The 144,179-nt window shown below is 48.8% G+C and overlaps 1 protein-coding gene across 1 annotated transcript; it reads left to right on the forward strand.

The window, feature by feature from the left end:
- The first annotated feature begins 39,058 nt into the window (after positions 1-39,058).
- Positions 39,059-103,691, forward strand: COL6A1 (collagen type VI alpha 1 chain). The gene is made up of 35 exons (XM_030580726.1): positions 39,059-39,349; positions 40,367-40,496; positions 46,497-46,697; positions 51,814-51,973; positions 52,973-53,092; positions 53,233-53,253; positions 54,121-54,141; positions 54,243-54,287; positions 55,612-55,665; positions 57,878-57,922; positions 58,062-58,088; positions 59,040-59,066; positions 59,157-59,201; positions 60,156-60,209; positions 61,215-61,277; positions 63,408-63,470; positions 64,188-64,241; positions 64,326-64,361; positions 65,424-65,486; positions 72,615-72,677; positions 81,759-81,821; positions 82,573-82,635; positions 85,129-85,179; positions 85,274-85,309; positions 86,194-86,256; positions 88,856-88,921; positions 91,269-91,304; positions 91,780-91,816; positions 93,966-93,974; positions 94,900-95,033; positions 97,283-97,392; positions 98,345-98,531; positions 98,974-99,148; positions 100,787-100,816; positions 101,764-103,691. The coding sequence occupies exons 1-35, from the start codon at positions 39,241-39,243 to the stop codon at positions 102,375-102,377; spliced, it is 3,075 nt and encodes a 1,024-aa protein (XP_030436586.1). The 5' UTR covers positions 39,059-39,240; the 3' UTR covers positions 102,378-103,691.
- Positions 103,692-144,179: the final 40,488 nt, after the last annotated feature.

The following is a 144,179-nucleotide window of genomic DNA, read 5'->3' on the forward strand; positions in this document are numbered from 1 at the left end:
CTGGCTTTACAGGCCATGTCTTATCCCTATGCAGAGGTAGAGATCTGAAATACAGAAAGAGTGACTTACTCAGCATCACATATGGACTTGGGCTAATCAAAGCCTTGAACCCACATCTTAGGAAACCAAGGCTAATGTTTGACCCACCAACCCATCCTCCCTTCCTGCTAAATGGTACCCTGAGATATGGCTCATGCCTTTTTCTCAGATACTGCTCTGTCTCAGAAGAGAGGCAATCCACATGGAGATTATCACTTTAAGGCATAGGAAATTACTAACGTAAACTGTGCTTAAAGAAACCTGTCACCACCCATTTTGCATCTAGTCCTACGGTTTAGTTTGTATTGCACAGCCACGTGGATACCCATTATAGTATGCCTAGGATTTGCTTCTTTGCCGATATCACTTGCTATTATTTTGGCCGGCTTTGAGAAACGTGTGTGTCTTTGTGCCAAGGAGACGCTCATTTGGGGCACTGGGTGAAGGGTCTTATTGAACAGCAAAAGCTCACACTCCCGCATTGATCCAAAGCACACCCAGGGGGCTTCCCCGTGTTTAATTTGACATTAAGACATTACTGGCCATATAACCCTCTCCATTGTTTGCTTCTTTACTAGATGGATTAATTTCTCTATCACAGCTTCCTGTGGAGAGAACCATTGCTGAGATAATGCCATGGGAAATTTAATTGTTATCTTCATAGAGACCACAAAACCACACTATTTTCGATGGGGCTTTTTGTTGGCATAGCTGAAACCATAAAGAAATGTTTGGGCAAAATCCACAGCTGTTCCCGCTCTGCAGATTATAGGTGTTGGCATGTAACTGTAGCACCCTCAGCTAGAGTCAGCCAGCTACACAAACAAGATCGTACAGTTACAGGAAAATCTGGAAAGAGGAGGAATTCTACCAACTGGTGGAGATGACGACGGTTTGGGTCATTCTGCGACTCCAGGGGTAATGTGTGTTCCCAGCCCTGCATTGAGCAAGTGGAAGCCAGGAAATATCACTGCTTCTTCCACCTACAAGTTAGTCACTCTGAACGCTTCGTGAGCCTTGGCTGTTTCTTTCACCAGGAAAAGAAGTGTGATTCAGACGGGTTAGGGTGACAGACACAGATTTCTGTTTTGTATGGTGGTGACCAGGGAAATTCAGGTACCTGAGAAATTCTGGTGTCTCCAAGAAAAGTAAACACACAGCGGCCAGCACTGGCTTCAGCAATGCAGCAGGGGAAATCTGTGCAGCTCCAGTGATAGGAACAGGCCAGACTGAGTCACTCGGACTCACTCTTGCTTTCACTGCGGCGCATCAAGAGTAAGATGGCCTTTTATGGGCAGTGAGGAAGTGACCCTTTTGGGAACATAAATCTAGAGCTAGCTTGTGGCTTGGGCACAGCACCGAACAAAGGGTGGTGCATTCACAGCACTGGCCCAGAAGCAGCCCCAGGGGGTGCTTTCACTCAGACACCCTGTCACAGGATACACTCACAGCTGGGGCACCTCCTTGTGGTGTGTCTGGGGATTAGCTGCACTTAGGTCCGAAGCCCCTTTCCTCACTCCCTTGTCTCTCTCTCTGGGACTCAGCCCTCCAGCCAGGTCACTATGGTCATGCCCTTCTGGGGTAGCAAAGTCCCTCTGGGTGACTGTCCTAGGCAGTCTTCTGCCCCACTAACCAGACTGTGCCACATCTCTCAGTGGCTGGTAGGGGAACCCAGGCCTTCCCCTCCACCCTGGGACCCTACAACTAGCAGCTGAGGTCTGCACAATCCCAAACCTTGCTACTGTTTCCCTGGGCTGCTCCTACTTCACTTCTATCAGGCTCTTTCTCCACTCTCATCTGGATACGCCCTTCCCTCCAGGCTGGGTCTCCAGAGCGTCTGGTCTTCCCGCGGTTTCCTCCTTTCCCTCGTCAAGTTAATTGCTCCCCTTTTCAGCCTCATTAACCCTTTCAAGGCTGGTCAGGGTTGAACACCCCATCACACACCCCTCTGAGTCACTATCCCTCCCTGCTTCCTCCTTTGATGGGCTGTATCCTGACCCCAAGGCCTGGCTATTCTACGCAGGGGTGGGGTGTTCTTGTTCTCCTGCACCAGTGGAAGAGCTCATGAGCACCTCCCTGGGGATGGTCAGTGGCCCTCAGCCTGTCTAAAATATCAATGTTTGCTAAGCAGAAAAGGACAAAATGGGGGGAAAGGCAATGTGTGGGACTGGGGGTGTGTGAAAAGTGCCTGCCCAATAGCCAGTGTGTGCGGTGCTGTACGCAGGGGCCGGCAACCTTTCAGAAGTGGTGTGCCAAGTCTTCATTTATTCACTCTCATTTAAGGTTTCACGTGCCAGTGATACATTTTAACATTTTAGAAGGTCTCTTTCAATAAGTCTATAATAGATTACATACAACAATAATTTAGTTAAGTAAATAAGGTTTTTAAAATGTTTAAGAAGCTTCATTTAAAATTAAATTAAAATGCAGAGCCCCCCCAGACCAGTGGCCAGGACCCAGGCAGTGTGAGTGCCACTGAAAATCAGCTCCCATGCTGTCTTTGGCACCCGTACTATAGGTTGCCTACCCCCGCTGTACAGCAAGGAGTAGTATGTGTGTGTCAACCAGATATGAAGTGGGAGACAATTCCAGTGGGAAGCTATAGGCGCTAGGTCTCCATCCCATACTAAAAGGGCTTGGAACAACATAACAATTCAGGGCTCAATCATAAGCCACACTGTGCTCCGCACAAGGGATAAACGGGCATTATCGTTACTCCCACACCTGGGCAGGGAGCAGGCAGGCAGGGGCAGGCTCCCTGCAGTGCCTTGACACCCCCCAACCCCAGTGTGCTGCTGGACATGGCAGCAGAATTGGCACAGTGAGGGAAGTGACCTCTGCTAGGCAGAGGGCTGGCACTGCTCAGTGCCAAGGAGCCAGGAACCAGGCTGCCCCACTGAAAGTCAAGATCTGGTTCCAGTCTGCTCCTGGGGCAGCACTGAGACATGCTGACCCTCACAACATGCTTGTGCCAAATCCATCAGTTAGCCGCGAAGCAGCAGGTCACAGGGTGATATTGTGCCCACCCTTCCTTAGCACTGGGCACAAGTGCTGGTAGTTGTCCTAAGGTCGCAAGCCTGCACCTCCTCCTCTCTGTGTCAGGCATTAGATTCCCCTTTGCTTATGTGGATCCGGCAGCACCTGAGCCAAAGACCCAAGTGCATACAGAGGAGTTCTGAGAGCATCTATATGAAAGGATATTAGGCCGGGGAACGGACCAACAGCCTGATGGGATGGGAACTGAAAGGAATTCAACAGCAATGGTGAAAAACCAATTACACAATCCCTTCCCCCACCTCCAGCAGTGCCGAAAACCCTCCGCTCCCCAACTCCTGGCCTTGAGGCCTCTAACCCATCCAGTGGTACGTGCAGAGCTGGGTGAGATGGCTGCTCGGTTTGGACCTCCAGCCTGGTAGTGCTGCTCCTCGTCCTCCACCTTCCCTTGGCCCTCGCCTCCAGCCCCAGCCTAGCCATGCCAACCGCAGCCCATCCCCCAGGCTAGCACAGTCCTTCTCCCCTCCACCAAGCCCCCACATACACACACTGCTGCCAAGATGGCACCCCATCCCAGCTCCTCCCTGCTGTCTTGGAATCCTCTGGCTTCTTGCCCCTCTCGGCCGTTGGCACCTGGGTGCCGTCTGCTGGCTTGTTACACTGTCACTGCTCCTGGCCTCAATTAATACGACTGAACTGAGGCCACGATCCCATCCTCACCAGCTTTGCTTTATTGGCAGGTTGAGGTGAGCCTGCCATGGCACTGGGAAGGCATCTCCAGGAGCGGCTCCCAGGCACTTGGGCAAGCCACGTGCACACCCCATGCCTCAGCTCCCCCCAAGTACTCTGTGATGGCAGCTTCCATGGCACAGGGCCGGGTGGGGGCAGCAGGAGCGGGTCTGAGCTGCAATATGCCATGCTGTGCTCTAGGGCAGAGCAAGATCCCAGCCCCGGGCCCTGGTGTTTGCTCTAAGGGGCAGTTCTGGTCTCCCTAGTCTTACATTGCTGGCTGGGGCTACAGAGAGGAGTCTGAAATGCTGAAACAAAGAGGGCAAAGTGGAGTCTATTAATGCCCAGAGTCCATCTACAGCTTTCCAGGGAACCATCTGTCCATTAACATCTGCCTGATACGCCCTGGGACCCTCCACATCACCCTCAAATAAGCCTCTCTGCTGCTCCTCCCTCCCTACTGTGCTGGGGACCTGAGTCACAGTTCCAGCAAGGAATCAGAACAGTCGGGGAAGGGCAAGTGGGGATCCCACACAACAGAGCTGGAAATGTAAGGGCCGTTTATTATCACTTTTCAGTCAGGAGCAAGGGCAGAGCCTGGCCCAGCTGGGATCCCCAAGGGTTCACTGCCTCCGCACTCCAGCTGGGAAGGTAGAACCTTGATGGACCATTTGGTACTGCCAGGTTCTGTCTTCCTTTTGTGCAGGCACAGCCTCAGTGTGTCCTACAGCCCAGCCCTGGGCTCTAGCCCCCTCTCCCTGCTGAAAGGTGGTCCCTGGGCTCTCCTTCTCCCAGGAGCAGCACCAGGGATCCTGGAATGGGGAGCATTATGCTGCGTGTTTGGGAGGAGAGCCGCTGTTGATAAGGACTGGTAGTGGCTAGCAGGCTGCTCACTGGGCAGGAGAGTGCCCATTGGCCAGGGAGAATGATTTCTTTGACAGTCCTCCCCCTCCCCACATTATCAATGGCATGGTAGAAGGAAGCCAGGCCCTACAGTAGGGGAATTTGAACTGATGCAATTGTTGTGTGAGGTCTGGGCCAGGATCGGTGAAGGGTATGCCAGGGGCACGTTGTGTCTGACCCCCAGTGCGTTCCATCCACTGCACAAAGTGCATGTTAGAAAGGGAAGGAAGTAGCTGGCCTTGCTTTTTCCCATGCCAGTCACAGTTACAGGTGAGCATGGCACTCTCTAAGACTTTTGTGCAGCCTCCACCCCAGCAGCCATCCAGGAGAGCCGTGGAAATGGGGAGATTAACTTGTGTAACTATTTTTCTCAATGAATCATCCTCTAAGTCAGGGAAGTTCTCTGGACAGTTTATTTGTTTAAGGGGATTTATTAATATTTGTATTTCACTGACTGTAGCTGGATGACTCACCAGTGTGGCGCCTCCTGCTGGTCATCCAGGGAATTAATTCTTCTAGCATGAATCATCCTCTACAGGCTAGTGTCGCGCCTGCTGCTGGCCCCTTGTCCTTCCTGGACCACAATGCCCCTTCTCCTCAGGGTTCTTCCCCCAGCACTGCCCCCACAGTCTGGGTCTCCCCTCCCAGGGGAACCCCCAGCTCTCTATCCCCACCTTGCCTCAGTGCCTACTGCCAGTCATCAGCTAGCCTCTGCTCACTGGGGCAGATAGCAGTCTGTAATGGCCACTCATCATTGGCAAGGGGTTAGGACCAGCTGTCTCTGCAGCCCCAGTACCTTTTGTAGGCCTTTAGCAAGGCCTGCAGCCTGGGGGTTTACCAGGCCAGAGCTCCCCAGGACTGCTCCACCTCAGGTACCTCACTCCCAAGCAGCCAGCCCTTCCCACTCCAAGGCTAGAGTGGGACTCCTCCAGTTTCTGGCCCACAGCCATCTTATAAGAGCCAGCGGGGCCTTGATTGAGCTGGCCACAGCTGTGGCTGCTTCCCCAATCAGCCTAGCATTTCTCCACCACAGCCCTCTCCAGGGCTGTTTTAACCCCTTCCAGGCTAGAGCAGGATGACCACCCTGCTACAGTGACCGTACCACAAATCCCCCATCTTTGGTAACTTAGGGTATGACTCAGTATTGCTACAGTCCGTGGAAGTCCCTGAGTTCATTGTATGAATGGAAGATTAGCTATGGCATTGAATACACAATGGTTTAGTGACTGTAACATCGCCTTGCTTGGGGTTCTTTGGATCTCAGTTCCTTAGCTAAAGAACAGACTTCAGAATCCTTAGAAATCTATCAGATTTATTACTAAAATGGTTATTTAGTTTTTAAATTCGAATTACAGAACCTAAAAATGCTGGCTACTGGATGGTATTTACCAAGTTTAAGAGAATGGATGCAGCATAGAATATTAGAACTTAACAAGCAACAAGAAATCAAATCACAATACATCAAAGAGTCTGATTTTAGTCCTGTACTCTTCTGGGCAGGTGTTTTGGTACAGTAATTCCCCACTTAACATCCTCTCGCTTAATGTTGTTTCGATCTTATGTCCCTGCTCAATTACAGAACATGCTATAATGCCATTTGGCTGGCTGCTTTGTCCACAGCTGGCAGCCCCCCATCAGCTCTCCTACACCCCCCTCACAGCGCCTCCTGCCTGCTAGCAGACTCTGTGGATCAGCGCCTTCCCCCTCCCCTCCCCACCTCCTGCCCATGCCAATCAGCTGGCTTGCAGCATTCAGGAGGAAGGGGGAAGTGAGGACTCAGCGCACAGGCTCCCCCTCCCTCCCCTCTTCCCGAACGCCGCAAACAAGCTGATTGCCGTGGGCAGAAGGAAGGGGAGGGAGGGGGGAGCCTGCATGCTGAGTCCTCACTCCTCCCCCCTCCCTCCTGCCTCCTGAACGCTGCAAACCAGCTGATTGCCGCAGGCAGAAGGCAGGGGAGGGAGGGGGGAGGAGCAAGGATGTGGTGTGTGGAGTAAAGGGTGAGGAGCAGGGGGGAAGAAGAGACAGGTCAAGGGTGGGGGCTTGGGGAAGGGGTGCAGTGTGCAGGCTGAGGGTTGAGCCCCCTGCCTCTCGTGCTTGCAGAGTAGGAGAAACTGCCACTGCTGCTGCATGACATGCTTCTCCTAGTCTACAGCACCTTCACCCTCCTTGCCTGCCTCATTGTCTCCAGTGCCAGTGGGCTGTGCCTGTGTGGGGTAAGGCGGGGGCACCTCCCAACTATAGTACTGTACTGAGTGGCAAAAAAATATTTCTTTGGAACCTAACACCCCCCCCATTTACATTAATTCTTATAGGGAAATTGGATTCGCTTAACATCCTTTCACTTGAAGATCCATTTTTCAAGAACTGAACTACACCGTTAAGTGAGCAGTTACTGTATACTTTTACACTTGAATTGCCGAAGTGTATGCTCCTTTCTATTTCCTCAGTAGGGTATGTCTTTCAATCTTTAAAGGATGCCTTTCCGCCTCTAACTGCAATTTTACTCTGTTGTTTAGCCACGGTGGCATTTTTTTTGTTGTTGATCCTCTGACTCTTTTTTTATTGGGAGTACACATTTAGTCTGAGCCTCTGTTATGGTGTTTTTAAATAGTTTCCATGTAGCTTACAGGCATTTTACTCTTGGGACTGTTCCTCTGAATTTCCGTTTAACTAGCTTCCTCACTTTTGGGTAGTTCCCCTTTTTGAAGCTGAACGCTAATGTAGTGGCTTTCTTTGGTATTTTGCCTCCTATTAGGAATTCATTACATCACGGTCGCTATTATTGAATGGTCCAGCTATATGCACCTCTTGAACCAGACCCTGTGCTCCACTTAGGACTAGAGCAAGAATTGCCTCTCCCCTCGTGAGTTCCAGGACTAGCTGTTCCAAGCAGCTGTCATTGATGGTGTATAGAAGTTTTACCTCTGCATCCCATCCTGAGGTGACCTGTTCCCGGTCAATATGGGGATAGTTTAAATGCCCCATTATTACTGGTTTTTCTGGTTTTTTTTATAGCCTCTAATCTCCATGAGCATTTCACAGTCACCTGCACCATCCTGGTCAGGTGTTGGTAGTATATTACTACTGCTATTTTCTTCTTATTCAAGCATGGAATTTCTAGCTATAGAGATTCTGTGTACAGACTGATTCATTGAAGATTTTTAGTATATTTGACTCTGCTTTCTTCTGACATAGTGCCACCCCTCTCCCCCTCAGTGTGATCTACTCTGTCACTTCTATGTATTTTGTACCAGGGTATTAACTATGTCCCACTGATGATCATTGTTCAACCAAGTATCTGTGGTATCTGTTATATCAATATCCCCAGGCACTCAACTTCACCCATCTTAGCCTTTATACTTCTAGCACTTGTATACAAGCACTTCTAAAATCTGTCAATATTTTGTTGTCTGCCTTCATGTGGTGTAATTGAATGGGACTCTTTTCTGTCTGAGTTTTTCTCTTCTGCTCCTACTTGTACTTTATCAATCTCTATCCTCTCCTCTTTACTAGAATATAGAGGCTCTCCATTTATAGATACACCCCTTAGTATGGGTCTGTCTGACCCATGTGCTCCTCCGCACCTGTTGGCTTTCCCCCAGCCCTTAGTTTGCAAACTCCTCTATGACCTTTTTAATATTACATGCCAGCAAACTGGCTCCAGTTTGGTTTAGGTGGAACCCATCCTTCCTGTATAGGCTCCTCCTTCCCAAAAGGTTCCCCAGTTCCTAATAAATCTAAACCCCTCCTCCCTACACCATCTTCTCATCCATGCATTGAGACCCTGCATTTCTGCCTGTCTAACTGGTCTTGTGCATGGAACTGAAAGTGTTTCAGAGAATGCACCTATGAAGATCCTGGACTTTAATCTCTTCTTAGCAGCCTAAATTTGGCCTCCAGGACCTCTTTCTTACCTTTCCCTATGTCCCTATGTATACCACAATCCCCATCTCCTCCCTAGAATTGCACATTAGTCTATCTAGATGACTCAAGAGGTCTGCAACCTTTGCATCCAGCTGGCAATTCACCATGCAATTCTTCCAGTCATTACAAACCCAGCTATCTATATTTCCAACAATCAAACCCCCCATTACTACTACCTGTCTCTTCCTATTAACTGGACTTTCCTCCCCTGGAGAGGTATCCTCCATGCAAGAGGACACCATGACATCATCTGGAAGGAGCATCCCAATTATGGGATCATTTCCCTCTGCTCTAGTTAGATGTTCTCCTTCCCCAAGACCTTCGTCCTCCTCAACAGCACAAAGGCTGTCAGGCTGTCGGTGGGACTGGTCTACTGGGTCCCTGAGAGTCTCATCTATGTACCTCTCTGTCTCCCTTAGCTCCTTCAGTTCAGCCATTTCTGGCTCAAGAGCCCATACTGTGTCTCTGAGGGCCATGGGTTGCTTGCACTGAATGCCATCTGCCCACAAGGTAGGTAATTGTACATGCTGCATTCAGTGCAATACACTGACTAGCTCCCGCCCTGCCGCTCGACTGCTCCCTGCAGTCTTTTTACTCTTGCAGGGGGGGTTGGGTGGGGTGTCATTGACCTAAGTTTAAAATATGTATGTTTGGGTATCTGGCTCTCATGTTCCCTTTCTAAACTCCCTCACATCTCCCGTTTGCTGCTTCTGTTCATTAGCTCCTCTGGTTGTTTAGCCAATATTTAGTAATGGCCTCCTCAGTTTAGCAGAGAAAGGTCTAAGAGGATCCAACGGCTGGAAGCTGAAGCCAGACTAATTCCGATTGGAAAGGAGGGGTCAATTTTTAACAGTGAGAGTATGTAAGCACTGGAACAACTTACCAAGACTGGCTGTTTATCTAACAGCTCTGCTGTAGGAGTTACTTGGGGGAAGTTCTCTGGCCTACGCTATGCAGGAAGTCAGCAGAGATGATCATAGTGGTCCCTTCTGGCCTTGAGATCTATGAATCTATGGGTAAATCACTGGGTTAACCTCCATGAGCAAACCTGGCCATCACACTGGGTCTGTGTCCCTGGGGATAGCACGGCAGTTCTCTGCCACGCTGACATCAGCCAAGTGATGCTCCTTCTCCAAATAACAGCCTGCTTTCCCTCATCTCCATGGTCACAGGACCGCTCGTTCCCAACACAGACTCAGTAAAAGGTCACCTCTTGGAACTCCAGGACAGACAGTTCATTAACACCTACTCCTGATTCATAGCATGAACGGTCACAGCTTTGGTGAACTCCCATGGCTCCTGTGAGCCTGGGTTTGGATTCAGTGACTCTTGTGTAGAATGTGATTGTGTTTGGCTGTACTTTTCAGTGGCTCCTCTGGAGCATTTTTGTGGTGCCACTTCTGCCTTTTCCAGCTAAAACAGGCAATAAAGCAGTGTCCCTGGTTTGATTATGAATCTCGTAATAACCGGTGTCTTTCTCAGAGCTCCTGGGATGGCAGGAGAAGCTCAGCTGTCGTTACAAAAAAAAAAAAAGGAAGTTTCTAACCCACATGGTTGGGAGAAGCTGGGAAATGTCATTCAGGGGCACTCTAAAAGGGTCAAAACCAAGAGGCGAATAGAGAACCCCTCATTTATTAGCCTAAAAATCAAGAGCTTTTTAAAAGCCAAGCTCATGATTTAGGGGCTGACTTGTGACTTGAACGCTGTGGGTTGTGAGGAAGTCACTTCCTGTGCTTGGTGAAGAGGGAGATTTGCCGTGCAAGGCAGTGGAGCTGACAGCACACCCCAAGCCCCCGATGCCTGGGTCTCACGAGGACAGTGGGCAGGATGCTGATACATGGCACTGCCATTTCTTAGTGCCTTGCATGGACACTGGTTGTGATGGGTACCCTGGGAGCCCTACCTGTCGCCTACCCACCCCCCACGGGGCTCTGGCACATCTAGGGGGTGGGGGCTGCAGCTGGCTCACAGGGGCTGGTGCGCTGCTGGCCAGTCTGACCTGCCTGTTGTGTGCCAGGCAGCTTGGAACCCGAGGGCAGTGGCTGGCAGGGTGGGAAGGGGAGGGGAGTGAAGCAAGACGACCAGCTAGGCAGCCTCAGCTTTAACAGCCCTGCCAATGAGTCACAGTGCAGGGGGTGGGGCTGGTTTTGGGGGTCCCTGAACTCATTGGGGATCTGCCCAAACCACCTGCAGTTCCCCCGTCAGCTGCTAGAGCTGGCTGTCATGCCAGTGCTGCAGGGAGCCATGGGCACTGGCAGCCTCCTGCCCCCCACCCACCCCCAACCGAGGAGACTTCTGTTCATGGTGCCAGGCAGGGGACACAGCTCTGGGCAGACCTCTTCCCTGCTGGCTAGACAAAGGGTGGCTGCAGGAGCTGCCGGGGGTGGGAAGTGGGAGGCTGGAGGAGCCAGCACTGGCAGGGCTGTCTGCCCTTGTGGCTTCATTACCAGGCCTGTGATATTTCCTTTGGACTCCCAGCCCAGCCATGGAGGCGATTCATTTCATGGGAACCTCAGCTTCCCTATCAATGCACAGGGAAGTTTCTAGCCTTCGTGGCTGTGCAGAAAAGCCAGGAAACGTGAGCCTAGTGCATCTGCATGGCTCACACCCAGAGGATGGACTCACCATGGCTTGGAGTTTCTGAGACTAGATTAACATTTTCCTGATCCAATTAATCCACTTTCTGGCCCCATTGCTGTGGTGTGTTGATAAGAGGATGGGGTGGGGGGGTGAGTTTGGGTAGCTGTGGTGGTCTCGTCTGGCTATGAGGTGAGAGAAGCTTCCTTCATGAGCCATGGGGAGAACAGGCTTATCTGCATTGCCCCGAACATGCTCATACCACTTGCAGCTCTCCATTATGACACTGACTCTAATAAAATCTCATGCTTCAGGGCTTCACCCGGTGACCTGCAAGGGTCAGGAAGCTATTTACTTCCCCATGCACAATTGTCATTTGGATTTTTTCTTTCTGAAGCATCACGGATTGGCCAGAGCTGGAGACAGGACACTGGATGTGGTGGACCAGTGTTCTGAGAATCCTCTTTCTAGATGTTGGCTGGTGTACCTCGCTCACATTCTTGGGGTCAGACTGATCACCACATTCGGGGTTAAGGAGGAATTTTCCCCAGGTCAGACTGGCAGGGAGCTTGGGGGCAGAGGAGTGTCCCCTTCCTTGGAAGTGTGAAGCCGGGGTCGCCTGCTGGGATCATCTGGGCATGTCCATCTGATCAATCCCCTGCCATTGCAGAGGCCTCGCCCCCTCCAGGTCTCTGCTTGTGGCTCACAACAGTTTAGTCTCCTGAGGACAGAAATGCTTTAGTCTAATTAAAGTCACTGGGCTCAAAGCAGGGATAACTGGATAAAATGTATTAGCTTGACTTATACAGGAGCTCAGAGTGCTGGCCCCCCCTGTCCGGGGTCTTGTCTCCAGCTGTGGCTAATCGCTGGTGTTTAAGAGGAAGGCCCAATCTGGACCTAAATTCTATAAGCTATAAATGGGAAATATGAAAACCCTGAACCATTTTTATTTTGTAAATTGCTCCTGGTTTTTAAGCTTCACAGTGCTGCGCTGGGGAGCTGGAGAGGGCGGCAGGCTGGAGGAGAAAGTGGAGGCTGTGTAGGGGGCTGTGGCCTGCATTTGTGCAGCTGCACCTTTTGTAGGTGTTCTCCAACTGAATCTCCCACCTGTGATTGTCTCTGTGTGGCATGTGTGGCCAGGGAGTTCAACAACAAGCAGCCAGACTGGGTAACATCTTTTCCAAAGCCCCTCTTCTTTTGGGGCCAGTCATGGGGTTTATTAATGCTTGGGGTTGGCAGTAGTAGTTCCCTCACCCCCTACCCCCTACAACTCCCACAGCCAGCTCCCAAGGCCTCCCCACAGCAACTCCCTTCTCAGGCTTAGATGGGAAGAAGTAGCAGTGGGAAATATCTTTGGCTATTGAAACTCATTCACAGCTGCATACTTATTTTTCATAAGATTCTGACCCTTGGAGGAAGAATATGAAAATCAGGGGACTCTTTTTAGACCTTTGGGAAGCTTAATTTGATTTCAAGACAGCCCCTTGCAGCACACTGGTATGCAGTGGGATTGCAACATCATAGTCAGCCAGCCAGCCATCAGCTGGATGACATTATTCGCTGGCCAGCTGTGCTGCAGAGCAGTCAGCTGAAATTCTGTAAAACTCTCTTGGCGTTTTCTGACACTTTCATCTGTGTTCCCGGGGGGGTGATTATTTAATGCTGCTGGGATTTTGTGTAATTAAAGATGTTCAGAAACTTGGTTAGGTAACTTATTGTTTTAAAATAAACAAATCACATGGCCAGATGAGACAACACTGCCCTGAATTTTTAACAAAGGCCATTGGACCTCCTAGGTTAACATCTACACTCGTTTAATATTTGACAGATGCTACATTAGGGCTCTCTGCTATACCACATATATGCCCAGGATTGCAAGATCCACTAGGCAGGGACTCTGCTTTTCCGGGTTCTCTGTGCTATGTAAATAGTCATTAATGCTCTGGATTAACGGCAGATAGGAACAGACACAGTGATTAGAGTGCTTTGATCATACCTGATTTCTCCTTCCTAATGTACAGGCTGCACCATCCACAGGGCTGCTGTCCCTGGGGCACATCCTCCCCTCAGCACAGGAACTGCCATTCCCCTTGATTCAGAAGGGAGCATGCCCCCCAGGACACTCCCTAGGGAGAGCAAACTGCCCCCTGTCCCCCACTTTTCCCGCCGTCTAGAGGGCTTGTGCCTCCGGTGTTAGCAGGCAGCAGTCTCTGTCTCTAGGACAACACTAGGCCTGCAAGTGCAGATGGCTCCTGTGACACGGCTCTGGCGAGTCAGCTCTTTGGATCACACACCTGCAGGCCAGGGCACTCGTTGCCCCATTTCTACCCACACGTGGCTCAGCACTGCTGTGCGATGCGGTGAGGAGGAAATGGCGTGGACTCAATAGCAAAACCCAGGAGGGGAGAGATTCAAAGACACACAGCTCCAGTTTTACAGAGAGAGCAGCATTTCCAAACGGAGAGGGGACCCAGTGAGCTTGGGAGCTGAGTGAGCTGGCTGCAGCTCTCTGCTCCGCAGCCATGATGGCGCTGTGACCCTTTGCCTGGTTTTCAGAGCCCAGCAGGGCTCCGTGTGCTCCTGTCTGTGATCAGTAACAGATGTGCGGCAATGGCCATATATGGGCAGAGATGGACTGCACAAGCCATACCATTACCGTTATGCACTGCCTCCCCTCCCAGCAGTACGTCACAAAGCAGCTAAGAGCCAACTGAAGACGGATACGGTTTCCCTCAGGCAGCTTTTACTGTAAATAAATAAAATACCTGTGGGTTGGCTCTCCTCTGTTCCCTTGCTATAAGCCAATAGCGTATCAAGGAAAGGAAAGGAAGAGAAACTAATTCTCCTTCTCTAACTGGCTCTGCAAAGAGCATAAATCCCACGTGCTCGTCAGGAAAGCTCCCCTCCCTTGAGTCGTTATGGTTTCCCCTTTTGCCTGCTACCCTGAGCCTCCAGCCTTAGGGAAAATCCTCTGCCCCATGCCCAGCCTGAGCAGCTGTGCTGGACTCTGGGCAGAAGGCTCAAGGAGCAAAGACAGGAATCCTCTGTCTCAGACTACGATGCCCTTACATGACTCACTCCTTCCCGGCACTCCCATGCCTTGACTCCACCCAGCCCCTGTCTGCTGCCACTCACAGCCCCCTTGCAGCTAAGCTCTATGATGCCTATAGGGTGTGCACCTTCCTCCACGGCTCCACACCAGGTTTTCCCCCCTTATCCTGTGGAATGACCCCAGTCTGGCTGCCAAGGAAGCCTTTCCAGCCATGGAGGCTGGGGCAGGGCTGCATCACCGATTGCTGGTAGCCACATCCTCAGCAGGGTGAAGCTAGCTTCCCAGTACAAGCCCCACTGTCAATCTTCTCCCCAGAGCAAAGGATCTTTCCGAAAGCCATGTGCAGCATCTCATCCCAAAAGGGGGGTGGTTTTCGGGGAAGCTGGTGCCACTCAAAGTGGGGGTGAAGTGATAATGCTTTGAACCTTTAGGATTTTTTCCCCATTAATCTTTGCTTTTTGACTCTTAATGTCTTCAGCGTAGCTTGACCTAGAACCCCCAGTCTGCCCTGGTTAATTGGCCTTACTGAGCAGCATCTTGTGTTAGTTCTGGTAGACATGTCCTAGCCCACTCTGAGAGAGGTGTGGAAAGGGTTAGCTAGCGGCTTTATTAAGAACCTGAGTCAGCAAGGTATTTATGCACATGTGCTAGCTGAAGGCCCATCGTGAAGCTTTCCCCATTTCTTTGTGCTTCCCACATCAAACCTAATTAGTTCACTCTGCTCTTTTCAAATGGCGGAGCCCTGAGCACTCGCAATCACCTTCTTAGTCTCTCTAGGTGACTGTGGAAGCCTGACACATTCTTGGGATGCTGAATGAGAATGTTTTTGTTTTGCAGAATTAAATATTTGTCCTGTGAAGGGAGCTGTCAATAATATTAATGTCTCTGGGTCCATCACACTTTCTCCTTTTTTTTAACTGGCCCACTCTTTCAAACTCACTTTTCCCTGTGATTTGAAAATGGGATCTGTGTCTCCTCGAGGTAAGTTAGTATTAATAGAATTATAGAAGAGCAGGGTTGGAAGAGACCTCAGGAAGTCATCTAGTCCAATCCCCTGCTCAAAGCAGGACCAACATCAACTAAATCACCCAGCCAGGGCTTTGTGGAGCTGGGCCTTAAAAACCTCTAAGGATGGAGATTCCGCCACTTCCCTAGGTAACCCATTTCAGTGCTTCACCACCCTCCTAGTGAAATAGTGTTTCCTAATATCCAACCTAGACCTCCCCCACTGCAACTTGAGACCATTGCTCCTTGTTCTGTCATCTGCCACCACTGAGAACAGTCAAGCTCCATCCTCTTTGGAACCCCCTTTCAGGTAGTTGAAAGCAGCTATCAAATCCCCCCTTACTCTTCCCTTCTGCATACCAAATAACCCCAGTTCCCTCAGCCTCTCCTCATAAGTCATGTGGCCCTTCCCCCTAATAATTTTTGTTGCCCTCCACTGGACTCTCTCCAATTTGTCCACATCCTTTCTGTAGTGGGGGACCAAAACTGGACACAATATTCCAGGTGTGGCCTCACCAGTGCCGAGCAGAGGGGAATAATCACTTCCCTTGATCTCCTGGCAATGCTCCTACTAATACAGCCCACTATGCCGTTGGCCTTCTTGGCAACGAGAGCACACTGCTGACTCATATCCAGCTTCTCGTCCACTGTAATCCCCAGGTCCTTTTACATTTTTTAAAATTAGACCCAGCAATAATATTGCTCTAAATCAAATGTCGGACGGAGGATTGTAACTGTTCTAATACAATGGCTGCACTTCTAAAGTTTCTTCCATGTTGAGCAAGATAACTGGTTGTAGTGGGATCCCCCATTTTAGACATGGAGAATTCAAGCCAATACAGTCTTTTGAAATGGCAAACACTCTCTGCACAAGACCACTTCTCCTTAGTTGGGATTTCTACTGGAAGTGTGTGACCTAACTGCTATCAGGTGACATTCCCTCACCTGTAATATGAGAACGTCTCTTCTGACCTTACACTCTAACTGTGAGGAATGTAAGCCCAGGGAAAAGGGTCATTTCTACAGTTAAGAATCCTGTGGCACCTTATAGACTAACAGATGTTTTGGAGCATGAGCTTTCGTGGGTGAATACCCACTTCCTCAGATGCATGTAGTGGAAATTTCTAGGGGCAGGTATATATATGCTAGCAAGCAAGCTAGAGATAATGAGGTAGTTCAATCAGGGAGGATGAGGCCCTGTTCTAGCAGTTGAGGTGTGAAAGCCAAGGGAGGAGAAACTGGTTTTGTCGTTGGCAAGCCATTCACAGTCTTTGTTTAATCCTGAGCTGATGGTGTCAAATTTGCAGATGAACTGAAGCTCAGCAGTTTCTCTTTGAAGTCTGGTCCTGAAGTTTTTTTGCTGCAGGATGGCCACCTTAAGGTCTGCTATAGTGTGGCCAGGGAGGTTGAAGTGTTCTCCTACAGGTTTTTGTATATTGCCATTCCTAATATCTGATTTGTGTCCATTTATCCTTTTCCGTAGTGACTGTCCAGTTTGGCCGATGTACATAGCAGAGGGGCATTGCTGGCATATGATAGCGTATATTACATTGGTGAAGGTGCAGGTGAATGAACCAGTGATGGTGTGGCTGATCTGGTTAGGTCCTGTGATGGTGTCACTGATGTAGATATGTGGACATTGTTCCAGGTCAGCCATAAAAATATTGTAGCAATCCTACACCATCCTAGCTACCATGGATGTAGAGGCTCTCTACACGAACATCTCACACACAGATGGAATACAAGCTGTCAGGAACAGTATCCCTGATGATGCCACAGCACAACTGGCTGCTGAGATCTGTGCCTTTATCCTCACACACAACTATTTCAAATTTGATGACAATATATATCTCCAGATTAGTGGCACCGCTATGGGCACCTGTATGGCCCCACAATATGCCAATATTTTTATGGCCGACCTGGAACAACGCCTCCTCAGCTCTCGTCCACTCACGCCCCTTCTCTACCTACGCTACATTGATGACATCTTCATCATCTGGACCCATGGGAAAGAGTCTCTGGAAAAATTCCACCACGATTTCAACAGCTTCCACCCCACCATCAACCTCAGTCTGGACCAATCTACACAGGAGGTCCACTTCCTAGACACCACGGTGCAAATAAGTGATGGTCTCATTACCACCACCCTATACCAAAAACCTATCAACCGCTATGCCTACCTTCATGCCTCCAGCTTCCATCCCGGGGACATCACACGATCCATTGTCTACAGCCAAGCACTGAGATACAACCGCATCTGCTCTAACTCCTCAGACAGAGACCAACACCTACAAAATCTCCACCAAGCATTCTCAAAACTACAATACCCGCATGAGGAAATAAGGAAACAGATCAACAGAACCAGACGTGTACCCAGAAGCCTTCTACTGCAAGACAAACCCAAGAAAGAAACCAACAGGACTCCACTGGCCATCACATACAGTCCCCAGCTAAAACCTCTCCAACGCATCATCAGGGATCTACAACCCATCCTGGACAAAGATCCCACACTTTCACAGGCCTTGGGTGGCAGGCCAGTCCTTGCCCACAGGCAACCTGCCAACCTGAAACATATTCTCACCAGCAACTGCACACTGCACCATAATAACTCTAGCTCAGGAACCAATCCATGCAACAAACCTCAGTGCCAACTCTGCCCACATATCTACACCAGCAACACCATCACAGGATCTAACCAGATCAGCCACACCATCACCGGTTCATTCACCTGCACCTCCACCAATGTAATATACGCTATCATATGCCAGCAATGCCCCTCTGCTATGTACATCGGCCAAACTGGACAGTCGCTACGGAAAAGGATAAATGGACACAAATCAGATATTAGGAATGGCAATATACAAAAACCTGTAGGAGAACACTTCAACCTCCCTGGCCATGCTATAGCAGACCTTAAGGTGGCCATCCTGCAGCAAAAAAACTTCAGGACCAGACTTCAAAGAGAAACTGCTGAGCTTCAGTTCATCTGCAAATTTGACACCATCAGCTCAGGATTAAACAAAGACTGTGAATGGCTTGCCAATTACAAAACCAGTTTCTCCTCCCTTGGCTTTCACACCTCAACTGCTAGAACAGGGCCTCATCCTCCCTGATTGAACTACCTCATTATCTCTAGCTCGCCTGCATATATATATACCTGCCCCTGAAAATTTCCACTACATGCATCTGACGAAGTGGGTATTCACCCAAGAAAGCTCATGCTCCAAAATATCTGTTAGTCTATAAGGTGCCACAGAATTCTTTGCTGCTTTTAGAGATCCAGACTAAGACGGCTACCCCTCTGATACATTTCTGCAGTTAAGATTCTACCACTCCATGGTATTAGAGAGGCCAGGGACAGGTATTTGTACCTGATGGCATGGACCCCTTTTGAGGGCCTGAAATACCAATTGCACCTTCTCCTTTCTCTACTGTGGAATATCAGTGCTAATTTTAATTCCATTAGGAGTCTAGTTACAGGCTGCTGAGCTGAATTCACTTTGGGCCAATGGTGCACTAGCACTGAGGCTACCCTACTGCAAGCTGAAATCACTAAAGAGCTAAAATTGCTGAGAGCTGAAATCACTGAGTGCTGTGAGGGGCCCTGAAGATATGTTGCTGAGCAGCTACTTTTTTGTGGGGAAGGATAGCTCAGTGGTTTCAGCATTGGCCTGCTAAACCCAGGGTTGAGAATTCAATCCAATCCAATCATTTAGGGATTGGGGGCAAAAATCTGTCTGGGGATTGGTCCTGCTTTGAGTAGGGGATTGGACTAGATGACGTCCTGAGGTCCCTTCCAACCCTGATATTCTATGATTATCGAATTGGTCCATTTTATTAAATTTTATCAAGGTGTTTCAACAGAGACACAATCTGCATCATGTGATTTTTCTAGACGGTAGTTAGCCAAGAACTTGGGGTACCTGAGTGTTTTATCCAGTGAAATCTATAGTTTTCATCTAATGATTCTGGAATATCTTCATGTATTCCGGATGCTGTTGGTTTGAGATTTGGTATAACTAACTCTAATGCCTGAGCAGATCCTCTGCTGGTATAAACTCTTATAGTGGTAATGAAGTCTATCTTCATCGTGATGGAATATCCTAAAAGGCCATAGCCTTCTTGTGAATTCAATGTCATCCAGATCAGGGTTGGAAAGATGTTTAATATGGGTTGAACGTATGCCAGTGATAGACATAAACTGAATAATCTGGTAATGCCACCAAAGGTTTTGGCACCTATGTGAGTGCTGGCCATATAGCAGCATTCCTTGATACATGTCCTTTGGAAATACTTGGTCTTCCATTATAATAAATGGGGACATACCTATCTCAAGAACTGGAAGGGCCCTGAAAGGTCATTGAGTCCAGCCCCCTGCCTTCACTAGCAGGACTGAATGCTGATTTTTGCCCAGATCCCTAAGTGGTCCCCTCAAGGATTGAACTCACAATCCTGGGTTTAGCAGGCCAATGCTCAAACCAGTAAGCTATATCTCTCCCCCAATTTCTCACTCCCAAGAAAGCTACCAAAACTGAACCAGTGCTTATAGAGGTGTTTGCTGGGATCACCTTCAAATATCCTTGTTTCTGATCTTTTCCTGCCACTTGTTATCTAAAACATCAGCCTTCCTCTGTGCCAGTGTTTCACTTCCATACAACAGCATTTATATAACTGGGGTTCTATAGAACTGCAGCTCTGTAGCAAGCTTGATCTCATGATGTCCCCACAGAGGCTGCTATAGGGTCCAAAATGCAGTGCCAGCTGCTGCTATATGCACATCCACATCTTTTGAGCATTCTCCAGAGCAGCCTATGATGCTGCCTAACTATTTGACACCCACTTGATGTCCTCCCCAGACAGGTTAATACTGAGCTGATTGTGATCTAGAGCAGGAGGCTGTTTGATGGTAATGGCTGGGGGCTTTGGTTTATCTGAATTAACAACCAGACCAATGTGCACTGCTTCTTTTCCACCCAGATTGGCCATCAGCTGCAGTGAGTTACCAAAGTGAGCCAACAAGACAACATCATCAGCATAGTCAAGATCTCAGAGCAGCATGGTGTTCAGCTTAATGCCACCAAGAGCTGCCTCCGCAAGCTTCTCCATCAGTGCCAGTACTGAACAAGGATGGTGACAGGACATGGCCTTGCCAAACTGCTGTAGAACTAGGAAGCCAAGCCGTGTATCTGCCATTGGCTCAAATCCAGCTTTCCATCCCATTACAGAGCTCTATCAATGACACTATAGATCTTCCCAGGCATGCCAAGATGCCTCATCCGATCCTAGAAACTTGCCCGACGCATTGAATCAAGGGCCTGGCAGAAGTCTACAAAAAGTTCTCTGCACAGGTCATTAAATTCACCCATCTTCACAAAAAGCTGTCGCAAGGTGAAGATCTGGTCAACAGAGAAACGTAGAGCTGTACCGAGTATCCCGGCCTTTGCCACAAAGTGCATCGATTATTTGAGACATGAACATGGAAGTGAAGACTTCTCCTGGGAGCAGCAATAGTTTGATACCTCTGGAGTCGCTATATTCAGCCTTATCACCCTTTTCAAACAGAGGCAGAACAACTCCCTTTCCCAGTCATTGGAGATGGTATTAGTGTGCCTGGTGGTCTGGAGGAGCCTATGCAGCCACAGTACAATACTCTGACAAACCCCTGGTTCCTTCCCAGACTTGTGGGCTGTGATATGGATCTCTTCTTGGCTGAAGGAAGGTGCCTCTGCTGGAATTTCCTGCCCCTCTTCACATGGGAGAGAGACTGCAGGCGACAGACAATTCAGAAGTGTCTTGAAATGATCTTCTCTTTGGTGCAACTGATCCTGCAAGCTCTGGCGGATGCTGCCATCCCAAGCCTTTATGGGATGCTGCAAACACTGCAAAGTGGAATAGAGGGTGTGGAGACCATGCCGGGTGGCAGGCTCTTCTAGACTTGAGTTAACCACCAGAATGCCTCAGCATTTTTACAAAATGACTTGACGACGTTTGGAAGTCAAATGCATTCAGCTTTTGATTTTGCTCTCAACAAGTGTATTTTTGAAGATTCATATTGTAGACTTGGTTTTTCCTTAGCTCCGTCTGCTGTGAGTGACTTCCCACTAATCTGTGGATACCGCTGAAGGGCCAAGGCCCCAGCACTGAGCTGGCAGAGGTCAGCGATGACGACTTGGAACAAGGTCATTCCTCATCAGAGGACAGAAGGAGTGAGACTTCAGTCTCTGATGCTTCAATGACCCTAAGCCATTCAGAACGGGAAGCTGCCTGGCGGCTTGGCTGTAAAACAAGCTTTTGGTTGAACTGGATGAATGTTGGGCAAATAAAAGGCTGCTTTTGAAGTCAGAGGTGCACTTTTGTCCACAGAAGCTGATGCTCAATGTCAAGTTCAGCACCTCTGCAAACTCGTACATCTGTGGCCATTGACTGCCAATGACTGTTAAGGAGGACATGGACAATAACTGTCCTAGCACAACCATTTGGGTTGTACCAGCTCTGCTTGTGAATCCTTGCATGACGGAAGAGCAAGTCAGTGAACACCAGGTCATTGGCAGCCATAAATGCCTGTAGTCACTGTCAATTCCTGTTCTGCCCGATACCACACTTCTTAAGTACACTTGCCGAAGTGTCATTATCCTTTGCTCCCTCGGCATTACACTCGCTCAGTTAAGATTGCCTGCGGTTGCTGGTAAAAATGATTTGCAGTCCCATGAGTGGTGTCGATGTTGGTGGGCCCATACACTGCAAGGATGGTAAGATGACCACAGATGGTGCAGAACTGGACACCGAGAAGTCGCTCAATAATCACCTTCCAACCCTGCAATGCCTGTTGGGCACTGGATGGAATTACAGTGGCCAACCCTTGCTGAAGCCACTGGCCAGAGCAGCCTGAGAATCAACATGTGAATTATACAATGCTCCTTCCACCGCTGCTGGCCAGTGGCCTTCTAGGAAAGCACAGATGTCAATGTTCAGGCTTTACAACTGCTTGGCTAGGAGGATGGCCCTATCTATTTCGGCTAATGTCTGAAAGTTCCATGCATGGATTTTACATTTGCTACCAACACACTGCTGACCAGAATGTCCCTTTTGCAAACTTTCATTGGTCATTTTTGCCTCGGTGGCAGAGAAACTCTTGGCCATTTCAGCTACTGGGACAATTGATCAGCTTGTCACTAGTGGTATAAACTTAAACACCCTCAAACATGAACATGCAAACCCTGGATGTCTATCTAAGTCAGTGGAGGTAGGGTAACACACAATTAGCTGAAAATGTGGACTTCAGACTTCTCTGAGACCTCTAGATATCCCCATCAGTTACATCTTTAAGTAATGCTTGTAGAACTTATAGATAAAGTTGTTTGATGTTCATTTCTTCAGTTGATCAGTTTGCCTTTCATACATTTAAGAAGGGATTTATTAATCAATTACGGTGGTTCTACAGTGAATAGCAGGGTTTGCATTGTTTTGAAAAGCACTGGAGGCATCTGGGACAGTTCCTAGAACTATTTGTTGGTACTAGACAAAGATGGCACAATTTGGGAATCAAGGATCTGTGGATTAAGAGCTTGGTGGCTGCATTTTGCATGGATGATAAAGCCTTTCCTGCCCTGCAAAGGAGCAATGGACCCTTTCTGGGGGGTTTGGCAGTGAGTGTGTGGGGTTAAATGGAGTAGCTGTAACAGAAGAAGCAATGATGATAGCTTTAAGTTTGACACGTAGGGGTTCTGGCAACTAAACAGAAGATGATGGGGATTAGTAAAGAATCCGACATTTCAGTGACTTCCCTTAAGTGTCAGAGGCTTAAATCATCCAAATAAGAAAAGAGAAACTAGGCTGGAATTTAAGAAAATTAAGAACTCACTTTTTACGAGAACTTCATTTAAATGTGATGGAAAGAAATATGCCAGCATATGGCTAGTTCTAACAGGAATCATGTGCCACCAGAAGCATCGCAAAACAGGAAAAGGCTAAACTGCTGGTCAACACCCACTCCTGCAAATGCTTGCACACATGAGTAGTGCCAGAAGGTAGCTGGGGTGGCTGGGACTCCCATGCTGTCCATCTTGTCATAGGGACATGAGGGACCCCATTTCCTGTCTCCTCCCACTCTACAGCAAGGTAGGGAAGAGTGGTGGGAGAGTCAACAGGGTCTCCTGGTACCCTGGTCTGTTCTGAGGTCCTTGGGAGTGGGGTAGATGATGAGAGTGATTGTGCTGGGGCCAGAGTGAAACGAGCAGCAAAGACAGAGGTGAGAGAGTCAGGTGCTTCCATAGCCACAAAGCATGGGGCCTCCCCTAGGAGAGGCAGACAGTAAGGCTGGCTGTGGCACCCCAAAGCCCAGCTCTCCTGCTGAAGGGAGGGAAGAGGGAAAGCAGCAGGAGGAGCTTGCTTCTCTGCGGGCTCTGAATGGGATCTGGTTTCTCTTTGCGATAGTTTGTATAGTATCTTTTAGGAGCATAAGGGTATCGATTTTAAAAGGGCCCCAGTGCCACTGACTTTCAACGGACTGTGGCTCTCCAGTGCCTAAGTCAGGCTGCTCAATCTTTAGAAAATCTCACCAAGGGCTAATGAAACCCTGGCCCGGTCCAGGCCCTCTGCTTCTTGCTGCCTTCCCTCCCCAGAGCGAAAGCGTGCAGAGCTGCAGGGAGGGGAGCAGAGAAGGTAGTGAGGCTAAAGTGCCACGGATGGGGGGTGAACCCAGAGCTGGGAACCAGTCCGAGAGAGATGGAGGAGCAGGGAGATTCCTTCCGAAGGCGGAGATTCTTCTCCCTCTCCTGGGTCTGCATCTGCCACCCGGACAGGGCCAGTGTTGTTTTCTCCCAGCGCAGACAGTGGGAGTCAACCAGCTAATCATGGACCAGCCCATTCCTCTGCAAGCTTGGGTTTTGGTCCTCTGGTTTTATTGCAAAGCGGGTGCTAAAGGAAGGGTTTTAGGAGTGTGCCAGCTTCCTCCACTTCCTGGAGTGCAGCCAAGAGCAGGAGATCTCAGCAGGGATGAGGAGATCCAGGCCACTGTTTCCTGACAATGGGAACAAGTCACCCTGGCAGCCTGTTTATTTGTCTATCTGGCTGTTGCTCTTCTTAATTCCCCCCCACACCCTCGCACACACCTCTGAGTATCCCTTTATTTTTCCTGGACCCAAGACAGGGTCTCTGAGGAGGCTGATCAGCTAGAGCCCTCCTGTCTCCTCTCCTTTCGTCTCTGCACTGATCACAGTGTGTTAGGGGAGGAGGATGAGGGACGGATGTGGTAGGGGCTGCAGGGGGTTGCTAGTGGTGTATGTGCCTGGACACAGTTTGTGTGTCAATTGGGAATCAACTCTGTGGATAGGAGGCCTTCTTGGCTGGTTTTGTTCTCTGTTTCTCTTACAGGAGGGTTTAGAGTCCTTTTAAACACAATTTGCCACGCCTACCATAACTGCTGAAAATTTTAGCTTTCCATAGAAATGTCTAATCCCTGTTTAAATCCTCATCAGCTCTTGGTTTCTGTGATATCTTGTGGCAGTGAGTTTCACAGGGTACAATACACTGTGTGTAAAAGAATATCCTTGTTTCACAATCAAATTTTCTACCTTTCCGTTTCACTGAATGTCTTGCTCTCGTGTTATGACTCAGGATAAGCAGGAGTTTGCGTTCTCTAGATCTTCCACACATATATCCTTTAGCATGTCCCCTCTTCATCTTCTCCCTCAATGAAACAGTCTCTATCTCTCCTCATACGAGAGGCTTTGTTTCTAATCAGTTGTGCTCTCTGGCAATGTTTACAGGACAAGATCGGGGGGCAATTCCCAGTTCACTTACACATCCTCAGACTGGTAGTGATGACATGCGCTAACCGTGCCAAGCAAGTACCCAAGGGATTCAGCAGGTTTATACTTGATGTGGCTAAGCTGCGATGTTTCTGCCCATGCTATTGCAGCTACACTGGTATTTATACCCACATTAGTGCTCTGCAGAGACCCCATCTCTTCCTGAGGGATTGCAGGTCATTTACATCCCAGAAAGGATGTGGGTAAGAACATAAGAACGGCCATACTGGGTCAGATCAATGGTCCATCTAGCCCAGTATCCTGTCTTCTGACAGTGGCCAATGCCAGGTGCCCCAGAGGGAATGAACAGAACAGGAAACCATTGTGATTCATCCCCCGTCACCCACTCGTAACTTATGGCAGACAGAGGCTAGAGACACCATGCCTTGCCCTTGATGGACCTATCCTCCATGAACTTATCTAGTTATTTTTTGAACCACGTTATAGTCTTGGCCTTCACAATATCCTCCGGCAAAGAGTTCCACAGGTTGACAGTGAGTTGTGTGAAGAAATATTTCCTTTTGTTTGTTTAAACAGGCTGCCTATTAATTTCACTTGGTGATCCCTAGTTCTTGTGTTATCTGAAGGAATAAATAACAACTTCCTTATTTACTTTCTCCACACCAGTCATGATTTTATAGACTTCTATCATATTCCCCTTTAGTCGTCTGTTTTCCAAGCTGCTTGGACGGTGTTCATTTTTAATGCAGATCTTGAAAATTGTCACCACTTTAGGAAGAACATAATTAAAAAATGGCTGGGAAGCAAACATAATTGAGTTTAAACAATATGAATTTAAAATATGAATAATCATCTTGATGGATTAATCAATTCAATTTTTTCCTGTACAGCTGCATTTTGCTATGTGACACATTCTATTTCAAGGCTGTTAATGCGGGAGCAGCTGCAACACACTCGGGATTTTTTAAAATCTCTATTAAATTAAAGGCAGAGATACAGAAACAAATTCTTCACAGCTACCCTGGCTGATGCCATTATTACACTAACAGTATTTTCAAGTACATCATATACTCAGATAGTGCTACTAGTATAGGTCATAACAGAACAAGGAATAATGGTCTGAAGTTGCAGTGGGGGAGGTTTAGGTTGGATATTAGGAAAAACTTTTTCACTATGAGGGTGTTGAAGCACTGGAATGGGTTACCTCGGGAGGTGGTGGAATCTCCTTCCTTAGAGGTGTTTTTAAGATCAGGCTTGACAAAGCCCTGGCTGGGATGATTTAGTTGGGAATTGGTCCTGCTTTGGGCAGAGGGATGGACTAGATATCTCCTGAGGTCCCTTCCAACCCTGATATTCTATGATTCTATAACAACACAGTATGTGTTGATAGCACTCTCCCTCCAGCAAGCTAAAGGTAATTTACAAATATTAAGGAATTAAGCTTCATGGCTCCCCTGTGAAACTGGGGAATATTATCTCTATTTTACACATGAAGAAATTGAGTCAAAGCTTTTTTCCCAAGTGCCTGGGTTCCAAAACTGGGCACACATTATCTATCACTTTCTTAATGATTCCCAACATTCTGTTCACTTTTGTGACTGCCGCTGCCCATTGAGAGGATGTTTTCAGAGAATTATCCACAATGACTCCAAGATCTCTCTCTTGAATGGTAACAGCTAATTTAGATCCCATCATTTTATAGTTGGGATTACGTTTCCAATGTGCATGACTTTGCATATATTAATGTTGAATTTAATCTGCTAGTTTGTTGGCCAGTCTCCCAGTTTTGTGAGATCCCTTTGTAGCTCTTTGCAGTCTGCTCTGGACTTAACTATCTTGAGTAGTTGTGTAAAATCTGCAAATTTTGCCACCTCACTGTTTACCCCTTTTTTCCAGAGCATTTGTGAATATGTTGAATAGTGCTGGTCCCAGTACAGACTCCTGGGGGACACAACTATTTACCTCTCTCCATTCTGAAAACTGATCATTTATTGTTACTCTTTGTTTCCTATCTTTTTAACCAATTATTGATCCATGAGAGGATCTTCCCTCTTATCCCATGACTGATGACTTTGCTTAAGAGCCTTTGGTCAGGGACCTTGTCAAAGGCTTTCTGAAAATCTAAGTACACTATATCCACTGGATTCCCCTTGTCCACATGCTTACTGACCCCCTCAAAGAATTCTAGTAGATTAGCGAGGCATAGTTTCATCTCTGGAGCCCTTTTTAAAAATTGGCATCACAGTAGCTATTCTCCAGTCATTTGGTACAGAAGCTGATTTAAATTATAGGTTACAGGCTGCAGTTATTATTTCTGCAATTTCACATTTGAGTGCCTCCAGAACTCTTGGGTGAATACCTTCTGGTCCTGGTGACTTATTACTGTTCAATTTTTCAATTTGTTCCAAAACCTCCTTTAATGACTCCTCAATCTGGGACAATTTCTCAGATTTGTCATCTAAAAAGAATGGCTCAGGTTTGGGAATCTCCCTCACATCTTAAGCTGTGAAGATCAGTGCAACGGTAGTTCCATTTATCCTCTTCAATGTAGATTATCTTCCATTTAGCATCAAAGAATTGCATCTGTGCTGCCCATCTCCCTCACTTAATTACCTCTCTGAATAACCTCTCTGGTCTTGAATAACCTAAACAATTTTGAGTCATCTGCACATTTTGCCCCTTACATCTCCCTCTTCTAGGTCATCAATAAACATATACGCCAGGCTCTGAGAGAGCTCTGCCTTGCCGTCTAGTGATGAACTGGGGGAAAAAGACCTTGGGAGAAGACTATTTTTGCATAGACACACCTACTTGGCCTAGCACATGTGCTCAGCAGATAAGTGATCAGTTTTGGCTGTTTTGGATGAACACACTTTAGTCTTGGGCATGGAGTGATGAAATGTTATCCTTACTGTACAACCAAAGGGCACCTGAGCTGTATTGAGCATGCCCTGTTTAAAGGAAGTCAGACTTCTCCCTTGTAATAAAAGCTTTGTTTTGTTGTACACAGACCCAGGGCTTGTGAGTGGGGAAATATTGCCTCTTAGTGATGCCCGAGGGTGGTGCTTAGTTTTCCCAGTTTTCCAGATGGGGCCTGGAGCCAGTTCTGTTTTGTAATATTAAGAACTCCCCCAAGACATTCAACCCAGCTCTTGTTGCTGCCGGCACTACCTGGAATAAAAGTTACAAATATATTAAGATACACGTGTCCTGTCATGGAACCTTGTGGCACCTTTGTCATGATGAAACCTGACCTTTTATTCCTGTTTTTTGTTTCTTAGCCAGTTTGTGAGCCATGACCCTGACACTACAAATACTTTCTTAATAATCTCATGTGAGATTGTGAAGCTCTCCTCTGGGCATCCAGAACTATAAGCCACTATTACCTCTCTGCCTCAGCAAGCAAGCTTTGCTGGAGATTAGCCTGTGACACAGGTCCCTGCCACACCCGTCCTTGGGCCTCACCAGAAAACTCCATGAGACTCTGCCAGTCTGAACCTTGCCTTGCAGGGAACATTCAGTGAACCTCAGTTCTCGAGTTCCTCCGAGAAGTCTCCCTGCAGTGTCCAGTCTCTCTCCCTGGACATTCACAGAAGTTATTAAGTTCACTGTCTCCAGAGAGACTGAGCACATGGCAGCCTGTTCAGCTGGCTGAGGACTCACCCTCCCCTGCTAATACACAGCACTGAGATGGGTTTGTAACAAAACAAGAATAAGGTTGTTTTTTTAAATAAAGAACAGAGATTTAAGTGATACCAAGAAGAATAAAAGAGATTGAAAAGGGTTACAAACAAAACAAAACTAACATAATTTTGGTGCCCAAAGCTTAATTTTAGCAAGCTATGTCTCTGCCTAATACAGTTTCCCATCAAGCTACCAGGATCTCCAGCATTCACAGAATCAGAGGATGCTATCCCCTTTGCCTCCTAAGTGATGGCTATCTAGGTCTTTTTGCTCTCCTTATATTTACCAAAGTCTCTATTTTTGCCCCAAGAGACAGGAAGACCTCCCAGGGGTTCAGAACCGATTGTTACCTTGGTGGCTGGTTTACCTTATATATAAATGTACTTTCATTGCTTATGGTTTACAAAGCTTGACCTAGACAGGTAAATCCACATTCGTTTGTGTAAGGCAGGCTTCACTCCAAAACATATTTTAAGAACATATTTCCAGCACACACACACACCTCTTTACATACAACTCCTACATACGTAACTCAATCATATTCATGGTGAGCATGTCACTAGTTTTTATATGATACCTTACAGGAGGACACTGTCTGGCTAAATATTCTGTCAACAGCATAGAATACAATCATAGAATATTACGGTTGAAGAAACCTCAGGAGGTCATCTAGTCTAATCCACTGCTGAAAGCAGAACCAACACCAACTAAATCATTCCACCACCTCCGTAGGTAACCCATTCCACTGCTTCACCACCCTCCTAGTGAAATAGTGTTTCCTAATAACCAACCTAGACCTCCCCCACTGCAACTTGAGACCATTGCTCCTTGTTCTGTCATCTGCCACCACTGAGAACAGTCTAGATCCATCCTCTTTGGAACCCCCCACTTCAGGTAGTTGAAGGCTGATATCAAATTCCACCTCACTCTTCTCTTCTGTGGACTAAATAATCCCAATTCACTCAGCCTCCCCTCGTAAGTCATGTGCCCCAGCCCCCTAATCATTTTTGTTGCCCTTCCTGGACTCTCTCCAATTTGTACACATCCCTTCTTTAGTGGGGGGACCAAAACTGGATGCAATACTCCAGGTGTGGCCTCACCAGTGCCGAATAGAGGGGAATCATCACTTTCCTCAATCTGCTCACAATGCTCCTACTAATACAGCCCAATATACAGTTGGCCTTCTTGGCAACAAGGGCACGCTGCTGACTCATATCCAGCTTCACATCCACTCTGTTCCCCAGGTCCCTTTCTGTAGAACTGCTGCTTAGCCAGTCGGTCTCCAATCTGTAGCAGTGCGTGGGATTCTGCCTTCCTAAATTCAGGACTCTGCACTTGTCTTTGTTGAACCTCATCAGATTTCTTTTGGCCCAATCCTCCAATTTGTCTAGGTCACTCTGGACCCTATCCCTACCCTCCAGCATCTCTACCTCTCCCCCCAGCTTAGTGTCATCTGCAAACTTGCTGAGGATGCAATTAATCCCATCATTAAGATCATTAATAAAGATGTTGAACAAAACCAGCCCCAGGACCGACCCCTGGAGTACTCCTCTTGATATCGGCTGCCAACTAGACATTGAGCCATTGATCACTACCCATTGAGCCCAACAATCTAGCCAGCTTTCTATCCACCTTATACTTTGAGCTGCGTATCCAATCCATACTTCTTTAATTGCATGTTGTTTGCCAGTTGGCATACAAGCTCCTAGGGTCACAGCAGTACTTTGTCAAAGGCTTTTTGAAAATCCACATAAATTATATTTATGGATTTTCCCTTAGCTACTTAGACCGTGAGCAATTTGAGGCACAGACTGTCTTTTTGTTCAGTGTTTGTACAGCACCTGGCACAATGGAATCCTAGTCCATGCCTGTGGCTTCTAGGTGCTTCTGCAGACAAATAATAATAGTATTTTGCTAATGTGCTCCAATAATCCTTGTTGATGGGAGAAGCACAATTTTCCTTGCAAGAACTATGCTGTTGTACATTTATCATCTTATTTTCTGCTAGTTGTTTTATAATTCTGTATTGTTCTGATCCGTTTATGATGTACTGATGAAATGCTGACTGGTCTGAATGCCTAAGGACAGCATGTGATACAAACCAAACCTCTGGTTGATTTGAATGAGAGTGCATATATTTACTACCAGCACAGACACTGCATTCTTCAGTGCCTTCTGGAGTGTGTATCAGATAATTCATGTGAGTTGCTGCCACTTAATTTCTCATTTGATCTCTTTTTTAGCTGAAGACCATTGTTCTGGGGTGGGCATCTATACAATATTCTCTATGGTGAACACTAATGCAAAAAATTAGAATCATAGCAACGTAGGTCTGGAAGGGACCTTACGTGGTCCTCAGGTCCAGCCCCCTGCACTGAAGCAGGGCCAAATAAACCTAGACCGTCCCTGACAGGTGTCTTTTCAACCTGTTATTAAACCTCCAGTGATCAGGATTCCACAATCTCCTTTGGAAGCCTGTTCCAGAGCTTAGCAATCCTTACAGTTAAAAAGTTTTTCTTAATATCTATTTAAATCTCCCTTGTTGCAGATTAAGCCCATTATGTTTTGTCTTGCCCTCACTGGGCATGGAATAATTCAGTTCTTCTGCACTGTTCATAGAATCATAGAATATTGGGGTTGGAAGGAACCTCAGGAGGTATCTAGTCCAACCCCCTGCTCAAAGCAGGACCAATTCCCAACTAAATCATCCCAGCCAGGGCTTTGTCAAGCCTGACCTTAAATACCTCTAAGGAAGGAGATTCTACCACCTCCCTAGGTAACCCATTCCAGGGCTTCACCACCCTCCTAGTGATTTTTTTCCTTAATATCCAACCTAAACCGCCTCCACTGCAACTTGAGACCATTACTCCTTGTTCTGTCATCAGGTACCACTGAGAAGAGCCGAGCTCCATCCTCTTTGGAACCCCCTTTCAGGTAGGTGAAAGCAGCTATCAAATCCCCCCTCATTCTTCTCTTCTGCAGATTGAATAATCCCAGTTCCCTCAGCCTCTCCTCATAAGTTATGTGCTCCAGACCGTAGTGTAGCTATGGGGGAAAGTGGCTGCTCCCTCACTGAGCACAAGGTGCCTTGTCAATGTCTTGGTACCTCTATACTCACCCGCGGGAGCGATATTAAAAAAAAAAGGGCACCACCTGCTGTGGTGCTTTTATTTTACTCACCAGCCACCTCAGATCTTCTGCAGCACTTCGGCAGCGGGACCTTCACTCGCTCCGTGGGTCTTCGATGGCATTTCGGTGATGGGTCCCTCGGTGCTTCTGGAGACACCCGGAGTGAGTGAAGGGCCTGCCGCCAAAGACTCGGAGTGCAACTGGGTGAGTAAAAGCACCACAGTGGGTGGCGTCCTTTTTTTTTAATTGGTCCCCCTGTTCCCTCCACCTGGCAACGCCACTGGCTCCAAACTCCTAAGCATTTTTGTTGCCCTCCCTGGACAATTTCCAATTTTTCCACATCCTTCTTGTAGTGTGGGGCACAAAACTGGACACAGTACTCCAGATGAGGCCTCATCAATGCTGAAGAGAGAAGAATGATCACGTCCCTCGACCTGCTCGCAATGCCCCTACTTATACAGCCCTAAATGCCCTTAGCCTTCTTGGCAACAAGGGCACGCTGCTGACTCATATCCAGCTTCTAGTCCACTGTAACCCTTAAGTCCTTTTCTGCAGAACTGCTGCCTAACCACTCGGGTCCCTAGTCTGTAGTGGTGAATGGGATTCTTCCATCCTAAGGGCAGAACTCTGCACTTGTCCTTGTTGAACCTCATCAGGTTTCTTTTGGCCCAATCCTCTAATTTGTCTAGGTCCCTCTGTATCCAATCCCGACCCTCGAGTTATCTACCACTCCTCCCAGTTTAGTGTCATCTGCAAACTTGCTGAGAGTGCAGTCCATGCCATCCCCCAGATCATTAATGAAGATATTGAACAAAACCTGCCCCAGGACTGACCCTTGGGGCACTCCGCTTGAAACCGGCTGCCAACTAGACATGGAGCTGTTGATCACTACCCACTGAGCCCCACGATTTAGCCAGCTTTCTATCCACTTTACAGTCCATTCATCCAGCCCATACTTCTTTAACTTGCTGACAAGAATACTGTGGGAGACCATATCAAAAGCTTTGCTAAAGTCAAGGAATAACACATCCACTGCTTTCCCCTCATCCACAGAGCCAGTTATCTCCTCATAGAAGGCAATCAGGTTAGTCAGGCATGACTTGCTCTTGGTGAATCCATGCTGACTGTTCCTGATCACTTTCCTCTCCTCTAAGTGTGTCAGAATTGATTCCTTGAGGACCTGCTCCATGATTTTTCCAGGGACTGAGGTGAGACTGACTGGCCTGTAGTTCCCCGGATCCTCCTTCTTCCCTGTTTTAAAGATGGGCACTACCTTAGCCTTCTTCCAGTCATCCAGGACCTCCCCCGTTCGCCATGAGTTTTCAAAGATAATGGCCAATGGCTCTGCAGTCACATCCGCCAACTCCTTTAGCACCTTCAGATGCAGCACATCCGGCCCCATGGATTTGTGCTCATCCAGCTTTTCTAAATAGCCCTGAACCACTTCTTTCTCCACAGAGGGCTGGTCACCTCCTCCCCATACTGTGCTGCCCAGTGCAGCAGTCTGGGAGCTGACCTTGTTTGTGAAGACAGAGGCAAGAAAAGCACTGAGTACATTAGCTTTTTCCACATGCACAAGCTGCAGTCACTAATTATTACTGTTACCTGCCTCTTTTGTCTCCCTTAGCATTGCACACTCAAGATCGTTTTCCACAAGTGGAAACCAGTAATGTAGCCAGGATAGTTATATTCTTATGAGTAAGATTTGGACTCACCTGTGTGGTCCACTCCACTCAGAAATCATGTCCATTAGATGCTCTGGAATCTTTTAGGTTTAGGTGTCCAGCCTCTGAGACTTAATCTGCTCCTTCTGCATAGTTCAAGGCAGGTACTGCATTATCGCCTTGATTGTGGTCATTTCACCATGTTTCAGAGATCCTGGTTATTCAAATGGTTTCTTCCACTGACAGATATTCAGGTCACCTCTTTTTGGTTTTAAGCTTCTCATGCTAACACACAGACATTTGTATTTTGTGGCCAAAATCATCAAACTTAGATGTCTGCCATTGAGCTCCTAACTCCTTTTGTGACCACTTGTATTAAACATGGCCTGAGACTGCAAAGAACTGAGAACTCCAAATGCCACTGAAGGTGAGGTGCAGTGCTAAGCACCTTGAGAAATCAGGACATTTTGGCCATCAGGTGTCTACATATGGATTTAGGCCTATCTTCAGGCTCCCAAGTTTGAAAGCTCCAGAATATATTTTAGCCATGTGACTATTACCATTAAACTCTTTTGCTGACTCCTCAGTGATCCCAACTTGTCCCGCCTCTATTCCAGCAGCAATTTCTGTCCCATCTCCTTCCCGCCACAAAGGAAGTGGCTTACTGACCATGTGAGGAATCTCCCTCCTCTCCTCTGATAGGAAGGGGCAGAGGGTTGTCTGGACTGGGGAGGCGCTTGTGCCTCCGTTTTATGGGTGCACTTCTCTCGCCTGGTTCACATACCTCTGCCTTGTTGTGTTTATGGCTGTCAGCCCTGGCTTGGAGGGACTGCCTTTGGAAGCGAGTATCAGAGGGGTAGCCGTGTTAGTCTGGATCTGTAAAAGCAGCAAAGAGTCCTGTGGCACCTTATAGACTAACAGACGTTTTGGAGCATGAGCTTTCGTGGGTGAATACCCACTTCGTCAGATGCATGTAGTGGAAATTTCCAGGGGCAGGTATATATATGCTAGCAAGCTAGAGATAACGAGGTCAGTTCAATCAGGGAGGATGAGGCCCTGTTCTAGCAGTTGAGGTGTGAAAACCAAGAGAAGAGAAACTGGTTTTGTCGTTGGCAAGCCATTCACAGTCTTTGTTCAATCCTGAGCTGATGGTGTCAAATTTGCAGATGAACTGAAGCTCAGCAGTTTCTCTTTGAAGTCTGGTCCTGAAGTTTTTTTGCTGCAGGATGGCCACCTTAAGGTCTGCTATAGTGTGGCCAGGGAGGTTGAAGTGTTCTCCTACAGGTTTTTGCATATTGCCATTCCTAATGTCTGATTTGTGTCCGTTTATCCTTTTCCGTAGCGACTGTCCAGTTTGGCCGATGTACATAGCAGAGGGGCATTGCTGGCATATGATGGCGTATACTACATTGGTGGACGTGCAGGTGAATGAACCGGTGATGGTGTGGCTGATCTGGTTAGGTCCTGTGATGGTGTTGCTGGTGTAGATATGTGGGCAGAGTTGGCATTGAGGTTTGTTGCATGGATTGGTTCCTGAGCTAGAGTTATTATGGTGCGGTGTGCAGTTACTGGTGAGAATATGTTTCAGGTTGGCAGGTTGTCTGTGGGCAAGGACTGGCCTGCCACCCAAGGCCTGTGAAAGTGTGGGATCATTGTCCAGGATGGGTTGTAGATCCTTGATGATGCGTTGGAGGGGTTTTAGCTGGGGACTGTATGTGATGGCCAGTGGAGTCCTGTTGGTTTCTTTCTTGGGTTTGTCTTGCAGTAGGAGGCTTCTGGGTACACGTCTGGCTCTGTTGATCTGTTTCCTTATTTCCTCGTGCGGGTATTGTAGTTTTGAGAATGCTTGGAAGCGAGAAGCTAGAGGCCCCAGTTTTTCACTGCTCTACATTTGGCAGTCGTTCACATCTCTGCAAGCCAGAATGGCAATGTTCGCTCAGCTCCTGCTGGGCCCAGGTATGTGACTCCCCAAAGCGCAGGCCAGGGCAGAATGAGGCCCCATGTCTCCAGTCTGGAAGGACACAAAGGCCCTGATCCTGTGAGAGTTCTCATCACAGGGAGTGGGAATGCTGAGCACTGGATGCTCACCATGGGTGGAAGTGCCGGGAGCAGGGTGCTTGCAGGATTCAGTCCGTACTTTGATAAACTCCCGAAGATACATTTACAAAACAACCAGACAGTTGGGACGACCATTTATTGGCCTGTGAGGCCAAAGAAAATCCCTTAATAAAACATGCTGAAGACCAGTGGCGTAGCCAGGTTTTAACATTAAGGGAAGCGAACGCATAAAAAAAGGTGTCACCCGACATATCAAATTACACCTCTACCTCGCGATAACACAAATTCGGATATAATGGGGCAAAGCAGTGCCCCGGGGGGCTGCCCACATACCTGGTGGGACAGTCCCTCTCATCTCTCCTGAGGGCGCTGCTCTGCAATCTGTGGCCCCTGGAAGCAGGCAGCACACAGGAGCAGGGGGAGGGAGGGGGAACAGTCCCCCGCATAAGAGAGACAATCGGACAGAGGTGGGTAGGGTCTGTTGGGGGTTCGCATGGGGGTGAGGGGGTGGGGGGCTGCACTGGGAGACTCTCCAGTGCAGCACCTAGCCATGCTGGCTCTGTGCATCATGAGGCCTTTCACGAAATGGAGGCAGCAAGAGAGAGAGGCCAAGGAGGGGGGTGCCCTTCCCCTCCCAGCTGGGTCTGAGTGTCCCTGATCTCAGAGTCTCAGCGCTGCAGGCCCCCAGCCCCCAGGTACTGGGCTGCAGTACAAGCTAGAGGGGCTGATACAGAGAAGTCAGGACCAGTCAGAGCACTTCCCATGTCATCATGAAAACTCACTCCTGGAAAGCTGGGTGAGGTAATACGGGGGGCGGGGGGTAATATATATCAAGGTGGGTGAGATAATATCTTTTATTAGACCAGCTTCTGTTGGTGAGAGACAAGCTTTTGAGCTTTCACAGAACTCTTCTTCAGGAAGAAGAAAGAACTCCATGAAAGCTCCAAAGGGTCTCTCTCTCTCTCACGAACAAAAAGTTGCTCCAATAAAAGCTATTACCTCACCCACCTTGTGGCTCTAATTTCCTGGGAACAACAGCGCTACACCAACACGGTGTTCAAAAATGCAAGATTCACATGAACAGCACAGAATGACCATCACACCAGGACATTATTTTCACGATTCATCTTAGCATAATGTCATCATCACACCAAGGAAGTAGCAATATCAGCACAAAGAGATAAATACAGCCACACGTGCATGCCAAAAATTCACAGTCCCAGCGCACTGAGATCCACACAGCAGGATAGTAGTGCCAGTTTAGCTCTCAGTCTCTGAGCCCATCCCCACTAAACTAAGTCCAAAGTTTCAGCTAAACACAAGGGCACATGCAAATAGCTATACTAACAGCCGGATCTACACTGGCACAATAGGAGAAGTTGCATGTCAGGACACTAATTCCCAGTCCCAGTGCCAGGCAATATGGGACCCAGGCACCAGGTCCTTAGAACCAGAATTTGTACTCACAGGAGAGTGGGATGAAATTAGCGAAGTTACAGAAGGCATCTCCCAAGAAACAAGGCACTGACCAAATGGCTGGTGGATGTTAAACAATCATCACCAGCCATTGTGTGCAGCAAGTGAATGACAATTAGTAACTTAATGACCACCATCAGCAGAGAACTACTCAACCCTGGTACTCAGCAATGCCTCTCCCTCCTCCCAACATGAGCACAAACCCTTCCCTTAGGAGACAATTCAGGTTTCCCCTGATAGGAGAGGGAAAATTAGGCTAGCTCTCCCTGCCCCCCAACATGGTGCCTGGATTTGTGGTTGCCAGAGCACATGGACTAAACTAAACATACTACAACAGCAGATAGTTCGTTCCAGCCTTCCCTTGGGAGACAATTCCATCCACACTCCCAAGGCAGAGATTGTACTGCTATGAAGATTTCCCCTGATAGTCTCAGTTTTCCTCTCCTACCCTACCCCCCACCGTCTCTTCCCTTCCACCTCCCACCCTCTAAGAGGCAGTCACCCAGATGCCAGGGATGGGGAACCAAGCACTCCACATGGCCACTGCCTTTGACAGGCAGGCGTCTCTGCATAAGTAGGGACACCACACCCCACAGGAGACCAGGAGATGCACCTCCCCCCACCACCAATGCCTCTCATGGTCCAGGTGCAGGGTATATTTTTGGAGATGCCTCTGGCTGAGCCCCCTACCCCCCACCATGCAGAGGGCCATCCCACCACCAGCCAGATGCTGGCTCTCACAGCCACCTGGGGGGGTTCCCCCAAGCCACCCTCACCACAAGAAAGACCCCCTTTGAAATACACGTACCAGCTGCTGCTACTGGCTGCCTTTAGCTGGGTGAGGGGTTAGGAGCTGCTGCTGGAGAGCCAGAGAAAGCACACCTGCCACAGTGCCATGAGAAGCAGGTAGGAGAAGGAGGTGGGGTCTCTCAGCCGCTCAGCCCTTGCTCCAGGAGCAGTTCCCCTCACTGATTGGCTGGTGGCCAAAAACCAGCTAAACGGCGAGCACTCGCACTCCCCTAGCTAGCTACCCTACTGCCCCCGCCCCCACTGAACAGCTGATGGCTCATGGGCCCTCACGTGCCCCATGAACAGTTGACTCGTGGGTGGGTGCCCCTGCCCCCTATAGGGGCATGCCCCAACCAACCCCCTTCTTCCCCAAGGCCCCAACCTCTCCTCCTCCCCAGGAGTCCAGCTTGCTGGAGCTCAGTTCTCCCCCCTCCCCTTACTGATTAGCTGTCTGTCTCCTGCTGGGAGACAGCTAATTGGCGGGGCAGGGAGGGGGCAGGGTTTATGCAGCACACTAGGGGAAGCCGGCAAAGCCTGCCTGCAGGAGCCCAGCTTGCCGGAGCTCAATTCTTCCCCTCCCCTCCCTGCCGCAGGATCAGCTGTCTCCCTCCTGCTGGGAAACACAGCTGATCAGTGGGGACAGGGTATGCAGCACGCTGGGGGAAGCCGGGCAGACCAAGCTTCAGAGCAGAGCATGGGCCTTGCCCCTGGCGCCATGGTAACCCTGCCTAAGGTGCAGCTTTTTTGAAAATGTGCTGAGAAGAAGCAGCTGCTTCCCCTGCACCCCACTAGCTACGTTACTGCTGAAGACCCAGACATACAGTCCTTACACTGACAAAACTCCCCCAGACTTCAGCGGGGCTTTGAGTAATGATGTTAGGACTGGCCCAAAAGGGGTTATAGATTTAGCACAAGAATGATACCAAGAGTTTTTTAATGGTATGGATTATATCCTTAGGTCTGCAACATTTCCGTTCTTCCTTTTAGAATGGCAGCAATGTGGCTATGCCATAAACCATTAGCCAACATAAATACAAGCTATATTGGGGGAGGGAAGGGGGTGGCAAAATATTTTGAAATAGAACTACATTATGTTTTGAGGCAGATCAGGATTTTTCTGCAGGCACAACAATAGTTGAAAAGAAGACATGACCCCAAGGCAATGTGTTTCAGCAACTCACTGGTCATGCTAAGGATCAACCGAAATTGACACTCTGAGATCCCTCCCCCTCTGGAGTTGGGCAGCTCCTTCTACTGACACTTCCTCCTCAACTTAACTCCCTCTCCCGTGCCTCCTTCCACAGAAACTCAGGGACAGAGTAGAAAATTAGAAAAAATTCCCAACTAAGACAAAAATTCCTTGCTGCCGTTCCTGGCCTCTGTCTCCTTCAGTTTCTCCCTCCTGTCCTTTCCATAAGTAATAAATGGTAAACCTGAAACTAGCGAAATGAAGTTAGCAAACTTTTTGTTCACTTTCTTGCTTCAAGTCTGTTTCCTATGGAGCGGGGCACTGGCTCAACAGACAGAAATAGTCAACAGAATTGAAACCTTTCAAGGTAAGAATGTCACTTCGTGGTGTATTTTCTTTTCCTTTCCTGTGTGGATAGTTTCCTAGAATGTTAAAGGCGAGGTCTGCCTTCAGATCTGTATGCCTTGTACTGCTGAACAGATGTCTCGAGTTGTTTATACTGTTGTAACTTGAGGTTTACCTGAACATTTTGAAAAAGATATATTTCAAATGTCTCTTGATTCCTTACATGTGTATTCAGTATTTACCTGCTCCCTTTACCCACCTACACAGTTTATCCTGAAGCAATTTTTTTCCCAGTTATCTTCAGCTCTGTCCCATCTCATATGCTATCATTTTTGGTTGGTATTTAGCAAAGAAGGAGACTAAAAACAACTTACATAGAGGATAATATTCTGGAATACTTCACAAATATTTGACGAGATTTTTATCAAAATTGGTAAAAAATATTTTCTAGTTTTTTTCCTTTATTTGCAATATCTCATGTTCCTGTTGCAAAGAAAATTCCTTTGTCATAGGGAATTTTTAAAAATACTAGTCTTTAAATGGAAAATGTATACAAGATAAAAGGTACCACTACCTCTGGACATTATTTTAAATAGTATCTGTCTGATATTTCATTGTAATGAATTAATTCATCTCTAAATAGATATAGAGCTTAAAAGCCTGGGAAAACAATCTCTCACTTTTAAAATCACAATAAATGTAAAGATAAATACCAAGTTTTTTTTATTGAATATATGTATATTTTCAATTCAACCTAGCACAAATTCCATGCAAGTGTGAGTGTGTGTACATGTTTATAATTCTGACACACTGAATTATTATTTGCAAGGTGTAAACTTTAACTTAGTGTAAAAAATTAACAGTGTAATAGAGATATAGACTGCACATGTACTGTAAAAAATGCATTGGCTGTATCACTTGAATACACATGCTTCACCATGATGCATGGAAGACCCAATCCACCATGAAATATCTTGTAGCATAACTGGAAGATGCAGTAACACAGTGTTTAAAACCTGCTGTCTCTGTTTTTGAACAGATTGCCCCGTTGATCTGTTTTTCGTTCTGGATACATCAGAAAGTGTTGCTTTAAGGGTAAAGCCATTTGGAGACTTAGTTGCACAGGTGAAAACATTTACCAACCAGTTCATTGACAAGCTAACAGACAGGTAAATGTATTGGGAGCTTTTCATTTTTTCTGCGCTGCTTATTTTATTTTACTTTTCCATGGGTGTTCACCAGAATAGAAAAAGTGACACCAGTAAGATTGGGACGCTGTTTGGGAATTTGTATTTGTTTTGCATTCAGGCTGTCAGCTGGTGATCACTGTGTGCGTAAGAGAAATGTTATGTGTATGGCTACATAACAAATGAAAAGAAAATGTCTGCAGCAACCAAGAGTTTAATGATTTCATTTTGGGACCATAGGCTGGAGTTGCTAAATTGAGTGTTCTCCTGTCTGTAATGGGAGTTTTCTACATTTCTCCATCTCCATCTGCAGGTGGCAGTACTCCTTCACCAATGCTTAGCCTAGCCCAGGTTTGCTGCCTGTGTGATTTGCTTTAGGTTTTCCCGGGGTGGAGGCCCTTGGTGGGGACGGTAATGTGGCTCTGCTGTCGTGTTTCACGGGCAGAATGATCATCTAGGATCATTTAAAAAAACCAACAGGGCTTAATCTGAGTGGTTGAAGTAATTGAGGCCTGTTCTTCAAATCAAAGCAGGGCCCTGGCCTGTTCTCCGCCTTTGATTTCACGTGCAGCTGCATCCACCCTGCAGCCCTTCTGCTGAGTATGTGCAGCGCCCTGTGATCGCACACCCTCCGAGGGGAGCGTGTGTGCGTGCTGGGCCCTCTCCGCAGGACGGGGGCAGCGCTGCCTCCCCAGGAGGTGCAGGGCTTCGGCACAGCACCGTGCACACGTCCAGCAAGGTGTGCAGCCCAGCTCCGCTGCAGGGAACGCTGGAGTGGGCTGGGGGTGAGCCTGGGCTGGGCAGGCGTGGTCCCCCTCCCCCGACAGCATGTTGCTGGATGGGGCTGGCAGGAGCATCTTGGTAACAGAGTCGCCTGTGGGGCCAATGAAGGAGAATCTTTATTAAACAGAGGCTTTTTCTAACACGTTTCCTTGCAAAGCTTTTCCTCGTGTCCCACAAACCAGCACAGCCCCTCGCTCTCATAGTGAGGGACACTGCAGCAAGGGAGCTCCCAGGCTGCAGATCTGCTTGCCTCAGCCATGGCCGCTGCTGCAAGCATAACTCCCATCCACCACCCGTGGGTGGAGGGCATGGCACAGCGGCCCTGCCCTGCCGCACCCTGGCAGCCTCTCCAGCACTTCTCAAGGGGGAGGAGCACAGGACGGAGGGCCCAGATGCTGCAAGCCATGTCTCTTCCCACTGGGGCGTGTCTGCCAAGCCGAAGCCTAAAGTTTGAGGTGCTGGAACTGGGTGGGGGCCTGGTCTCCCACTTGGCCTCTTACTCCTGCCAGCGAGGACCTTCCTTCCTCACCCAACCCACTATGCCAACTCGAGGAGACCTGCTGCAGTCAGGGGAAACCCTGTCACCCCAGAACCAAAGGGGATCCACTCCCCCCATTCAAATAGCCTTACCTGGGAAAGGACCTGCTGCCCCCTTGCTCAGAAGCCCACAAGCCCAGGCTGCGCTGCTGAGGACAGGTCTGTGCCGGGAATTGTTAGAAATGTGTTAGCTCCCATCCTGTTAAACACACGTGGTACCTGGTGTGGGCGGACAGTGCTCACGAATAACACAGGCACTCCCGGGGGAGAACGGGACCAGCATGTCCTGACACAGCACTTAGAAGTGGCTCCAGGAGGGGTCAACTGGGACCTAGGACTAGCGAGCCTCAATGAAGTGCTGGGGGTGAGGAATCTGGGTGGGGCACAGTGGAGGGACTGACGGACTGGAGCAGGGAAGAATATGGACTGGATGGATTGTGGGGGCAGGGAGGAGGTTTTGGGGACAGGGAATGTTACATATGTTAGTGACTGCTGGAAAATATTCAAGGGAGCCCTTGTCTCAAAACTGGCTCCCCAAAAGGGGGCCTGAGGGCTGCCACATTGTTCACTCCTTCCCACCTCATCCGCAGAGGTCCCCAGCACTGGGGAGAGCAGTTTCCCCTGTATTTTCCCAGTCATCGTCCTCTGAAGGTCTGAGAGCCCCAGTTTCCATCCCCATCTCCATGGCAATCTCCGTACCTAAAGCCATGAGCAGGCTGGTGTCTGTAGCTGTGCTCCCACACCAGCCCACGTGCTCAGCGTTCCTCGCATTCCCCTGGGTGGCAGGAGGCTGGTGCAGCATGGAGGGAAGAGGGGCAGGAGAGGCAGTTTGGTTACAGGCTTTGCAAATGGCTTGGATTGGATACAGGGCTGTCCCTGCAGCCTCCTTGTCCAGCTCATTCTGGTGTAATGACTCTGCCTGATCAAAAGTTTCTCCTGTTCTTGTGATGGGAGATCTCTCCTCTAGGTCCTGGAAAGGAAGCCCCCAAGCTAAGGGTCCCCACTAAAACATAGGGCTGAAGGTCCCCACTAAGATTAACCCTTGAGGCTCTGGTCCTGGATGTATGGCAGTCTGATTTCCTCTCCTGCATTCCATTCCCAGGGAGCATGAAGATGTTCAGCCAGTGCTGTGCATGACAATGCCCTGGCTGGAGAGAGTCCAGTGGAGGGCAACAAAAATGATTAGGGGGCTGGGGCACAGGACTTACAAGAAGACGCTGAGGGAACTGGGATTATTTAGTCTGCAGAAGAGAAGAATGAGGGGAGATTTGATAGCAGCCTTCAACTACCTGAAAGGGGGTTCCAGGGAGGATGAATCTAGACTGTTCTCAGTGGTGGCAGATGACAGAAAAAGGAGCAACGGTCTCAAGTTGCAGTGAGGGAGGTCTAGGTTGGATATTAGGAAACATTATTTCACCAGGAGGGTGGTGAAGCACTGGAATGGGTTACCTAGGGAGGTGGTGGAATCTCCTTCCTTAGAGGTTTCTAAGTTCTGGCTTGATAAAGCCCTGGCTGGGATGATTTAGTTGGGTTTGGTCCTGCTTTGAGCATGGGGCTGGACTAGATGACCTCCTGAGGTCTCTTCCAACCCTGATATTCTATGATTCTGTGGTAGCTATTTGGACTCATTTCTCCCCATACCTGATTGCTCACTGCGCCTCTACTGATCGTACACTGCATGGGAATGAGGTATTGTCTCTTTGCTAACCACTTCACCTCCTTTCTTATCTGCTTCCTTCACTGATTCCTTGCAACCCCTGTAACCGCTTGGCTCCACTTACTGCTTGCTGAGTCACCTGATTCGCTGCACATCTGTTCAAAAATGACGACCAGCTACCCAGAGCTCTGGCCACACCCCTCTGCCATATCCTAGTGTCTGCTCCTCCCCCTAACCCCCTCTCCTTTATCTCTCCATGACCTCCCTCTCCTGAGCCACCACATCTGCCCCCCCACCCTTGTCCCTCCCTCTCAAACCTCACAGCAATCGCCTCCCGCCGCCCTCCACTCCAACTGGAATGCCCACTCTGGCTCCAACAGACCACTGCTGTCCACAGCTCCTTCGTCTCCTGTCTCTGCCCTGGGCCTGGACTGCCCGATGCTGCCTGTGCTGCTGCTCGTCTCCTTCCACGCACCCCTCCTCCCACTTCCAATCTCTCTTCTGCTGCTCCTCCCCACTTCTCCTCACCCTCTAGACTGCACTCTCCAGCTCTTCTCTCCTTTCACCCACCCAGCTCCCCGGCCTGTAGGGGAGGATGTCTGCCTGGCTGAGAGACTGGGCAGAGGTGCTCAGAGACAGAAGCAGGGCAGCGCATGTAGGTGCTGTGGGTGCACCATTCATGGAGGACTAGGGTGGGCTTTCTGGTGGAGCAGAGGGGGAGAGGAAGGGTCCAGGAGCAGGTGGGAAGCTGGCTGGCTGATGCATGAGGACAGGGGGGACAATCCAGAAGATAATGGAGCTTGTCTTAGGATTAGGAGGATCTGGCATTTAGAAGTAGCAGGGGAGGTGGTTGAGAAGTTTGTCCCTGTGGTGATGGGGGGTGATGTTCCTCTGTCTTCTCCTCCTACACTCCCTTCTCCAGCCTTTCACCAGTGTACTGTTTTTGCCATGGCAGCTGGCCCAATGCAGCACACACTGGCAGCAGAACTGCATGGCGAGACCCTGGCCCTTTCTGCATATGAACAACGACACTCTGATTTCCAGTGACCTGGCCTTTTGCTAGTTCCTCAACCGATCTCAGTAACAATGGCATCTGTGTCAATGGGCCAGAACCCCCATCCCTTGTGCTCTGACATAGACTCTCCCTGGCCACTCCATGTCAGGAGAGCTCTCACTGCATATGGAAAACCACCTAGCCCCGCCTTCACTGCTTGACAGGACAATTGTGTTGGGACTCTGCTAGGAACTGCTGCCAGGATGCTGGAGAACTGGGGGTTACTTCAGGAGCCAACTTGGCTTCCAGGGTGCCGGAGGATGAGGACTCCTGCATCCTGCCATGCATACAGCTAGCCAGTGGCGTGCACTGCCAGCCAATGCACCAAATGGCATGGTGGGCCAGACACTGACACTCCCTGGAAGAGGGGGGGATTGGTCTCATGGGGGGCAAGGAAAGATGGCCCCTGAAAGAGGGGTTAGCAATAATCAATGCCCAGATAGGTTTTTTTGGGGGAGCGGGTGGAGAGAGGGTGCTAGAGTTACAAAGAGGAAAAATGGAACAGGATGGGCAAACGGGAGAGCGTTCAAACGTGACAGGCCTTGTCAGCTTCCCGTCTGTGCAACCCCTTCTACTGAGACACACTCCTTGTCAGGAGCAACTGCACCTGTTGCCATAACAAGGGCCAGATGCTTTACGATCGCAGCATTCCCCCCTCCCCATATAGTCACACACAACTCCCTATCTTCATATCCTTGCATCTACTCTACCCTCTATTCATACACATTTACATGCACCCTCTCTTCACACCCCTCTATCCACATACCTATGTATATTCGCAGCCATACATCTACACCCCTCTATGCACACACAGTTACATGCACTCGTAACGTCATAACCATGCATTTACACCCATTTGCACAGAGAATTTTCTTTTCATTTAGAGGTGATACATGAGACACATTCAGCCTTAAAAATGTGCATAAGGAACTGATTCTATGCACGGGTTTATTCACAGATTATGAAGTCAAACGGTACCATTGTGACCATCTAGACACAGGACTTCCCTGAATTAGTTCCTGTTTGAACAACAGCAAATCTCAGAAAAATCTCCAACCCCGATTTTAAAATCTCCAGTGATGGAGAATGCAGCACATCTGTGGGAAAATTGCTGCAATGGTTAATTATCCTCACTGTTAAAAATTTACACCATGAAAGCCTCCACCTTCAACTTCTAGCCATTGGACCTTGTTGTACCTTTGGCTATATCTACACTACCCACCAGATTGGTGGGTAGCGATCGATCCAGTGGGTATGATTTATCATGTCTAGTCTAGATGAAATAAATCGGCCCCCAAGCGCTCTCCCATTGACTCCTGTACTCCAGCACCGCGAGAGTCGATGGGGGAGTGGCAGCAGTTGTCTCATCGTAGTGAAGACACCGCGGAGAGTAGGTCTAAGTACGTCGACTTCAGCTACATTATTCTTGTAGCTGAAGTTGTGTAACTTAGATCGATCCCCTCCACCCTGCCAGTGTAGACCAAGCCTTAGTCTGCTAGATTGAAGAGACTTCTCTTTTCAAACTTCTGTTCACCATGTTGATACTTATGGACTGTGATAAAGTCACCCTTAGTCTTCTCTTTAGGCTAAACAGGTGAGCTCCTTGCGTGTCACCATAAAGCATGTTTTCCAGTCTTTTAATCTTTCATCTTCCCACATTGCACAAGAGACAGACCTGAAAGAAAGACCTAGAGAGGCAGGGATCTGACTGAGGCAGAGGCTGCACTGTTACCAAGATTGTTGTTTGTAAGTCAGTAGGATGCTGAAGTCAGGGCAATATTTAGGTAGAGCTGAGAGAGCAGAAGGTCTGTACAGGGCCACTTCGCTGCAACAGAGACAAAGCCAGAGATGTGTGGGGACTGGGAGGGGGCCATGGTGGCAGTGAGGGGAGGGTACTGCAGGGGTGGAGGAAGCAGATACTGAAGGTGAGTGTCCCTGTTTGTCTCTCCAGGTATTACCGGTGTGACCGGAACTTGGTGTGGAACGCCGGAGCTCTGCATTACAGCGATGAGGTCGTGCTGATTAAAGGGCTCGACCGAATGCCCGCTGGACGAGATGACTTAAAGAGAAGAGTGTCTGCTGTGGACTACATCGGGAAAGGCACCTATACAGACTGTGCCATCAAGAGAGGGATTGAGGAGCTGCTCATCCGGTGAGTGAGAACAATGCCTCCCACACAGGGTCCAAGGAGCACAGAGGAGAGGGAAGGAGGTGGGCTGGGAGAAACCTTCTCCTCATTCTGGGACAGTCATTTTCTGCTGCCGGTTGGCACAGCAGAGATTGGCAGCTCTGTGCCATGCTGGCACTTTGAAATGTTCTGGAGTGGCACTATGGTCTGACTTCACCATCTCCACCAGGGCGCTTCCCCCTTCGCTTCCCTGGGCTCTTTATTTGTGTTTATCCCCAAAACATTCTGTGAGACCACTGGTGATCCTCAGCCAGTAGAAATCTCATCAGCAGTCTGACAATGGACACCCACTAAGGATCTGCCCCCATTACATTTAGCTGCACCTCAGCCTGGCTCCACTGCTTTGAGCATAATTTAGTAACTGCATCCACAGTGGACACAATCAGGTGGCTGTAGTTCTAAATGGGTGTAATTACAGGTGCAATTAATTGTGCCTGCAGTTAATTATGTGGAAAAATTGTACCTCTAATATTGACTAGAACCTCTTTTTGCAAATGTTCATAAGAACGGCCACGCTGGGTCAGACCAATGGTCCATCTAGCCCAGTATCCTGTCTTCTGACAGTGGCCAATGCCAGGTGCTGCAGAGGGAGTGAACAGGACAGGTAATCGTCAAGTGATCCATCCCCTGTCGCCCATTTCTAGCTTCTGGCAATTAGAGCTTTAGGGACACCCTGAACATGCATTTGTGTCCCTAACCGTCTTGGCTAATCCTCCATCAACTTTTCTAATTCTTTTTTTTGGACCCAATAGTATGGCTACCCAAATGTAGCCATAAAGTGTGGCAAAGCTTGTCACATAAGGCTCACCTCTCTGAATACTGACTAGAGAGCGAATGGACTACTTCACCCTGAATGGAGCCAGAAATATGTCTTCACTACTTATGTTCCACTTTGCATGTAGCTGTGACACTCTGAGTACCTCTCCCAGACCCTCAGGAGAACTCTGTGCCAGCTTGAAAGCTTGTCTCTCTCACAGACAGGAGGTGGTCCAGTAACAGGTATTGCCTCTCCCACCTTGTCTCTCTAGGGAGCTCACAGCTTTTCACACAGAGGATTCCATCTCTGTATGGGACATGCCTCCTCTTGTTATATTATAGTAGCTCCCAGGGCCTCAGTTGGGATCCATTGCACTAGGTACCCTACAGAAAGACACAGGGTCTTCCCTAGACAGCTTGCAATTCAAGGCTCTGGGCATAGAAAGGGATCTGCAGAAGGTGCAAAGTTCGATTTGTACAGACTCACTTGTAAGTTTGGGGCCTAGATCAAGAAAAGACCCAAGAGAGGTTAAGAAGCAGTAGGAGGGGAGGGAGGTCTGTTCTGATAAGAATATGCGGTTCTATAGTCCAATAGAGTGCACAGCCTGAGTCTACAAAATTAATCTAAACCAACTGAATTTACATTTACCTTACAAATGTCTCTTTTCAGATGTTTTAAAAGTTCTCCATTTCTCTATTTAATTATTTTTATTGAAAAAAACCCTAAATTTGAAGTGAATTGAAAAGTTGAACTAAATTTCCCCAGTTCCTTTCTCCCACTTTTTGAGCTTTTTTGTAGTCCCAGGAGACACTGGTGGGACAGAGAAGGGCAGGGTCAGGGGACATAGAACAATTACAGAGCAAGTCAGTGATTAAAAAATCCAGATTTCAGTAGGTACCACAAGGAGAGCTGGGCAAATAACGGATTTTCCAGTTTGTGAGCAATCCCCCCCAAAAAATGTGCTTCAAGCTGAACCTAAAATGAAATTTTTAAAAAATGTGAAGTGAATTGAAAAGTTGAAAAATGTTGGGGTCAAACAAAATGTGTCATTTCTACATAAACCATAAACTACATAAACATCAAACATTTTTGATTGTTTTTAATAAAACTAAAGGTAATTTGGAAAAGAAAAGTTATTTTAAACTGAAAAATCAAAATGTTTTGGGGGGTTTTTTTAATTAATTTTTGGGGGGGAGAGGGAGTTCAACCAAAATAATTAGGTGAAATCTACACGAATTCGCTCAACCTTTTAATGTCACTGAATCTGCATTTTGGGCCAAAAAGATTTCTCCCAGCACGAGTCCCAGGTCTGTGCTGATGAGTTTCTTGTTGCTGGGAAAGCAGCACAGCTCAGTGCTAAACTTTGCAGCATAGTTGCTCTATTGTGGAAGTAAACTGAGATGAATATCTGCTAGTTTTCTCTATTCACATACTGGATTCTTGAGCTAATTGGAAAGGATCCTTCCCTCATGTGGCTCAGGGGAGGCACCAATCCCTTTAACCAGCTCACATGGGTCATGATCAAAATTGTGACACTTGGGTCTCATTCTCTAAGGAGACTGAATCTGCACCAGTCTTAAGAGTACCTCTTAGTGACATGGTCTTCAATTGTACGTAGCTTTATATAATGGGAGCAGGCCAGCAGTTCAGAAAACTGCATCTCAGAATGAGAGTGTCAGAATTGCTCCAGCTACCCAGACCAGCTGTCCCACTTTGCCCAGGGCACAATCAGGACGAACAAAAGTCAGTTTTTGAGACCTGGAGCTTCCTCACTCTCAGAAGAGAATTAGAAATGGGACCTTCCCATAGTAACAGCAGGTGGGCTGAGTCTGAATGGGGGAAGATATCACTGATTGCCCTGGTAAAGACCTAGGACACTGCAAGTCTGGCAGTGTAAACCCAGAGATGACAAAAGTATATTTTGTAGCAACACTGATGTTAAAGAAGCCATCTCTCTGAACCGAACCAAAGAGAGAGACGGCAGAGAGAATGTTGTCCTTGGCTCTCAGATGGAGCGATTCTCCACCACCCACTTTCCTGTAATTGGCAGCCTTTCCACAGAGGACTTGACTTGAATCTGAATGGAGAGCAACTCAAAAGTGGCCCTCACATGGGATTGTTAACAATCCTGGCAGAGCTAATTGTGAGAAGTAGCATTGTGCAGAACCCAGGCATAATACAGGCATCTCCCTGCTGATCCTTTATGGATAGCCCAGGCAATGCTCTGTCACAAACAGAAAGTTGAGGAGGTGTTTGGGGAGGCTCTGGCAACTGACAAAAGCAATGTGCTGTGCAGAAGTGAAGTCTGCAGTGTTCTTCTTGGAAAAAAAAAAGTATATATGGAGATGTACCTATCTCCTAGAACTGGAAGGGATCCTCATTGAGTCCAGCCCCCTGCCTTCACTAACAAGACCACATGCTGATTTTTGCCCCAGGTCCCTAAGTGGCCACCTCAGGGATTGAACTCACAACCCTGGGTTTAGCAGGCCAATGCTCAAACCACTGAGCTATCCCTTCACCTGTCTATTGGACATAGTGACTGGATAAAACTGTTGTGTCTAGAGATCCCCTCCAAGCCTCATCCCACTGAAGCACTGGGGGACACTGCACATCAGTTTGATGTTCAGAAACAGTCAAATAAAATGTGGGGTCATTAGATAGCAGGGGAAGGTACTATGCTGGAGCTGGCTGTGGGTAGAACAGCTCTACCAACAGTGAAGACATGGGGAGGGAAAAGCTGAGTCAGATATCTGGGCTGGGGCACCCCAGCAAAAGCACAGTTTCTTAAGAGCTAGGTGGGAAGCAGAGGAGCCATTTTCCAGCAACACCCACCAACCAGGTCTCAGGCTTCCAGTAACAGAGTCGGTGCGTCTCATGGGAATTGTCTAAGGGAAAGCCAAAGTGGAACAGGAAGCTAGTGAATCCCCCCGGTTACCAGTGAATCAGGTTTAGATTAGGGATGTGCTGTTTGTAATAGGTGAAGTCAGAGCTTCCTAGTTCTGTATGCTTCTTAGCATGCCGTTTAACCTGTCTTGTCACTCAGGCCTGAGATCTTCATTCCCATAGACCATAACCAGAAGCAACACCGCATGTATTGTGATGAGGAAAGCTCAGCATTATGTCACAGATCCTAACGGACGCCCTTACTCCATGTGTGAGTGCACACGACTTAATGCCCAGGTGCTTAGCTTCAGCTGGGTCATTGCCTTTCTCCACCAGGCTTACAAAAGCCATCCTGGTACTTTTGACACTTGACTTGAAACTGCAAATGTGGGTTACTGCACTCCCCTTTGTGTTCTCTGCAATAATGTGGAATTGCCATGCGCTCTTTCCAATCCACCCTCCCTTCCACCTTGCTTCAAAAGTTAGCTGATCAACTTGGCCTGGGATTACAAGTACTCCACTCACCTTTCTCCTCTGTGTCCATTCACTGGAAGTGTTTCCTTTTGGAAGTCAAGCTCCTGTCTACACATATGTTACCTGTGGATCTGAGTTTAGCGATACCGTACTGTGTAGTTAGATAGTCTGGGGTTTAAATTATGAGCATTGTGTTTCTTTTTGAAATGCAGCGTATATACACTCTTTGTAAATAACCATTAATAATGTTTATCTTGCTGCTTCTGCTTCCTGCTGCCGAGTGACACGAAAAGGGAAAGATCTGGCTCAGTGTGTTTTTGGTTTAATAAGTCGAGTTCTCTGTATAGAAATATCCTTACATGTAGTATTAAACCATCGCCCAAGGAAACCTAATTTCATTCCAAATATCCTTTTATTACAATCATGTCGCAGGATAAGTAAGGTTCAGGTTAAAGCCATAAAACAACCCTACAAATTGCGACAAACTCCTAGCCCAACTCCCACCTCACACTTACTATTAATACAGTACTGGAGGTTGTTGGGGAGGGGCGGGGGGTGATCCCTGTGTTATGGGAACTTCATCACTTGGCATTCAAGACTTCACAGGAGTCCAATCTATGTTCTAATTTAAAGACATCCATGTTAAATGCTGATAAATTATTATTGTCCTAAAAATGAGGCAAAAAATTTCTCAAGAAAAGAGAACTGCAGAAAAACCCTGAACTGCTCCCCCTGAGTGTCACCATCAGTGTAATCAGGCTGAGATGCCAAGTGTTTGAACTCTGCTCTCTTCCAGTGCTGTATACCTGCAGACCGTTAATCCTTCCGTCGCGAGTGCAGCAACGTCCCCCAAACAGACATTGCCGTAATGCTGTGAAACACGGCGAGCGTAGGTAGTGTCAGCATAGATGCGGGGGTACCCAGCAAAGCTACCCATTTCCAGCTAACCATTTTGAATTGTTACAGCGGCTCCCATCAGAAGGAGAACAAATACCTGATTGTGGTGACAGACGGACACCCCTTGGAAGGGTACAAAGAGCCATGTGGAGGACTGGAAGATGCTGCCAACGAAGCAAAGCATCTGGGGATCAAAGTGTTCTCCATTGCCATTTCTCCTGACCATCTGGTATGAATTGCTCAAATGTGGCCCTTGTTATAGCCTGGGTATTTCATAATTGGAGTGGAAAGGAATGAAACTAGAAACAGGATATTACTGAGTGGATTCCATTAATCCTCTCTTTGATGCAGAGGGTCCCATGACCTACAGTAATTCCAGGATGGGCAGCCAGTGAGTATGAAGTTTGAAGCTTGGGGGAAAAAAATGACAATTAGAAATAAAGTACCAGCGGAGCTATGCCAGTTGATACCAGATGAGAATCTGGTCCAATGCCTGTAATTAACACAGTTGGTCCCCAAATAAATTCCTGGATCTGACACCCACATCCTAACTCTGGGGAAACTTGGATTCAACTCCACAGTTGAATATTATGATTGATCCTATCTCTACATTCAGCTGAGCAAAAGCATCAGATCCCAGCAGACCCAGACACGGAGATGAAATTGAGGTATGACACTTTCTGAAACCATGCTATGCAAGATGGCAGTGTATGCCAGCTGGGCAAGAGAGATGCAGACACAATGCCCAACCCCAGTGACTTTTAGCATGCTATGCTTGAGCCAAGCTTGTGCGAGTCTATCTCCCCGCGCTGGGAGGCTCATTCCTGGCTGCAGTGTAGATATATACCCAAAGAGATTTAAAGCATGTTTGTCTGATGGGTCCTCATAAAAATAGGAGGAGGTTCATGGCCCAGGGAAAAGTTCAGCTGGCTTCCTGAATGCCAAGAACATGGCACCGCCTCTAATTTCTCAACCACTTCCCCAAGTACTATCTCAAGACTGGATAATACTGTCCTATTCCCAGGACAGATGATGCCGTTCCTGAGACACTGATTTCTTTGCATGGGCAGGCCACTTCTAGAATGTAGCTTACAAGGCTAGCACATGCAGGGATGCTATCAAGTCATGTTAGTTGAGTTAATCATGGATGGAAGGGTACTTAGGAGGTATCAGAGCTCCTCATCTCTTTTGAGTCCAACCTTGCTGCTTTGTTGTTGTTTTACCCCAGGAACCAAGACTGAGTGTTATTGCCACAGACAACAATTATCGTCGCAACTTCACAGCAACCAGCCTTGTACAGTCTCCAGTAGATACTGAGAGTACAATAGAAACCATCATAGATATGATTGTGAGTATTCCCTTGCTCTTCCCCGCCATTGCTCGTGGCCCCACGTCTCTCCTGTCTATCCCAGCCCACTGCCGCGGGGTATTTGGCCTCGCTGGTCTAAAGGAGCTCCTTAAATGTTTGTATTGTGTTTGCTATTTCAGAAAAACAATGTGGAACAAGTGGTGAGTCTTGCGTTCTCCGGGCTTTTCACTTGTACAGCAGGGGCCCACTGTCCTCTCCATCTGAATGTGTTCCCTTCCTAGCCCCCTCTCCCTCACTATCTGAGCCAAGCTGGCCCTCCTGTGAGCCACGCCGAAAGGCAGCACTTGTTCTTGCTTCGTCCTACACAGCAGTGAGCTCACAGCCAGAGCCATTGGGCTTCCTCCGTCTATAGCCCAGAGGCAGTAAAGGGATGCAGTGTGACTCTTCCCTTCCAAGCAGTAGGGAACAAACTATACCAGGCCTGGAGAGCCATCCCTGAGCCTTTTCTGCTCTCCAGGCCCCCCGAGGGCATGCAGAGCTTTTGCGGCTGAGTGGACGTGCCTTGAAATCTCCTGCCTATGCACAGTTCAGCTCTAGGGGAGAGGGTGCATATGTAGCTCCTCTTATTCCTGCTTGCCAAAAGCACAGGATGCCCTCTTTTAGCATTTGTTGCTAGCTGCTAGCAAGTACCCAGTGGGGTGAAGCCTGGTCACGCACCCAGATGTACGTTGCTGTGCCCCGTAGGGTCCGGTGAGTGCAGCTGAGCATAGTGGGGGGAGAGACTTTCGGGTTTCTTATTATCACATCAGAATAACCCGGCCTCCCTGTACAGGGAGAGTGGTTCGCCTGCAGACTGTGACACGCCAGGTCTCCTCTTGACCTCATAACAGCATCGGGTGCCGCCTGTCTGGACACCTACAATCTGATCCAGCTCGCCCCTTCCTGGGTTTATGGCAGTTTGTGGTGGGACGGTGATAATTTAGTGTTTCAATTTCTGCCCAGGTTAACTGTGGTAGCCCAGCCACTCCATGTCTCTAACATTGTGCTTTCTTCTTCTCTCTGGACAGTGCTGCTCCTTTGAGTGCCAGGTGAGTGGGGCGCTACCAGCCCTCTGTTAGCTCACATTGAGTACATCTTTCGGCATGTCTGTGCACGTGTCCCTGCTCTAATCATTACACGTTTTTTGCAGCCTTCTAGAGGGCCTCTGGGACCACCTGGGGATCCAGGATATGAGGTTAGTTAATAAATGCACCCAGCAACTGCCCTGCCAGGGGAGTGAGGCTGAGATGGGGTACACTGGAGCAGAGATCCCACTGGAGGGACTTGGGGATGCCACTGGACAGGAATACTCGTGGCATAATCACCATCTGTCTCCATGTGGTTTGTGCTCTAGCCTGCGGCCTTCCAGAGCAAGGCTGCCTGAGTCAAGAAAATATAGATTAAGGCTCTAAGCAGAGAACAGTAACTGTGGCTTTAACTCCATGCCCCTTTGTTAGACCACCCTCCCCCTAGAATCACTGCTGTCTGAGAGCTCACAAGCCAGCCCTCCTTCAGCCCTGCAACACAACTGCATCCTCCAGACAAGAAGAGCTGGGATCCTACCCAGATGCTGTTCGTGCTCCCAAATGCCAGCGGTGGGCCATGCCAGGCCACTCCTCTCCTTGGAGCTGGCACAGGAGTCCTGTGACATCCCTGTCACTACCCAGGGTCAGCAGGCAGCACTGCTCCTGGGACACCACCCCAGCAAGGCTCCCAGCAGTAGGAAGTAGAAGAGGGAGACAGTTTGAACTTAACCAAGGAGGACATGTGTTGGGATCGCAGCTGTGCTTTCCTGAGCTTTAGGAGAGCCAGGGTGGGGGTGACCTTCAAGTGAACACCAGTCAGTCCATTGTGGCAAGCCCTGTGTTCCCTGGGCTTCCTGGAGCCGCAGAGGCACTGTGACTCCTGCAGCCACGCCATCTCACAAGGTGTTCCCCTTCCACACGATCACTTAGCTGACATTACTGGTTTCTACTTCAAAGAAGCAGGTGTTAGACTTACCGACCAGTCATTGCCAGGATCCCGTTCCATTGCCTGCGGGAAAGTCAGCACCATGTTTGCTTTTCTCCAATCTCCCTCTAGGCTGGGGTGGGAGATGACATATGAGATTGGGAAATAAGGAACCAGTCATGGGAAGAACAGAAGCAAAATCCTTTGAGGCCATTGGCTACAGTTTCCTATTTGCTCAGTGGACCACATTTCTCTCTCTCATTAGCTCTAGAGATGTAGCGAGCTGGCCTGCCAGAGGTGTTGTTGTTTATGAATCAGGAAGCTCCTTGTTGGTGAGCACCTTGTCACAGACCCAAAGCAAATGAAGTCATTTGGTCCTAGACAATCAGGTGGACACACATCCAGCTGATCAGAAACATTAAGCTAATGACAATGAGCATGGCTGGGGCCATTTGTTCTTGGGGGAAAGTCACTCCAGGGAGTTATGCTGGGGATGAAATTGTATCATTTGATAAAGCTACATATAAATAGAGATTGTGTCCTACACTGTTAAATATTTTGTGTTTCAGGGTGAAAGAGGAAAGCCAGGTCTTCCCGGTGAGAAAGGAGTTGCTGGAGAGCCAGTAAGTAGGGAAAGACACATGGGGCTTTGATGGGGGAGATTGCACCAGATGCTATGCTTTGACTCTTAATGGCTCGTGTGAAACACTCTAGAGCCCCTTTGCGGGGTGGGTCTGTATGCTCACCTCCTTCTGGGCTAACTCCATTGTAGGATGGTACTGCATGCTCACCTTGTTCTGGGCTAACTACATCGTGGGATGGTGCTAAGCAGTCACCTTGTTCTGGGCTAGCTTGTTGCATTCCAAGAAGACGTTTGAAGGTGTAATGTTCTGTTTCAGTGTGTCAGGTACAGTGATGTTCACACCGGCATGCTGTGGCACAGGCCTTGTTCGCATGGGTCATGGGGCAATACGTTGCTGGGCTTCCAGTCAACTGTAGTTCTGACCAATAAGTTTGTCAGATTATCACATAGCTCTGCCCAACAGTGGATGAGCTAACATGTTTACAGTGCTAGCTGTCGATGGTCCAACACTGCAGGAAATACGGTGCTCTGGGCTCCAGGTAATAAACAGGATGTACCCTATTACATGAGAATGTCCAGTCTGCTAGATCAGTCTTTCCCTTATTGTGACCCATCCGGAATTTTTCTCCTCCTTCCCCCGCCTCCTACTTCTCTTGGGGACCAAGACTAAGGGGTCTTCGGAGATAAAACCTCTGCAGCAGCTGTCCAATAGGCCACGCATAGCTGTGACTCTCTGCACAGACCCAGGCTGCTGGAACGTCCTGGCCACAGTCTCCAGCATTGTTAGGGAGTAAGGACAGCCCTGTGCTCGGCCAACCAGGAAGCAAACCAAAGTAGCCAAATAAATAGAACAGATAGATTGGTAATGACAGGCCTTCCCACGGCCAGGGGGTCAATCAAGAAAGCCCAAGGTGGTGAGGAGTCTGAATCCCTGACAGGACCGAGTCTGAGGAGAGATGAGCTCCAAAGATGATGCAGCGTTTTAGTAGTAGCTGGCCTGGAGATTGCCTTCACTTCAGCTTCTCTTAAGAGTCGGAGGGGTTCTATAGGCAGGTCTAAGTTTGGTTCCCATGCTAGGCACACAGGAACAGTTCAGTGCAGAGGGAAAGGGTATCTGGTAGTGACATTTGATTAGTTACAACAGAATAGTAGACCAGCCAATGAGAGCTCCCTCCCTGTCCCCACTCCCAGTCAGGGCCGCAGTGTTTCTGTGGGACACCATGGCAATGGTGCTGAGAGTGATGACAATGGTCTGAGGATGACTCAGATGAGGAGCCCTTCATCTCCTCACTGCAAACCTGTAGCCACCAGGCCTCTGAGTGCCAAACCCAAAATAACCATTTTTCCTACAGGGCATTTCTCTGACTCACCCATCCCATGGATGCCCGCCTCACTTTGGCTCTGGTGGGCCTTTCCCACTGTAGACAGGGTAGTGTTACAGGGAGGTGTTTAACACTGCTAACAGGAGGAGGAAAACATCATTTTTCCTCCTCCCCAATTTATTAGGTACATTTATTTTTGTAGGTGCATTTCTCCCACACGCATCAGTGTACAGTCAGCTTGTGTGTTTTCAGCTTGGAAAACATGTGATATATATTTTCTTTTTTGTAGTTTTTTTCCTAGACTTAACTTTCATCCCAAGTGACACCTCTTGCAGCTCTCAGTTTCCTCAGCCCTGGAAAGGACCAGATTTTCAGATATTCATCTCGAGAGCTTTAAGGGGATGAGTGCTTCCTTACCTTCCCAAGGAAGCAATTAAGTTTCCTTTAACTTCCTGAGATGGTTAGATTCTTGCAACATAAATGTTACTGAGTAATCTCTGTGTATTGGTATGTGAAGAGGAATCACTTTGTATGACTCACTGGCAAAGTTTGGATTTGAAACCCAGCAGCAAAATTTGCACTGAAATACCCAGCGTAGATTTGTCAGAAATAAATCATTTTGTCTTCACTTTCCTTTGTATTTGTTGATAAGATTGGAGCCCAGGTGTGGGGAAGTGGGTGTTATGCAGATGATGAAAAGTGCAGCTCAGTTGAATGATGTTCTGAAGTGGACAGAGATATTTCAGGAACATGATTTTTGGCTTGTGGATTTTTGTTGAATTTGTGTTAAAATCTAGAAATCCATCATAAATGGAGAGCGTTTGAATACCATCTTCCCCTTATATATACATAGTATGCTGCTCAACAAGAGGGGTTGTGGTTAGTGATTTCCTGCTATAAAGATTCTAATGTGTTGTGTTTGTACTCTAGGGCAAGCAAGGTGACCTGGGACCCATTGGCTACCAGGGGATGAAGGTATGTATAATTTCCTTTGCAGTTTACTGGAGGGTGATTAGTGCTAGTAGTCTCGTCATGGCATCTTAGAGCGGTGTTATGTGTTATGATGCACACTTCATTGTCTCAGTTTAATTGTTGTCTGTCATTTGTTGTTTAGGGAGAAAAAGGCACTCGAGGAGAAAAGGTGAGTGTGACATGCAGTGTGTAGTCAGTGGCCTCCAACAACCCTGCAGGTTTTGCTAACTTCCCCACACAGTCTCCTGTGACAACCTCCCCCTTTGGCAGCATGACTAGGCTTTCTCCTGGAGACTGTAACGTGACCTCCTCCACTGCCACTGCTAACACTGTGTCCCCGGGGGATCCATCAACTACGTTTATCTACTTATGTGCTCCTTTGTCAGCTCAGTGACTCTATGGTTGCTTCTCCCTCACACACAAACACACACTGCTATGGGTTTTTGGTTTCCCCTCATGACACTCACGCCAGAAGAGCTTACCTCAGGGGAGTAAAGAGAAGCAGGTTTTTCCTAGGCTCATCAGGACTCTGACCCTGGCTGATTCAGCCCCAGTGGGGTCTGCATCTCCAAACATTGGCAAATTGAATGTGGGAGGTCCACTACGACAACACAGCTTTGCATGTTGTCCTCACATTTCCGCACGGCAAGGCCGGAGGGACAGGCCCTTTAGGACCCCCCACTGTGGAGTCAGGAGGGACTGGTGCTCAGAGAAATGTAGTCCAGACTGATGATCCTTTCCATGAACTTTCAAGCCCAGCATGCTGCCGTTTGCCCACCTGCCAGGTCTGCCCTCTTCTCCAGTGCCCTGCTAGGAGCAGCATGTTATCCAAGCGGTTGAGACAGAGACAAAGTGCTATGGATGGTCATTGGAATATGCACCAGAGTGAAGTGTTATCTCGAAACACTGGTTACCCGCTGGTGTGAATTTGTCTGGGGGAGGGGGGAAAGCCCTGCCTCCTTTACTAGAGAAGAGGCAGGCCACTTCGAAGGGGAGCTTGCATCCTGTGTCTCCCATCCTTCCTGGTCATCTGGGCCAAGCCAATGCACAGCTCACACACGGCCAGGAGGTGAATGTGACCTGTCTGCTGTCACTAACCTCTCCTCTCCTTTCTGGACAGGGCTCGCGAGGATCCAAAGGAGCTAAGGTGAGCTGCTGGGATTTTCCTATGACTTGGTGGGGTGTGGAGCGTGCCAGAATTGGTTTCTACACTGTTCTCTTGTTTCTCTCCTCCCAGGGGGAGAAGGGCAGGCGTGGCATTGACGGCATAGATGGCATGAAGGTGAGTCTCGTGCTTAGGGGCACAGTATGCTGGGAGTGCTGTCTCTGTACGCTGGTTACCATAGAGACACCTGTGGGCCAGGAGCCTGATTCTGGAAGGCCAGGAGGCTCTGTTTGACTCCAGGGCGTTTTGGGCTCCCCCGGCCCTCAGGGGTGGGGGTGGGGTCCTGGCACAGAGTGATTGGGGGCTGGGTGCAGGAACAGACACTGATCTTGGGACCTGCAGTAAAGCCATACAGCTACTGGGATGGGAGCAGCCAAGGAAGGGAGAAAGGTGAGGCAACTGCCCAGGCCCCTGGCAGCACAGGTCCCAAAGGAAGAAATCTGGCCTGAATCCAGCTGGGGATCCAATGGACAGTTAATGCTCTGTGTGCTGAGGGCTCCTTTCTGGATTCCCACTGAGAGGTCTGTCACTAGGACAGGGCATGGGCTGGGTGTCTCAGCTGTTCCCTGCCCCTTCACCCCTCTTAGGGGCAGAGTGCTTCCGGCTGTAGTCACTCACTGTGCAGCCCATCACAGCTGTGTCTGGGCGCACTGCATGATGTAAAGCAATTCATCAGCTCGGTGGCCTGCACCCCCTGGCTGGCCCTCAGTCCCAATCTCCCACCCCTGGCCTGGGGACGGAGCCCCTCCTGCTGCCTTCGGGGGGGCAGGAGTTCCCCCAGGGGACTCCCTCCAGCACTGCTACCAGTAACACCCAGCTTTATCAGCAGCCATTGCTTCCTCCTCTCCAGTGGGCAGAGGGGTTGGCTCTTGGGACTCGGGCATGGGACTCCCGTCCAGTCCTCAAGCCAGCCAGCAACTCTCTGTGCAGCCACTAATCTGTCAGGGCTCATCAAAGGGGGCTGCTGAACTGTGGAAGGGGGGTCCGCAGCTACTACTGCCTTCACATCCAATGCGCGCTGCCTGCTCACACTGAATGACACTCATTGCCAGCCTTTTCCTTTCCTTCCAGGGGGAGAGTGGATTTTCTGGATTGCCAGGTTGCAAGGGATCGCCAGGATTTGATGTACGTACTTGGCTGGTTTGCTTTTCATTACAATAACGAATGCAGCTTGATGTGGAGAGTGGTAGAGCATAGGGCTGGAAGTCAGGCAAACTAGCAACCAGTCAAAGAGAATCTCAAAGTGGGGGACTGCTGGGAGCAGGACGCTATCCCGGGGCGGTGGGCTGGGCATGATGGCATTTGCTATACCTTAAATGTGAGTATTCATCCAGGAGATGTAGTCCAAAATTGAATCAAAACAGTTATTTTTATACATACCCAACTTGGTTGCAATTTATACAAACTGTGGATTGTGCAGTTTCATTGGTGTACAGGCAGATTAAGTAGTTAAAAGAAATGGTAAAATCAGAGTGAATTGTTCCACTGACAAATGCTTGGGAAATGTTCAAGCCAGAAACGGTGTAACTAGGGCAGATCTTGATTCCCTCTTGTGTTTTGATTATGGGTCACCTAAAGATAATTGATCACAAAGAAGTGGGGAGCGTATCATTTCCATTTGATGGATTTAAGGGGGTCAGGACCCCATTTTTTCTAAAAATCATAAAATAACCACATTAGTGTAGCCTTTGCCCGTTCATTTCTGTGTGCCAAGTTATGTCAGTCTCTTAATTGTTCCATTTGCCAGAGGTTAGATGACCAGTTATTTCCCATCTGTTGATGGCACAGCACATTTTGCTTTATTGGCTTTAATACAACTTTCAAATTTAAACATTATCACTAGAATCCACCAATGAGACTTAAAAGCGGCTTTGTTTTAATTTATTTTTAATTTCAAAAGCAAGTCAAGGTTTACAGCATTTTATAAGAAGACACAGTGTCGGAATGTGCCTCTCACAGCCCCAGAGATATCTAGCTCAAGAATACTTTAAACTTCCCCAATCCCTGTGTTTCTGACTAGCTTACTTATTCACCTCTTCATTCCGAGTCCCCAGAATGTGATAGGCTATTTAGTAGCGCTTGAGATGTTTGATTTTCTGCATATGTTGACAATAGCCTGGTTTTTAATAGGGATTCCAAGGCCCTCCTGGACCTAATGGAGATCCTGGTCAGTACGGACCCAAAGGACTGAAGGTGAGTCATGAGTCACACCCGGTGTTAAATCAGCCATGATACATCTCCAGCTTCCCTCTGTCAATGCTGTGGGGGTTGCAGGGCACTCTGAGCTCTGCCCCTGCTAAATGTTAATGCCAGGAGGATGAAGTGAGAAGCCAGGAAGATACACGCCCAATCCAGCATGAGAGAGTTGGAAATCATGCTCCTATTAACAGTAGATGGACGGTACTGGCCCTGTTCTCTGCCTGCCGTGTGGAAAGGGGATTTAATTGTTTAACAGTGTGAGGTGTCTCTAATTGTTGTTAAAGTTTCCTTGGCAAATCCACGTACCAAAATAAATAACGATATTGCAGCTTCTACTTCATTACATTGAACTTGCAGGGCTAACTTGGGGCAAAACTCTGGTTAACTCCAGTGGAACTGCAGGTGCCCAATGCCTCTGAGAAGCAGACTTGCGATACCCAGCGCTTTTCTCTTTTTGGGGCTAGCAAAGTGAAATTGCCCTTTTTTGTTCCATCGATCCCTAAAGTTCATTAGCATTAATGGATAAACAGAAACACCCTGCCACAGCCCATTTGTATGTCTACTCAGTGGGATTGCCTTTGTGGAGTTCTGGAGACCAGTGAATCCAGCAGCCGAATGTTACGCCACCTGGTACTACAATGAGCCATACCATAAGAGGCTAAATAGTGTTAAAAAGCACACTGGTCCTGGCAGTGCTAGGACAGCTAGCAAACAAGGCATTCCTTGGTCGAGCAGCCTTGGAAATGAGGTGTAGGAGCTGCTCAGTCATTCATCCATCACCATGCTGAAGTGCACAGGTCACTGGCCAATGATAATAGACTTCTATCTAGATCAGTCGTTCAGACTGGTGATGAACACAGTAAAACAGGTGTCTGGAGAGCTGCAAAATGGAAAATGTTATCATGGCATTAGGTCTTGTAAGTCTAGGTAACAGAAAAGAATGCTATTGGCTGACACCGGGTGAGTTCTGAAAGGGCTTAAAATGTCAGCAGTTAAACGTAGACTCCGTGGTTCAGACTGTACTGTTTGTAACTCACTTCGGAAAGGCCCAGACTGACACAGACTACTGGGGCCACCAAAAGGTTCTTAGAAGTTTATGGGGCATCATGTTTCCTGTCAGAGGCTTAACTGGGCCACTTTCAGCTCTGTGGCACATAGCCCTGTGATTTTAAGAACAGAAATGTTTCCCAGCAGATGAATGTGCAGCTGCAAATGTAAGGGGGATGTAATTTTGAAGCCTTGATATCATACTTGTCCCAAGGCTTTCCGTGTTCCTAGAACATTTTCACCAGCTGAGCTGTTTGCTGTGCAGCTCTGAGGGTAGTCTCAGAGGTTCCTTTAATGGAATGTCTGCAGGGAGCATTACACTGCTCATCTGGTGTGCAGCAGTGTAATGCTGCTGTGCTTTTCATGAAGGTTAATCTCCAGACCTTTGTTTCTGGAAGGTTCACACCATGGGGGCCAAGCCAGAAGAGAGGCTGAATAGTTGTGTGAATGTGGAGTCAACTCCCAACAAGAGACAAGGCATTTTCAGAAGACTGAGATTGATAATTTGGGGCACAGTAGTCAGAATACATAGGCCACTGTGATTCATCACTTCCTCTGTTAGTGTTATCAGTTCCTTCACAGCTTTCCAAGCAACCTGAGATAGTAGCAGAGTGCACAGAACAGTTCAGAATATACACAAGCAATCCTTAGGGGCAGAGCAAAATGGATGCAGGGATGCAGAAGCCTCGTGGTTAAATAAAACCATCTCCTCATCTCTAAAACGCCTTCCTCCTCTGAGATGTATAAACCCAGCCACTTCACAGCTTTGACTGCAGATGGCTCAAAGTGGCGAATTCCCTTCGAGGTCAGCGAAGTCCCTTTGGGTAAATCTGCCAGGCTTAAATCCCTGTCATTGGTGCGGAGAGTATCCTAATGCTCTGTTACCCAGGGCTGAGCTCTCTGTGGCCAATGACAAAAATTGGTCTGACATTTGAAGGAAAAATGGCTTTTGGTCAGAGCTGGGAGCTGGGTCTGGTTGCTTAAAGTTTGATACAACTAAACTCCAGGGTTCAAGATGGACCAGTGTGAGCTGGGTGTGGTGCTTCGTATTTATAACACCCTTTATCTTTTGTCAAGGGAGAACCTGGGGAGTCTGGGAACTCTGGCAGACCTGGGTATACTGGAAACTATGGAGACAAGGTAAACCACCTTAGCAACCAGACTGTCCTCAGTCCCTGTGCTCTATCATCTCTGCCCCTGTTACTGCTGGCTAGAGCTGCCATGTAACTTCCAAGTATCTATGCACGGCAAGAGCACTTCTCGGCCTTTGCTTTCTGGTTTCTTCTAAAAATTCAAACTGAAAGGAAAAATTAATTTTTTTTTCACAACCCCGGGGGGTGTGGGGAGGGAATGTAACAGGACGTGCTGGCAGTGCGACCAGTGGGGAAATGTTTGGTTATTTACACAGCTCCTCTTTGGGTCCAGTGGTTAGCTGGGTGGAGGGTGGGGGGTCTTCTCAGTGGGGCTATATGGCCTGGCCTTCATCCCCAGAATGCTTATGCTAGTGTGTCACTGTCCTCACCCGAGGAGCCCCATTACACGTGAGTGAGGTTAAGTCCATGCATAAGTATTTACAACAGCAGGACCGTAACCAGGGGCGCTGGAACAATTTGTATAGTGGGAGTGCTGAGAGCCATTGGACCAAACTGTAAACCCAGGATATGGTGGAAAGCACTTCAAGCCGGGGGGTACGACAGCACTCCTAGTTCCAGCACTTATGGCCTTAACCCTTTCAGTCTGAAAGCTGTATTGCTTTCTCTGAAGACTAGATCGACTGTGTTTCTAGTGCACAGCTAGTTTGTTACTCCAAATCCCTGTGGTTGATCTTGTTTGCTTGTGTCTGATTTGCCTCTTTAGGGACAAGCTGGCAGTCCTGGTGCCCCTGGAGAGAAAGGGGAGTTGGGGGATGAGGTGAGTCATGTGTGCGCCTGCATTTGGCTGATTCGATATGCTGGCACTTTCGACTGTATTAACACTGTTTTTATGTCTGCTTAGGGAGCTCCAGGCCAAGTTGGCCCACCTGGAGAAAGGGTAAGAGCGCCCTGCTATACTGTTCTTGCGGGTCACAAGCCATGGCGGGATGGGGGCCTGGGCATGTCTGGGATTGGCTACCCTTCAGACGGGCTGAGGTGACTGAGACGTAAGCAGAGACAGGCTGGGACTGGCTGAGAATGATTGGGGAGCCCTCCGAGCGCATCCTTTCCAGCAGCTCCCTGCACTTAGCCTGCTCTGAGCCCTGGGAGTTCTGCGGCTAAGTCAGGCCATTCTTTGGGGGGCTCACCTGGGAGTGTTGTTTAAAACCCTGCAGTCGAATCTGTCCCCAGGTAACACTGATGGAACAGGCTGGAATCTGGCCACACATTCCTCCATTGCCTCATTTAGAAACTTATTCAAACAGAGGTTAACTCTCCCCCTCTCCCTACTGGGACAGCTGAGCAAAGGGCTGTTTCTAGTTTGTGTATTGCTGTGTTCGTGTGTTGTAATGGTACACATGTGAGTGCATTAATGCAGTTATAACCCTGTGACCCATGATCCTCAAAGCTGAGGGAGCCATTGCTACTGCTATCGTACCAGCGCTGGACAGGCCGCTGTGCAAACAGCCAGGTGTTGCCCTGAGGAATTCGCAGTCTGAAGTGGGGGGTCCGGTAGTCGCTCAGAGATGATAGACTAGGAACCAGGGATATATCTGCATAATGAGATGGATTATTTCTCCTGAGGGAGGAGGCTCTGGGGGAGGAAATCTGTGGAGACCCCTCCCCCCTTTGTTGTTCCATCAGAGGATGGTGATTTGGATCCATCTCCAAACCTGGTAGATATCCAGGTATGGGGGACCTTGCCATCCTCACTGGGGCCCTGTGCTCTGCCCCAGCTGTGGCCCCCCCTTGGCAGTCCCTCCAGCTCCTGCTGGCTGCGGTGGCCTCTGTGAGGTGAAGAGAGGGGGGTGTGGTGTTATTCACATGTGGTCGAGGGGCGATCTGCCCCGGGGCTGGGTGACCATGGGCCCCTGTGATCACACTGAATGATGCAGCGTGTCCAGCGCTGACTCTTGTGCGGAGCAGATTCTGAACCGGCACTCTGTTTCTTTCTAAACAGGGAGGCAACGGAGAACGAGGGCCACTGGGCACCCCCGGTATTCGTGGACCTAGAGGAGACAGGGTAACTATTCGCATGCACACAGCTGTGCCTCGCTCCTGGCTGGCTGGGCTCGCCACACCTGCTTCGGCACAAAGGCACTAAGCTGGACAGGAAGGGAGCTGAAATGTGCTCCCAGTTCCAATCCCCACCAGACGGCTGGCCAGTCCTGCAGTCCTGTCACATGCCAAGCTCCCGCTGACTCCACTGGGTGTTACGAGAGCCACAAGGCTGCATGCCTGGGGCCCTGCTGCCTGTCACCTACCCAGCTATTCCTGCTGTGACTCTGTCAGTGCCAGCATGCACTGCCATGGCCATCGCTTCAGTGGGCTGCAGCATGAGACTCCGAGGGACAGACCAGGGTGGGGGGAAGGGGCTGTGCAAAGCTGGCTTCATATCCCTTCATTGCTCCGGCATTCTAGGCTCCCAGCCCTGCCCAGCACAGAGGAGCACAGCTTGGCAGTTCCCAGGGGGATGGGGCTGGGGCAGGCAGAAGAGGAAGGTATTGACGTGGTAAAATCCTTCTAGCTGCAGAATTGCCTCTGGCTCCTCCGTGGCTACTTATGTGAAGTGAGCTACCTGTGAGCAGCTGGGGCATGTAGCTGGGAGGGAAGGAGGCGTCACATTCCCCTTCCAAGGGGACAGGCCTTACTTGCTAAAAGCCAGGGCTAGTGACGGCTGCTCAGAGGTACAGGTACCCCCATGGCCTGTGGGGCACTGCTGAGGTGTCTGGGTATGTCATGGGTGGGAGGGTGGGACCCTCCCCCCAGCAGCCCCGCAGAGCACAGAGCCATGCTGGCCACTCCAGGAGGCAGGATCCATGGCGCGGGTGACAGGAAACGCTGGCCATGCTCTCTGCTCCTGCCCGCCCTGTCTCCAGGAGAAGTGAGCACTGTGGGAAGCTACTGTCGCAAAGGCCCCAGCCACACACAGAGCAGCCTTCCCTTTCCCACACTGGGATGGCTCATCTTTGTCATGGTTTGGGGTAAGTAACGCCTGAACCTGTCTCAGGCCCAGCCAACCTGAACCTGACCTGGGAGTGTTGAGTCCTTTTCAGACCTGACCCAACCCTTCCCCCCAGAATCTGTATCGGCGCTGTGCCTCATCCTCGGGGCTTGGCCTGGAGCTGGCTCCCCACTCCCCAAGCCCAATGCCCATGACCTGTCTCCTGCCCTGGTGGCAGCTGTGTGCCCCATTCCTGCCAGCCACCGCCCCCTGCTGTGCTGTGTGTGCTGCGCAGCAACTCATCAGCACACTCGCCCTACTGCACCCAGCCGCTCCCACGCCGACCTCTGAGGGGATCAGAGACGACCTGGGTTGTTTCCCAACATGAGCAGGGCCCGACAGGTGTAGTTGGGCCCAGCTGGGTTTCAAGGCTCTGAATTGAAATCCCTCCCAGCTTGGTAATGGTAGCCTGGGAGGAGGCCGCCGAGAAGCTGCTCTGGTGGGAGGAGCTTGTGGCTAAGTGTAGAAAAGTCTCCATTGCAGAGAGGGGCCAGCCTGGGGCAGGAATGTTACTGCAACCCAATAAGTAAACAATGACCGTGTGGGAAAGAGCTTCCCGAAAGCAAGGGAAAGTGTGAGAGAGACGAGCCCCAGCCTTGGTCGGACTCTCCATGCCCTTCCCAGGGGGCTGCGGAGCCAGTTCACCGGCTGCACTCATGGCAGAATAAATGGCTCAATGTTTTCTCGCTGTATTAGCAACAATCCGGCACTCTGGCTTCATGAGTTTGCTGCTTCAGAGCTATTTTGAGGGCGAGTCTCTCCTAGCTGTGCCGGTGTGCAGGGCCGCTGCTGTCTCCGGGTACGTGTGACTCAGGAGGGAGTGGGTGGATGGTGCTGACCTGGGGGTGGGGAGCAGGAAAAAGTGTGTGTGGAGGAGAGGGGGATATGTCACTCGGCTCCCCTTTAATGAGGGCTTGAGCTCCTTGCGTGGGAGCCAGTAGGAAAATATCCGTGTGTCTGCCACAAGGTGACTCATCCAGCGGGCTCCGTTGTCCAAAACCAACATGCTGCAGACCTGGGTGCTGGCAGGTCATGCCAGGCCGGGGGGAAATGTACAGTTGCTTTGAGAGGTGTGGGTGATGAGGAATAGGAACAGCACCAGCAGGATGTACTGCACTAGCTTACCGCTGGTGGATTCCCATCTGTCCAGTCACTCCCTGTTGCCCACAAGACGGCTATGTTACGGGGCAGCCAGAGCACTAGCTGGGCTGTGCTCCCCATACATGCTGAAGGAAGGCCCCATGAAACCCTCCGCGAAGCGCTGACCCACACGGTGCGCAGAGTCAGACCTGCCTTCGGTGGAACCCGCTCACTTTGCCCACGTGGCTGAGCCCGTTTAAAACGCAGTGCAAAGTAACCTGCTAAAGCTTCCCAGCTCCACGTGCACACAGGGGAGCAGTATTTGCACCAGCAAACTAGCTGCCTGTTTTGCACAGTGGATTGCTAGTGTGGTGTTAGACAGGGGAGGAGGAGGGGTCTTTCAATCAATCTCCTTTGTTTTGCCCTTATTCCCGATACCCCAGCTCCTTCTGCTGCCCCAAACCAGGCTCTCAACACCAATCCACTTTCAACAGCTGAAGTCACCAAGTGAGTCACTTCCCAAAGGTCCCATCCATCACCCATAGCTCCCTGTGCTTCTCCTGCTCTGGGTCTCCTGTCGACCCCTTGCTCTCCCATGTCATCTGCCAGCACTGCTTCGCACGCCTTGGCCCTCTGCTTTGCAGCAGTAGGAAGTACTCAGCAAGTGTAGGAACAGCCCCACAAAGCCACAGGGAGAGCCAAGAATTCCAATGTTAAGTGCTGCACCTGGTCAATATGGTTTGCTATACTGGACATGGGGATCATCCATCCACGCAGCAAAGAGCTGAGCAACTCCCTATGGACTGGGCAAGCCATTGCCCATGGTTCTGACTGGCAGAGCATCCCAGCCAGGAGGATCTCCCAGAGCCTGAGCAGATGTGCCAGCATGTTAGGGCCATCTCTTTGCCTCTGCCATAAGGCAGGGAGGACAGCACGTGTGTCCTGAGACTGTGACACTGGGGCTGGATGGAGGAGGGAGGCAAAGGCTGCTAAAGGCTATGCATGCCCCAACATGGAGCCACTCACAGCCCCTCTGGGAGACTCCAGGTGATTCTGAATGTGCCCCATTGGGAAGGTAACCCAGCTAGAGGATGGATAGAGGAGTTATGGGGTTGCTGCCATAAGCAGCAGGCTCCTTAGGCCACTGTCACTCATTTCTGCATCAACTCTGCACTCAGAGGTGGAAGCCACCTGATGAGAGAGCCAAAGGCATCACAACAAGCCAGTCTTGCTACCAGACGGAGAGGGGGCCTTACCTGTGGGGTGCTACTGCTGGTGCATGAGTGGTCAGTGTCCATGGGGTCAGGGCTGGGATCTCCTGCCTATCCTAAAGCCCTGGGCATTTGCCATAGAATCGTACAAGGCCGGGCTGGAAGAAACCTTAAGATGCAGGACCAAGGAAACCTGGACCATCCCTGAGAGGTGGTTGTGCAGCCTGTTCTTCAAACCTCCAGTGATGGGCATTCCACAGCCTCCCTAGGAAGCCTGGCCCAGAGCTTAAGCTACCTGGAGAGTTAGAAAGAATCTCTTAATGTCTAACCTAAACCTCCCTTGCTGCTGAACAAGCCCATTACTTCTTGTCCTGCCTTAAATGGACATTGAGAACCATTGATCACCATCCTCTTTATAACAGACCTTAACACACTGGAACATTAAAAACTTTCCTAAAGCCTGGCCCACAGAACTGGACACACTACTCCAGCTGAGGCCACACCAACACAGAGAGTGGGACAGTCACCTCTCATGTCCTCCATTCGACTCTCCTGTTAATATACCCCTGAATGATATTAGCCGTTTTCACAACTGCATGACATTGTTAACCCATGTTCCATGGTGATCCACTATATCCCCTAGATCCTGTTCAGCAGTATAAACACCTAGTCAGTCATTCCCCATTCTGTAGTTGTGCATTTGGTTTTTCCTTACTAAGTAAAGTGCTTTGCACTTGTCTTTATTGAATTTCATCTTGTTGATTTCAGACCAATTCTCCAATTCCTCAGGGTCATGTTGAATTCTGCTCCTGTCCTCCAAAGTGGTTGCAACCTCCTCCCCTCCCTGTCTGGTATCATCCGCACATTTGATAAGCATACTCTAACCTCCACTATCAAAATACTAACAAATAATGAACAGTACCGGACCCAGGACTGACCCCGTGGGATCCTACTAGAAACAATCTCCCAGTTTGACAGCAAACCATAGATAACTGCTCTCAACCAGTTATGCACCCACCATACAGTAAATTCCTCTGACGACATTTCCCTAGTTTGCTGGTGAGAATGTCACATGGGACTGTGCCAGACTGCTGTGCCTTGCCAGCTGCCATGATGCCTTCCATGAATAGGTCCAATGCTGGGCTTTCCCAAGAGACTTAAAGATCCATTTCTTCCTGCCCTCTGGGGTGAGCTAGGAAAGCTTTATGCAGCTCTTATCATCTCCACCAGCTAGACATGGCAACTTATTTCTCATATCGCACCTCTGGTCCTATGTTATCTAGTTACATAGGCTGACTGACAGCAGACTGGTATGCACCCTGCTGCAATGAGTATTGGCACTAGAAACCATTAGCATGGTAGAGATCGACCTGATGTTATAGACATGCAGGGTGAGGCGTGTACAGAACAGCACAAAGGAAACTTTGTGGGGTTCTCTAGTCCTGCTTGTTGTTGGAAAATGCCCAAATTGTAATTTCCTGTTTACATATTGTGTCCCGGGAATAGCAGGCCCACTGTCTGTTCTTTGCAAGGCAGATGTGCATTAGAACGAAGCCACAATAGTGCTTTGGAATGAAACTGTTAAGAAAGATGCGGAGGCGAATTTCCAAGGCTCTGTTCTGGCTTGAGGGATGAGCACATTGCCAGAAACGTCTCCATCAGTGTTCAGGACCTTCATATTATGGTTTATATTTACTGCTTTGCATGGCCCTATGGAAGCATCTAGCTAGCAAACAATGGCTTTATTGCTCCTCACTTCATAGTCCCCCGACCTCTAGCCATCAGGCAAGGTTGTGAGTAAGGTATAAAGTGATGGAAGATTTATCTGCTAGTTTTACGGTGTGCCAATGCTGAGTGTGGCACAGCCAGGCTGAGGGACTGCATGGCTCAAAGAAGGCTAAAAACGCAAGGAGGGAGAAGTGAAAGAGTCTAGATTCTCATCAAGTGGGCCTGATGGTGGGGCTGGCAGATCTCCGGGCGGAGGCGAGCATGCCCAGTGGCTGTTGCTGCTGAGCTCACGAAGCACACCGCCGATGTGCTGTGCGTGGGAGTGGAGCTAGCTTAGCATTGCAGAGAACTGGCTATTTGCCTACATGGCTCTGAATTCACAGTGAGACTTAGGGGATGAGGCATTTCCTGACTGTTCAGAGCTGCACATTGCAACCTAACCCTTGCTAAGCTCCTTTCTTGGTGTGGCACATTCAGGCACACCCAGTGAGTGCCCAGGGATGGCACAGTTTCTGGGCTTTCTCTATAGTGTTCTCCCTTATGCAAAGCCCTGCACTGTGGTTAGTCATGGGGGGTCTGACTTGCAGAGCCGCGGTGCGAGGTTTCCTCACTAACTGGGCAGTCGGGGACTCCCTGCCGCTGGCCCCTAGCACAGAGAGCTCTGCTAGGCTCAAGGGTTCAATGCTAAACGCACATCTGTCCATGGGTTTCACAGCTGTGCTGAGCGGGGCTCTCCAAAGCAGGACAGAGAGACGTCCAGCTCCAGCACATCATCCATTTCAGCTGTAGGAAAAGCTTTGGATGTTTAACAGTACCAAGTTCCCAGGAGAATCCCTGCTTCCTGTGTCCAGTCACCGCCTCTCGGCCTCATCTCTCTCCCCCGCTCCCAGCGAGCCTGGCAGGCTGTACAACCAATAGGTGTGAGGAAGAGGATGTTAAGGGAGAAAGGTGGAGATCCTGGCCCTTTAAAAGCAGGAGGCAATGAGCCATTTCATGGCAATCCCCTTGGCACTGCAAGCACCCCCCATCCCAATATCCTCCACAGGGATTGTTCCTGGCCTTTGTTCCCTGGAATTCCTTGTCAGTTAGCAGATACATTTCCAACCTCTCTGCTCCTGCTCCCTGCTCAACATTGCAACAGGGCCAATTCCTGCCCCTTTCCCCCACACCACACTTTTCAGAGCACAAAGTCCCTAAGCACCTGGCAATAGCCCAGAATGGGTGGAGTTGGGAAGCCCTGTGCACTGTGGGAGATACACAACTCCACAGCATCAGAGGGGTAGCCATGTTAGTCTGGAGCTGTAAAAAGCAACAAAGAGTCCTGTGGCACCTTATAGACTAACAGATGTATTGGAGCATATCTGACGAAGTGGGTATTCACCCATGAAAGCTCATGCTCCAATGCATCTGTTAGTCTATAAGGTGCCACAGGACTCTTTGTTGCTTTTTATAGCTCCACAGCACACATCTTTCCAAAGCAGAGCTGAGGTTAGGACCCAGTTTGGAAAGAGGGACCCCAGCTCCGCTCTCTGTGTGCATGCAGTGCTAAAAGTATCGTCAGTGTGCAATGGAGGGCACCCAGCGAACCGGGGGTGAGAAAGGTTGGGCAGATACCTTGGCTTGACTATAAGATCATCGAGGAAGGAACCACATCTTCATAGGTGTTTATACAGCCCCTAGCACAGAGGGGCCTGATCCTCACTGCGGACAAGGGCTGTCATTGCCATACTCATTGACAGTGATAAATGAAACTTCATGTGAGTCATTGAGGCAGAGATGGGCCCAAACCAAAACCCTACATACAAATATCCCTGTACTTGGGAGAGCCTGGCTCTCAATCCATTCTGGTCTTCCCAGATGAACCCCATCTGCTGATGCTCAACCCTGCATGCAAACTCCCTGGGGCACTAGCTAATTTCCCACCTGATCTTTGTGACTTGGACCTATCTGGCTAGATGGCTAAGGATCCAAGGTGCTTTGTGTGTGGCTAAAGGTCTGCTTTCTGAAATGCTCCCTTTTCTGCCCACCTGTTCCTCTTTGCTCTCTCTGGCTCTCTGCTGCCCAGCACTGCAGGACTCTCAGCTTCCAAAGTGTCTCCTTGAGTTATATATTTTTTCTGCCTTTTCAGGGTGAGCCTGGCCCGCAAGGTGACCAAGGACGGGAAGGACCACTCGGAGTGCCTGGAGACCCGGTAAGAACATGGCTGATCCTTCCCCCCTGGGGAAGTGTGTTCAGATCAGACAGGGATGTGGCTAGAGATGGTGTGCATCCAGCCTTTCCTTCCCAGCCTGGACACATGCCCCCAGAAAGAGAAGCAGTGGGAGGGGTGCATGCTGGAGTCCAGGACCCCAGCAAGCCTAGAAAAATGGAGACTTGGCTGGCTGAGACTGAGAAAATTCCACATTGTTTCCTCCTCCCAGTGGAAAAAGGTGCCAGCAAGTCAGTCCAACATACTTGGAAACCTACGGATCTGAACAGCAGCTAAGCCTAAGGGTGAGACCTAGGTCCTCTTAGTCACCTGAGTCAGTGGGCTACTGGGGGGAGCATGATTTGGCCCCTGCATTGTGGTCTAGAGCCCTGTGTCTTTACATGGTCTGTTGTAAAGCATGCACAGATTGAGGGCTCCATTTCGGGGCAGCCCTGGCTTTCCAGAGTGCCTTTCCAGTAATTCTGCTCCTCCCATCACCAAAGCTGTGTGGCCATGGTCATGGGAGGAGGGGAAGCTGCAGGGCCCAGAGCAGTTTGCTGTGGGAACAGGGACATTTCCACGGAGACTCCCCCTCCCCCAGCAGGAAGCAGCTCTGGCAGGAGCAGCCCTGGCTGTCTCCATGAAGGGTGGGTGGGCGTTGAAGACGAGTGTGGGTTCTGTGCTGCTAGCTGAGTTTTGCCGAATGCTGCTTTCCGTCCCCTTCGGAGCTCTTACCGCTCTGTGCTAGCTGGCTCCTAGGGGCCCAAACATCCCCCAAATCACTGTCAAGGAGAGCAACCCTTGGCTGATCTCCCCACCGTGCATTTCATGCTCCCCCAGGGCATCAGCCTCCATCCTGCACTTGCTGCCCCATAGCTGGGAGGGGTAGGGCAGGTGAGGAGGAGGCCCCAGGGCAGGGCTTGTGGAAACTCACCTAGGCTCCACTGCACTCACCCTGCCATGTTCAGCCCAAGTGTGGCAAACTCCAATGGGAGGATTAAGGCGGGTGTTTATTTTTGTCACCATGCACAGTGATCCCTGCGCCTTGTGAGTACAGCCCACCCTAGTCCTGGGCCTGCCTGCTTCAATCCACTGAACACTGAATATCAGGGTTGGAAGGAACCTCAGGAGGTCATCTAGTCCAACCCCGTGCTCAAAGCAGGACCAATCCCCAGACACATTTTTACCCCAGTTATCTAAGTGGCCTCCTCAAGGATTGGGCTCACAACCCTGGGTTTAATAGGCCAAAGCTCAAACCACTGAGCTATCCCTCCTCACCACCTGTTGCTGTGTGCCACCCCAGCCATGTCCCGGGAGCCCGGTCGCAGCAGAGTGCCCCAAGCCTGGCGGGAAAAGCCGCTCCTCTGCTTTGCTGTACCAGAGTAGGGAGTGCTCAGCAGGGACCCACCTCCAGCTCCTTGTCCAAGCCCTTCAGCCCCAGCAGGCTGCCAAGCTTTAATCCTCCCTAGCTCGTAACACCGAGCTGAGCTGCCATGAGCTGCAGATACACCCGAGCCCCAGATACACTCCAGCCCCCTGGCCAAATGGAAAACAGCCACTAGAACACTAGCTCACCAGGGCTTCAGCTCTGAGCATCGGGGCCAGAGGACACACTGTCCTCTGCCCAAGTTAGGGGCGAGGGTAACTCTTGGCTGGACCCAAGATACAGCTAGGTGATGTTACAGAAATTCCCAGGTGACTGGAATACGACTCCTACATATAATTGATTCACCCCCATGGCAGGGCAGAGATAAGGCAGCACCGAATCCAGGGCTGCCAGGAGCCAGGTCTGCACTAAACCGTGCCCTGGTTGCCATGGCCCCAGTGGCCTATTACATCAACCCAGTCCCCGGTGGGTAGGAACGTCTGGGGCATGCCCCAGGGTGCTTGGTGGATCTATTGTGCTGGTATCATTCAGGCAAAGGGGCCCCGGGGAATCCGGCTTTGTGGGGCCAACCCTGCCCCTTCTCTCTGGTGTGGGGCGTGTCTTCAGGAGTTAGGTCTGTGTGGACAGGGAGCACAGCTACTTCCACACCAGCCTCCTCGCCTCCCCAAGAGCAACGAGATCACCCCAGAGGCACTGCAGAGCACACCCGTCCTCTCAGCACAGAGTTTAATTGAAGGCAGCCACATGGAAAGACGAATTGCGGTTGCTGGCATCGGAGCTCATCTGTAACTTGGTGCCAGCCACAGTTTGAGTCCTGGGAGCAGGACATTTTGTGCTGATGCTGGGCACTGAATCCAGTTAGCAGTGGGATGCCACTGAGCCAGATCCTAACATCCTTAACTGAGCCAAGGCATTTAACTCTCCGAGGGCAGCAGGATCTGGCCCGCTGACTGCTCTACATTATGGAGCTCTGCGCTGTCACTCGTCTGGAAAGGGTTTGGGTACAGGAGAGACTTTGGTTGTAGAAAAGCAATTTGTTTTTATGAGCATTTATGGTATTTCCCCTGTGCTGGCTAAGACTCTTTGCAAAGGCTTTTGCCAAGAGCAGTCATTTCAAAGGGCTCTGAAGTGCTTGCCTGTAACCTCCCTTCCCTATCTCCAGCCACTGCAGCAAGAGACCTGGCCCAGCTGGGCTTTGCCCCTGCCCTCATTTTATTTTTTTGAAATAAAGCAAGAACAGTTGGCCGGTTTCCCCAAATCTGCAACATGAGCCTGCCCTCGCTCAGCCATTGCAAAATGTGTCCTGGGACCACAGATATGGGCAGGGGAAGCCAGCAGCCTGCAGTGGCTGTTCTTTAGGATCTGGGGGAAGGAGGGAAGCAGCAGAGGGAACCGAGCCAGTGCGCCACAAGGGCCTGTTCTCCCGGTCAGAAGGGGAGGGACGGATCTCCGCTGGATGTGAGAAGGATGGTAACTGGTGGGAAGGAGAGAGATACATTTTAGGTTTTGACTCATGACTTAGAAGCACTTCAGGCCCTCGTACCATTTTGTTCTTTTAAAATATATATTCAGACTGGGGGGAAGGGCACAGACTGCATCTGTGATGGATCCTTTCCAAGAAAGGGACAAAGATGGCAGACACATGCTTATTCCAGACAAGTGACTGTTTTGGAATGTGGACAAGCTATATTCATTGGCCGCTAAGATGCTTCATTTGTGGCTGAGGCCTGTTCCAGATTTGAACTATGAATACAGACATTGCCCGAGCCTCAATGCAAACCTTGAGACCATGCTTTTAGAGTAGGTTTATAACTGGGGAACTGTTCAGGACAAGTATATTCTGCCCCCAGAAAATCCATCTGCAGTTGTTTAGTAAGAATCCCAGGCAGTGGGCCTGTCTCTGTGCTGCAACATGCAGAAGACGCAGTCTGCCTCCTTCCATGGAAGATATGATGGGCCAATCAATCACCTGTCAGAAGAGCAGGATATGTTCTAACCTCAGATCTGAGTTCTTCCCAGACAGGAGACTTGCTGAGTATCTTGGTCAGGTCTAGCTAAAATAGGTACAGGGTTCCAGTAAGATTTCAAAAGCAGTTGCGCTCTAAGATGTTTTTTCCATAAGCTAGGGGAAAATGCTTTTGCTCAGCCAAATAGAAAATAAATGTATAATTGGTATTGGGAAGGGAAGGAGCTTGGCAAACAGTATTTTTCAGGCTTGTTATCTGCGAGTTCTGGCTCTTGGAACGTATTTATCTTGGCTGAATGTAGGGGTCCTGCTAACCCTTGAGTCTCCTTCACTTTCTTTATGTCTGCGAGAGAATCTAGAGGTCAGTGTATTCTTGCTTTGATCTCTTTGTCTCTTTGTCAAAAGAAAGGCTATCAAACATCAGTTGTGTTCCATCCTTCCACAAGTGAACTAGCAGAAAGATTTATTCAGACATATCAGATGTGTCACAAGCTGATTTTATAGGCAAAGCTGCATTATAGTGGGCAAGGGCCATTTCAAGGGATATGAACTTCTTGGCCTTATTCAAAGAGCTGGCGCCCTGTATGGACCAACACTATTCCTATCCATTGTGTGACAGTTTGTTTAGAGGATGTAACTTTGCTGCTATGTTAGGAATGCAGCCCACACACAACAAATCAGACACCAGCCATGTTGCTCAAGAGACATTCTTTAAGGTCTCACCAGGACGTGCTAAAGCCTGATATCAGTCGGGACATTTGTAAGGAACAGTGTGATCGAGTGGCCACAAATAGTCATATGCACTGCATAATTTTCATGTGGGAGAGAAAGTCTTAGTAAGACATGCCTCAGATTGGTGGGATCCGGGAGTGATTGCATCATAGACTGGTCCCTCTGGGGGTTTTCAACTAACCCCATGTAAACTCAGGATGAGATGCAGAGATACAATTTCTATACACCATCAATGACAGCTTCTTGGAGCAGCACGTCCTAGAACTCACGAGGGGAGAGGCAATTCTTGATCTAGTCCTAAGTGGAGCACAGGGTCTGGTCCAAGAGGTGAATATAGCTGAACTACTTGGCAATAGCACCCATAATATAATTAAATATAACATCCTTCAGCAGAGGAGGGCTACCAAAAGAGCCCACCACAGCGGCATTTAACTTCAAAAAGGGGAACTACACACAAATGAGGAAGCTGTTTAAATGGAAATGAAAAGGAACAGTCACAAGAGTGAAATGCCTGCAAGTTGCATGGACACTTGTTAAAAACACCATAATAAAAGCTCAAATTAAATGTGCACCCCAAATTTTTAAAAAAAAAGAGTAAGAGGACCAAAAAAATGCCACCATGACTAAACAACAGAGTAAAGGAGGTGGTAAGGGGCAAAAAGACATCCTTTAAAAATTGGAATTCAAATCATTCTGAGGAAAATAGAAAGGAGGATAAATTCTGGCAAGTCAACTATAAAAGTACAATTAAGCAGGCCAAAAAAGAAGTTGAAAAGCAACTAGCAAAAGACTCAAAAACCCCAAAACAAAAACAAATTAAGTCCTTGAGAATCGGGAAGCCGGCCAAACAATCAGTAGGGCCGCTGGACGATAGAGTTGCTCAAGGAGCACTCCGGGAAGATAAGTCTGTTGCGAAGAAACAAAATGAATTCTTGGTGTATCCCAAGTGCAGCGTGCTTCAGCAGCAGCCGTGGGAGTGACAAACTGCAGATTACAAACTGCAGCATGTTGGAAGAACGTCCTGGTTCTGCCAGGATGTACCCTCTGCCCTCCCAGCAGGACGTCTCAGCCCTGACTGAGCTGGGAGCCTGAGTTTGGCAAGCTGGCAGGAGGCTGCTGGGCTGGAATCCTGGTTGGTTTCCTTACAAAATAAAGCCTTGTTGCTGATGGTTTGTCTGAGTGGGTCTGGCCTGAGGTGACACACTGACACACAACACAGAGCACACAGAGGAGCCTCAGGCCCAGTGTCCCAGTATTGTGTAAAAATCCCCAAGGCCAACTTGCCCTGGTTTGAACAACCTCAGAGTGGGCCAGTGAACAGGATGGGGGGTGGGTTACATTTGCATTGGTCTTCACTGCAGGGGATATGAGGGAGTTTCCCATGCCTGAGCCATTCTCTTTAGGTGACAAATCTGAGGAATTGTCCCAGATTGAGGTGTCATGAGATGAGGTTTTGGAACAAACTGATAAACTAAACAGTAACAAGTCATTAGGGCCAGATGGTATCTAGAGCCTGGGCTGCTGACGAGCCACAAACCAATGGCCCCAGGACTTCCAGGTTCCTGTCACCTAACCTGACAGGCTGGAGGGGTTCTGGGTGCGCTGGAAGCCCTGAACCATGGAACCCCCAGGCTCCGCATCAGGCCACCTGGCGATGGGGAGTATAAAGTGGAACAGTTCCAACAGAGAGACTGGCAAGCCCATTTCATAGAATAGCTTATGGCTTGATGGTTAAAACACTCACGTGAAGACCCAGGCTCCTGCTTAGAACCAGCCGGAACCAGTCTTCTGCAGTTGAGCGGCATACCCTAACTACGTGGCTATTCCAGGGGGACAGGCACCTCTGACCAGAACATCCATCCTGCCTTTCACCAATTCTACCTACTTCCCACTGCGCACCTGTGAGCAGGTGTAATGTGGCCTTAGAGAGGTCTTAGCAGAGCAATTTTCAGAGTAGCAGCCGTGTTAGTCTGTATCTGTAAAAAGAACAGGAGTACTTGTGGCACCTTAGAGACTAACAAATTTATCTGAGCATAAGCTTTCGTGGGCTACAGCCCACTTAATTGGATGCATAGACTGGAACATCTAAGAAGAGTATATATATACATACAGAGAAAATGCCACGCCAGCTCTAAGAGGCTAATTAATTAAGATGACCTATTATCAGCAGGAAAAAACTTTTGTAGTGGTAATCAAGAATTCACCTGCATTCACCTGCACATCCACCAATGTAATATACGCCATCATATGCCAGCAATGCCCCTCTGCTATGTACGTCGGCCAAACTGGACAGTCACTACGGAAAAGGATAAACGGACACAAATCAGATATTAGGAATGGCAATATACAAAAACCTGTAGGAGAACACTTCAACCTCCCTGGCCACACTATAGCAGACCTTAAGGTGGCCATCCTGCAGCAAAAAAACTTCAGGACCGGACTTCAAAGAGAAACTGCTGAGCTTCAGTTCATCTGCAAATTTGACACCATCAGCTCAGGATTAAATGAAGACTGTGAATGGCTTGCCAACTACAAAACCAGTTTCTCCTCCCTTGGTTTTCACACCTCAACTGCTAGAATAGGGCCTCATCCTCCCTGATTGAACTACCTCATTATCTCTAGCTTGCCTGCATATATATACCTGCCCCTGGAAATTTCCACTACATGCATCTGATGAAGTGGGTATTCACCCACGAAAGCTCATGCTCCAAAACGTCTGTTAGTCTATAAGGTGTCACAGGATTCTTTGCTGCTTTTACAGATCCAGACTAACACGGCTACCCCTCTGATACTTTGTGCAGTGTGTTTTGGCGACGTGGTGATTTGAGCTTGGTTGTGAACAATGGAAGGGTCTTTCCACAGAAAGCAGTGACCAACCTGCACATGAAGTAGCAGAGGAGTCTAGCATGCAGTTAGCCTCTTTCACTGCATTCATCTGAGTGACAGGGGAGAGGGAGCACGTTTGGGAAAGGCTTGCTTGCTTACTAGCTGAGCAAGGTACTTTTGGGGCCCAGAGGAAGAGAGCTAGGTGCAGTTGCTCGAGGATTTACCATAGGACTGTGAGAGATGCCAGGCTGATACCTCTAGAGACTGGACGTCTCAGACAGAGCAGTGAGGATCCTGTTAAGGTCCTTCAAGAGTCTTACTGAGTTGGACGCTGGTTCATCCTCTCTGCTCTATGAAGTGCTTGGCCTCTCTCTGCCAGCCACAGTGCTCATTGCATTGAACCGGACTGAGACCAATGGCTCAGTCCAGACTCAGTGGTCACCATCGCTTCGGCAGCATTGTCTGACAATGACAGTATAGGGGTCGCAGAGTCACCGCATTCATCACGCTCCCTAGAACAGGACATAACGGTGAGATCAGTCGGCAATGTCGGCCTTTGAAAGACGACTCTCCTAGGGCACTATACAGCTGTGAGATGGGAACAAAGCTGTCATCACTACATATTATCTACAGACCTAAGGGCGAAAGACTCAATTCCTTATCCTAGCTTTTACCTTACTGCGTCATTGGGGCAGCACTGATCTGCTACAACGAGGCACTTGGCTGCTGCAGTGCCAGGCGATGGAATCTGCAGCAGGTTGCTGGGCAAGGATGTGGCAGCCCAGCTGCAGAGAGGAAAGGACAGTGCTTGTGCAGTAGTGCAAGAACAAACAGCCATAAACTGGCCATCAACAATTTAGGCTTGAAATTAGGTGAAGGTTTCTAACCATCAGAGGAGTGAAGTTCTGGAACAGCCTCCCAAGGGGAGCAGGGGGGGCAAAAAACCTAACTGGTTTCAAGACTGGGCTTTATACATTGATGGAGTAGATTGTGTGATGAGACTGCCTACAATGGCATGTAGCTGATCTGTGACTGCTAGTAGCAAATATCCCCAATGGCTGGTGGTGGGACACTAGATGGGGAGGGCTGAGTTACTACAGAGAATTCTTTCCCAGATTTTGGCTGGCGGGTGTTGCCCACATGCTCAGGGTCTAACTGATGGCCATATTTGAGATCGGAAGGAATTTTACCCCGGGTCAGATTGGCAGAGACCCTGGGTCGGGGGTGGGGTGGGGAGATTTCACCTTCCTCTGCAGCATGTGGCATGGGATCACTTGTAGTTTTAAACAAGTATAAATGGTGAATTCTCTGTAACTTAAAATCTTTAAATCGTGATTTGAGGACTTCTGTAACTCAGCCAGAGGTTTGGGGTCTGTTACATGAGTGGCGGGGTGAGGCTCTGTCGCCTGCGATGTGCCGGAGGTCAAACGAGATGATGACAATGGTCCCTTCTGGCCTTAAGATCTATGAGTCTAAGAGACACAACACGTGATATTGTGTATTATGTATGTTATCAAAGCCTGCATGGAAGAATGGTTTTGCTGCCAGCAGAAAGGAATTAGAGGCCACACTTAATATTAAGGTTCCATATATAATGGGGGTATAAGCTTGTTAATGACGGGAGTAGTATGTGTTATAGATAGCTAGATTCAGAGATTCCAAGATCTAAAGGGACCATTGTGATCATCCAGTCTGACCGCCTGTATGTATAAATGGAAACCTTAAAATAAAGTGTGATTGAGCTGAGCATGACCCATTAATGTGTAATGGGTTCATCAGGCACCAGCCCCCACCCTGTGGGTCATGAAATGAAGAAATATTTCCCCGCCCTGGTGAGCTAAATTTGGACATGAATTGAAGCACCATAAGTCTTTCAAGGATGAAGTTTGGGAATGAGTCACTTGGCAGAATCTGGGCCGCCAGCCACGACATCCGTGACTGTGCAGTACTCAGCATTGCCATCTTGCTGGATGCTCAGAATCCAAGGTGAGGTTTGGGATGTGGTGCCCAGGGTCCATCCTGTAGCAGGATAGGGGGGAATCACATTTCTGCACAGGCCGTGCACACAATGCGTGGAGACGGGTATGTGCTCCTCTGGGCAATGTCTCCAGAGGAACATAACCAGCCAGACAGGGAAGAAATGAAACTTTCAGTTCTCTTTTTACTTTCACAGGGTGAGGTTGGTCCAATTGGACCCAAGGGGTACAGAGGAGATGAAGGACCCATGGGACCTGAGGTTAGTGTTCTTTATCATTGTCTTCAAGGAAGGAATGGCTGTGTGATATATAAACCAGAGAGCGGTGATCAAAAAAGGCTGCCTCCCAATGGACAGGGTGCCTAGCCTTGCGGATCTTGGAAAACCATGCGGCGCCCTTATAAACAGGAGCAGGGAAGCTGGTTTTCCAAGACACACAGTAATTCACATGCTTGATGGGATGGTAGGATTTAATCAATTCTTCTTCAGTGTGGACCCACAGATCTCTAGAGCCAGTTTTCTGAGCAGAACTGGTAGACAGTATAGCTACTCAGCAAGTGATTTTTATTAACAGCAGCCTGTCTACTCTCTTTGATTTCTGCAATAAGAACATTCCAGAATGTAGAGGAGGGCCCTCTTAGGACACTAGTCTAACCTGACAAGCCTGCGTTGGCTCATTCCCTACAGTGCACCTTGTGGGCTTTGTCTGGTCTTACTCTGGGATGGATCACCTGACAGGCCTGCACCATTGCCCTGAGGAAAAGGGGGAACTGAAACACTGGCAAAGGTGCACAGTTTACTTCCTGTGCTGTCCACAAGTAAACAACTCCACTTGGAATATAGCAATGTTCCCATTTGTATTCTTCAGAGAATCGGGGTTCTTATAAGGTAGGAAGTGAGAGATCAAAATGTCACAGGAAAATGAATGCAACTGGTTTGCCTATGAAAGGAGCATTTGCTGTGCATTAAGGTCCTTTACAATACGCTTGACCATTTCACCGTCTCCCTTTAGGGCCCCAAAGGACCCCCTGGAGCCATTGGATTGCCTGGAGACCCTGGCTTGATGGGTGAAAGGGTGAGTGGTCTTTCACAGTGGAATATGACAGATGAAAAGTGGCTTACAACTGGTCATGCTAAGCAAGAGGAAGCCCCCCCCCCCGCCCTTGGCTTACACAGCAGAACTGCACAGTGCTATGCAGGAGTCCCCACTGGATACTCCCCTGTGGTCACACACATACACAGGGCTGATCCTCAGCTGGTGAAAATCAGCATCATTTCATTGACTTAGCTGGAGATAGGCTGAGTTACACTCACTGGGGATCTGGGCTATTCATGCCAATGGTGCTAGGTCTGACTGATACCTGCTGAGGCTCTGGCCCACGGAGTAGAGCCACAGAATGGGAGACGTAGCTAATAGGTTAAACCCATTCTGGAGTCTGGCTCCAGCTGTGCTGTATGGTATGTTGGGATGCTGGGGAAGAGGGATCCAAACATAACATCTGCCAGCAGGGCTGGGCAGAGAGACTCTAGTGGGCCAGTGTACACACTTGAGTTTACTTTGTTCTTAAAATACATTCAGGCCCCAAAAGAGATCAGTCTGGAACCCACTACTTTCAAGTCACCCTCAGCTGTTTGTAATATGTATCCCTTGGTACCAAATGCACTTAGCATTATGGACCGGCTCCCCAGCGGGTGTGCTCCATTCTTGTCAATGATGTTACACTGATTTCCACCCGCTGATGATCTCCAAATGGGTCCCCATTCTTCTCACGTTTCGTATTCATTTTGTATTGCGGATTCATTCACTGTCCTACGAATGGTTGGAACCAGTGGTGAGCTGTAGCCGGTTCCCACCAGTTCCCAAGAACCGGTTGCTAAAATTAGACCTCCGAGGAGAACCGGTTGTTAAAGGGCCAGGAGGTGGGCAAAGAACTCCAGTCCACGGGCTGGGCCATCCTGTTGCTCCCAGGATTCCCCACTTTCCCCCTCCCCTGCTTCCCCCCAGCTGCAGGGTGGCCAGTTGCCGGCACCAGCTGGGCAGCTCAGCTGAGCTCGGGAGGAGTCCTGCTGCCGCTTTTTGAGCAGCCCGGCAAGGTGTGTGTGTGTGGTGGGGCGGGGGCTGCTGCAAGCTCCAGGGCTGGCTGGAGGGGAGGGGGCAAGTGGGTCAATTTACCTCAGGGCCTGCAGGGGCCCCCGGCCCCATGAGTATGTCTCCCCCAACCCCGGCCCCACCCCTGCTCCCCCCCCACCTTAAATCAGAAATTTTTAAGGGAACCGGTTGTTAAGATTTTGGCAGCTCATCACTGGTTGGAACGGAATCCATTTTTCTCCACAGAGAAGTTCAGAATATTCTGTCTGTGAAGTGCTGTAAACCCATGTTATAGTTTGGGTTTGCTTCTGTGGGTTTAGTTTCTATAGAAAAGAAATGAGCCATTACAAGCACAGCCCCTGGTCCAAGAGACAGGCAGCATTTCCCGTCAGTAGCTCAGCCACACAACTCTCCTTTCTCCTCTGATATCTTCTCTTCTGAACTTTTCCCATCCCACTTCTCTGGCGTACATAGAACTGATACCAGCACACCTGTTACTTATTGTGTGAGCCACAGCACACTGCTAGCTTGCAGCCTTCAGCTGGAGTTCCCGAAAGGATTTCTACTGCACATGTCACTGCACTGCAATGGAGGTTCCTTGAGGTAACAAGACTCATCCAATCCAGAGGAGAAAAAACAATCCATCTGGCCTACACATTTTACTGTGGAAGTAGGATTAATTGTATGTCTATCATACTGTCACTAGCCAGCCCTTTGAAAAGAGTCCTTTCACTATGGCTTCCAGCTCTGCAGGCTGGAAGAGGCATGCCTTGAATACACATTTCGGCAGAGGACCCAGAGGTCTAAAATATCAGTCTTCTTTTAAAGCTGCTGGTTCCTCTATTGGGGCGTGTATATATAATACATGTGTATTGGTGTCTTGGCTGCACCCTCTTTCCAATGGCCAAATCCCTTACATCTGATCTCTGAAATGTCCCCATCACAGTAAAACTCCAGTACAGGAAAAGGAGATCTTCGTGCCTTTCCCACCTGCCACCCCCTGCTGCCACTCTCCCTTTCACTTCTTACTTCAGAAATAAAGAGCAGGCACTCCCGCAGCACTCACCTTTTACAAAACACAAGCTGTGAACATGGTGACTGTAATGGGTTCATTGTAGTTGTGGACAAGACTTAAGCGCTTCCAGTTAGAAGTGGCCACTAGAGCTTATGATTCATATGCCTGATGATAATGGTTACAAGGGAGAAACCAGCAGGGCGTATTGATAGTTGGCCCATCATTGAGGACTTTCACCTTATTCATCATGACTGTGTCTCTGGAGAAGGTCAGGAGGAATGTTGTAGGGTTCTGGCCTGCGAGTGTCCTATCCCAGTGAGAAGTTATGAGCTCTGTTGAATAGGAGAGTGTGTGGACACTATGCTGTGGGTGAATGGCTGCCTGCTAGGGAAAGTGTGACATGCAGATAAGTGAATTAATTGATTTGGTTTTGACACCTCACTTATTTTTGCTCTTTCCGCTAGGGAGCGGATGGCATTCCAGGAAATGGCACAGATGGTTTCCCAGGCTTCCCAGTGAGTTTTGTTTGTTACACAGAAAATGGTTACACAATAATTAACATTATTTCTATTCCTCTGATTTAACATGCTGTTTTCCCTTCCCTCTCAGGGCTATCCAGGCAACAGAGGAAATCCTGGTATTAATGTAAGTCTGCCTCCATCTCCCCTACAGGGTAATATAACACAGAACTGCCTGAGCAATGCATCAGATATGGCCCCTAGCATTGTTCACAACTAGGCAGTTGGCTCCGGAGCCTGTTGGCTGACCATGCTCTGAAATGGGCTTCCCACCATTGGCTGGCCAACCCTGCTCATCCCAAAGTCCATGTTTCCAAAAGGTTAGGATGTCCCCTGCTACTCCCGGCCCTGTGCTGTGTGGGTATCTTTAGCTATAGATATGCTTTGTATGGATTTCCCTTTCTGGTGCAACTCATAATAACATGGGGAGGGGGTCGCAAAAGCTGAATGAACCGCTGGTATGTGTTACAAGATTACCTCCGTATGGGCTGTATGGTAACTTATGTCAAGAAAGTGGGTATTCACTGACTAATCATCCACACCAACTCACTCATTGGTTAGCTGGATACAAGCTGTACAGTGCACACTTCAGGGTCTGGGTCGTTCAGAGACTTGGGGCTGGTTCTGCAGCGCACAGGAATCTCTCTGTAGCTAGTGAAAGCTTCCCAGACCATGTTCTCCGCCCACAGAGGACTCTGTACTGTGGTTCAGAGCAGGGATTGCTGCTACAGCTGATGAAGTGGGTATTCACCCACGAAAGCTTATACTCCAATATGTCTGTTAGTCTATAAGGTGCCATAGGACTCTTTGTTGCTTTATGCCAAGAAAGAAGGTCTCCATCCTGATGACACACGTTTATTGTAACTCAGCATCAAGGAATAGAGACTAGCTGTGACTCCTTAGGGATGTCTGCTCTCGTAGCTTGTTCTCACGCTCACTGTAGGCTAGGGAGGATGCTTGTTATCTAATACCTGGCTTTTAATTCGCAGTGTTATTGGTGTCATTTTTCAGGGCACTAGAGGCTATCCTGGTCCCAAGGGCGATGAAGGAGAAGCAGGAGACCCCGGGGAAGATGTGAGTGCAGAATGAGCCTGATAGCTCTTTCTTTTTAAAGCTGAATTGTTTCCCCCAGGCAGAGGAATCCAGAGGTTTTGCTCCGGTTCTAAACTATTGGTGCAGCCTACTGCACTGCTGTAAAGCATCCCAGTCTGAGGAGTGCATTTTGCCCATGTGTAACTATCCTGTTCTAGGGTGTAGGGGGAGGATGGCAGGGAGGTAATAGCTCCAGATCTATTTGATTTGTTTTCCTTAAGAGCAACACTGTAAATGCAGCCTGGAGCCCTGGTGTCAGGCATTCCTCTTTAGTTCGCTTCCCTGGAGCAAAGAATAGATACCGAGGGGCTCTGGAGCTGATGCAAATGGTGTGGATGGAGGACAGGCTTGGCTAGCCATACATCGAGTGCTCTGTGACCCAGCAGCAGGTAGAGTCCTGCTCTCTCTGCTGGGCAGTGGCTGGGACCATTGCCGTGTGGTCTAAGTCCTCAATGCAAGTGGAACTTTTCCAAGCACTTGTGAGTGAAGAACCGTGAAGCAGTACGAACCCCCCGTAACCAGCAGCTGCTGCCTTCCCAGCCATTCATAGCAAAGCCATTACCCATATCCTGGCTATAACATCCACAGGAAAGTTCATCAGGTGGAGATAAGTTTCTTCCATGGCCCATTGTGTTTGTTGATACACCATCAAAGTGACTAGGCCAGTTGTTGTGCACCAGAAGTACACGCACCCCTGAGGATACACAGAGATATTCTAGGGAGCACATCAGCTTGTCTAGATATTTGCCTAGTATTACAACAGGCTACATGAAAAGCACAAGTGCAGCCAGTACAAACTCACATTTTATACAATGACTTGTTTATATTGCTCTACGTACACTGTACACTGAAACGTAAGTACAGTAGTTATTCCAATAATTTATTTTATAATTCTGTGGTAAGAATGAGAGAGTAGCAATTGTTCAGTAACAGTGTGCTGTGACACTTCTGTATTGTTATGTCTGATTTTTTCACCAGGTCGTTTTTAAGTGACATGAAACTAGGTGGTACACAGGACAAATCAGACTCCTGAAAGGGGTACAGCCATCTGGAAAGGTTGAGAGCCAGGGGTCTGTGGGAGGAGCTGAAGGTAGCTATCCCTTGGGCTGCTGGACTATCAGCAGCCCCAGTAGAAACTGAAATTCAGCCCATCAGGAGCAAGCTGGACATGGCAGGGGTGTTTATGGATTCAGAGGCCAGTGAGAAGGTTGGTTTGTGACAAGCTCCACATGCCCAGTCAGCACAATCTGGGGCCCCTTGGGAGCTCATCTTGGCATCCCCAAGCCAGAGATTAGAAAGCACTGGAGGTGAAAGCACCAACGCTGGCTGCGTGCCAGCAGCGTGCTCAGCCCAGGAGCTCAGCAACAGCCAGGCAACCCCTCTCCCAAGGGCCCCTTCACTCCCAGCCGTGGGCAGGACAGAGAAAGCAGATCATGCTTCATTTTCATTTGCTTTTCCATCTCTAAGGACAAGCTTCAGAAAGCAGCCTGGCCAGGAAAAAAATGTCCAGGCTGAGAGAGCAGAGCCTTCTCCCTGGCTGTGGCCACTATTTCTATGCGGGTGTTTAAGAGGAACCCGTCCAAGACCCAGAGGACACATGCAAATCGTTTCAAAATACACACACAGTTCCATCTGGCCTGCTGGCCACATCAGACTTACCAGATTTACTAGGAGACTTCCGACAGCCAGGACAGGTGTCTCCCATGCATCTGCCCTCTCGTGACTTGATTTTCACTGTGGAAGTTATCAAGTAGCTTTAATCCTACTGCCATAGGCCTTTGGTGCTACAGTTTAGTTTGGTTATAAACCTCATCTCTCATGAATCAGTATCTTTGCAATTTCAAATTGCACTGGGCTAAACACTGGTGAGGATTGGTGCAGCTGCTGTCAGTCAGACTGATTTGGGGGCAATGTGCTTTTGCAAATTCGACTTCCATAGTTTGGTTGATCTAGTGTAGTCAGAGGTTAAACTGGAAAAGCTGCAGAGCCAGTCCTGCACCCCTTCCTCATTCCTCACTGTCTTCACTGGGGCTACTCACACAAGGATTACTCTTGGCACCAAAAGATACAGGCACTGGCCCTAATTCCTTCATGCTCCTGTTGGTATAACTTGAAGTTTGCCATGTTGGTGTCAGTCTATTCCACATTTTATAGCAGCACAGTAGTAACTGACAGGGACACAACTTATGTCACCTATGTGCTTAAATCTACTAGTGTCAGTACACTCCCGTGCCAGTAAAGAAGGCATCCTGAAGGTAACATGCTGGCCTTTGGAAATGGGCTCCAGCAGCCATAGTTTGGCCATTGGCTTTAAAAAAACACTCCAGACTCGGAGCTTTTGAAGTGATTTTTTTGTGTATTTCTTAGTTAGCAACAGAAATCACATATCACGTAATTGAAATAATAATGCTGCGTGTCTGATAATGGAAAGTACTCTATAAAATGCTAAGAGCATGGGTGATGTGTGGGGCCAAAGTCAGTCATAGCTCCCGAAGTCCAGCAAACGATCCCTGTAATCCAGCAGAGCTGACAATGCCACAGCAGTCCCATCCCTCAGTAATGGCACGTTCTTTTCTTCCAGAATCTCTTCCGTGGTTCCGGAGGTCCTAGAGGGCCCAAGGGTTACCGAGGCCCTGAAGGCTCCCCGGTAAGTAACGCAGCTCTGTGAAAGAGTTTGTATTGAAAAGCACAGCAGACTGGAGGGGACAGAGCACCGAGGAGCTAGGGCCACTGGGAGCTTTCTGATCTGCTCTTCTGACCAGCTTGTGGTGAACTGTAGGCCAGTCTGACAGAGATTGTTGTGTCCAGTTTTGATCCCAGTTGTCAGCTCCTGAAGCCATGGGCAGTGACAGAGCTCTATGAACTCTATAACAGACGTTCAAATCGGCACAATTGTTTATGTCCCAAATTGTAATGAAATATTGAAATATCAAAATTTTTCACAAAACAAACTTCTGAAAAATGTTGATTCAGAACTATCTAAACATTTCTTTCCAGCATTAAAGAGTCCTGTGGCACCTTATAGACTAACAGACGTATTGGAGCATGAGCTTTCGTGGGTGAATACCCACTGCATTGGATGTGTCCATGAAAACTCATGCTCCAATACGTCTGTTCGTTTATAAGGTGCCACAGGACTCTTCGCTGCTTTTACAGATCCAGACTAACATGGCTACCCCTCTGATACTTTCTAGCATTGTGGCTCACAACAAACCATTGAGACATTCCCAAAATAGAAACATTTTGTTTCAATTTGGAAACTGACTAGAAACACTTCAGTGCAACCTTAAACCAAGTTTCACCATTTTTGCACATTGCCTCATGGGAATTGTGGTTTGGGAGCCTGATGCCTCCATTATCCCCTAAGGGCTATTCCCCTGGTTGTACTACAGCTCCCATGATGCACCCACAGTCATGCAACTCCAATGAGATACCACACAGTTTAGTCAGTGGAGAGTCTGCATTGCCTCATAAGAGATGTCCTCCTGCCAGCCCCACCCTTTGGAAAGAATAGGGGCTCGAAATACAACTCCAGGAGGCAATACACCCCAATAAGAAATGTAGTTTAATGTTGAACGGGCTCAGAATGAAATGCTTTGGGTCAGGTCAGCAAAATGAAATGTTCAGTTTGGGTTCAACTTATCAGAAACAAAATAGTTTGTTACATTACTTGCAACAGAAAATCGGTGTTTTTTGGCAAAGTTGAAATTTTCTCATAGACCATTTCAGTGAAGTAGAAACTACATTTTCCCTCAGAGAAAACCATCCCAGTGGAAAATTCCCACCCAGCATTAACTGTATGTTGTCCATGAATTCTACCATGTTGCTGCACCGACAGATCACAGCTGGTCCACTGTTATACCTCACATGTCCAAACACATCCAGTTCAGTTTTCCATTCCTCATGTGCCTATGGCAACCTCACACTGACTCTGATGGGTAAAATAAATGTCTCCTTTTCCTCTGGGCAAGCAAAGTCTCTGCTGAAGAGGAGAATTCAGATGGAGGCCAGTGAAGATGGACTATAGGTCATTTCCTGAATTAGCCAATGCTATAATACAGACCAGGCCTTCACTAGGGCATCTGAGCCCAGCTGATAAATACAGCCTTTGGGAGGGTGACGAGAGCTGAGGGCTCGACTCCTCACTGCCCTGCCCTCCCGGGAAAATGAGCAAAACTCTCCCAAAGCTGAATGCTGGTGTTTGTGCCCTGGCACCCGTGGAGCCCCAACAGTGATGGGGCCTAGAGGTGGGTTTTTATAGTGAGATAACAAATGCCCAGAATGTCTTCTTGCTGCAAGGTCCTGAGTGGAGCCCAGGCTCCTGCAGTGCGTCCTGCGAGGTGGCATGGGGAGGTCAGCACTTTACCCCCGCATGGGGCTGATCTGCACAGCCTTGTCTGTACTGTGTTTGTACAACAGGAGAGGTAATTCCCATTGGTGTTCTCACAGGAGCCCAGCCCTTAGGCAGGGAAGGCTAGCCAGTGACCTGCCCCGGGGTAGCAGGAGAGGCTGCTACTGCTCAGCGGTCAGGCTCTGGCCACTGGCAGAGTGGTAACATCAGACTCGGAAGCATGCCCAGCCCTACCTGTCCCCTGGCTCTGATGTCAGGGGGAGACAGAGGGTGCCATGGCTCTGACAGAGACGGAGGGGATATTCCCTCCTCTGCAGAAACACCACTATTTTTAGCAGCGCGTTTCTGGCCTCGTCTGGCGAACGTGGATAAGGCTGGTGCATGGAAGCTGGGAGCTGCCACATTACGCAGCTGGAGTGATTTGGGAAAATGCTTCTGATGATTTACCTTATGGCTTGGCTCCATGGGCCTGCTCAGACAGGCAGATGGACCTGCTCAAAGCTCAGCTCCAGCGGCTGAGTCCTGGAAGTGACGCTACTTTTCCAGACTCTGCTCTGTGTTGCTTAACAGCAGATAGTCTGGAGATAACTGCAGACAGCTCTGGCTCCTCTCTCACCCGTCTTTTCACTGCTTTGTTTGACAGGGACGTCCCGGACCCCCCGGGCCTCCAGGACCAGATGTGAGTAACACCGATTGTGTGCACTGCTTGCTTTCCCGCCTCTGTCTTTCAGCTGCCCTGTGCTATGGCTTGAGGGGAACCATATTCCTTTAGAAGGTTCTTAGACAGCAGCATGTGCAGGGCAAGTCCCCAGTAGGGCTGTATAAACTCCAGGGCGTAGCCAGAAGGAGGCCAAACCCAGTTGTATCTTCCTCCCTGCCGGCCCTTCCAGTAATTCCAATCCCTCTTTTCTATCAGTCGGAAGCTCTCTTTGTTTTGTTGGAACCCAGCAGTTCACGTAGCTGTAAGGGCCTGGGTTTCCTCTCCCGGAGGAGGACACAACAAGCATATACATCATCCCCTAGTATCACTATGGGTTCCATGAAATATGCCCATAGTAATAGAATTGGCAGCCTTTGACTGTGATTTCACAGAGATTAATGAATTTTTAGTACACTAATGAGGCCCTTCAGCATTTCTTTTCCTTTCTTTCCAGGAATGTGAAATTTTAGACATCATAATGAAAATGTGCTGTGAGTATCCCCCTCCTGGTTGCTCTGGGAAGGCAGGCAGCCTGCCAAGCCAGCTAGCCACCTGCAAGCTCTTGATCTGGGACTGGCTACAGGGTAGTGACCTGCCAGACAAACTCACGAGACGGCCAGTGTTGCTGCAGGGAAACCCCTGTGGAAAAAGAGAAACTTTTTAAACAGATTCTTGCCTGAAATTTTTTTCACAGGTGAAAACCTGAGCAAAGCCCAGGGAAGCATGGCACATGCCCTGCTCCTGAGGGGCTATGCTGCACCATGAGGCCATGCTGCCCACCCCAGTGCACTACAGAGCACAGCTCTGTTCCCCTGGGGTTGAAGGGAGCATGGGGCCAGTGTGTCTGTCTCTGGCTGCAGTTCAGAAGCCCTTCCCTGAGTAGGGGCAGTGACTGCAGAAACTCTGATAGCCTGTGTGCTGCAACAGTAGAGCTTAAAGCCCATTTACTCAGTGCAGTTCAGCTTGGAACCACTCCTATGCCCAAAGCAGACTGAGAACTACTCCAGGATGGCAGGTCAGCCATCCTAGTGTGCCAGCCAGTCCTCTGACAGCACTGGGGTGTGAGGGCCCTGCTTTCAGCCTCTCCTTCTCCACCCATTAGGGTCAAGTGAAATGGCATGAGTGGAAAACCTAGGCATCGCTACCTTGTCAAGGAGTCACCCACAGTGATACCAGCTTTTGCCACTTTTCACCCACAATGAACCATGGAACTAGTCACTGCAGAAGGGTCAGAGAGGGGAAGCAGGCACTATGCCCATCCAGCATGCCAACTGACTGAGGGTTTGACAACTCAGTCCTCTGGGGGTCTAACACTATCTGCAGCTGGGAGAGCATCTGAAAATGCAGGCCTTCCGTAAGGCAAGCCCTGTGCCACCCAGACTGTCAAGGCTTGATTTTTAATGCCTCGTGTGCAAAGGCATGTGTAATTTACCACTTTTGCAACTGCATGTGCAAATCAGGTAGTTGGTGGTGGCCAGTGAGACACAAGCAACTACCTGAATTGCACGTGCAAACACTGAATTTGTGCGTGCTGCTAGTAACTGCACATACAAATTATGTGCACATCTGTGCATGTATTTTTGAATGCAGTCTTGCATCTGACTTTGAAAATCAAGCCCTTAATATTTTTCATTAAAAAATGGAATTTAACGTCTCTAACTGTGACCACCAGGGAGTATGAGGCTGTTTGCCCTACATGCAATGCTCAGTTACCTGACCAGCAGGGGATTTGCAGTACACCTCTACCCCGATATAATGCTGTTCTCAGGAGACAAAAAATCTTACCGCGTTATAGATGAAATCACATTATATCGAACTTGCTTTGATCCACCGGAGTGCGCCACCCCGCCCCCCCGGAGCACTGCTTTACCGCGTTATAGCCGAATCCATGTTATTGGGTCACGTTATATCGGGGTAGAGGTGGATTTGGGGAGCTGAGTTTGCACTCTGCACTCTGACAATTACTTAATCCTTCTGGGTTTATCTTTTATTTATGGTTTTTTAAGTAATAAATCACTGTATCTAGGAAAGGAACTTGGCCGGGGAAATTGTTTCAAACCTTCTGATCCCTAGTGCAGCCAAACCTGCAGAATGTGCTAAGAGAAGCTATCTACAGTGTTTGGAAAAGTTTTCAGTGCATGACGACTACATGGTGTTTTTTAAATTTGAACTAACATTCCCCAGCCTATATTTAGCACAGGTAAGCAGGATTCCTTGTACACAGTCTATTCTAAAACCTCCTCTTCTGTTTAGAAAATGATTGGCCAGTCCACTGAATTGCAGACGTGTGTTTGGGTACTCCCTGAAAGATTCTGTTTTGGTATCATCTGGTAGTAATATATTCTCCACACACATTCCCTAAGGCTCGTCAATCTTTTCATTAAAACCCCTCTTGTCTAGCTGGTGCTGAGCGCTGATGCTGAATGTACACATTCTGAATCTAGGAGATGTTTTTAAATGTACTAGATGTGAGGGAAGCCTCCTTGAATGGAGACATTGTAATTTTGCTGGGTCCTTGTGTACATCACTCATGCTGTGATAATTCATGGCAGCTCTTGCAGTTGTGCTGCCTGAGTTACTGTGTGGAAGAACATTCAGTTCACTCTGCTTTACCATTCTCTCTCTCTCCCTTTCTTCCAGCTTGCTGCGGTGAGTGTCACTTTACAAACTCTTTGGGAATGTTTCCTGGTTCTTTTGCTCGTTTCCATCCCACCTCCTTCCTGCTCCAGTACCCGAAGCCACAATAACTAGCCAAGCAATTCATTCTGGTCCTGCTGAAAGAGCTCCGAGAACACAGCCTCAGAACCAAGCAGGAATCGTAGCAGGGAAAGCTTGAGGGCCTCCAGCATTCTCAATAAGGAGTCCAGAGTGCATCTGGTTGTATCTCTAGATGATAACTGTCCAGATGACCCATGGCCAGCAATGCTCTGGGAGACCTTTCCCATCATTTCTGTACTGAAAGAGACAGCAGTTCTGCACATGTTGTAAATCCAGATCTGCTGCCCCCACCTCTCCCCTCCCAGGGATGAGGGAGTTGCCATTTTGCTTCTCTTTACAATGTCTTGATGGAGTGGTTTAGGAACCCAAAGGCACCAGGGGTGGGGGGGAGAGCTGAGGAAAATTGTTTTTCAGTGGTGGAGCTTCCCCATCAAACCCAGATGACCCAGTCAATCTGTAGCCTGGAGGAGAGCTAGCTGAACCAGACACACAACCTACACCTCTGTCTCTTCTGAGCTGAGTAGCTGGAATAAATGAGAATTGTAAGGGATGTGGTCAGTGCAGTTTGGGCTCTTTGAAATGTTGCCTATGTTTTAATAAGCTGGGTAGAACATTTAAAGGTCAGGAGAGGCCATGGGGAAATCAAAAGGAATAACTAGCTAACTAAAGCTCCAATCCTACGTGTAGTGATTTTTCTGCTTGCTTTTGGGTTACATCTTCTCTGTTGGCAAAGCAAGGGCGTCACTATGGACTGACACCAGCTGTCACTCCACGGGCTCGTGCAAGCTGCACTATGCTGTGTCAAAGCAGTCGGGCTGTCTAACACACATCCCTCTGGGTCTGTGCTTTGCTGCAGAGTGTAAATGCGGCCCCATCGATGTGCTTTTCGTGTTGGACAGCTCAGAGAGTATTGGCCTGCAGAACTTCCAGATCGCCAAGGATTTCATCATTAAAGTCATTGATAGGCTGAGCAAAGATGAGCGTGTGAAGGTGAGTTTTCAAGGTGACATGTACTGTGTGCGCAGCGACAGGTACAAATCTCCCTCCCACACAGAATGGATGGACTGAGCCACCTCACACAGTGCAAACACACACACCAGGCAAACACGCCTCACTTGTATGCTGACACCATAAGTTGGTAAATAACATGTAACTAGAGGGGTCTCCTTCCCAGCTGAGCAGAGCGGCAACGGAAGCTCCTAATACAACATACCAGTCCTGCAGTCACCAGAACCCTTTGCCATGGGCTTGTCTTCTTTGCCTCAGAATAGCCAATTCTTAGGGGACGTGTTCTGAGGAAAGCTTTCTGGGTGACTGGATTAGATGAACGGGCAAATCCATTCCAGCTCCCTTTGAGTCTACAAAGCTCCCTAGCTAATACACTTGTGGCCGAGATGTTCAAACATGGGTTCATGCCGTTGAGCTCCTAAGCCTGCTTGTTTATGTCCCGGTAAGTGCCGGGGCAATGCCTGGGAGAGGAGCATGGGAAGAGTGCTGCTGTGCTCGGACCACTCTCAGCCACCATCATGGCCTCTAGACGTGTGTGGGAACCGAGTGGATGCAAAAACACTGTCCGAAGCTGCTCTAAGTTATGCTGGGGCCAGGCTAAGATTAAGGGGAGCACAAAGGTAGTTTAATGCCCTTCCCGGCCACCTCCACCTGTTCATACACTGAGTCCAGCTGGAACAAAACAGAGAAGGATAGGAGAGGAGATGCCATTGCTGAGTATAGGCCTGGACTTGTGACGGCGAGCCCTCTCCTCCCCAGAAGCAAGGGATGGGCCTGGAAGTGGGACCCTCTCTCCACTCATTTTGGGTCAGTGATGATGTGTAGGGGCTTTTTTAGCAGGCCAGAGCCACAACATCTCTAGGCACCACAGGCACAAAATAGGGTCTTTCTGAGCTTCCTGTGGGCCCCGGGATGCATTACCCTCTCGCTAACATGTGGTTGACGATGTTTGTCACAGATCCACAGAGTCTGGTCCATGTCCCAGCCTGTAACCTGTCCCTTGGTAGTGACCTGTTTAGTGTGCCAGGCCCTAAGGACCCTCAGAGTTCCATGGAGCAGGCCCTGGCCTCCACAGATCTGAAACTGAGCCTTTGGGTGTCACTCTCCGTGGCTCTCTGCAGTGAGTCCAGCCATGCCAGAGTCCTGCCAGAGGCTTGTTTCCCACCTCCTTTGGGCGCAGGGCTCCCAGGGCCTATTTGCAGTGACACCAGGCAGCTCTCTCAAAACCAGAACAACATCTGATGGGTAGCTACAGAATCCTTCGCTTAGCAGAGAGAAGCAAGGGTTAGACAGCGTCCATACTGGCTAACGCCAGCGCTCCCTGAAGGAACCATCTTGGTTTCCTTTCTGTCTCTTTGTCTGTCAGTTCCAGGTGAGGCCGGTGTCTCTCGGACACCCGCAGCTGGCCTCTGCCAACCGACTCAGGCTTGTGGGGCTCGGGCTGCAGGGCTGTGTCACTGCTGGGTAGACTTCCAGGCTTGACTGGAGCCCAGGCTGTAGGACCCTGCAAGGTGGGAAGGTCCCAGTGCTCGGTCTCCAGCCCAATCCCCAAAGTCTACACAGCAGTGAAACCCGCAGCCCAAGCCCCACAGACACGAATCAGCTGGCACAGGCCAGCCACGGGTTTTTCTTTGCTGTGTACTGTACCCTGAGAGCTCAGCTCTACACCGCTTTGTTCTCTGGACTCAGCTGGGCTGTGTTCCCGTGTTCAGCTGTGTCTGCAGTGAGGAGTTAATTGTCCGGCCTTGGGGTTCCCATTGTCTCCGTAGGGTTGTTCAGTCACACGTGCTGATTCCAGCCAGCCAGTTCTAGTCCCTAGGCTATGGAGAACACAAATTCTTCCCCCCCAGTGGTTGCTAAGGCAGGGGGGCCACTCACACATTCCTGGAAAACCGGACATTCGGGGCCTTCCGGGAACAGCGTGGGCCTGCCCCTGTCCACCAGTGTGTCAGTGTGTGTACGCTCACCCTGTGGGGGGAGGGATTTTTAAGAGCCAGAGGGGATGAAGCGGTGACCCCATCCAATACAGGACAAAACCATGTCCTGTTTTGTCCCAGTACTGGATGGGGGACAAACCTCTCGAGAAGAGGACTGTCCAGGTTAAGATCAGACAAGGAGCTTCCCTGGGCCCAGGTGATAGGTACAGAGTCATGCAGATAACTCGTAGATATATGACAGAAAATTCCTACCTTGTTCCCAACTTCAATTCATGTCTCCCCATTGCTCAACAGTTTGAACCTGGGGATTCCCGAGTGGGTGTCGTACAGTACAGCCATGACAACACCCAGGAGCTGGTGGCGATGGGCGATGCCAACATTAACAACATCGGAGCCCTGAAGGAGTAAGTCTATAGGCCTGGGAGCTGGGCTTCAGTCAACCGCTCAGAGACCAGCACCAGGGCCACGAGCAGTTACTGTCCTGTACGTAGCACTGCCTGGGTCCTGCATCGCTGAGTCCTGCTGCTGTAAAAAGCAGTAACACGCTCACTGCATCTTAACTGTGTGTGTGTGTTGCAGCCCTCCCAGCCACTGTGTAGACATACCCAGAATCAGCAGTGGGGCTTTGGAGGGCCTGTCCCAATGTGCTGAGATGAGTGGGAGGGGGTGATGGTCAGAGGTGGGTGGCATTCTATTTCCTTCACTTGTGCACTGTCCCTAGTGACTGTATTTCTCCTTAGCTCGGCCTGACAACACACCCAATCAATCCCATCCTGCAGTGACGGCCTGTCTGAGCTCTGCGTGGTGTCCATCTCCACAAGTGCTCAGCTCTTCATCATATCACAAACCTTTTACAAGCGATTATACCCTTGGCTGGCATAGACGGACTACATAGGTCTATAAAGCCCTCTCAGTGGTGTGGCTGCAAAGAGTTGTGCCAGTGGAGGCCAAACCCCCAACTTGCTCTCCCAGATGAAGTGACTGGGTGTCTAAATGCATGCAGTGGTGAGAACAGAGTGTGGGTCCCCTCCAAGGGGATGCAAGTACCTCGTGTGTGCAAGTGGATTGCATCTGCCAGGTTGACTGACTAGGTGCACCGCATTTCGCGGGGGATTCTGTTCACCAGCAGAAACAGTCCTTTCCACCTGGGAGCAGAAGTCTTTGCTTTCCCTGGTGATTTAGCCATGAAATATGAAGCAGCCCAGCAGACACCGCTTGTCCTGTAATACCAACACATTAGCCACAAAAGCAGCTCATTCCCAGCTGTGAACTCATCTGACTTCTGAAATCTTGGGGGGAGGATTGTCTAGGACCAGAGCCTGTTAGCTCTGACCTCCCTTTGCCACTTGCTTGCAGGGCCGTGAAGAATCTGAACTGGATAGCAGGTGGCACCTACACGGGGGAGGCCCTTCAGTTCACCAAGGAGAGACTGCTGGCGCGATTTGCCTCCGACAAGAGGGTGGCCATCGTCATCACAGATGGACGGTCTGACACACTGCGGGATCTCACTCCACTCTCCTCGCTCTGTGAAATCAACACCCAGGTAGGCGAGCCTGGGTCTGAGGCTAGCTGACGCTTCCCGGGAAGGGAGGGTCCCTAAAGGAAGAGGGCAGCCTTGCTCTGAGCAGTCGTGACTGTCTAGGCAGACACAGTGCAGCTGACGCCTGTGCTCCTTGTGCCAGTGCACGCTAGCTCGAACCACCAAGACAGGGAGAGTTAGTGTCAGTGCAACTGATGAGCACTTATCTATTAATCACATCTATTGGTGTGTATGTGATGTGTGTGTTGGGATCACACCCCTCTTCCCTGCCTGTCTGCTGGGCATCTTCATTAGAAACCTCTTCATGTTCGTACAGTTGATGCCACAGCTGGCCCAGTGGGAGCTGGAGCCTGACTGAAGGCACCTGGACACCACCACAATACAGAGAGACGGAGTGACAACCAACCCGTTAAACACCAGTAACGAATCTGTGCTTGCCCTTTAGGTTGTTTCCCTGGGAATAGGTGACATCTTCCGAGCATCCCCTAACTCGGAGCAGCTCGGTGTCATAGCTTGTGAAGGCACATCCTACAGCCCGGGACTGTCTGTTCAACGGGACAACTATGCTGAGCTGCTAGATGACACGTTCCTCCAGAACGTGACCTCATATATCTGCCGAGGTGGGTGACCATCCTCCGCTGGCGTTGCTGTGACCCAGCTGAGCCTTGCTGTGGGATGGTGCCCACATGCTGCTTACTCGTCTGTAGTGTTGCTGGAGATTCAGAAGTGACACTGGGGGCAATACACAATGGGAGCCGGGCAGGGGGCAAATAGGGGAGGGGTGGTCAGGGCCTGATTGTTTGGGGTAGTGGTGGCCTTGATCATGTCCCAGCTGATAGTGTTCTGAGCTGTTATTCCGAAAGGGAGCAGCCTGTGTTCTGAAGTCAGGGGAACGAAGGTGATTTAGGAGGCTGATCAATGAGAGATTCTACCATTCTGAAATGTCTCGGACTTTGGGAAATCAATAACAACAGTCTTTGGATGTTTCCAAATTGCCAGCCGCTCTCTCCAGCCAAGGGAGGTTTTAGCAGACAGTGGCCCTCTTACAATACACTGCGCTGGCAGGATGAGCACTGCAGTTAGACCCTGAGATTCAGAAGCACTTTCCAATTATGGACCTGCCTCTTTGGGCCATCTGATGACTGTCTCATACATTCATGCAGCATCTAGCACAGGGGGGCCTCAAGTTAGTCAAGGCTCTAAGCGCTACCACAGTACAAATAAGAAATCACAGCACTGCGATTTCACCAGTAAATCCAGCAATTACCTGCCCAAGTACTGTCAAATGTGCCCATAGTTAATTGCAGGTTTAAAAACACAGGCACAAAACTGGAGGCTGTGATAGAGTCCCCCTGGAAATCATGGTTGAAATGCCAGGGCCTTATGGTCCTTCCATGCCCATTTGTTGATGTGGGGTGGTATTGGCTTATTCTAGACATCAGGACTGCAGTCCAGGTACCCTAATGTGGCTGTGGGGCTGGGGTGATCCTGTAATCTCTCTGCCGCCCTGCACACCCACGCTGAGCCTTGGGACACCCCAGCCTTTCCTGAGACCAATTTCTAGGTCTAGTGGAGAGCTTCCTTCTCAAGACGAGGCCCTGCCCACCATTCCCCCACCTGCTCTGGCAATGCCCATTCCCTAATGCTAAGCTCCAGTAAGGTTGTTTCATTGGCACTGCCACCTGGTACATACACAGCTAGACACACACTCTGCTTCCTCTTGGAACCTCCCAGTGTGGCCCTTCCCTGAGTCATTCCTGGGCACCCAGCCTGTCCCTGAGGATGGATCACTGCAACCTAGCCACAGGGACAACCAAGCTGCACCACAGCTATGGTGTTCACTCTCCACCACTCAGACCTCCCAGATTTTACAGGGAGCAGAAGAACTGGAGTATCTAGCAGTGGTGCTGAGAGTCGCTTCCTACATGCCCGTGAAATCCAGGATGGCACCGTGCAATCAAACATGGGGTAACTGGTGACTCCACTACCTTCAGGGAGAGCCATCCTGTAGCATCTGGCAATAGCACTGTGTTATGACAATGGGCGTTGTGTGTTGGGAGCCCCAGCCCTCTGCTGCGAATCTGGCTATAAATGCTAAGTACTGTGTTGAGCTCTGAGGGATGGTGCCCTGAACAGACTGAATGTTCTAATCCTGTGGTGCTATGAGGACACCATCAGCCTAGTGTCTAGACAAGAAATACTCTTCCTGAGTGAGCGGAATGATTTAAGGTGATTTGTTTTGCTTGTTTCTCTTGCAGAGAAGAAATGTCCAGACTACACCTGCGCAAGTGAGTATTTCTGACTCATGAGAGGCAACTCAGGAAGGAGGGCAGGTGGGGGCGCAGAGGTGGGGGCATAGCACTGTGCCGAGGAGATGCCAGAGAATTTGAGATGCAGCTTCTGAGTGGAGAGGACCACATGGTAGGATCTGTCTCTGAGTCCAGAAAATGAATATAGGCTTGCCAGGCTGTACTGCTGGCCTGAGTGGAGAGCACACAGTGGTGAGGAAGAGGCAGCTAAGTCAACACTACTAATGGAGGACTTCAACTATCCACAGATACGCTGGACAAATGACACAGTGGAGTAAGGGCTAGAGAAGACTGAGTAGGGGCCTTCAGAGCAGCTAGAGCTCTGATTGGAGAAGCCATTCTTGGTTTAGTCCTAAGTGACACCTGGAAGTTGCTTCACAAAGCAGGCATAGGTGAAACCACGGAGTAATAATGACCAAGGTGGAATTAAGTTTGGAATTCTTGGGGAAGGAAAGGTACAGAAATTAGCACAATGACAGTAAACTTTAGAAAAGAGGATTTTTTTTAATGTGGAGTTTAATCCAGAACACCCTAAAGCTAAAGGTAAGTAAAAAAATCCTTGGACTCAGCATGGAGGCTGCTAGATCAAAGCCTCAGGAGGCATTCACACTCCTAGACAAAAATGGAAGCAGGAGGGCAAGGAAAACAGCCTAGTGTGTTTGAATGAAAAGGGACTATAGGTTTTTCAAGCAACATACAGTCCTGAGAATCCAGCTGAGAGAAGCTGATAGAAAAGAGCAAGATAAAGTGTGAGATGAAACTGGGAAGCATAGATTGAAGAGCAATGAGGCAAAGACTCAAAATCCATTGAGTCTTCAGTTACAGAAAGCCAGAGACAACCTATGAGTCCACTGGACTCTGATGAGGAAGGGGAACAATTAGGGAGGATAAGCCATGTAAATAACAAAGAACCTTTCTCTATGCAGTCACCTTCACAAAGCCAACTGACATCACTCTCTTGGTGGACAGCTCCACCAGTGTTGGGAGCCGGAACTTTGAGCTCACCAAGAAGTTTGTGAAGCGGCAGGCGGAGCGGTTCCTGACAGCGAACATGCCTTCGGAGGACTCTGTGCGTGTCTCCGTTGTCCAATACAGCGGCAGGAACCAACAGAGACTAGAGGCACAGTTTTTGCAGAACTACACAGTGATCGCCAAAGTGATTGATGACATGGAGTTCATTAATGATGCCACTGATGTCAATGCCGCCCTCCGGTACGTCACCAACCTGTACCAACAGTCCTCCCGGGCCAACGCCAACAAAAGAGTACTGATCTTCTCAGACGGCAACTCTCAAGGGATCACGAGAAATGACATAGAGAGGGCAGTGCAGGAGGCTCAACAGGCGGGCATTACGATATACGTGTTGGCGGTAGGCAGCCAACCCCACGAGTCCAACCTCCAGGCCCTTGTTACTGGGAAGACCACAGAGCACAAAGTGGCCTATGAGGAGAACCATCTCTTCCGAATGCCTGACTACAATTCTCTGCTGCAAGGCGTCTTCTACCAAAAAGTCTCCAGGAGGATCGCTGCTGAGAATTGAGCGGCAGGGAGGACCTCCCCCAGCCCAGAGGACAGGCGGTGTATGCTTTGCGTCTCTTAAAAATGAAGAAGTTAGCAATATTCTTGATGAACTTGTGTTTATATATAAAGCCATAGTGTCAGAGTCTGTCTGTGCACAATCCCTTTCCCCTGCTTGGAGCTCCCTTTGCATCCCCTTGGGTCTGAGTTGCCTTCCCCACACTCTGAGTCCCCTCAGCAGACAAGCACAGAGGCAGCCTAGCTACTAGCCTTCAGAACACACACAGATCCCTGGGGCGAATTAGACTGATGAGACGAAGACCACTAAGAACTTGCCCAGTTTTACAAGATTGAGCACACACTTTACATACCGATTTTTGGTTTTCTTTATTGAAATTAAAGCTCTTTGCTTGCCCCGTTCTTCAGGGGCCTCACCAATGCCGTGTTTAAGGTTAAACTTTACAGTGTCAACATCTCTCTGGCCAGTAGAAAGGTAGGATCATGGTCATGGCTGGCAGGTTTGTTTTACATCTCCTGCTCCAGTGGGGACGAATGGGCTTTAAAACCATCCTCAGCATCTCGGTGTCGGAGATGGGTCCAAAGTGCAAACGACTCTCAGTGCCACGGGGTTATACTTGTTAGGTGCATCCATATCTCCCAGGGCAGGAGTGGAGGTGATGGAGCACAGCTCAGCACTGGCTGGCCCCCATGCACTCCCATCCATATTAATGGGATTCGATGGGGCATACATCCAATCACATTGGACCTGCTGACTTAGAAAGAGTTGGAGGATAGCCAGAGGGGGAAACGGTGGAAGAACTAGGTAACAGTGCTCCTGGGCTAGCTAATGTCATTCCCATGTAACAAAGCTGTAAATCCCACCAGTGAACTTATGATCTGTTACGTTCCAAAGTATCCTTTAGAAAATCTGTCAAGGCACATTGTAGTATATACTGATGCAGAATCCAGTGATGTCAATGGAAAGATTCCCATTAGCTTCAGTGGGTTTGGGATCAGGCCCTGTAAGATATGGTAACAAACAAAGGTGCTACCCCTTCCTGGGTGATGTCTGCTCTATATGTTTACACGGTAATTGCCAAGATCACACTAAAGATGTGGATTGGCTTGGAGGAGTTTCATTCAGTGTTCCCAGTGGTGCTCTTGCTATGAAATCATGTGCTTCAAAAAGAAATGCCGTTGATGACGTCAATGTTGCAGTCTATTTTACTCTGTAACCAAAATCCATTTTACCAGTTAGTTTTACTTTATGCCTGTTTTACTGAAATGTCTCCACGTCAAGAATTTGTCCAAATAAATGGTTTTCCACAGTCCTGTTGGCAGGCTGTCTGTGTGTAAATGTAACCCAGGGAGATGGACTTAGCTTGATGATTTCATCATTTGTGGAAGGAGCCACTACATAGAAAGTGTGGCTAACTCTCAATACATCACACAAGAGCCTGTGGTGCTCTGTGAGTCTCTACAGAGCTGCGTGGGAACTCTGCATATGAATACAAGGGAAGGGAACCAGTGTTTATAGCTCACAAAAATGGTCTTTTGGATTTCCTGATTTCAGAAATGTGCCCAGTTCCAAGTCCCAGGGATCTATTGGTCGATGTATTTCTTGCACACACAAATATTACACTGAAAGAACATTAAGGTTGCAAAGTCAAGCACTGAGGAAATGCCAGAATTAAGGTCTATCCATGCAACTTAAATTCAGCCCCCTTTTGTGTATCCATTCTGACACAAATGCTTGTGTATGCATTTGCTTCCAGTCACACACTATTTTTTCACAGGCTCCCTGCCTCATTCAGGGCACAGGAGGGACAGTGCTCATTGTGTGAGCAGCTGTTCAATATTTTGTTTTCTCACCGTTCAGTGGGTGCCCCCAGATCTTATTGACTGTTCCTTATTCAAACCCTGCTCCAGAGACAGAATTAATAATTACTTACTGAGCTTTACTCTTTGCTGCACTGCTCAGTGAGGAGGGGGAAACAGTAACGGGAGACTTGGAAATGGCAGAGATGCTTAATGACTTCTTTGTTTCGGTCTTCACTGAGAAGTCTGAAGGAATGTCTAATATAGTGAAACCTTACGGGAAGAGGTAGGTTTAGAAGATAAAATAAAATAAGAGCAAGTAAAAAATCACTTAGAAAAGTTAGATGCCTGCAAGTCACCAGGGCCTGATGAAATGCATCCTAGAATACTCAAGGAGTTAATAGAGGAGGTATCTGAGCCTCTAGCTATTATCTTTGGGAAATCATGGGAGACGGGGGAGATTCCAGAAGACTGGAAGGGGGCAAATATAGTGCCCATCTATGAAAAGGGAAATAAAAACAACCCAGGAAACTACAGACCAGTTAGTTTAACTTCTGTGCCAGGGAAGATAATGGAGCAGATAATTAAAGAAATCATCTGCAAACACTTGGAAGGTGGTAAGGTGATAGGGAATAGCCAGCATGGATTTGTAAAGAACAAATCGTGTCAAACCAATCTGATAGCATTCTTTGATAGGATAACGAGCCTTGTGTATAAGGGAGAAGCGGTGGATGTGATATACCTAGACTTTAGTAAGGCATTTGATACAGTCTCGCATGATATTCTTATAGATAAACTAGGAAAGTGCAATTTAGATGGGGCTACTATAAGGTGGGTGCATAACTGGCTGGATAACCGTACTCAGAGAGTAGTTATTAATGGCTCCCAATCCTGCTGGAAAGGTATAACAAGTGGGGTTCCACAGGGGTCTGTTTTGGGACTGGCTCTGTTCAATATCTTCATCAACGATTTAGATGTTGGCATAGAAAGTACGCTTATTAAGTTTGCGGATGATACCACAATGGGAGGGATTGCAACTGCTTTGGAGGACAGGGTCAAAATTCAAAATGATCTGGACAAATTGGAGAAATGGTCTGAGGTAAACAGGATGAAGTTCAATAAAGATAAATGCAAAGTGCTCCACTTAGGAAGGAACAATTAGTTTCACACATACAGAATGGGAAGAGACTGTCTAGGAAGGAGTATGGCAGAAAGAGATCTAGGGGTCATAGTGGACCACAAGCTTAATATGAGTCAACAGTGTGATACTGTTGCAAAAAAAGCAAATGTGATTCTGGGATGCATTTACAGGTGTGTTGTAAACAAGACACGAGAAGTCATTCTTCCGCTTTACTCTGTGGTGGTTAGGCCTCAACTGGAGTATTGTGTGCAGTTCTGGGCACCTCATTTCAAGAAAGATGTGGAGAAATTGGAGAGGGTCCAGAGAAGAGCAACGAGAATGATTAAAGGTCTTGAGAACATGACCTATGAAGGAAGGCTGAAGGAATTGGGTTTGTTTAGTTTGGAAAAGAGAAGACTGAGAGGGGACATGATAGCAGTTTTCAGGTATCTAAAAGGGTATCATCAGGAGGAGGGAGAAAACTTGTTCACCTTAGCCTCCAATGATAGAACAAGAAGCAATGGGCTTAAACTGCAGCAAGGGAGATTTAGGTTGGACATTAGGAAAAAGTTCCTAACTGTCAGGGCAGTTAAACACTGGAATAGATTGCCTAGGGAAGTTGTGGAATCTCCATCTCTGGAGATATTTAAGAGTAGGTTATATAAATGTCTATCAGGGATGGTCTAGACAGTATTTGGTCCTGCCATGAGGGCAGGGGACTGGACTTGATGACCTCTTGAGGTCCCTTCCAGTCCAAGAGTCTATGAGTCTGAGTGCTTCACAAACAGTAAGGAGTTTAGCTCACCTGTGAAGTGAGTGGTTATTAGCCCCATTTTATGGATGGTGAACTGAAGCAGAAGAGAGATTAAGGTCATAAGTGTGCACTAATTTGCAGTGTCCAATTTGAGGTGACCTGGGTCTTGTGGAAACAATGGGAAAGATTTGAGAGAAGAGGCTACAACACAAAAGCTTCCAAAGAGGCCTGAAGATCTGGAACCAGACTTTTTTCCTGTTTTAAAAGCCACCAATTCTCCCACCCCTGCAGAAACAAATATAATATGACTCACTTCCTCCCATGCCCACATCATCAATCAGACAGCTGTAAACAGTTATCTGCTTTCCCTGGTTAGCCCTCCCCCTTCAACCTACACCACAGCATAGTATTTCAAAGCAAATTCCAAGCAATGCCCCAGAGCAATACAGTGATATCTTGATGCATGGGATGCTTCCCCTACCACTGCTAGAGCTGCTCTTCCATAGATGCATAGACTCTAAGGCAAGAAGGGACCATTGTGACCTTCTAGTCTGACCTCCTGTACAGCACAGGCCAGAGACCTGCCCTACAATCATTGCTAGAGCAGAGCTCTTAGAAAAAAAAATCCAGCCTTGATTTTAAAATTGTTAGTGATGGAAAATCCACCACAACCCTTGGTAAATTGTTCCAATGGCTAATTATTCTCCCTGTCAAAAATGTACACCTTATTTCCAGACTGAATTTGTCTAGTTTCAGCTTCCAGCCATGGGATCATTTTATACTTTTCTCTACTAGATTGAAGAGCGCACGTATTTATTCACTTTCAGCTGATTCTCCATGACAACACGCCTCACCCCAAATCTTTTTCAGACACTACTTCCCAGGATACTGTCCCTCATCCTGTAAGTATGGCTGACATTCTTTGGTCCTAGAAGTATACATTTACATTTTGCCATATTAAAGCACATATTGTTTGCTTACGTCCAGTTTTTCAAGCAATTCAGAGTGATTGGAATCAGCAACCCTCCATTATTTACCACTCCCCCAATTCTTGTGTCATCTGAAAACTTTGTCAGTGATGATTTTATGTTTCTTTCAGATCACTGATAAAGGTGTTAAATAGTGGAGGGTAAGAACCAATCCCTGCGGGGTCCCACTGGAAACAGACCTGCTTGATGACTATTCCCCATATACAGTTACATGTTGAGAGCTATCCGGCAGCCCATTTTTAATTCATTTTCTGTGTGCCATGTTAATTTTACATCATTCTAGTTTTATTATCTATTTTCCATAAACATATGTTGAATCGAGTCCCATGTCAATCATTCCATTGTCTTGCCTGTGATTGGTGTCAGGCTGACAGCCTATAATTATTCATGTCATTCCAGTTACCCTTGTTAAAAATTGGCACATTCGTTTTCCTCCATTCTTCAGGAACTTTCCCAATGCTGCAAGACTTACCGAAAATCAGCGCTAATGGTCCAGTGACCTCCTCAGCCGGCTTTTTTAAAACTCTTGGAGGAAGTTATCTGGATCTGCTGATTTGAAAATGTCTGACTTTAGTAGCTTCTCTTTAGCATTCTCCAGAGATGCTAGTGGAATTGAAGGACAAGTATCACCATATAATGAGACTATCATAGAATCATAGAATATCAGGGTTGGAAGAGACCTCAGGAGTCATCTAGTCCAATCCCCTGCTCACATAGGACCAACCCCAACTAAATCATCCCAGCCAGGGCTTTGTCAAGCCAGGCCCTGAAAACCTCTAAGGATGGAGATTCCACTACCTCCCTACGTAACCCATTCAATTGCTTCACCATCCTCCTAGTGAAATAGTGTTTCCTAATATCCAACCTAGACCTCCCCCACTGCAACTTGAGACCATTGCTCCTTGTTGTGTCATCTGCTGCCACTGAGAACAGCCGAGCTCCATCCTCTTTGGAATGCCCTTTCAGGTAATTGAAGGCTGCTATCAAATTCCCCTTCACTCTTCTCTTCTGCAGACTAAATAAGCCCAGTTCCCTCAGCCTCTCCTCATAAGTCATGTGCCCCAGCCCCCTGATCATTTTCGTTGCCCTCCACTGGACTCTCCTTTCTTAGAGGTTTTTAAGGCCCAGCTTGACAAAGCCCTGGCTGGGATGATTTAGTGGGGGATTGGTCCTTCTTTGAGCAAGGGGTTGGACTAGATGACCTCCTGAGGTCTCTTCCAACCCTGATACTTTATGATTCCCCAGCCTGTAGAGGTGTGTGGGATCTTCCTTCCTAAGTTCAAAACTCTGCACTTGCCCTTCCTGAACCTCTTCAGATTTCTTTTGGTACAATCCTCCAATTTGTCTAGGGTACTCTGAACCCTATCCCTACCCTCCAGTGTATCTACCTCTCCCCCCAGTTTAGTGTCATCTGCAAACTTGCTGAGGGTGCAATCCATCCCATAATCCAGATAATAAAGATATTGAGCAAAACCGGCCCAAGGACCAACCCCTGGGTCACTCCGCTTGATACTGGCTGCCAATTAGACATCGAGCCATTGATCACTACCCCGTTGAGTCCGACAGTCTAGGCAGCTTTCTATCCACCTTATATTCCATTCATCCAATCCATACTTTTTAAACTATAGCTTCTGTTTTTTCACCAAATACAAAACAGAAATATTTATTGAATACTTCTGCCTTTTCTGCATTATTATTGATAATTCTACCGTTTCCATCCAGTAATGGATCAATACCATTGTTAGATTTTTTAAATATTTTTTTTAAAACGCCTTACTGTCCTTAATTCTTTGGCTATAGATTTCTCTTTGTGTCCCTGGGCTTCCCTTATCAATTTTCTATAATTCCTCATTTCTGATTTATATTCGTGACTATCATCTTCCATTTTCTTCCATTTGTTATATTTCCAAGGCTGTTTTAGAATGGGCAGCATGACACCTCCAGCGTATGACAATCAAATTGAAATACCTCATGATCACACAGCTTTTTTCCTACATGTTGTAGATCGTTATCCTAGTCCCTAATGTGATTTAGAGTCTGTAGGAGACACCAGCTAGCACCCCATCCTGTGCTTTATCAGTTAGGATATTGCTCATTTTCTTCTGAGTTATCAGTGACTTGGAAGCAGGTGAAGCCATTTCTGACAATGTCATTCCCCCTCCTCTTTTGCCCTCTCGATCCTTCCTAAATAGGTCATACCATTGATAACAACATTACAATCATGGGAGTTGTCCCACAACATAAGAACATAAGAACAGCCAGACTGGGTCAGACCGAAGGTCCATCTAGCCCAGTATTCTGTCTTCTGACAGTGGTCAATTCCAGGTGCCCCAGAGGGAGTGAACCTAACAGGTAATGATCAAGTGATCTCTCTCCTGCCATCCATCTCCACCCTCTGACAAACAGAGTCTAGGGACACCATTCCTTACCCAAGAGGAACCATTCACTAACACCAACTAGATCGAATTTATGCAATTATCAAATGAGCAATTCCAGTTCCCAAGTTTGACCCTCACCCTTTTCCATTTAAGATGTCTGGTAGTGGATCTGACTGCGCTGGGACCACCCAGTTCCTCTGAAAATCAGATCACTGCTATTTAGATGCCTAAATGTTGAGGAACTGGTTGAGAATTTGAAAGTGGAAGGCAGCTTGGGTGAAAGTGATCATGAAATGGTGGAGTTCATGATTCTAAGGAACGGTAGGAGGGAGAATAGCACAATAAAGACAGTGGATTTCAAGAAGGCGACTTTAGCAAACTCAGAGAGTTAGTAAGTAAAATCCCATGGGAAGCAAGTCTAAGGGGGAAAACAATTGAAGACAGTTGGCAGTTTTTCAAAGAGACATTATTAAGGGCGTGAGCAAATTATCACACTGTGTAGGAAAGATAGAAAGTATGGCAAGAGACCACCCTGGCTTAACCAGGAGATCTTCAATGACCTAAAACTCAAAAAAGAGTCCTACAAAAAGTAGAAACTAGGTCAAATTACAAAGGATGAATATAAACAAATAACACAAGTATGTAGGGACAAAATTAAAAACCAAAGCACAAACCAAGATCAAACTACGTAGGGACATAAAAGAAAACAAGAAAACATTCTACAAATACATTAGAAGCAAGAGGAAGACCAAGGACAAGGTAGGCCCATTACTAAATGAGGAGGGAAAAACAATAACAGAAAACATGGAAATGGCAGTAGGGTGACCAGATGTCCTGATTTTATTGGGACAGTCCCAATTTTGGGGTCTTTTTCTTATATAGGCTCCTATTACCCCCCAACCCTGTCCCGATTTTTCACATTTGCTGTCTGATCACCCTAAATGGCAGAGGCGGTTAATGACTTCTTTGTTTCGGTTTTCACCAAGAAGGTTGGTGGCGACTGGACGTCTAACATAGTGAATATGAGGTAGAATCAGAGTCTAAACTAGGGAAAGAACAAGACAAAAATTACTTACAAAATTAATTACAAGTTAGATGTCTTCAAATCGCCAGGGCCTGATTAAATGCATCCTAGAATACTCAAGGAGCTGACTGAGGAGATATCTGAGCCATTAGCAATTATTTTGAAAAGTCATGGAAGAAGAGACACATTCCAGAAGACTGGACAAGGGCAAATCTAGTGCCCATCTATAAAAAGAGAAATAAGGACAACCCATGGAATTACAGACCAGTCAGCTTGACTTCTGTACCCAGAAAGATAACAGAACAAACAATTAAGCAATCAGTTTGCAAACACCTAAAAGATAATAAGCTTACAAGAAGTGGAAGATTGGACAAATGACCAGGGAGGAGGATAAAAATATTGCTCAGGCATGCAGAAGTGAAATCAGGAAGACCAAATCACACTTGGAGTTGCAACTAGCAAAAGATGTTAAGAGTAACAAGAAGGGTTTCTACAGATATGTTAGCAACAAGAAGGTGGTCAAGGAAAGTTTAGGCCCCATACTGAATGGGGGAGGCAACCTAGTGACAGAGGATGTGGAAAAAGCTAATGTACTCAATGCTTTTTTTGCCTCTGTCTTCACAAACAAGGTCAGCTCCCAGACTGCTGCATTGGGCAGCATAGCATGGGGAGGAGGTGACCAGCCCTCTGCGGAGAAAGAAGTGGTTCGGGACTATTTAGAAAAGCTAGATGAGCACAAATCCATGAGGCCGGATGCGCTGTGCCCGAGGGTGCTAAAAGAGTTTGTGGATGTGATTGCAGACCCATTGGCCATTATTTTTGAAACCTCATGGCAATCAGAGGAGGTCCTGGATGACTGGAAAAAGGCTAATGTAGTGCCCAAAGGGAAGGAGGAGGATCCAGGGAACTACAGGCCAGTCAACCCCACCTCAGTCCCTGGAAAAATCATGGAGAAGGGCCTCAAGGAATCAATTCTGATGCACTTAGAGGAGAGGAAAATGATCAGGAACAGTCAGCATGGATTCACCAAGGGCAAGTCATGCCTGACTAACCTAATTGCATTCTATGATGAGATAACTGGCTCTGTGGATGAGGGGAAAGCAGTGGATGTTATTCCTTGACTTTAGCAAAGCTTTTGATACAGTCTCCCACAGTATTCTTGCTGGCAAGTTAAAGAAGTATGGGCTGGATGAATGGACTATAAAGTGGTTAGAAAGCTGACTAGACCATCAGGCTCAACGGGTAGTGATCAATGGCTCCATGTCTAGTTGGCAGCCGGTTTCAAGTGGAATGCCCGAAGGGTCGGTCTTGGGGCCAGTTTTGTTCAATGTCTTCATTAGTGATCTGGAGGATGGCGTGGACTGCACTCTCAGCAAGTTTGCAGATAACTCTAAACTGAGAGGAGTGATAGTTACACTGGAGGGTAGGGATAGGATACAGAGGGACCTAGACAAATTAGAGGATTGAGCCAAAAGAAACCTGATGAGGTTCAGCAAGGACAAGTGCAGAGTCCTGCACTTAGGATGGAAGAATCCCATTCACTGTTACAGACTAGGGACCGAATGGCCAGGAAGCAGTTCTGCAGAAAAGGACCTAGGGGTTACAGTGGATGAGAAGCTGGATATGAGTCAACAGTGTGCCCTTGTTGCCAAGAAGGCTAATGGCATTTGGGGCTGTATAAGTAGGGATATTGCCAGCAGATTGAGGGACGTGATCATTCCCCTCTATTCGGCATTGGTGAGGCCTCATCTGGAGTAGTGTGTCCAGTTTTGGGCCTCACACTACAAAAAGGATGTGGAAAAATTGGAAAGAGTCCAGCGGAGGGCAACAAAAATGATTAGGGGGCTGGAGCACATGACCTATGAGGAGAGGCTGAGGGAACTGGGTTTGTTTAGTCTGCAGAAGAGAAGAATGAGGGGGGATTTGATAGCTGCTTTCAACTATCTGAAAGGGGGTTCCAAAGAGGATGGAGCTAGGCTGTTCTCAGTGGTACCTGATGACAGAACAAGGAGTAATGGTCTCAAGTTGCAGTGGGGGGGGGGTTAGGTTGGATATTAGGAAAAACTTTTTCACTAGGAGGGTGGTGAAGCACTGGAATGGGTTACATAGGGAGGTGGTGGAATCTCCTTACTTAGAGGTTTTTAAGGATTGATAAAGCCCTGGCTGGAATGATTTAGTTGGGAATTGGTCCTGCTTTGAGCATGGGGTTGGACTAGATGAGCTCCTGAGGTCCCTTCCAACCCTGATATTCTATGATTCTGTGATAAGGTGATAAGTAACAGACAGCATGGATTTGTCAAGAACAAATCATGTCAAACCAACCTGATAGCTTTCTTTGATACAGTAACAAGCCTTGTGGATAGGGTGGGAGCGGTAGATGTGGTATATCTTGACTTTAGTGAGGCTTTTGATACTGTCTGGTATGACTTTCTTATAAATCAACTAAGGAAATACAACCTAGATGGAGCTACTATAAGGTGGATGGAAAACTGGTTGGAAAATCAGTCCTAGAGAGTAGTTATCAATGGTTCACAGTCATGCTGGAAGGGCATAACAAGTGGGGTCCTGCAGGAATCAGTTCTGGGTCCACTTCTGTTAAATATCTTCATCAATGATTTAGATAATGGCATAGAAAGCACACACATAAAGATTGTGGACAATACCAAGCTGGGAGGGGTTGCAAATGCTTTGGAGGGTAGGATTAAAATTCAAAATTATCTTGACAAACTGGAGAAATGGCCTGAAGTAAATAGGATGAAATTCAATAAGGACAAATGCAAAGTACTCCACTTAGGAAGGAACAATCACTTGCACCCATACAGAATGGGAAATGACTGACTAGGAAGGAGTACTGTGCAAAGGGATCTGGGGGTCATAGTGGACCACAAACTAAATATGAGTCAACAGTGTAACTCTGTTGCAAAAAAAGCAAACATTCTGGGATGTATTAGCAGGAGTATTGTAAGCAAGACATGAGAAGTAATTCTTCTGCTCTACTCGACTCTGACTAGGTCTCAACTCTAGTATTGTGTCCAATTCTAGGAGCCACATTTCAGGAAAGATGTGGACAAATTGGAGAAAGTCCAGAGAAGGGCAACAAAAATGATTAAAAGTCTAGAAAACATGACCTATGAGGGAAGATTGAAAAAACTGGGTTTGTTTAGTCTGAAGAAGAGAAGACTGAGAGCGGACATGATCACAGTTTTCAAGTACATAAAAGGGAGAAGAATTGTTCATCTTAACCTCTGAGGATAGGACAAGAAGGAATGGGCTTACATTGCAGCAAGGGAGGTTTAGGTTGGACATTAGGAAAAACTTTCTAACTGTCAGGGTGTTTAAGCACTGGAATAAATTGCCTAGGGAGGATGTGGCATCTCCATCATTGGAGATTTTTAAGAGCAGGTTGGACAAACATCTGTCAAGGATGGTCTAGATCAGGGGCCGGCAACCTTTCAGAAGTGATGTGCCGAGTCTTCATTTATTCACTCTAATTTAAGGTTTCGCGTGCCAGTAATACATTTTAACATTTTTAGAAGGTCTCTTTCTATAAGTGTATAATATATAACTAAACTATTATTGTATGTAAAGTAAATAAGGTTTTTAAAATGTTTAAAAAGCTTCATTTAAAATTAAATTAAAATGCGAGCCCCCGGAAGGGTGGCCAGGACCCGGGCAGTGTGAGTGCCACTGAAAATCAGCTTGAGTGCCACCTTTGACATGCGTGCCATAGGTTGCCTTCCCCTGGTCTAGATAATACTTAGCCCTGCCTTGAGTGCAGGGGACTGGACTAGATGACCTCTTGAGGTCCCTTCCAGGTCTCTGATTCTATGTAGAAGTAGGTATCCTGAATTTGTGTCCAGACTGGCCTCCCCAGTCATGGTGGAGCTGGGGCTGGGCAGACGTGCTGGGAGGCAGACCAGGCCAGGCAAAGAATCAAAGTGCTACACTTAGCGCCTGTCCCACTGAGCCTTCTAAGTGACCCGGGGCTCAGACTCAATCCGATTAACAGGAGATTAGGAGTCACATCCACATGGCTATTGGTAGTGTGCTAGCTCAGGCAGAGCTAGTGGGTGTCTAGCTGTGAGGCTCCTTCCCACCGGCAATGCTGACATACCCATAGGTTCTGAGACCAGAATGGACCATTTAGTCTGAGCACAGGCCAGGAAATGGCACCACTGAATTCCTGCATCAAGGCCAGGATGTCTGTTTGAGCTAAAGCACTTTTTTTTAGGAAGACATCTAGTCTTGAGTTAATAAACGAAGGCCCCACAATTTTCACTTCTAGCATCAAGACCTCTGCTGAGGTAAGGAGGAGTCCATGCCCCAGGACACATTAACCTGGAACATCACTGAAGTTCAAGAGTATCTCATTTTTATTAGAGTTGGTTGAAAAATAGAAATTTTCCCCATGAAAAATGTCACAAAAGCCACATTTTCTGACAAAAAATATTTGATCCAGAGATATTGCCTAGCTGTAATTTTCATTCCCAGTCTCTCAGTGTAATGCATATTTTGTGCCTTTTGTTCATCCTTGGGCCATTTGTGTAACAGCCAGTACAGAGGAGGTCTGTGCCCTGGGGCAGGGTGAACCCATAAGTGCTGGGTATTTCCTGTCCCCCATTTCCGCATTCGCTGTCATTTCATTCTGCATTTAACTTCCCCTCCAAGGAAGGTTCAAGACACTGCAGGCCTGTTTTGCTAATTCTCAGCTGCTATGCAGACGTTCAGCGGGGCTGGGGGATGGAGGTGTTACATAACAAAGACACACTTTGGCCCACTTCTCAGCCTTTTACTGTAACTAAACTTCCTTTGTTTGAGCTTACTGCTGCTCCGTGTCCTTGAGTCACATCTTGCCCACAGGTGATGGGGGTGCTGGTGTGAGCAGTGCTGAGCTCTGCTGGTTAGCCCAGGCTGGAGCCATTACTGGACACACTTTGTAAGGGAGGTTGTAGGAACATTCACTGCACAGCTGAATTCCTAAAGGGCAGCTGAATGCATACAAATCAGCTAATCACCCTCTCATGGGGAATTCAACCCACACAAGGCCTAAAGGGTAAATTAGGCCAATTAAGTTTTGGAGAAAGCCCAGGGAGTGCTAGGGCCTAATTGTGATGAAGTCCAGCTGGAGAAGGAGGAAGTTGGTAGACTGCCGGCAGGAAATCGGCAGTCATATTCGCTGATGCAGGAAGCTGTAATGACAGAATAGGAAGAAGTCCAGGGAAGTGGCAGGAAGGGCTGAGAGAGTAAAAGCCCAGAGCTGCTGGATCTAGGGTCCCCAGATGGGAATCTGGTGTGGAGGGTGGGCCTGGGTTCCCCTAAAAGTCACTGCTGGAGTGACGCACCAGGGAGAGTCCAACTGGGGACAGCTGGAAGAATTCTGGAAGTAGACTTTGGTGATACCCCAGAAGTGGGAAGAACTTTATTGGGACTTAGCCAGAGGGTTAATCCAGGACGAGAAAAGCCCTAACGTTCCTGGCTCCTGAGAGGCCTTGGAGTGAGTGAGTGGAACCATGGGCTGAATAACTGCAGGAAGGGGCATCAGACCAGGTTGCAGAGCTAATTCCACAGATGAACCACAAGGAGGTGCCACTGAGCAGTGAGTAGAGAAGACCCATCCCACACCTGTGCAAATGGGTAACGTCTGCTGGCAAAATACCCAGCAGTATTAACCCAGTAACATGCAAATGTATATATATCACTTCTCCCCTTTTCAGAACATATCCCTGAAGGGATGAGAGACACCAGTCCACAGATATGCTCCACCTCCCTGTGAGGCTTATTTGTTCCCCAGCGTGCTAGACTGCCACACATGGGGCCGAGATTGCTGTGTCAGATAACAGCTGAGATCTCTAGGTTTCTAAAAGTAAATTGGTTCTTTATTAAGAGAATTATATACAGAGGTGCTGCAGCTGTAGTTGGCATTCCAGCCACGCACGCACAGCCACTCCAAACTCTCCCCTGCTGCAAGCTGTGTTCCTCCTTCCAAGGCCCATGCAGATTGCTACATCTTTCTTTTTAATAAGTGTTGTTATCGTAGGCATGTCTCTTGTGCAAGTGGTTGCTGATGTGCTGGGGCCAGAGGCCACCGGTACATAACCCATTACAAGGACAAGCCCTTTCGTGCCAGCCTGTTGAGGCCTATCAAGCCTCAGTCCTTCAAGTGTGCTGTCTTCCAACCAGTCTCCCACATCTTGTTGTATTATCGCTGTTAGTGGGGGGACTTGCTCCCACCCTGTTGCTGCCTTCACTCTGTTGGGTGAGACTCGGCAGGCGGGTCTGGGTATGAAGGGGTCTGGATGAACGGGGGTTGGGTGGATGGAGGAGCAGGTCCCTGTACAGGGATCTTTCCTCCTTCAGCTGAGAAGCAGTGGGTGCAGGAAGCACGCGGTGGAGAGACAGTTTGCAGAACTTCCTACAGGCGGGGGAGAAATCTAGGGGTAGGTCTCACACAACCCCAGATGCTGTGCAGGGGAAGAGGAAGTACCATCCTCCCCAGCCCAGCCAGGACTAGCAGCTGAGCCTGGCACAGGGTAGAAGCCACCAGCTGGGTTTTATCCGGTCTCGACCCCTGCCCCACAGTAATTTACCTCTCTGCCAGCTGCTCTGGGCACTCAGAACATACTTCTGGGGAGGGTCGTATGACTGCTCTTGTGACTTCCCTTTGCCTCTCCATCAGAAAGTCATTTTTCTGCAGGGAAACAAAGAAACCTGCGGAGGGTCATAAATACTGCACATGCACAGTGGCACAGAATTGACCCAGGAGTAACCTGCTGTCAGCATTCTAGCCATGTGCACACAGACTGACTTCCTGGTGCTTCCTCCACAGTATTCCCTCCGGCAACCTGTGCTCATCCCTCTGAGTTCCACACTGGTTGTTACATCCTACATGCCAGAGTGTCACACACAGGGCTGGGATTGCTCTGGATGGCATGTTGATGAGTTCCAGGCACGCTATGTGTATGTGCAAAGGACAGTACTTTCTTCTCAGATACAGCAGCATTGGCTGCCAGTTCCCCAACCCACTCCAGCCTCTTTCGGGTGCTCTGGAGATGCAAAGGACGCTTGTATAACATCAGCTGAGGATTCCCTGGCCTGGGAGAATCCCTGGATGGTTGGTGTACAGCTAGGCCTGGCTCTACACCACCCGCTTCCCCCAGCCTCAAGCATAGGATGTGTCCCTGGGGGCTGCAGCCATGGGGCATAGTGTAGAACAGCTCCCAGCTCCACGAGCTGCCAGGGTTTGCTATGGATCTTCTCCATCCCCAGCAGAGCCTGGCACTGGTGGTGTACAGCTGTGGCTTGTGCCCCATATCTATAACATAGGTGATCTCATGGGTGGAGCCCAGCTTACAAGAACACCCCACTGAGCGGATCAGACTGCAGGATCAGGGACCAGTGAGTTCCTACAGGTTCTAACCATAAGCAGTGTCTCCCCTGGACAGGAAACTTGTGACTTAGGAACAATCACATACCTTTGCGCAAAGCATACCAAGAGAGTTACACTGCATTTCCACAGGGATCGATACGTAAGGCTGCAATTCAGTCCAGTAAACTAATACACAAGAAGCCATAGTTCCATTGGCTTACAGTCCCAACTGGACAAAACTCCCAGTCCCATCAGTTGTTGTGGTAAATGCTTACAGGAAATGCTGTGTTTTCTTGTTCCCCATGCAATGCTTGTGTTTAGCTTCCAAGTGACTGGGACTTGTGAGATGTAGGCCAGAAAAACACAGCTGGAGAAAATTTTCTGAATATTATCATTAGCAAAGAGAGAGAGAAATAATGATGGGAAACCAGGATAATTCAGCCACATAGTATCCTTCACAACATGTTTCTGGAGATTTTTTTTTTCCTGGCAAAAGGACACTTTTGTTTGTTTGTTGTAACATTTAGTTCAGAATTATTCTAGGAGGCTTGGGAGATAAACTATTGACTGAAACTAAGAGATGAGCTGCCCAGTGCCTCTAGTAAGAATTTATTTCAGTGGAAGAAACTGCGACTTCCTGAGCATAGCCAGCTTCCCTAGCACCATTGTCCTTGCTTTGTCTCTTGCGCACATTGACAGACAATACCAAAATGCATTCCCGTGGCCACCAATCTGCTTCAGACACTCTGCTTTGGCTTAATATCGGAAGGGTGCACACATTGTAGCTAATTGTTATGCAAGCCTCTATCTGCTCGCACAAAGTACTCAAAAAGGCCTCTCTTCATAAGAAGACTTTACTTAAACACTGGGGTACAGTCCTCATTGGTCCCCACTGGCTGGACTGCTCTGCCAGCCCAGCAGAACAGTCTGCAATTTCCAAAACATTGTGACTGTTTTTAATGGAATTTACTAATCTCTTGTTAAGTGTTTCATTATATCCTCATTAACAAGCCTGTCTTCCATAGCCAGCCAGCACTCGTTCTCATTGTCATGAGGATGTCATCTCTGCTAACTCATAAATCCATAGGGAATCCTGCTCAGCTGGTGAGATGGCTTGTTTTCTACGTCTCTTACTGCTAGATGTTGCACGATAATAGTCCAACTGGGATCATTATGGAGGAGAGCTGATCAAAAAGCAGAATTTCCACTGCGATGACGCATAGAAACTGCCCCTCAGCACAGCAGAGGTTAAGGAGAGCCTTGGGATCCAGCTAGCCCCATCCCTGGCTCAGTTGGGGAATGACTGGCAAAGAGGCAGGAGCAGCCACCTCCCAACCTGAGAGGCAGGGGCACTAGTCTTCCAGCCAAGGTAGCCACCTGGGAGTGAGCACTGTCTCCCCAGTCAAGGGAGACTGCAAAGGGAACCTAGGAGCCTCCAGCTCCAGAGGTAACTGGGTTAGCAAACCCACAAGAGGGCACTGTGGGAAGCAAGCCATCCGCCAACTGGGCTACAGGGGTAGCACCCCAAACGGGATGAACACAGGTAGGAAGTAGCCCAGGACTGATGACTGAGACTCCCTGCTGGGAGGGCTTCCCTGTGCAGGGGTTGATGCACACAGGCCCCTGGCCTTGGACCCGGTGGAGAGGGAGGACCTGGGACCCCCACCCCCCAGCCTTAAAGACTGAGGCTCCTCAACCAAGCAGGGCCAAAGGTCCAGCACTCCAACCACTAGGCAGCCCAGCCCTCCAAGTCAGCTGTTACAGATTGGTAGAGAGCACGAGCAGATGTCCTCCCTGTATAAAGGAACTGAAGAAAAAAAAAGAGAGAGAGAGCAAGAGAGGCCGAAACCCTTAAGCCACCAGCACAAACCCCCAGCCTGCTAAATGGAGATGGAGCCGCTACTAACACAGCTGGCCGAACAAAACACCCACCAGCAGCAGCGACTACAACAACTGCTTCAGCAAATGGCCAACAAGCAGCAGCAGCCGATCCACAAGCTAGCAGCCCAACAGCAACAGCTGGTCCAGCAGGTGATCACACTCTAGCAGAGCCAGCACACCACACCGCACCTGTGACTGACGCCTTGTTCAGGCTTACCAAAATGGGGCCCGATGAGGATCCTGAGAAGTGGCCATAGTAGCTCAGTGGCCCGGAGACCAATGGGCCGTGGTGCTGGCCCCATACTTAACCAGAGTAGCACAAGCTGAGTATCATGTGTTAGACCCTGGTGAGGCCTAAGGCCATGCACTGATGCCTTGGACATCTCAGAAGAGACATTCCAGCAGTACCCACTGGGGGCAGGAACCTATCTGGTCGTCCAAAAGTTACGAGAAGCATGTTGGAGGTGGCTCAAACCCAAAATAAAATCGGGGGCCAGGTAGTCAAGCTGGTCCTCCTGAAACAGTTCACCCAAATACTTCCCCCTGGGGGAAAGGAGTGGGGGTTATAGCACCATCCTGAGACCATAGCAGATGCCATTTGGCTCATCAAAAATGACCTGACTCCCAAGACCTCTGTAATGACATAGCACCAGGGGTCTGTGAGGACTAAGATCCCCACAACACCAAAGGAGGAAGCAACTTATGGAAGCCAAGTGTGATGGGTTGGATCACAGAGACCCCCTTGGGACTGCCACCTGATGTGCTGAGACTACCTCTAAGCCGGTTTTCCCTGCCAGCTTGGGACTTCAGTACCCTGCCTTGTTGAGCCAGACACACTAGCCTGCTGCAAACACAGACCCAGGTCTGAACCACATCCCCCAAAGGTTGCAGACTTAACAGAAAACAGCTTAGAAAGTGCTCCTGTCTCCAGCACCCAGATACTCAGTTCCCAATGGGATCCAAACCCTAAATGAATCCATTTTACTCTCTATAAAGCTTATACAGGGTAAACTCATGAATTGTCCACCCTCTATAACACTGATAGATATGCACAGCTGTTTGCTCCCCCAGGTATTAGCCACTAACTCTGGGTTCAAAAGTGATTTTATTAAATATGAAAAGTAGGATTTAAGTTGTTCCAAGTAATAACAGATAGAACAAAGTAAGTTACCAAGCAAAATAAAATACAACACACAAGTCTAGGCCTAATAAAGTAGGAAACTGAATACAGATGAAATCTCACCCTCAGAGATGTTCCAATAAGCTTCTTTCACAGACTAGTCTCCTTTATAGTCTGAGCCCAATCCTTTCCCCTGGTGCAGCTCTTGTTCCAGCTCAGGTGGTAGCTAGGGGATTGCTCATGACGGCAGCCCCTTTGTTCTGTTTCATCTCCTTGTATAGCTTTGGCACAAGGCAGGAATCCTTTGTCTCTTTGAGTTCCCACCACTCCTTTTAATGGAAAAGCCCCAGGTTTAAGATGGATTCCAGTACCAGGTGACATGGTCATATGTCCTGTGAGACCCCTTAAGCCTTCATTCCTCCTGGCCTGACTAACAGGAAGGGTTGAAAGTAAACAGAGCCATCCACAGTTAATTGCCCTGGTTAATTGGAGTCATCAAGATTCCAAACCACCATTAATGGCTCACACTTTGCATAATTACAATAGGCCCCCAGAGTTATAGTTCATGTTTCTAGTTTCAGATACAAGAGTGGTACATTTATACAAATAGGATGACCACACTCTGTAGTTTATAAGTTTTGTAATGATACCTTACAAGAGACCTTTTGCGTGAAGCATATTCCAGTCACATTATATTCACACTCATTAGCATATTTTCATAGAATCATATGGAGAGAAACATCACACCAGAATCTCAGGGGACCCAAATTAACTCCCCCATCACTGGGACACCAGAGGACCTGGAGATCTAGGGGCCCCGGGGTCTTCTGGCCCAGAAACCTGGGGCTATCAACTTGCACCCCAGTCCAAGAAACAGCTGACCCCCTAGAGATTAAGAAAGGGATGTCACTGGAGCCTGAACTCAGAGTATCCCCGCTCGAATACCCAAGATGGGGACCAGTCACCTCAGCCAAGATCAAGACAGATGTTTCCCTTGTCGCCATCCCAGACACTGGTCCCAAGATTTCCCCTACAAGGAATGCAGTTTTGTGAAGATCTGAATCCACAGGCATGAGCTCGATAAGGAAAACCAGCAAAGTTGACCATCCCGTACTAGTCAATGGGATAGAAATGGTGGGCCTTGTTGACTCAGGGCGTGCCCCAACCCTTGTCTAGAACGCAATGATTTCTAACCCAGGGCTGACTTGGGGCTCCATCCTGCTGCAATGTGTGCCTGGGGATGTGAAATCGATTCTAACAGTGGGAGACTTCACCAAGCCGTGATAGTTGGCCTTGCACTGATGCTCGCCTACCCCACTATTATTGTCTGACACTGTAACTATTTTGGGGAGTTGCTAAAGGAATTTGTGGGACCGCCCTCCAGACTGCAGGACCTCCCCACTCCCAGGCACAAGTCCAGCTGAGCCAGCCACCCTTGCAAGCATGGGGAAGATCCTTGATCTGGGTGAGGGGACATCCCATGCATCTGAGCCAACCGAGCAAGACAAGGCCCCTTCCCAGAATCATAAGGACGTGCCTCATTACCTGAGTCAGGGATTCTGACCCAGTTTTCCAACTTTGTAGAGGAACAATGGGCAGATAACAGAGTGAGCCGAACATGCACCCAAGTGGCAGTGGTAAATGGGGAGACCATTGAGTGTCATCAAGCAGCAGCATTTCCATACTTTGGAAGTCAGGATGACCCCCTAACCACACTGAAAAAGACCAGCAGCCCAGGGAAGTTCGGAATCAACTTCTGGTACCTCAACACTACTGGAGGAGGTGATGTGACTCACCCACACCATACCCTTCACGGGGCACTTATGGAGGGAGGGCCTCCCTGTACAGGGGTTGACACACACAGGGCCTTGGAATGGGACCTGGTGGAGCGGAAGGGCCTTGATCCCCATATTTCCCTGGCCTTAAAGACTGAGGCTCCTCAACCAAGCAGTGAGCTAAGAGCCATGTGCTCTAACTACTAGGATGTTTGGCCCTCTATGCCACCTGTTACATCCACCTTATAGGAAATTCCAATATTTGGACATTTGTTTTTGTCCCAAAGTGGGACAAAAAGTTGAATCTTTTATTTATTTACGTATTTATTCATTCATGGGGGATAAATTCAGAAAAAGGAAATGTCAAAATGTGGTTGGAGCCAGTTTAATATTAAACTGCATCTCCATATGGTGCTATGGTGTCTCCTGGGAGTTTTTCATTTAGGTGACCCTGTTCACCCCTTTGGGCTGGACTCTTTTGCTGCGCTACATCTCCCAGGATGCACTACAGCCATGTAACTCTTGGCTTGGTCAGGTGGGAGACCATGATGTATCTTGGGAGATGTATTCTGGCCAAGAAGCCCACCACATGTGAGAGACTGGGGGCAGGGATGCAGTTTAATATCAGTCTGAAAATACCAGAATGTTTCAGTGCAGTTCAACAAACCATTGTAATTTGGGTTAAAAAAAAAACCCAAAATGAAATGTTGTCTTTTGATTTTCCTAATGGAAAATTGAAAAGTTTTGGCAAAACTGAAATTTTCCTGTACAAAATTTTATTTTTAACAGAAACTTCATTCTCTGTTGTCAGATAATTTCCATGAAAAATTCTTGACCATTTCAATTGTGTGTTCATGTAACTGGAGTGCCTTCACTGTGCATTTTCATATCTTAGTGTCTGGATGTCTTTTAAGTTTACCCTAGTCCTGAAATTCCTGGGTTTAGAACACTTGGTTTTATTTAGGATAATTACACCACTCTTGTGCTGTATGTTAGCCTGAATTTAATTATATGCATTTCAGCCTTAGCGCTGTCTTAGCAATTGGTTATTTTGTTTTATATTATTTTTGGACTGGGGATAGCTATAGATCTATTATTTGTTTAGTGGATGTAATAGTACAATTAAAATTAGCTATAACTCTTATGAAGTTCAAATGTCTATTCTAACTCCCCCTCCTCCTTTCACCTCCCCCACTTTTTCAGTTATTGATGTCATTTTCTAGCTAATCCCTTTCTGGCTGAAATTCTCCTCCCTGGATGTCAGCCCAGAGGTGAACTTTTTAAAAATGATATTCCTGTGCTAAATTGGCTGAATCATTTTTGAGTTATATCTTCAAGGAAAAAAAGTAAACTCTTTCCCATAGGTTCTGATTATAAACATTGTGCAATACATGCAGAACTACAAGTGTCAATCTTGACATGATTTTATAGATTTCAGTGATACTGACAACATAAGGTGAGTTTGAAGAAAAGCAGTCCAGTAGTTTTAACGTGCTGAACACTTAAAGCAGAGCTGTTTGTGCAAGCAGAACAGAATGTGACAGTGCCTTCTTTCACTGCACGAACTATCACTTCCCAGATTATTCAGTGCTGTATGCATAACTGGGCAGTTGCTCGAACAGTTAACAACACAGAGATGAAAACTTAGATTGTGAAATGCAAAGTGCCGGGTCTCGGAGGAAGGCACGAGAAACAAACCACGTGGTGAGTTAAACAAATCTTATATTAAGGGAAGATGTGGCATATCATTCAGTTTTGTCATGAGCTTTGCTTTGCTTTCCTTTCTGTGAACATTTGGTGGAGCAATATTGCAGGGAACCAGTAACCATGGTAGAGGAGTAGATTTAAGTGTGCCTGAAACAATGTGCATGGTGGAATTAAGCTGTGCATTGATCATCCTTGTGTGAGGTGAGTGAGTCCAGCCTGGAGCGCAGGACTCTGCCGCTGAGTAACAGAGTGCCCAGGCTGAAGTGCGTGTCGGAGAAAAACTCAGTTCTCGCTTTTTTGTTTGGGTGCAGCAAAATCAAATACTTTATTATTTCTCCAGCAATTGCAACAGAGGGAGGGAGTGCCCTAGGACACAGGTTGCCCCAGTCCCAGACAGGTCTCTCAACAGGTAAACAATTACAGCAAGCATTTATGCCTTTGTCACAGACAATAACAAGCAATAATACAGACAATAATAAGCAACAGCTGCATTTTGTTTATACATAGGCCATCCTGCTATCTTATTTTTCTCACTTCTAGAAGACACCAGTCTACATATTTGGTTATTAGTGCAAGGTCTTGACAGCTTTTCACACAGTTCTTTTCCACTTGCCTCACACCATCCTCGCTTCTACAAGTCTCGCGTCATTAGGGTTACAGCTGGCCTAACTCTTGTTAACTGCTAGCCTGACTCTTGCTAACAGACTGACATGCATTAAGATCCCCTACAAATCCTTGTCAATTCTTTCCCTACTTCCACATGCGTAACCTTTGGACGTTGGCGCCCGATGTCGTTCTGGCCAGTTTTTCAAGCAGGCTATTGCACATTTTAACCTTAGTCACTGTCTTTGTAAGATGGTCACATGTGAGAGTTCTGGCCATTGTGGAACTTAGATGGACCAAGTATGAAGCCATGACAAGGCATGGGATACACAAATCAATGGAGAGTTGGGTGCCTGGCTCCTTCCTGCCCCACTGACATTCCAAGCTAAAGCTGCTTGTGGCTGTTCTGCAGGTAACTTGCCCAGTCTGGGACAGCAGGCCTCTGGCCTCAAGCCCATGCAGTGCGTGAGAAGAATATGAGCTGCAGGACTAGGATCTGGTGATTGCACTGGTGCTCAGCTCATGCCCAGCTCCCTCCTCATTACTCTGCACCATCCAAATCCTGAATATTATGCCTGAAGGCAAATTCACCCATACTCTGTGGCTAGGGGAAAGCAGGGAGCAGTGCTGGTGCTCACTGGTGACCACAGCACGTCCTGCCGTCAAGGAGGTGAGCACAGACTGTGCTCTGAAGACAGAGAAACCTTTGGTGGAATACTGTACTGAACTCCACAGAACAGCATCCCAAGGAGTCACCAAACCATGTGCCCCTCTGCCCAGCACCTCTCCTCCGGCTGCTGTGATGACATCTGTCTTACCCCCAAGTACTATGCTGGTATGTATGGAGCCACAGGCACTCATCGTGGCCTGGTCCTCACGTTTCATGACATGTTGGTTATCTTCCCTTGTAATTTTTTCCTGATGTTTCAGACAAAACATCCCTATTCACCCCCTGTCTTTGTACTTTACTTGTACTGTTTCAGACAAGATATCCCTATTCATCACTTTTGTCAAGCCATTTTATCATGTGCTAGCTTGGGGTGCTCTTGTGCTGGCCTGCTGGAATGTGTTTACATATAAGCTGAACAAGTATCTGTTTTTTGACTGGAACAACTGGTCGAGGGGGATCCTGGCAGCTTCGGTCAGCCCTGCTTACCAAGCTGTTGACTGTCCACTTGGCGCAGTGGGGCTGGTAGGCTCGCCGCTAGCCTCTGTGCCATGCAGCTCCTGGGAAACAGCCGGCATGTCCGGCTCCTAGACTTAGGGGCAGCCGGGGGGCCGCGTGCTGGCCTGCCCCATCCCGCAGGCGCAGCTCCCATTGGCCGGGTCAGGGCAGGGGACCCTGCTCTCAGCCTTGGCCTCTTTCCCTCCCAATCCTCTCTCCTCTAGCCCCCCATCTTTTTCCCTCCAGCCCACCCTCTTCCCTTCCCAGCTCAGTGATTTAGGCAACCCCGAGAAGAGTGGAGTCCTACCGGGCACCATCACAATCAGAGAGAGAAAACCAGACAATAAAACTCAGCCAGCAGCCTGGGGCCCAAGCAGAGCAGAGCTCCTCAGTGCCAGGCGGCCATCCTCCGACCCCTTCACTTTAGGGCCCAACCTTCACACCGGGCATGGCAGCACTGCAGCCCCTTGGGCGAGGGGCCGGTGGGCATGGGAAATCTCCTGCAGCTAGGGTGACCAAGCGACGGAGGGAAGGGGACGGAGTGAGTGGGGGACAGGGCCTCGGGAAGAGGCAGGGCAGAGATGGGGCCTCAGGGAAGGGAAGGGGTAGGGGGGCAGGGCGAAGGTGTTCAGTTTTCTGGAATTAGAAAGTTGGCAACCCCTATTTACATATTCAGTGTGTTTTAGTAACGCTAGGGTGCTGAGTGCTGGTGCTGAGTTCGTGTACTGGACACTGACTTGCAGGCAGGCATCTGCTTTTGACGGAGCCTGATTGTTACTCATAGCATATCTTTTGCTGACTTTGATTCAGGGCCTTGCACCAGGCTCATGTGTCAGGCTCTAGTACTGCTAGAGAGGCGACTGGGTTACACTTTGCTGACAAATGACTACGTCTCTCTGGCCTGGAAATAATTAATATAACAGAGTTTGAGCCACCTTCGGTGAGATGCATTTGCATGTTAGAGATTCTCCCCACCGACTTTGAGCAAACAGCTCTGGGCCAACTTGGCACAGAGAGACAGCTGCAAAGGAGGGTTGGGTGGGTGGAGGAGAAAACCCCTTTGTACCATGACTCAGCACAGTGAAAAATGTATGTTGAACAAGCCAAAAATGGAGTGTGGGATCCCAGTGTCTGTCAGTGCTGTGCAATGGTCCTGGAGCTTAAACAGGAATTCAAGTGCAGAATATGTGTATATAGTCTGCTCTGAAACAACTCCACCTCCCGCGAGCTGTCGAAAGCCGTGTCTGGGATTTGTGCAGGTCAGCAGCACACGCGTCAGTCAGAGGGTTTCCGTATGGGGTTTAGCGTGCCCAGAAAAAAGGACCTTCTCTAAACTGAAAGCCAGAATATAGGCTGGTCACTTTTCTGGGAATGCCACAAGGTACAGGAAGCGAGTTAGAACATGAGTTCCTAACTGTCTCCTAAAACTTGCATCCATCCAAGAAATTCAGCTCTGTCTGATTGCCACTGGGCAGGCCCTGCCTGGCTCCTTGCCCAGCAGAGCAGAGAGTCCCTAGAGATGTGCTGTTCCGATATGCAGATTTATCCAGCCACAGGAGCAGCACAAGGGATGAATCAGACGAGGGGTTAGATTGGCACAGGCATGTAAGTGAGTTAGGATATAAGTCCGGGTGACTTAGGCCTGGTCTACACTATGATTTTAGGTCCAATTTAGCAGCGTTACCTCGATTTAAGCCTGGACGACGAAGCCCTTTTGTTTAACTTAAAGGGCTCTTTAAATCAATTTCTTCCCAACGAGGGAATTAGCACTGAAATCGGCCTTGCCAGGTTGAATTTGGGGTAGTGTGGATGCAATTCGATGGTATTGGCCTCTGGGAGCTATCCTAGAGTGCTCCATTGTGACCACTCTAGACACCGCTCTCAACTCAGATGCACTGGCCAAGTAGACAGGAAAAGGTCCACGAACTTTTGAATCTCATTTCCTGTTTGGCCAGCGTGGCAACGTGCAGGTGAGTGCAGATCTCATCAGCAGAGCTGACCATGGAGTCCCAGGATTGCAAAAGAGCTCCAGCATGGACCGAACGGGAGGTACGGGATCTGATCGCTGTACGGGGAGGCGAATCTGTGCTAGCTGAACTCTGTTCCAGTAAACGAAATGCCAAAACATTAGAAAAAGTCTCAAAGGGCATGAAGAACAGAGGCCATAACAGGGACGCACAGCAGTGCCGCGTGAAAATTAAGGAGCTAAGGCAAGCCTACGTAAAAACCAGAGAGGCAAACAGCCGCTCTGGATCAGAGCCCCAAACATGCTGCTTCCATGATGAGCCGCATGCCATGCTAGGCGATGCAGCCACCACTACCCCAACTCTGTGCTTTGACTCCTTCAATGGAGAATCACGCAACACGGAAGCAGGTTTTGGGGACGAGGAAGATGATGATGAAGAGATTGAAAATAGCTCACAGCAAGGAAGCGGAGATGTTTCCCCAACAGCCAAGATATGCTTCTCACCCTGGACTTGGAGCCAGTAACCCCTGAACCCACCCAAGGCATGCTCCTGGATCCTGAAGGCAGAGAAGGGACCTCTGGTGAGTGTACCTTTGTAAATATTGCACACAGTTTAAAAGCAAGTGTATTCAATTATTAATTTGCCCTGACATTCGCGGACAGTACAGCTACTGGAAAAGTCTGTTAATGTGTATGGGGATGGAGCGGAAATCCTCCAGGGACATCTCCGTAAAACTCTTCTGATTGTACTCCCAAAGCCTTTGCAAAAGGTTTCTAGGGAGGGCAGCCTTATTCCGTCTGCCATGGTAGGACACTTGACCACGCCAGGCCAGTAGCACGTAGTTAGGAATCACTGCATAACAAAGCATGGCAGCGTATGGTCCTGGTGTTTGCTGGCATTCAAACAACATCCGTTCTTTATCTCGCTGTCACTCAGGAGAGTGATATCATTCATGGTCACCTGGTTGAAATAGGATGCTTTTATTAAGGGGACATTCAGAGGTGCCTGTTCTTGCTCAGCTATTTGGCTGTGGCTGAACAGAAATGTTCCCCACTGTTAGCCATGCGGTGGGGGGGAGAAGTGAAGCGTGAGTGATCTCTCACACCAAACCAGCAGGCCCTCAATACAAGAGGCAAAATGCGACCCTGTAACAAAAGCACATGTGCTGTGTAAGGTGAACAGCAAAGTTTAACATGAAAGAGTGTACCCATTGTTCTCTAAAATGTGTCTTTTTAACTCTCCCTTTTCCTCCACAAGCTACAAATGTTTCTCCTTCGTAGAGGCTAGCGAAGATCAGAAGGCGAAAAAAATGCCCTTGGGATGAAATGTTCTCTAAGCTCCTGCTGTCCTCCTACACTGACAGAGCACAGGAGACTGTGTGGAGGCCGACAATGTCAGAGTGCAGGAAAGCACAGTATAAATGCTAGGAGAGGTGCTGGGCTGAAGAGAATGAGTGGCGGCTGAAGATGATAGGTGGTGTCAGCTTGCTGACAGAATGCAAGAGTCGAAGCTCAGGCTGCTGGAAGATCAAACTCATGTGCTCCAGCGTATGGTTGAGCTGCAGGAAAGGCAGATCGCTGCTACAGCCCCTGTATAACTAACCACCCTCCTCCCCAAGTTCCATAGCCTCCTCACCCAGACGCCAAAGAATGCGGAGTGGGGGTCTCTGGCCACCCAGCAACTCCACCCCAGAGGACTGCCCAAGCAACAGAAGGCTGGCCTTCAATAAGTGTTAAAGTTTTTCAGTTTTAAAGTGCAGTGTGGCCTTGTCCTTCCCTCCTCCCTCACCCCACCCAGTGCTTCCCTCCTCCCCGACCCTTCCCAGGCTACCTTGGCAGTTATCCTCCTATTTGTGTGATGAATTAATCAAGAATGCATGAATGTGAAGCAACAATGACTTTATTGCCTCTGCAAGTGGTGATCGTAGGGGGGAGGGGAGGGTTGCTATCTTACAGGGAAGTACAGTGAACCAAGGGGGCAGGGGGAGCATTCATCAAGGAGAAACAAACGGAACTTTCACACCGTAGCCTGGCCAGTCATGAAACTGGTTTTCAAAGCTTCTCTGATGTGCACCGCGCTGTCCTGTTCTCTTCCAACCACCCTGCTGTCTGGGTGCGTGTAATCAGCAGCCAGGTGATTTGCCTCAACCTCCCACCCTGCCATAAACGTCTCCCTCTTACTCTCTCAGATATGGTGGCACGCACAGCAAGCAGTAATAACAATGGGGATATTGGTTTCACTGAGGTCTATCCGAGTCTGTAAACTGCACGAGCGAGCTTTTAAACATCCAGATGCACATTCTACCACCATTCTGCACTTGCTCAGCCTGTAGCTGAACAGCTCCTGACCACTGTCCAGGCTGCCTGTGTACGGCTTCATGAGCCATGGTATTAAGGGATAGGCTGGGTCCCCGAGGATAACTACAGGCATTTCAACATCCCCAATGGTTATTTTCTGGTCTGGGAAGAAAGTCCCTTCCTGCAGCTTTTGAAACAGACCAGAGTTCCTGAAGACACGAGCGTCATGTACCTTTCCTGGCCATCCCACATTGATGTTGGTGAAACGTCCCTTGTGATCCACCAGTACTTGCAGCATCATTGAAAAGTACCCTTTTGGTTTAGGTACTCGCTGACTTGGTGCTCCAGTGCCAAGATAGGGATATGCGTTTTGTCTATCGCCCCGCCACAGTTAGGGAATCCTATTGCAGCAAAGCCATCCACAATGACCTGCACATTTCCCAAAGTTACTACCCTTGATATCAGCAGCTCTTTGCATTGGCTACTTGGATCACAGCAGCCCCCACAGTAGATTTGCCCACTATAAACTGATGCCCGACTGACCGGTAACTGTCTGGCATTGCAAGCTTCCACAGGACTATCGCCACTCGCTTCTCAACTGTGAGGGCTGCTCTCATCTTGGTATTCTGGCACTTCAGGGCAGGGGAAAGCAAGTCACATAGTTCCATGAAAGTGTCCTTACGCATGCGAAAGTTTCACAGCCACTGGGAATTGTCCCAGATCTGCAACACTATGCAGTCCCACCAGTCTCTGTTTGTTTCCTGGGCCCAGAATCAGTTTTCCACAGCATGAACCTGCCCCATTAACACCATGATGTGCACATTGCCGGGGCCTGTACTTTATGAGAAGTCTATGTCCATGTCTATGTCCTCATCACTCTCATCACCTCGCTGCCGTCGCCTGCTCACCTGGTTTCGCATTGGCAGGTTCTGGTTCTGCATATACTGCAGGATACTGCGCGTGGTGTTTACAGTGCTCATAACTGCTGCTGTGATCTGAACGGGCTCCATGATCCCAGTGCTATGGTGTCTGGGCTGAAAAAAGGCGCAAAACGATTGTCTGCTCTGACAGAGGGAGGAGTGACCGACAACATGGCTTACAGGGAATTAAAGTCCACAGAGGGGGGTGGCTTTGCATTAAGGAGAAACACAAACAACTGTCACACAGAATGGCCCCCTCAAGGATTGAACTCAAAACCCTGGGTTTAGCAGGCCTTTGATTTCACAGAGGGAGTAAACAAATGAATACAAAACAAATTGGGTCTATTTCTTGTTCTGATCCACTCCATCTATCTTTTACACCTTTAGGGTGGCAGCAGATGGCGCAGTACAACTGCTAGCCATCGTCATCTCCTGGGTGCTCGGCAGAAGATGGGAATGACCTGGTTGAGTCACTCCCATGTCTGCCCAGGCACCCCTTACTCACCTCACCAAGGTCCATTAAAAGAGCACCCAGGAATACGATGACAATGGCCACCAATCGTAATGCACCATCTGCTGCCAAAAGGCAATGAGCTGCTGCTGTGTAGCAATGCAGTCCCACGTCTGCCAGCACCCAGGAGACTTACAGCAATGGTCATCTGTGCGGGCTCCATGCTTGCCGTGATATGGCATCTGCACAGGTAACCCAGGAAAAAAGGCACGAACCAATTGTCTGCCGTTGCTTTCATGGGGGGTGGGGCCTGACGACATGTACCCAGAATCACCCGTGACACTGTTTTTGCCCCATCAGACATTGGGATCTCAACCCAGAATTCCAATGAATGGCAGAGACTTTAGGAACTGTGGGATAGCTACCCACAGCTACCCACAGTGCAACGCTCCAGAAGTCAATGTTAGCCTCGGTACTGTGGACACAGTCCGCTGACTTACTGCACTTAGAGCATTTTGTGTGGGGACACACACAATTGACGGTATAAAGACGATTTCTGAAAAAACGGCTTCTATAAATTTGACCTATTTTCATAGAGTAGACATACCCTTAGATGTTCCAGTCTATGCATCCGATGAAGTGGGCTGTAGCCCACGAAAGCTTATGCTCAGATAAATTTGTTAGTCTCTAAGGTGCCACAAGTGTGATCTAGGCAAAACAACAAACACGTGAACGCAATTCCTCCCCACCCCCGATCCTCCCCATTCCTGATAGGCCTTGGGGTTGGGCAGAGACCTCAAGGGAAGATAAAGCCCCTCCAGCCCCCACTCCTCCAGCTCTCTCTTTTCTCCCTGGCAATGGCCTGGCTCCCTTGCTTAGAAAGCATGTCAGTTTTAAGAGTAGGCTCGGACATGTTCTGCTGGGGATGTCCCATGCTCAGAACCCCCTCCGTGTTGCTGGGCACACAGATGTTAAAAATCCGTGGCTCTGCCAGCAGCAACCCCACTGTCCCAGCGGCACTGGGCTAGTCCTTGCTGCTGGCCCTGTTTCAGTTTTCCCAACATAGTCTGTTCCTGCGACAGAGGAAGGTGCTAGTCCACACTGACAGCCACAGCCATAAACACTATTCATACACAGCAAGGGATTCAGAAGCTGACACAGACCCATCTGGGGGACTGTCACAGTCGTGTCCTGGGACTTAGAGCTACCTAAACTGCAATGAAAGAGGAATCGAACCGGGGGTTACAAGATACTAACTCACTTGGTACCAGAAACACTTGCTATACAGTTGTCTCTGACTTTGCACTCTGTATGTTTATGGAAATATGCTTATAAGTGTAAATATAAGATAACTGCGACATAGCTTTGCAAGGGTTATGCTCTACTGAATATATGCATCCTATCTGTATGGATGTATCATCTTTATATCTGCATTGGCTCCATGCCTGTATTTAAGTGTTTGCTGTAGGAAACACATAAGGGAGGTTTGGCCAATATATTGTGAAGGGGCTATTCAACTAACAATGGACTTTAGGAGACATCAGTCCACATCTGAGCTTTCCTGGGAACATTCAAACATGTAAACAATGACATTGGTCTGCAAAAAGCTGAATCATCCACAGACATGTGACTTGCCCAGGTGGCTACAGACTCCATCTTGTTGCTGTGATCTTGCACAGGAGAACAAAGGTGTTTCCGCCCACAAGAGAGAGAATATAAAAGGCCCTGGAAGCCCCTCCATTTTGTCTTAGCTGGCTCAAGAGATGGCCTCTCCATCCCAAAGAGATGCCTGAAAGAAACCAGAACAAAGCACAGTAACTACAGGGGCTGTGAATGATTGCTGGACTCGGGCCTTAATCTACAAGGTTTGTCTGAAAAGGATTGTACCTGAGATAACATCTAGGGTGAGAAGTTAGTATTTGTAACTAGATCCTTAGTGTATTAAAAGTTAGCCTTGCATGTTTTGTTTTATCTTGCTTGGTAACTTGCTTTGTTCTGTCTGTTATTACTTGAAACCACTTAAATCCTACTTTTTATACTTAATAAAATCATGTTTGTTTATTAGTTAACCCAGAGTAAGTAATTAATACCTGGGGTAGCAAACAGCTGTGCATATCTCTCTATCGGTTTATAGAGGGCAAAAAATTTATGAGTTTATCCTGTATAAGCTTTATAGAGAGTAAAATGGATTTTTGGGGGGTTGGATCCCACTGGGAGCTGGATGTCTGGGTGCTGGAGACAGGAGCACTTCTTAAGCTGTTTTCAGTTAAGTCTGCAGCTTTGGGGGTGTGGTTCAGACCTGGGTCTGTGTTGCCGCAGGCTTGTGTATCTGGCTCAACAAGGCAGGGTCCTGAAGGCCCAAACTGGCAGAGAAAACGGGCTCAGAGGTAGTCTCAGCACAGCAGGTGACAGTCCCAAGGGGGTCTCTGTGACCAAACCTGTCACATCTTCAAACTGTGACCAAATGAAGACGAGACCCTCTCTGGACAGGAAGGAAATGGTTGGTTTCGTTGTGGTCAGGAGATAACATACAGCAGGCAGCAAATGGCCCTTGGCAAGCCACCCCCAGAGACCTCTTCTGGGGAAGCTGCTGCTCACAGGAGGGGAGGGTCTTAGAGCTTGTGGAGGTGGCCCTATCGGGCTGGCCATGCAGGAGGGCTCAGCGCTCCGTCCGTCAGCCCCCAGGAGAGCTGTGCAGCACCTGCTCTGTGGAGATCACAGCTGTCTGCTCTAGCCCAGCTCCCCTTTTCCCATGCACTCTGCTGGGTGACGGAGGCTGGCATTTAATGACATGTTTCCGTGGAGGGAAGCAGCTCCGCAGGTTCAGGACTCACTAGGGACTGAGTCTCACCAGCACGAGCTGGCCCAGTGACTTCTCTGAGCTTGTAAATTAAAGAGCAAACACCAGCCCCCACGACCTGCTGCTGCTTTACCTGCTTCCCATCAAGAGAGCCCTGCGGTAGCCATGTCTGCCCCTGGTCGGGAATGGGGCTTGGGCAGGGGTCACAAGCCTCCCAAGGCTCCCTTTGGTTCAGAGAGGCGACCAGGGGTTGGGATGACCTTCACCCAGGCCACCTAAGACTCACATGGGGGCAGTGCTGGGGTGGAGTGCTGAGGACAGCACCACCCCCCCATACCGTGTGCCAGGGAAAGGGTCTCTGCTCTGGCCTTGCATAGTCTGGTGGGGCAGAGTGGAAGCTGGGGCAACAGCTTCAACCCCCTGAGGATGCCGCACCCTGTGTTGTTGGCCAGAGGGGCATGGGCACCATCCCAGCCTAGGAGCTAGCACGGCAGCTGGGCTGCAGCACCCCGGCCCTGGGCTGGCTGGAGGATGTCAGTGCCCCAGGGTTGTTTCCTTGGGGAGCCCAGCAGCCTCAGCACCTCCTCTGGTGGGGTCACTATAGAGGGACACTGCCCCCAGATCAGCCCAGGGGTGGATGCTGGGACCCCATCTCTAAGTGGCCCATAGACCCCTCCTCTGCCACCTCCTGACAGCTTGTGGGCCCACGGCCCATAGGGCAAACTGCAGGCCCAGGACACACCCCAGCCTCCCACCCCAGCCAGCTTTCCTGCAGCCAGGCCCCCTGGCGGGGGACTAACCCGCTATTGCCTGTCTGAACCTACCAGCACAGTGTGAAGAATCAGAGCTGGTGGGGGTGGGGGTTCCAGGTTCAGCAGTGGAGCCTTGCTTTAGCCAGGTTGCCCCCCCCACCCCACCCTACCACTGCACAGACTCCTGGTGCTCATCTCACACCTGCTCCTGAGGGACGTGAAGAACCTGAGAGCCCAGACTGGCCCTCTCCCAGCATCCCAGATAGCTGTATAATCTGCTGCTTATGCTACCAGGCCTAAGAGCAAAGTTTCTGGGTCCAATCACAAAGTGCGTGGGCACGAGAAGGGGTGTGCTGGGGTGGGGACGGGCAGGCAGGGAAGTGGCTGGTGTTACTGCACTTTCTCAGCCATGATTCAAACGATTGCTTTCCAAGGGCGACTTCTTTTACATTCTAGATAAACGGAAGCCTGGGCTAAGCAAGAATCAGGATTGCTGGTCACTACTGCATAACCCAGCAGCTCAGACTTTCCTGAACATGCAGTAACTCAGTGTTGTGCACTAGCTTCTGCAAGCATCCAAATCTTTCTCCCCTGCGTGCGAAGGGATCCATACCCATGAGCACAGCACCAACATTAAATTGTTGCTCTTCCTCTTCAAATGTTCCTGCTTCCATCCCCAGTGGAGAGGCTGGTCCCAGAGCACCCCAGGATTTCTGACCTCTCTCCCCAGCTGTTACAGGAACTCTTTAGACCTGTATCTAACATGGAAACTGACCAGACATGTATGTGGTGTTTTCCTCCTGCCCTTCAAGAGCAGCTTGGAAAAGCAACGTTGCTTTTCTGACGTCACATGGTCAGGGCTGATAGAGTGTTGGACACCACCCTTGTCTCAGCGATAGGCCTAGGACATAATGAGGAGCTGTAGTTCCCTTGCTCTGACAGCCTCCCAGGGAAGAGCTGGACGTGTTGTTAACAGGATGCAGCTGCTGGCGCCTATGGTTGAGTCACCCCAATGGAGTCCCAGCTGCTCTGAAGAGGGTATGTTAAAGGAAGAATAATGGGAGGGGGAGGGGGATGAGAATAGATGCAACAGGTTAAGTCTGATAATGCCCAGCTCTTATCTAGATCATTTCATCCACAGCCTCCATAAGGCTTTTCAGGCTTTCATGTATGTATACGGCCACACCCCTGGGAAGGAGGCAAGTAGCATTATCCCCAGTTTTACAGATCCTGCTCCATGCTCAGAACTAGCGTCAATGTCAGCAGTGGGATAGCAAAACCTAACCTTGTCTCCCGGATTTTGCTGAGCTGTGATGCGGTGTGTGCCCCACACAGGCCCCGAAGGGGTTAACATGGGCCTGCAGGGCCAATGAGGGCACCTTGCAGCAGCTGGAGGGAGAGCCAGGCCTCAGTGAACAAAAAGCCCAGTGGGGCAGGAGTGGGCTGGATTAAAAAGCCAGACAGTTTGCAGGCAGGCGGCTGTGGTCACTCTCTGGGAACAGAGAGAAGGAGTGGGGAGAGCCCAAGTGGGGAATAAGGCCTGGGGCTCTAGCCCTGGCAGAGGGGTCACCCCCAGCAGAGCTGTGGGGAAAGGAAGCCTGAGCAGGCTAGGTAGAAAGAGGCCCATGGAAACAGCGGCAAGGGACGGAACTGTGCAGACTATGGCTGCTTGTTATAGGGGCCCTGGGTTGTTCTCCAGGGTAGATGGCAGGCCTGGGTTCCCCTGCCAGTCACTGGGGAGTGGCACAGGCGCTCCAAAAGGTGAGGACTATAGTGACCTGGCTGGGGGGCCGAGTCGTGAAGAGAGAGAGAGTCACAGCTTGAGTAACCAGCAGAAGAGGGCACCAGAGCTGCTCTCCAGAGAGGCCAGGCACCACTTGCAGGATTGAACCTGTTCACCAAGGCATCAGCCTGAATTAACTTGTTTGTTATGGGTCCTACTCTAATTATCTACTGTACAAACCTGATGCACCAAACTAAGCATTGTGCTTGATTGAGGAGCAGCCATCCTTGGCATGGAGTGCACCTCATTACTGACACAGGAGCTAAGACACGCTATCACCATTCAACAGAACCTTCCTCCTCTGCTGATGCTCCACATCCCACAAACAGTGGGCCAGGCCGCTCCCCCGCAGGCAATCACACTGGCTCTGCTGACCTGATGCAGCAAGGGCAGTTTGCACGAGCTAACGATTTGGCCCAGTGACTCTGATATTCCTGAAAAGGAGGGCTCAGAGCCCTCCCCAAAGCCAGGCACACTGCAGACAGGCTGCACAGGGCTGCCTGAGATTGCGCCTTGCCAGCCAGTATCCTACTGCATACCTTCCATGGCTCAGTACAGCTCCTCCCAGAGTCCCCTTGGCTCTGGGAACAATTTGTCTCCTTAGGACTCAGGAAAGTACCTGATTCCTGTGCACAGGGCTCACACCTGGACCCCGGCCTCAGGGCTTGCTTTGAAATATTCTCCTTGTAGCTGGAGGTCCCCTGAGTTCACCCACAGGAGACTTGTGGCAAGGAATATGCTGCAGCCCTTGTGCTGTCATGTCAGCCAGAGCAGCACAACCCTTCCCCCAGCCACAAACTGTTTGGGGCTCCTCTGAGAACGCAGGGACCTGCAGCCATAGATCCCAGAGGTTGGCCTGGGCAGGAAGGGCAGTGCAGAGCTGCCTGAGCTGCAGGACAGAGCACAGTGACAAACGTCTGGCCATGGCAGCTGGCCCTTGGCAAGGTGCTGGGACAGGCCCTGGTGTCTGTGTCCCACTGTGGGGCAGGGGAGGGACGGCAGCAGCCATGGGCTGCTCCACTGACTCAGTGACACTACAGCAGGGCACAGGGTTTCTCTGCTTCGCCCATGGCAGGATTCAGTGCCTGGATGCCCTGCGTGTGCGAGCCGTAGCTGTTCCCAGCAGCATGGTCAGCAAATGAGCCAATACCTGTATAGGAGCTGAACCAACAGCGTCTCCCAGTTTTGTTGTTTCTCTGATGCTCTTTCAGGCTGGTTTGCCATTTAACAGCAGGCTGATTTCGTACTTATTCTTGATACAAAATCAGATGCCTAGTTCCAGCAAAGACAGAGACTGTCACTGGGTGATACACATATGTAGTGAGTGACGGGCAGAAGGATGTGCTGAAGGCACTTTGGCGAGATGTCCTCTGTATACACTATGAAGAGAACATGCTGTCCATTGGGTGGCTGACTGCTAGATGGGTGGTCTGGCAAGGAGATGACTGATAAACAGGTTGCGCCTGGTCAATTGCCCAAGGGCTCAGGCAAGAACGTTTGCTACATCTTGGAAAGAATAAGAAAGGACAATGGCATGAGAATCCACCGCCACCTGTATGGAGTGCCATCCAGAGGGGACAGAGGGAGAGCCCCCTCCAATACATAACAGGCATTAGGCACTTTGAGATGCAAGACTTTAAGCCAACTCTTGCCTCTGTTACATGGTTTACGGCTCAAAACCCCGCCAGGGCAGGGCACTTTCACCGAGTGACCTGTGTGATCAGTGACCTACTATGAACATGTCGAGCTGTGCGAACAGCTTATTTTTCAGACAAGGAGCTGAACTAAACAATTCAAAATGGATTATTTCAAGTCACCCCCCAAGGGACCATTTTCCAGTGATTTTGGTGAAAAGACAAAGCTGAGAAAATTCCATGTTGGGTGGAAGGAATCATGGCAGAGGCTCTGAGATGCCAGCTGGTGGGACTGGCCCAGGAGATGTCGATGGTGGCGGGCCTCTGCCCTGCTTGGGTGTGCTGGCAATCCCACCACGTGCCTGTCTGCATCTGGAGGTGCTGGATCCCTTGGTGGTGCTGGCCCTTGGGAGCTCGTGTCCTGTTGACTTTTAACAGGACTCCAGCTTCTCAGTGCCACAGGGTACATCTACACTGGGTTTAAAAACCCGTGCCAGCGAGTCTCAGCACCCCGGGCGGCTGACTCTGAAACAGCACAAAAAAGAACAGTGTAGACACTGCAGCGTGGGCAGGAGCCGGGTGGGCTTCAGAGCCCCAGCTCCAGCTGAGCCCCAGTGTTTACACTGCTGTAGTGCGAACCTGAGTCTGTACACCCAGGCTCTGAGACTCGCTGGAGCAGGTGTTAAACCCCGGGTAGCCGTGCCCAAGGTCACTTGTGTAAATGGGACGCTGGCAACGCAGGAACTTTGTAAACGTTACTTGATATTTTCTGGGTGGGTTAGCAGGAACTTGACCAGTTGTGTCTTATCTGCGAGAACTTTGCCCCAACTTCCTGTTCTCCTTGGCTCGTGGCAGCCAAATGAAATGAAAGTCTCGCGTTCCTTACAGAGCTGTGACACTGGGAACCACTGCCCTTAACTGACATGAAATCCCAGTCAGCCCTTGACCACGGGTTTTTCAGTTTATTTTTAGCAAACAATTGTTTATTAGCCACTGGAATGCTATGGGAACATGTGTGCTGCATTAGTGCAAATAGATTTGGTACACTGCACATCTTTTCCAGGAGGCAGAAATTTCCATTAAACCACTTGACAAGAAATTTGCTTTATAATTGTGATACAGCATGGCCAGAGGGCAACACCAGAGGGTTAGAAGGGAGCCTTATTCTCTGTAGAGGGAAGAAGGTTTGCTATAGATTAACTAGAGCATCTGCAGTCAGTCACCTGATAAAAACCCCTGCTTCAATCAAACAGTATGGGAGTTGGGGCAGAGAGGATTGGTGTTGGAGGAGAGAACAGTTTGGAGGAGTCGGAGCAGAGAGGATTGGTGTTGGAGTAGAGAACAGTTCTGAGGAGTCGGAGCAGAGAGGATTGGTGTTGGAGGAGAGAACAGTTTGGAGGAATCGGAGCAGAGAGGATTGGTGTTGGAGGAGAGAACAGTTTGGAGGAGTCGGAGCAGAAAGGATTGGTGTTGGGGCGGAGAACAGTTCGGAGGAGTCGGAGCAGAAAGGATTGGTGTTGGAGCAGAGAACAGTTCTGAGGAGTCGGAGCAGAGAGGATTGGTGTTGGGGCAGAGAACAGTTTGGAGGAGTCGGAGCAGAGAGGATTGGTGTTGGAGGAGAGAACAGTTTGGAGGAGTCGGAGCAGGGAGGATTGGTGTTGGAGGAGAGAACAGTTTGGAGGAGTCAGAGCAGAAAGGATTGGTATTGGGGCAGAGAACAGTTTGGAGGAGTTGGAGCAGAGAGGATTGGTGTTGGGGCAGAGAACCGTTTGGAGGAGTCAGAGCAGGGAGGATTGGTGTTGGAGCAGAGAACAGTTTGGAGGGAAGCAGAAGACAGTTTGGAGAAGTGCTGCGGTGGGCTAAGAAGTCCAAGACCCTAAGGGGCACCTGGCTTGTACAGAGGGAGGGCAGGAAGCCCCCCCACATGCTGAAGGGCAGGAGAGGGAAGTAGCCCAGCGGAAGGAACCATCAGTTCAAGTGGTTCACCACTATCCTCAGGGCCCCTGAGCTGGGACCTGGAGTAAAGGGTGGGCCCAGTTCCCTCCCTCTCCACTCCCCTCCTCTAGGACATTAGTGGGGCAGTTAATATTCCAATTCAGGGGCAAGAAATGGTGCCCTGAACCCCCGACCAAAGAAGAGAAAGTGCAAGACCCATCATAATAGTGCCGGCAATTTGCCACATTATGTTTTTTAAAATGGACATTTACTGCCATCTGTATAAGATATTCAATGAGTAACTGGAATAACTTTTAAAAAATAACTCAGAGGAAGGGTTGCCAGGTGTCCGATTTTTGATTGGAACACTCGGTCATAAAGGGACCCTGGCGGCTTCGGTCAGCACCTCCAGCCAGGCCATTAAAAGTCCTGCCGGCAGCACAACCATGCTAAGGTAGGCGATTCTCTACCTATCCTGGCACCACACTGCACCCCAGAAGCGGCCAGCAGGTCGGGTTCCTAGGTGGGGGGGGAGGGCAACAGGGCTCCACATACTGCCCCTGTCCCAAGCACCAGCCCTGAGCCCCCACAAATCCTTGGCCCCACCCCCCTTCTGGAACCCCCTCCTGCACCCCAACCCCTCGTCCCTGGTCCCAGCCCAGAGCCTGCACCCCCAGCCAGAGCCCCACACACACACTTCAACTCCCTGCCCAGTGAAAGTGAGTAAGGTTGTGGGACAGCCAGCCATGAAGGGAGGGGGAATGTAATGAGCAGGGCGGAGCCTCGGGGAAGGGGTGGGGCAGGGGTGTGGCCTCAGGTAGGGGCAGGGCTAGTGTGTTCAATTGTGTGTGATTAGGAAGTTGGCAACCCTACTCAGAGGTCTGATCAGAGTTCTGTAAGGAACCGTGCACTGATCTGCAAATGATTTGGCTTCACTGCATATTCCTGTTCCTATTCAGTCCCAGTCTGTCGTAGTTACTAGCAGAGCTGGGCCTAAGCCCAAGTTCAGACCTGGATCCAAACTTCCCTGCACCCATTCAAGGCCCAAGCCGTGCTTGTCTGCCTTGTATTAATGAGAGGGGCTGGTGACTAGCACAGGGCTGGGGCTGCAAGCTGCCTACCTCCCCCTACCCCAGAGCCTGCAGGGAAGCATTAAGCCTCTGCTCTGAGATGTCACAGAGAAGCATATGGGGGTGAGGAGATGAGGGAGGTCAGTGAGGAAAAGGGAAGAATGGGGGTGCCCTCTGCCACCCTCGTTTTGGCTTAGGCTGAGTCCTGGAGATGGGGAGCGCTGTTTATGCTCCCTAAGGCAATTTCTCCTCCCTCACTTTCCAGCATTATCCCAAATTTAAATCAGTTTAAAGCAGGCCAGATATGAGGCCTGTGCTCCAGCCGGGCTGCTTTGGCAGGGTTTGGAGGATGAGGCTCCCCGGGGGCTGACGAGCTGCCAGCCTCCCCCTGAGGCCGAATGACGTGTTCCCGAAGTGCAGGATGGAGCGTCCTCTAACCACTTGGTAGCATGTGTGCCTGGTAGGGAGGAGCAGCAGCACTCCCACCGAGGGGGCCGTATCTTGTTTTAATTGCGCTGTTCAGTCATCGCCCCGGGAACTTGGCAGCTACATGTGCCCCTTCCAAATGTTTCCATTTATGGCCGGGATCTTGACTTCTCTTTCCCTCAAACCAACACACAGATGGAAAAGCTTAACTGGACAGGCAGCAGCATTCAGAGTGTCTCCAGCAGCCAAGGGAGGAGACTGCAGGAAACACACACTGCATACACCAAACTGTACACTTCCAACGCCTGGCTAGGAAGCACATAGCACCACCCCGCCCTAGCCGTGCTGGGCTTCACAGACCATTGTGAGGGTCCTTCTGGCACAAAGCGAGTGACTCAGGGAGCTCAGCTGAGTCTGGGCACAAGGGCATCCAGAGACAGAAGCATGATGCTAACCTAGGCGTGTCCTTCAGGCTGCCAGCACAATATGTGCCTATGGTTTATTCCATGTGCAGCGTGGGTATGAAGGAAAACAGGGCTGCAGCAAACACGTGGGCTATAATGTGCTTGGACTTTCAGAAAGCCTCTGCTAAGGTCCCTCACCAATGGTACTTAAGCAAAGTAGAGACAAGGTGGAGGAGGTAATAGCTTTTATTGGACCAACTTCTGTTGGTAAGAGAGACAATACCCTGGGACCAATATGGCTGATTTAAGCAAAGTAAGCTGTCATGGGAGAAGAGGGAAGGTCCTCTCCTGGATCAACTGGCTAAAAGACAGGAAACACAGGGTAGAAATAAATGGTCAGTTTTCACAATGGAGAGAGACAAATAGCAGCTTTCCCCCGGGGTCTGTACTTGGCCCACTGCTGTTCAACATATTCCTAAACGATCTAGAAAAAGGGGTAAACAGTGAGGTGGCAAAATTTGCAGATGATATAGATGTAAGCAGAGTCAGGATGAGCTCTACCCTGACATCTGGTGGTGAATTATGGTGAGTGTGGAAAAGAGTTTCAGGGACTGATTGTGTTTGCACAGGCACCCCCACCCCACCTAGCATAGCCCACGGCAGCCTAAAATTTCTTTGTTATTGGGGAAGGAAAAATAAAGTGTTGTCACCCTGATTATGTGAATGAGGAACTATGAAACTGCCTTATGACAGAGAATCTCGCCATCAAGTGAATAGCACTTGCTAGACAAGGGACATGGGTGCCAAAACCCATTGAAATGAGAGAGGTTGGGGGCAGGTGTGATGGTATGGGCCCCTCTGGAGGGCCTGGCACACCAATTGCATCTTCTTTCTTCTCTCTTCTCTCTACTCTAGAATAGCAGAGCTAATTTTGATTCTATTAGGAGTCTAGCTAGAGACTGCTGAGCTGAATTCACTTTGGGCCAATAGTGAACCAGCACTGGGGTTCCCCTACTACAAGCTGAAATCACTAAAGAGCTAAAACTGAACTGAGATCACTGAATGTTGTGTTAGCTAGTGGGGGAACCTGAAGATCTACTGCTAAGCAGCTGGCAGAGCAGTTTGCAGGGCAGTTGGAGCAGTGAACCAGCACAGTGGAGTGGAGCTGAGCAGTTTGCAGGGACAGCTGGAGTGCTTCATGGGATGGCTGGTGGAGAGGAGCAGCTTGTAGGACGGTTGGAGCAGCCATGGAGCAGGAGTCACCCAATGAAATTAACAAGCAGCAGGTTTTAAACAAATAAAAGGAAGTATTTCATAGAACATCAGGATTGGAAGGGACATCAGGAGGTCATCTAGTCCAACCCCCTGCTCAAAGCAGGACCAATCCCCAGACAGATTTTTACCCCAGTTTGCTAAAGTATTGAACTTACAACCCTGGGTTTAGCAGGCTAATGCTCAACCCACTGAGCTATCCCTCCTCCCCTGCACAATGCACAGGCAACCTGTGGCACTCATTACCAAGGGATGTTGTGAAGGCCAATAGTGTAACTGGGTTCCAAAAAGAATTAGATAAGTTGATGGAGGGTAGGTCCATCAATGGCTATTAGGCAGGATGGTCAGGGATGTGACCCCATACTCTGAGTGTCCCTAAACCTCTTTCTGCCAGAAGCTGGGAATGGGTGACA

The sequence above is a fragment of the Gopherus evgoodei genome, chromosome 11 (assembly GCF_007399415.2).
Source record: "Gopherus evgoodei ecotype Sinaloan lineage chromosome 11, rGopEvg1_v1.p, whole genome shotgun sequence".
Classification (NCBI taxonomy): Eukaryota; Metazoa; Chordata; order Testudines; family Testudinidae; genus Gopherus; species Gopherus evgoodei.

Bases quoted from the DNA above. Each gene is read 5' to 3' on its own strand.
- COL6A1 (XM_030580726.1), top strand. From the start codon at position 39,241: ATGAAGTTAGCAAACTTTTTGTTCACTTTCTTGCTTCAAGTCTGTTTC. The intron at 60,210-61,214 runs GTACGTACTTGG...GGTTTTTAATAG, and splicing joins AGGGATCGCCAGGATTTGAT to GGATTCCAAGGCCCTCCTGG. The intron at 81,822-82,572 runs GTTAGTGTTCTT...GTCTCCCTTTAG, and splicing joins AAGGACCCATGGGACCTGAG to GGCCCCAAAGGACCCCCTGG.